A 144,179-nucleotide genomic window follows, 5' to 3' on the forward strand; every position below is an offset into this window, starting at 1 on the left:
CTGACCAAACTAAAATAAAGACATAAAATAGGAACTAAGGTCAGAATGTGACAGTACCCCCCCCCCCCCCCCCCCCAAAGGTGGCCGCAAAACCTGAACCTATAGGGGAGGGTCTGGGTGGGCATTTCACCGCGGTAGCGGCTCTGGTGCGGGACGTGGACCCCACTCTACCATAGTCTCGGCCCACTTCTGTGGTGCCTTAGGAGTGGCGACCCTCGCCACCGACCCCGGATTGAGGACCCTAGCAGTGGGCCCCGAATAGACAGGAGACTCTGGCAGCGCCGGAGTGAGGGGCGACTCCGGCAGCTGCTGATTGCCGGGCGGCTCCGGCAGCTCCTGACTGACGGGCGGCTCCGGCAGCTCCTGACTGACGGGCGGCTCTTGCCTGGAGAGAGAACCTGGAGGGAGGAGACGGAGAGACAGCCTGGTGCGTGGGGCTGCCACAGGACCCACCAGGCTGGGGAGACCTACAGGAGGCCTGGTGCGTAGAGGAGGCACCGGATGGACCGGGCTGTGGGGGAGCACTGGAGCTCTGGTGCGCAGCCTTGGCACCACTCCTCCAGGCTGGATGACCACTTTAGCCCGGACCCTCCAGAGTGCAGGCACAGGTTGAACCGGGCTGTGGGTGAGCACTGGAGATCTAGTGCATACTAGTCGCACCTCTCCCTTAGGCTCAATGCCCACCTTCGCCCGGCACTGGTGGAGCGCAGGCATAGGACGCACTGCACCCTCCCAGCGCCCCGGAGACACAGCACGCAAAGCCGGCGCAGGATACCCTGGGCCGAAACGGCGTACCGGAGACCAGACACGCTGAGCCGGCACAATACGCCCTGGCTGGATGCTCACACTCGCATGGCACTTGCGGGGGGCTGGCCTATAGCGCACCGGGCTATGAGCGCATACTGGCGACACCGTGCGCTTGACCGCATAACACGGTGCTTGACCAGTAACTTGCTGCTTACGATAAGCACGAGGAGTGGGCTCAGGTCTCCAACCTGACTCTGCCACACTCCCCGTGTACCCCCTCCCCCAAAAAATTGGGGGCTGCCTCTCGTGCCTGTCGCGCTGCCGTGCTACCTCCTCATATCGCCGCCGCTCAGCTTTCGCTGCCTCCAGTTCTTCCTTGGGGCGGCGATATTCCCCAGCCTGTGCCCAGGGTCCCTTGCCGTCTAGTATCTCCTCCCATGTCCATGAGTCCAGATTGCACTGCTCCAGTTTACCACGCTGCTTGGTCCGGTATTGGTGGGTAGTTCTGTAACGGCTTTCGTTGGTGGAAGGAAAGGAGGACCAAAATGCAGCGTGGTACGTATCCATAATATCGTTTAATCGAGAATGAATACAAAATACAAAAAAAAGAACAAGAGAATAAATGAAAACCGACACAGTCCCGAATGGTGCAAACACTGAAACGGAAAATAACTACCCAGAACCCATAGTGGGAAAACAGGCTACCTAAGTATGATTCTCAATCAGAGACAACGATCGACACCTACCTCTGATTGAGAACCATACTAGGCCAAACACATAGAAATATAACGTATAGAACAAAACATAGAAAAACAACATAGAATGCCCACCCCAACTCACGCCCTGACCAAACTAAAATAAAGACATAAAAAAGGAACTAAGGTCAGAACGTGACACGGCTCTTAGAGCCGACTCATTCGCGAACGACCCATCACTACATAATACCGCAAACTGTTCGGACTTTCCAACCATTTTCACAAGAACAAGCGCTCTGAAGATCATGCCTCATCTTGGAGAAACAACTTTAACGTTGCCACCTTCCACCACAGCAAGCGGAAAGCCCTCCCTACCTTCAGGCTATGCTGAAACCCAACACCCCAACCCGAGTGTACTCTTCAAGGAGTATGGTTTGTTGGTAGTTTCTACAGTTTTGGCGCTACAGGTGCCAGCGGAAGGCTAATAGTAATACCTATGTCAGACTTTAGTAGTTCTAATAATAATGTATCCATGTATCATTTCCCACATACCCTAAGGTCACTAACATCACGCAAAGTGTGAACCTGATTATGTTTACATTTGATGTGGAATCTAATACTGTGCACAGAGAACATGGAATAGAGGTTATTAAATAAGAATGGAATGGTCTGTATATTCACACGGCTATATTGGAGTTCTGAACGCTTGCGAAAACTAAACTTTGTACCATCTGATTCTAGACTCTCCAATTACTTGCACTTCAGTGTCCACTCCACCAGATGGTTCCACTACTACAGGATACACAGACACTGATACTATTGCTGAGAGAGAGAGAGAGAGAGAGAGAGAGAGAGAGAGAGAGAGAGAGAGAGAGAGAGAGAGAGAGAGAGAGAGAGAGAGAGAGAGAGAGAGAGAGAGAGAGAGAGAGAGAGAGAGAGACAGAGAGAGAGACAGAGACAGAGACAGAGACAGAGACAGAGACAGAGACAGAGACAGAGACAGAGACAGAGACAGACAGACAGACAGACAGACAGACAGACAGACAGACAGACAGACAGACAGACAGACAGACAGACAGACAGACAGACAGACAGACAGACAGACAGAGAGAGAGAGAGAGAGAGAGAGAGAGAGAGAGAGAGAGAGAGAGACAGAGACAGAGAGAGAGACAGAGACAGAGACAGAGACAGAGACAGAGACAGAGACAGAGACAGAGACAGAGACAGAGACAGACAGACAGACAGACAGACAGACAGACAGACAGACAGACAGACAGACAGACAGAGAGAGAGAACCATTTTCCCATTGATATCTATTTTTAACCCAACTACTAGCCAGAGACACATGACATGATGCACTAGCATACGATGGCTAACGCTAATAACATTAGTGACAGAGATGAGATGTTTACCTTCAGAATACCAATAAAGTGACTACCTCAGTCTCTAGTTCATCTGTTCGGCTGCCCAACGGTAGTGACTCTGACTCCTTAGGTCCTAGTCAGAAGGGCCTCACAAGTTTTCCATTGTCTAATCATCATCCAACCAAGCCCTTCCCACGAGCAATCCTGATCTCTGACTGGGTGACTGAGTGAGTGTCCTTGCCTTGGTGCTCTCTCCTTGGTGGTAGTAACCTCTGCAGCGGCTACAGAGCTGTTGTTTGCTGTGTTTCTCTATTAGATTAGAGCCAGGAATGCTGTCTCCAGGTCAGTTTCAAAACACAGCCTGCTCTTTAACCACTGTGTTTGTTTTCTTTGCCCCACACTACGGTGTAATGCCCCATCATGCGACACCTCTGAGGTCAAGGTTACCAGGCTACCTCATAACCTGGTAACCTCTGCGGTTAGAAAAATGTCTCGTTCATTAAGACCAGGTGCATTATAGTCTCGAAACCTGATCATAGGCAACAGTGACTATAGGGTCTGGTTTCAATGATAGACTCTTTTGACATAGAGGAGCAACGTCACTGCCTCATCACTATTTTATCCCAAAATACAAAATAGTAGCTAGCAAGATGCAGTTATTTTTAATAAGTGCATTTCACAAGTGGCTAGTTTGCATCCAACTTTCACTAAAACCTACAGTAAAGGTTTTGCCTGCAAACTTTGGTTTTGAATCATGACGTTCTGGCATGTCTGTCCCAGTGCCTCATGATTTTTTGGGAGAGTTGTCTGTCTCAAGAGGGTCCACCCCAATTTTTCCCCCTTATCAAAGTTGACAAAAGAGACCTTATAGTCACTGTTGCCCAGGGACGGGTTTTCGAGACTAAGTGCAGTAGGGAACGTATAATAACCAACCATTTGAATCATTTCCAGTTCTGCAAAGTTGTGTGTGTCATCTGGTTCATACACAGACAACAGAAATGAATTTGTAATTAATTTCAGCTCTGGTATTTGGTAAGCTGGAGGTTGGGAGACAGAATGTTGGGAGACAGACTGTTGGTGCGTGTGTTCATGTGTGTGTGCATGCCTGCATAAATGTGTGTGTGTGTGTGTGTGTGTGTGTGTGTGTGTGTGTGTGTGTGTGTGTGTGTGTGTGTGTGTGTGTGTGTGTGTGTGTGTGTGTGTGTGTGTGTGTGTGTGTGTGTGTGTGTGTGTGTGTGTGTGTGTGTGTGTGTGTGTGTGTGTGTGTGTGTGTGTGTGTGTGAGCGAGTGTGTGTGTGCGTGTGTGTGTGTGAGAGAGCTCAGGATTATGCAACCTAACCTACCAGAACCTTCCGACCAGAACTCATCAGCTGGTGAGGTCTGGGCTGCTGGGGCACTGTGGCCAAATACATGTCCAACAAAAGACATTTGAAAGGAACTGTTTTGAACAGGGTGCAGTCTGTGGAAAAGTGTCGAAGGAAAACACAGGCAAGGGACTTCAGGGAGGGAGTGGGGACTGCATACTGCATAGGGTTCCTGGTGCAGTATTTTGGACATGGTTTGGATATTGATGGCTTTTTACCTGGCCCAGACTCAATCAGTCCTGTGGTGGCCTCATCCTCTGTCCAAATGGATGGTTCTAGCACGGCAGAGAAGTCACTCTTACTGACTCTTTCAGTGTGCTCTCCCATGAAACCCTCTCAAATTCCTTACTGGTTAGTGATGCCTTACAATCAAAATTAAATCAAATGTATTGGTCACATACACATGTTTAGCAGATGTTATTGCAGGTGTAGCGAAATGCTTGTTCTTCGAGCTCCGACAATGCAGTAATATCTAACAAGTAAAATCTAACTGTTTCACAACATATACCTGAAATACATGTAAATCTAAGTAAGGAATGTATTAAGAATATGTATAAACTCAGCAAAAAAAGAAACGTCCTCTCAATGTCAACTGCGTTTATTTTCAGCAAACTTAACATGTGTAAATATTTGTATGAACATAACAAGATTCAACAACTGAGACATAAACTGAACATGTTCCACAGACATGTGACTAACAGAAATGGAATAATGTGTCCCTGAACAAAGGGGGGGAGGGGGGTCAAAATTAAAAGTAACAGTCAGTGTCTGGTGTGGCCACCAGCTTTATTTAGTACTGCAGTGCATCTCCTCCTCATGGACTGCACCAGATTTGCCAGTTCTTGCTGTGAGATGTTACCCTACTCTTCCACCAAGGCACCTGCAAGTTCCCGGACATTTCTGGGGGGAATGGCCCTAGCTCTCACCCTCCGATCCAACAGGTCCCAGACGTGCTCAATGGGATTGAGATCCAGGCTCTTCGCTGGCCATGGCAGAACACTGACATTCCTGCATTGCAGGAAATCACACACAGAACGAGCAGTATGGCTGGTGGCATTGTCATGCAGGAGGGTCATGTCAGGATGAGCCTGCAGGAAGGGTACCACATGAGGGTGGAGGATGTCTTCCCTGTAATGCACAGCGTTGAGATTGCCTGCAATGACAACAAGCTCAGTCCAATGATGCTGTGACACACCGCCCCAGACCATGACGGACCCTCCACCTCCAAATCGATCTCGCTCCAGAGTACAGGCCTCGGTGTAACGCTCATTCCTTCGACGATAAACGCGAATCCAACCATCACCCCTGGTGAGACAAAACCGCGACTCGTCAGTGAAGAGCATTTTTTGCCAGTCCTGTCTGGTCCAGCGACGGTGGGTTTGTGCCCATAGGCGACGTTGTTGCCGGTGATGTCTGGTGAGGACCTGCCTTACAGGAGGCCTACAAGCCCTCAGTCCAGCCTTTCTTAGCCTATTGCGGACAGTCTGAGCACTGATGGAGGGATTGTGCGTTCCTGGTGGTACTCAGGCAGTTGTTGTTGCCATCCTGTACCTGTCCCGCAAGTGTGATGTTCTGATGTACCGATCCTGTGCAGGTGTTGTTACACGTGGTCTGCCACTGCGAGGACGATCAGCTGTCCGTCCTGTCTCCCTGTAGCGCTGTCTTAGGCGTGTCACAGTATGGACATTGCAATGTATTGCCCTGGCCACATCTGCAGTCATCATGCCTCCTTGCAGCATGCCTAATGCACGTTCACGCAGATGAGCAGGGATCCTGGGCATCTTTCTTTTGATGTTTTTCAGAGTCAGTAGAAAGGCCTCTTTAGTGTCCTAAGTTTTCATAACTGTGATCTTAATTGCCGTCTGTAAGCTGTTAGTGTCTTAACGACCGTTCCACAGGTGCATGTTCATTAATTGTTTAAGGTTAATTGAAAAAGCATGGGAAACAGTGCTTAAACCCTTTACAATGAAGATCTGTGAAGTTATTTGGATTTTTATGAATTATCTTTGAAAGACAGGGTCCTGAAAAAGGGACTTTTTTTGTTGTTGCTGAGTTTACATATATGTCAGCGTGGCATTGGACTAAGATACAGTGACATAGTATAGAATACATTATATAGATATGAGATGGGTGATGCAATATTTACATACAATTAAAGTGACTAAGATACCGTAGAATAGTATTGAGTACAGTTTATACATATGAAATGAGTAATTCAAGATACGGAGACATTATTAAAGTGGCTGGTGTTTCATTTCCTTGAAGTGGCCAGTGATGCCTAATTTATGTGTCTTGTTGGTATGAGAGATTCGGGAGACAGGTGCAGGAATGCGTAATAGGGTTTTTTATTATACCCAAATTACAGCGTGCCGTGTAAAGGCACAGGGACGAAGACCAAACAAACACATGTACAAAACACAGGGTTGAAACCCAAAGAAAAGAGTGAGGAGTACCTCGAGTAAATAACACAAGCGCACAATGATTAACACACGGGATGAGACCCATAATCATCTGCGCAATCTACAATGGCACAAAAGCCAAAACACACAGCACAGGTTCTCACACGAACCAACGGACATTGCAACAATAATCGACAGGACAATGGTAAACCAAGGACACACTTATACAATTACTAATCACTGGGAATAGGGTCCAGGTGTGCAGAGAGTACCATGTCACTATGTGTAACGCTCTTCTACCTCGTCCTCCTCCTCAGACGAGGAGAGGAGAGAAGGATCAGATTACCAAAATGCAGCGTTGTAATTAGACATGATATTTATTAAACAAGGACGAAAACGAACACGAAAATATACTTGAAGAATTTACAAAACAACAAACGACGTAGACTGACCTGAACATAAGAACTTACATAAAACCGAAGAACGCATGAAACAGGAACAGACTACAACAAACGAACGAAAACACGAAACAGTCCCGTGTGGTGCATACAGACACAGACACAGGAAACAACCACCCACAACAAACAATGTGAAACCACCTACCTTAATATGGTTCTCAGTCAGAGGAGATGAAAACCACCTGCCTCTAATTGAGAACCATATCAGGTCACCCATTAACCAACATAGAAACACATAACATAGAATGCCCACCCACACTCACGCCCTGACCGACTAACACATACAAAAACAACAGAAAACAGGTCAGGAACGTGACACTATGTCTATAGGCAGCAGCCTCTGATGTGCTGGAGATGGCTGTTTAACAGTCAGTGGTGTAGTATAGAATATAATACAGTATATACATATGAAATGGGTGATGCAATATGTAAACACAATTTAAAAGTGACTAAGATACCGGAGAACAGTGTGGAGTGCAGTTTATACATATGTAATGCTAGATACGGAGACATTGTTAAAGTGGCTAGTGATCCATTTCTAAAAGTGGCCAGTGATTCCTAATCTATGTCTATAGGCAGCCACCTCTGATGTGCTAGTGATGGCTGTTTAGCAGTCTGATGGCCTTGAGATACAAGCTGTTTTTCAGTCTCTCTGTCCCAGCTTTGATGCACCGGTAATGACCTCGCCTTCTGGATGATAGCGGGGTGAACAGGCAGTGGCTCGGGTGGTTGATGTCCTTGATGATCTTTTTGGCCTTCGTATGACATCGGGTGCTATAGGTGTCCAGGAGGGCGGGAAGTCACTGAATACTGAGTACATAATAGTCTTTGGGGTTTGGAACGCTTGTTTCAGTCTCAGTTTGCTCATATGTTTGTGTAGTTATTAGCTTTCAACCAACTAAAGGAATTCTACCAAAGTACAGGTTATGTTACTGAAGCAGAACCGTTAGTCATGTTTGTGTGGTGAGATAGGATCGAGACTGAAGTAGTCTCTGCCTGGTACTCTTTACACGCTAGTCCTACTGTTGAGTTGTATATGTCAGGAGTAGGAGTTGCTTCTGGCCCTCTCACTAATTGGCAGTAAAACAGAGGATGCCTTCTAATTGTATTTCCCCAAATTGAATCTGAGGTATTCAACATCTCACTGGGAGAAATACTAACTCCATTGTTCGCCCATGTTGCTGTCACTAACTCACAGCGTGGTGTTTGGACTATAGAGATACCAGATTCCCTCTGTTCCCCCATGGTTAATGTTGTATTGTCTCACCCAATGTCAACATGCAAGGAAATTAGGTCTAATTGCTAGACTGAGAAACAAGTAATTTACAGATAATGGCGTATGACTCTCATCCAGCACCCAGCTGGTTTAGATTAGCACCAGCCACAGAGGGCTGAGTTAGTGCACCTCTCTTCCCAAATGAAGACACAATTTGGGCTTCACACACAAGGCCAATTCTTAGCACGCTAGGCAACTGAGAAGCATTATAGATGCTATACTCCTTCATTAGAGATTGTAAGGAAAAAAGTGGGAGATTTTAGTACAACATTTGTATGTTGATGGCGAAGCAAAGCTTTGGACTTTCCAACCAGATGCTAACATTGCAGCAGAATGTACTGTGTCTTGGATGTGACCATGAGAAAAAGATCCTGAGGCCTTTTAGTACAGGTTATGGTGCAATGGTGGTTGACGTTGTACTTGTGCACATTCTCTGAGTTTGAGCAATGCAAATGTTTTGCTAACAGCCATCCACTGGCATGTGAGGGAGGATAGGGCCTCATTATACTCACTCCAAGACCCAACTCAACCTATGTATATTGTTAGATCTGTGTAGTTCACAACCAATGAAGGCAGTGAAGGCTTTTGTGTGCACTTTGTACATTGTTTAACATGCTGTCATTCAAAGGTATCCCTTGAATATAGTAGACACATTCATTGTAGATTCATTGTGCAGTTTATTTGACAGGCAGTCAAGCAATTAAAATATGTTTCCATGTCAGGTACAGCAATTCCTCTTTTTATAATGTCATCTTACAAGTTCAGGTTCACTGGGCTTGTAAAGGGCTCCTGGCTCCCTCCAAGGGACTCCCACTGGTCTTGGATCAGGGCCCAAGTCTCACCAGTAGTGACTGTATCTCATGATGATCACCAGCCCGTCAGCTGCAGAAAATGGCCCTACACACACGCACACACACACACATCCCCCTAACCTCCATGTCCATGTATCTGTCAGGAGCCTGATATATCCTCCCCCTAACCCCTGTTCCCCCCATCCCCTGTTCCCCCCATCCCAGGCGAGATTAGTTGAGTTACAGCCCGAGGAGCAGCTAGCTGGAGCTCTCAGCTAATAAAGTCCAGACCTCGGAGAGGCGCTAGCCCACAGTCTCCTTCTTTTCTATTGTCTTTGGAGGCAACCAACCATCCATCATGTGTCATTAAATCCCTGCGCGGCTCTCTCACGTTACACTGCAAAACCAGGCCACTCGAGTAATATGAAATCAATAGAAATATGCATGGTGGTATTATTACCAAAATATTTTTCTAAATATGCATGGTTGATAACCTGAGATGAAGCTAAAAGCAGTTTCAAACCACAGACCCTCCGTCTGAAGCCTGGTCCTCTCAGATGTGTTGACTGGTTGGAAGATCTCTGGGCATTGAGAAACGATGAGGCTTCAATGTCAGCCACAATGCTAGATTTCCTCAGCTGCAATGTGGATACACACCACTGTACCTTCTCTGTTACCTATTAAAATCATTGGTAAACTTTCTCAAGTTACTGTAACTGACCAAAAGACACCACAAATATGGAAATTAACCAAGACCGAATAGTAGTCTCTTAAACAGTAACAGTCCGTGGGTAATGGTTACCACACATCGTTTATCAAACCTTCAGTACACAGGCTTCCTGACATGTTTTTGGCCCTGAGCAGGATCTGCTCTCTCTGTGTGTGTGTGTGTGTGTGTGTGTGTGTGTGTGTGTGTGTGTGTGTGTGTGTGTGTGTGTGTGTGTGTGTGTGTGTGTGTGTGTGTGTGTGTGTGTGTGTGTGTGTGTGTGTGTGTGTGTGTGTGTGTGTGTGTGTGTGTGTGCTAGGCGGGGTATCAACACGGTTTGTGTTTGTTTCCCGCCATGCTGCAGGACTGGTCGTTTCGAGTTCTGCCTTGCCTTTAAAGGCCTTCCTACTGCGGTTGCTGCGGTAACCACCTTATTTGGACTGCCTTCTCTAAAATTGAGTCTTGCGTTTTCGTCCTGGATTCCAAAGCTCACACACAAAACACTGATTATTCCCTGAACTGACTGGGGCTAAAAAAAGGAGACAGTTCTTGAATGAATGCCATAGTTTTCTCATGAAGCCCATTGGTTGAGTTGGCATGTCACTGTCGTTGGTGTTACGAAGCCCAGTATGGACACACAGTCTGTTTGATTAGCTCATCACATGGCTGGACACACAAGAGGTCAACTACCAATAACTATGGCGCTGTTGACGCACTGTATAAGTAGGCATGATTCATAAACTGTGATGGTGTGAATTTGACAATGGAGCGCAAACAAGTGGATTTCAAGAATTATAAGACCTTGAGTGATGTACTTAATATATAATTGTGGACTCACCAAAGGAGAAACACTTTGTACATGCATTCCCACTAAAAGTTAATGGTGTGGCGTGTAACACAATATGTTAGGTCTGCCTTTACAAAGCCAGTAAACCATATGCTGCAGCTCTTAACATTCCTTCCAGATTGAGGCCTTGAGTGAATTACCATACATCGCCTTTTTGCAGACCATGTCCAACACTAACGCTCCACACACACACACCATGTCCAACACACAGACAGCCACCCTCAGAACTGACTCACTCAACCATCCCTTTCCCAGAACACAGGAATGCTAGTTCTCAAAACACACTCATCACATTGCTTTCAGTTCAGCCTTTCTTCTGCTTATTCCATTCAGGAGTGGGACAAAAAGAGAGAGCAGCAAAGCTTAGCTTAATTAAATTCAGTTTCCAAATATGTCTGTGGATGCTGGCTGAGCTGCTTGTCCTCTGTCATGGTTGTTTATTGGGTTGGATCTCTGGCCAAGCCATTGGAACAGTTAACCAAGCTCTACTTTACTGTCACAATTGAAAAACAATTCCTGAGAAGCAGCATAAATGCAGTTATTTATTTAGGCCACACAGACTGCAGTTAACATTTCAATGATTCATTTTCAACAGTATATGACTAAAAATGGTCAGTAATTGATGTATGGAGGGGCACATCAGGCAAGTATCTCTTTAGCCAGTGGGAGTGTCAGTAATGGCATCCTATTCCCTACATAGTGCAATACTTTTGACCAGAACACTATTGGCCCAGACAAATCCTATGACTTTATTTTGCAGACTTCTTTTTTTGTTCCACTTTTGAGACAAACTGCTTTTCCACTCAGAGCGGTTACAACAGTCTGTAGAAAACTGTGAGACATCCATTCAGGCAGAGGGCTGCTTTCCAAAAGTCGTCTCAGAGACATCCACTCATAACAGAATATTTAGAGTAATTTTAGGTCTATATGAATAATTTTAATATACAACCAAGGCTCAGTGACGTTCCAATTCGTCGTCATAAAATGTACAAGACTAGCGTGCCCTCCTAATGAAATCAAAAGTCCTGCAAACCAGTTAGTATTAAAGGGCAAATGCCAATCAGAATCACAATATGGAAAAATACTTCCTGCTTCAGGCATGTCATTTAATTCTGGTTCAATTACATTACCAATTTATATAGAGGAAATTTGATAAAAGATTGGAAGACAGTGCAAATAAAGTTGACAATGGACTATTAAAGCTTGGAGAACCAAGGAAAAGGCTTTATTTGGAACATACATTTTTGCTTAAAAAATAATAATAATTACATAACAGAGGACAGGCTGCGTCTGAAATAGAACCCTATATAGTGCACTACTTTAGACCAGAGCCCTGGCTAAAAGTAGTGCACTATATAGGGAATAGGGTGCCTTTTCAGACACCACACTAGTTTATAATGAGCGACATGGCAATAAATACAGTGGGAATGGAGGGTGGCTATAAGAACATGAGACATGGCACAATAAGACTAGCCCTACTGTATGCATCTGGTCTAATGGAATAGCCATTAGAAATTACTCTGCGCGATTTTAGGAAAAGAAATGGTGCAGTGATTTGTACTGAAACCTACCAAAAAATTAAAACAGATGAGATGGCCACTGGTTACTCTGAGGCTCACTCAATTGTATTGATATAAAAAGGTAATAATTGGTCCTTTTAGGTTGGCAGAAAGCAAAGCAGTCGGTGAATTAATTCCTTTAAAAGGGATGATATGATCAGTAAAAGAAGTCTAAGGGATAAAAAAAAAGTGGAATGGTTGCAAATGCTACAACGTTGGCTAAATGAATCTTTACTTCACAGTGTCCCATACTTCATAATGTAATAGTATAATAATATTATAATATAGCATCTCCAACACTGTATCTCAGCACTACGCTTTAACTACAACGGCATGACCCCTACTGCTCAAATGGAAGGAGAGTTGGGGAGGAGGTGGAGAAGGAACGCGCTCAAGACAATATTTATCTCTTATGCTTCAATAAAAAAATTAAAAAAAGATTAGCGAGGATAGCAAAAGACTTGCTCTGTTTGTCGTCGATAAAATACACTGGTTTAATACTGCTCCGTCTAGCGGTCGTTGTGGTGTTAAGGTGGCGCCGGATTAACCTGGTCCCAGATCTGTTTGTGCGGTCTTGCCAACTCCTATGGTCTTTGGCAAGACAGCACAAACTAATCTGGGACCAGGCTAGTGCCGGATGGCCCCGGACAGCCCTAATAGTCGATTCCCTGGTCGATGTTGTTGTAGTGGGCCACGTCGCTGTAGTTGTCCTCTTCCTGATAAGCCACAGGGTACTCCTCCCCCTCTCCCTCTTGGAGGAATTCCTCTGCCTGATAGTCACTGTCGCTGATCTCAGAGCAGTTGGTGCCCGTGCCTTGGCTCCCGTTGGTATGTATGACGGGCTCGGTGGGCGAGCCGCAGTACTTGGGGTCGTACACCTGGCGTCCCAGGCCGTACGCACTCATGCCTTTCTGGGAAGCCACCTTGTTGGTGCCCATCTGCAGGGAGATGGTGGAGTTGTCCACTGGATGCACCTGCTTATTGTCGAAGATGTCCCGACGTGTTCCCGGGCAGGACATACCGGCCTGCGGGGGAGGGGAGAGGGAGAGAGGGCCGGGGAGGGGTACACTTTAGGAGCTTTCCAGGAAAACAGTTGTTGACTTGGATTGTCTTCAAGACAAACATACTTATCATGTATCATCAACCATGTGATTATGGCGATGTGCAATGAAAAGCCATGTGAAGTCTCCATCATATTGTACACTAGATCCCATTGCTCTCTGTTACATTCCCTTGGCTCTCTTGAAAGTAGTACTTGCTAGCTAGTTCCTTCCATTACATAGGTTCCATCGAGGTTTCAACAGGGGAAGTGGACCCCTGTAAATGCATCAGTGTTCGTTCTACCCATAGACATTCACAGTGTTTATATACATAATTGGTTATACCTGGCTGGCTCCTTTGTTGGTACCCATCTGCAGACTGATGGTGGTCTGGTCATAAGGCTTGTCTGTCTGGGACCTTGGGTCGTAAAGATGTCTTCTGGTCCCATATGCTGTCATACCAGCCTGGCTCGCACACTTGTTGGTCCCCATCTAAAATACACAGGAACATAGCTGAATAGACGTATTACACTTACATTTTAGTCATTTAGCAGACACTCTTATCCAGGGCGACTTCACCTAGTTAGTTTGGGGATTAGAACCAGGTTACTGGCCCAACACTCTTAACTGCTATGCTACCTGCCGCCCCACATCTATTACAAGCGATTGAAGAATCAGTTAAATAAGCTACATACAAAACATTCATTAAAATCAGGATGATTTTCATTGGCGAAACATTGAAAAGGTATAATAATGAACACATTTATTATTATTATATAGTCACATCCAGTAACAGAGCCCAACAACCTGTGGCTGTTTAAGCATCAGCATGTCTTACCTGCAGTCCGATGACACATTGTCCAGCCTTGATCTTATCGTCATCAAAATGGCGTGTCTGTTTGTCTGCGTATTTCACACCAATGTCACACGATGTGTGCATGCCTTTGGTCTTTGCCTGTGAAGAAGATAAGAATGTGGAAATATATTGATGCTACAAGTCCCTTGGAGAGAAGGAACCCTATCAGAATGTCTTGGTAACACTTTACAGTAGGTGTCAAAGTCTTTCTCCCAGTAGACACCAACTGTACAATAACATGTCTTGTATGTTTAAAAAATAAATGAAAGAAGTCTTTCTACCCCCCTGGGTATCACACTCACTATGCTAGCAAGGGAGAGCAATGTGCTCTGGACTTGGGTCATGTTCCCGTTCTCAAACAGGTCGTTGGCCTCGAAGATGTCATTGGGCTTCATGCCGTAGGCCAGGATGGCTTTGATGAAGTTACCAAGGTTCTCCAGCTGGGGTAACATAACACAGGTTACAGATATAAATAGATTGAACAGAGCTGGCACGATTCCCTTCTGACAAGACAATAATATATTTTCTACATGCTACATTTCTATCAGAATGTTCTGTGACATTACATCCTCCTGATGGGCATAGCAGTGATGGGGGGGGGGGTGGGGCTTTAGTAAGAACATCAGGAAGTAATAACTCCATAAAGAAGGTGAGGAGAGAGAGAGAGCTGAAGGCTTAATGAAGGAGTCCACTTATTCTCCATGCACAACATATGACTTACAGGTCTTTAACGGTATTAATGAGCTGAACATCCACTCTTTTGTCTTTGTGCTTTCTTTTTAAAAAAGTGTTCATATTATTACGGAAGATTGTGTACTCTAAACTCCATACATGGAGGTTTAGGTTAGCCTACCTTGTGCCAGTTCAGTTGTGAGTGGTTAATTTTCTTTACCGAGCCAGGTTGCAGTTTGTTTATCAATCTAAGAAAGAGAGAAGGTCAGTCTATCAAATCAAATCTGATTGATCGCGTACACATTTTGCAGATGTTATCGCGGGTGTAGCGAAATGTTTATGCATCTTACACACACATTCAGTTTAAAGTGTTCAAGTTTAATGTAAAAAATATATATTTAATTCTTGGGGAGGAAATATGCTGAGGACAATATCTGCAGTATTCAACTGTATTCAACTGAATATAAAACAGACAAAATGCAAATCACCACATCAATCTGTGGATAGTGACTGGAGTGTGATTGATTACTCATATGTAAAATCCTAGTCAGTCTCCACTCGGCAAACATTAGCTGCAGATCACAGCATAGTGTGGAGGGCGCACACACACACACACACACACACACAGCAATGTCAACCCTCTGTGTTTACTGCAGAGCTGACGGTGACAGACACTTACTCTCCCAGGATGACTCCATCCTTTAGGCCCTTCTGGAAGTTCTCGCCAATGGCCATCGCCGTCACCTCCTCGATCCAGAACCGAAGCTCCTCCTCCTTTTGCATGTCATATTTGCCTGCGATCTGAGAAGGTGAAAGCACACAGTGGCTTAGTAAAAGTTATTATCGGAGAACCTAGAGCAACATCTTCTATATTCAAGTCTGTACCACTGATCAAGCTACAGGCTTGCATGGCATGTCTCATAATGTCCTTTGACATTGTAATAAAAACCAAAAAGTTTTACCCATCGAGAAGATTGTAAGAAGTTGTTAGCAAGCTGGGCTTTTACACGTGCCCCAAATGGCACCCTATTCCCTATTTAGTCCACTACTTTTGACTAGAGCCCTGGTGAAAAGTAGTGCACTATAAAAGGAATAGGGTGTCATTTCAGCAGAGTAAGTACTGAGCTGTGGGGTAAATCAACAGGCTGGGACTGGGGGGGCTTAAAGCTCAAATGTTGACCTTCTGTCTGGAATAGCATTAAAGCCCAGACGTTTTATTTAATTTAACGAGGCAAGTCAGTTAACCTCTATGGGATCGGTGTCCCCCCACATGGGATGGTTGAGCTAATGTAGGCTAATGTGATTAGCATGAGGTTGTTCGTAACAAGAACATTTCCCAGGACAGACATATCTGATATGGGCTGAAAGCTTAAATTCTTGTTAATCTAACTGCACTGTCCAATTTACAGTAGCTATTACAGTGAAAGAATACCATTATATTGTTTGCGGAGAGTGTACAGTTATGAACTTGAACATTTATTAATAAACCAAATTAGGCACATTTGGGCAGTCTCGATACAACATTTTGAACAAATGCAATGGTTCATTTGATCAGTCTTTGCACACTGCTGCCATCTAGTGGCCAAAATTGAAATTGCTCCTAACCTGGACTAGTACATTGTGACCTTTCGCTTGCATTTCAAAGATGGAACAAAAAAGTGCATGTTTTTTTCTTTGTATTATCTTTTACCAGATCAAATGTGTCATGATCTCCGGTTCCGATCCTTAAGGAGGTTTTAAGAACAAATTCTTATTTACAATGACGGCCTAACCCAGACAACGCTGGGCCAATTGTGCGCCGCCCTATGGGACTCCCAATCACAGCCAGTTGTGAGACAGCCGGGAATTGAACTAGGGTCTGTAGTGACACCGCTAGCACTGAGATGCAGTGCCTTAGACTGCTGCGCCACTCAGGAGCCAAAGTGATTTAACTAAGTGATTCATGTAATATAGATTGTTGTTAGAACCTTATTGGGTCAAAACAAACAGTAAGGACGTAAACCCTTCTAGTGAGTCCCAACGTTACGTCAGACATGCTTTCAGATTCCCACGTCGGCTTCAAAGCCAGTGTGAGAAAAAAAAATACCCAAATTCACATGTTGTTCATAAGGGAGCCCATGATGCAACCACGGTTTACTGAGAATTAAAAGAGAAGCTATTTTCGAGACTGACAGACACTAGCCCAAATGAAGACACTTAAGACCATTAGTGTGGTCCGATATAGTTTTTTCTAGAGCACATTAATCCTGGTCTATTGCCAGGAAAAGAAATGACAATAATCTATTTATTGTGGTCTTGTGTTTTAGGGACAGTCCGTTCTCCCAGGGTCAGCTCACTAAAATGCTGGGTAGCTAATGTGCACAAGGACACAGCTCCAGAGAGGAAGTGATGCTATTGGCATCATGGCATGGACAGTAGCCATCGGAGGAAGTGTGTGTGTGAATGTGAAGCCAATTACAATAGCATGCTCCTCTTCTTCTCCCACTGCTTCCTCTCCATTACACACACAACATGAGAAGTCAAGGGCTTGGAAACCTCCCCCGCTGGCTCTCTGGAGCATTTACCATGCTCAAGGCTTCAATTGCCAAACGCACACTACAGAACACATGCGTAAGCAAAAACTCATTAAATGTAAACAGAGTCACTGGATCTGCTAAAAATGGAAAGGCCTACACTGAATGTGTTGTAATCTACTGTAAATGACTAAGTACTGTACTGTCAATTACCCACAATTGGATTGCACAATGCCATGGAACTTTTCCAGGTCCTTTCTACAAATGTCAAACTACTGAGTATATTTAACTGTGCTTTGCAGCTACAGTCACCCATTAGTTCATATTCCATTGTAAACAAACACTTCAACATTGGCCTATGTCCTATGAACATGGGCTTTTAACAAGTGCATCTCACAGTTCACACGGAGTCAGTTAAACAAACAAACTCATCTCTTTAATCTAGTCAAAGAGGAAGAAGACCACAGGAGACAAAGCATCTTGCCTCCAACCCACTCCTCTCCTTACATTATAGTCCATTCTTTGTTTCACCTTTACTCTACAACCGTAGCTTATTCCCAGTGTGCTGATATTAGCTCTTTAGCACCACATGTTAATGCTGGGATTCAAGAGGGATGCTATATGTAGGCTATGTAGCAATGTAAACCAGGCGTATTGAAAGCTAATAAAGCCATTGGGGTAATGACAGCCTTTTAGTACTACTATGTGAGACTGAAAGCTTGAAGCCCATAAACTTGTAGCCAACTTCTTCCCCCCTATTCAGCAGAGAAAGGCTTGTTTTCATTTAACTGCAGTTTATCACCCCCCCCCCCACACTAAATCCTGTCAGCTGGAATGTGAAGGCCGTCACCAGAAAGATATGCCCTCTCTGAAGCGGTGTACGTGTGTGTGAGAGAGAGAAACGAGGCCCTGTTCTCACATAACACACAAAGGCAAATCTTCAAACGTGCCTCCATCTTGTAAAAGGGCCAAAGTGGTGTTCTAGTTGCAAAACATGACTCAGTGAGAGGACTGGGATGGAGTGGAAGGGTTATAGAGGAACTTGTCCATCCCTTCTGAACAGCTTGACAGCACACTGTCATTTACAAAAATTCATCAGAGGCTTTTTGTGCCACTGACTGACAGCAGCTGAAGCCAAACCATCACCCGAGAACACAGAGCCCTCAGAGAGAAATCACGGAGGATTAGAGAAAGGAGAGATTTCTTTCTTCACTTCTCTCTCCCAGCACAGCAGTACTTCTCTAGGAACACTGCCAACTCCCCCCAGTTCTCTTATGTCTTGGAGTCGTTAAAAGGAAAGCTTCTGAGGAGAAATCTGGAAAGCTACATGGGCTAAACCTCACTGGAATTGAACCCCAGACAAGCCCGTCTTCCACAACCCAACACTGTACTCCAAAGCATTTCCTGATGACGTTGCAGAACCTAGAAAACATCTGGACGGAGAAGAAGGTTTAAAGGGAGAAAATGCCCCAGAAGTCCAACACGATCAATTCAATATAGGCTAGATACACCACTGTTGAGGCAATCGTTGTATAAAATCAAGAACATGTGTATCATCCAGTCTGGTATTGTTTCTCTTTGAAATAATTTCTAGTCAAAGGGAATTATATAGTCATGAAGTTCCTTACAATCAAGTTATCGGTCCCATTTATACAATATCTTATAGAATTGAGGGCATCTCTAACAGGGAACTTGACAGATTCTATGACCAGAATGACCCCCACTTGATTAATTATTTGTTCAATCACACACATGACGAAGTATTGAACAAACAGTCCAGCTGGTATTCATTCATATTTAACCACTATCCGTTAGCTCTGAAAACGCTCAGTAGACCACATAATGTGAAGTGATTGGCTGTGCTATAAAATGTGTAGTGAACTAGAAATGTTTACATATAGTTTGGAGCCTTAATAAAACCAATCACTGCACCAGGCCAAATCCTAACTTGAGCCTTAATAAAACCAAACTTGAGACATGTGGAAAGAGCCTCTGATGTTAATTAAGCAAGAAACCAACTAACAATAATAAAAAGTCCAACAGAGTCAACAATCATACATTAAGTCTTTAACATGTTGTTACAGACAATAGTCTTATAACAAAGAAGTGCACTAGCTAACATTAGCCTTAATCAAAGTTGAGGTTGGTGAAACAGCCAGTGTCGATCTTGGGGATGTGAAAGTTAAAAAAGCTAAACAATGGTTTCAGGAAACGAGCTCAGTTTCTGTTCACCCCAAAACAGCATCTCGGGAGTTAACGCAACAAAACAAGGAATTCAGGAATCAGTCTCACTGTGAAAAGAAAATCCAGCCGGAACCATTGCAGGGAGGGAATTGTCTCCTGTCAGCAAATAGCAGGGGAACACTCCAACCCCCAACACTTCTCCCTGCAGCGCTCCCCCACATTGATAGTAATGGTACTGTGTTTTACTATTAAAAAGGAGGGGGGGGGGGGGGGGAAGACAACCCCACAATAACAAGTCCTCCACCACATATCTGGGTCATGTTCATTTGGCACCAAAGCATAGAAAACAGACTAAAACATCATTTTTCATGTTCTGTTTCAAAGTGTTTTTCTATGTTGTGCCCTACAGAACATGATTATGGTGTATTAAGACCACCACCAGCCCGACTGCCCTGTTCTCCTAATTCCTCTCCCTAGCCAGGGAAGCCTGAGATGGGCCTCATTCAGCCAACCCCTGGCTCCTATCCAGGGCCCCCTGCCTGCTCCAGGGCCACTAGAAAAAACACACATTGAGGTAGAGGAGAGCAGAGGACATGGACAGAGCTTGCATTGTTGTGTCTTGTGGTTCCAAGACTGCACGTCTGCAATCTCTTTCCTGCCAAAGATTCAGCAGAGATATACAACCAAATACTCTGTTTGCTTGAGGAACCAACAACTCGCCCACCCAAAGACTTCAATGGAGGGCAAAAACAAACGAGGCAGATTCAGACCTACATGAATGGCGAGGCTTTGTAGCCCCACTATCTACGATCAACTATTTTAGCAAGCATGTATTAGTGAGTAATCAGATAAATGTGATGGGATCTCCTATCAGACCCGGCTGGAGAAAATATAATATTTACTACGAAAACCCTTTGGGTGAGAAACAAACTGAACATTAAGTCGTTTTTTTTCTGTATGGAAATCTTTACTTCTGAAACCTTTGGGCTGAAATGAAAACAAACTCAACATGAAATTCTCAGGAGGGCTATAGGCTACTTGGTGGTAACCCAACGTCTTCGGACCTCATTAATACGACTCCCTCTTTCACACAGCAACGGATTCAGCTAAATCTCTACCCTAACAAGAGCAGTCAAACTCTAAGTTCACGACCCTCCAACTGCCGTAGGAAAGATATAACAGATGTGAGTTCATGTGCTCCCAGGCTCCAGAGGGAATTCCTGCTCTATTTTACAAACACTTGAGAAGTCCCAGCCCAAAAAAAACACCAGTTAGTCAGTCAAACATTTGGTCAACACTTCAACCTGAGTGGCGGTGACCCCTTGGAAAGCACTGCTGGCTTGTTTGATTACAAATAACTAACGTGGTGGTTTGACTTTATAAACAATATGGGCTGAGGAAAGTAACTTTGGAACACACGGACTGTTCCAAACATTCAGCTTTTTCTTACATAATTCAAGCAGGAACGATTGGCTGTACTAGTATTGCTCATCTGATCCTGTCAAGGTTCAAGAGATTACCTCCCCTAAAATCTTTTCATACCACCACAATGTGAATGAAAGTACAAACGTAAACAGGGGCAGTAGGTACAGTTAGGAGACATGACGCAGTAGCCTAAAACTGTAGCCTGTCTTGAACCACTTTGTGGATCAGATGGACCACAACACAAGAGACAACAGAAACTGTGCTAACTAAGGAATGAGGTGGTCTGGTCTCATTAAGGCATGAGAAACAGATGGTTTGAGCCACAGGATTTTTACTCTGCTTGGAACCACAGCTTAATGAATTTATACTCGTAATATCCATTCTTCAGGCAGAGAGAGACCTCTCAAAATGACAAATCATAGGAGAGAGAGAGCACCATAGCTCAGTGAATTAGAGATCTTTCAGACTGGGTTGTTTGTTGCCGGTTTCCAGGTTCCAGTTTCTCACGTTCAGGAAGTGTAGCAATGTGAGACTAGGGGATGTTGGTAATAGAGGGATCATTGAGGAATTCTAAGCATCTCTGACATGCGACTTCCAAAGAAGCCCGTACAATACGAGTGATTGCATGTATAGTTTCCTCCAGTTTAGTTTCTGCAGTGTGTATTTAATCACAGCTTGATAAATTCACAATCTGCTGGAGTGTTTGACAAATTCCTGACTTAGTGTGCCAAAAGTTGACATAGAAATCTGTCACTTGAAAGCCAGCCAGTGCAAGGCAATGTATGAATGGACTGTGTAGGCTACTCTAACAACACTGGGTATGTTTGTTGATGATCTCATCGTTCTGCAACACACTTAAATACAGTAACCTAGATTCCACTGTGTTGTTCACAAGTTTTTGTGCTCCCGGTCAATTTCTCCTCAAGGTTTGTTGAAAAATATCCATTCTCATCCCTCTCTAACTGGATTTTCACATCATTGGCCAACAGTAGGCTATGACAGCCTGCTTATCTTTTATCAGGAGAGAGAGAAACCTTGGCTGGCTTCTGGCACCACTGCTATCAATTCAAACCGAGACAGGGCAGATAGAAACTGTACACGAGACACAGTTTCACATAAACATTACACATGGGCCTGAGTAGGCTATGCTCCTTCGGCCTTGACTGTCCTGTTTCCGATGGATAGGCTGATCGACGATGTCATGATTCAGTCATTTCCTACAGAGGGACAACTTCGGTAGCCTAGGCCATTGTGTTATGAACCAGTGGGACATCAAATCAAATTGTATTGGTCACATACACATGGTTAGCAGCTGTTAATGTGAGTGTAGCGAAATGCTTGTGCTTCTAGTTCTGACAGTGCAGTAATATTTAACAAGTAATCTAACAAATTCACAACGACTACCTCATACACACAAATGTAAAGGGATGAATAAGAATATTTACATATAAATATATGGATGAGATGGCCGTGCGGCATAGGCAAGATGCAGTAGATGGTCTAGAATACAGTATATACATATGAGATGAATAATGTAGGATATGTAGACATTAAAGTGGCGTTATTTAAAGTGACTAAAGTAAGGTATTAAAGTGGCCAGAGATTTGAGTCTGTATGTTGGCAGCAGCCACTCTGTTAGTGATGGCTGATTAACGGCCTGATGGCCTTGAGATAGAGACTGAAAAACAGCTTCTCCGTCCCAGCTTTGATGCACCTGTACTGACCTCACCTTCAGGATGATAGCGGGGTGAACAGGCAGTGGCTCGGTTGGATGTCGTCCTTGATTATCTTTTTGGCCTTCCTGTGACATCGGGTGCTGTAGGTGTCCTGGAGGGCATGTAGTTTACCCCCGGTGATGTGTTGTGCAGACCGCACCACCCTCTGGAGAAACTTGCGGTTGAGGGCGGAGCAGTTGCCTTACCAGGCGGTGATACAGCCCGACAGGATGCTCTCGATTGTGCATCTGTAAAAGTTTGTGTTTTAGGTTACAAGTCAAATTTCTTCAGCCTCCTGCGGTTGAAGAGACGCTGTTGCGCCCTCTTCACCACGCTGTCTGTGTGGATGGACCATTTCAGTTTGTCCGTGATGTGTACGCCGAGGAACAAAAAACTTTCCACCTTCTCCACTACTGTCCCGTCGATGTGGATGAGGGGATGCTCCCTCTGCTGTTTCCTGATGTCCACGATCATCTCCTTTGTTTTGTTGAGTGTGAGGTTATTTTCCTGACACCACACTCCGAGGGCCCTCACCTCCTCCCTGTAGGCCATCTTGTCGTTGTTGGTAATCAAGCCTACCACTGTAGTGTCGTCTGCAAACTTGATGATTGAGTTGGAGGCGTGCATGGCCACACAGTCATGGGTGAACAGGGAGTACAGGAGAGGGCTGAGAACGCACCCTTGTTGGGCCCCAGTGTTGAGGATCAGCGGGGTAGAGATGTTGTTTCTTACCCTCACCACCTGGGGGTGGCGCGTCAGAAAGTCCAGGACCCAGTTGCACAGGTCGGGGTCGAGACCCAGGGTCTCAAGCTTAATGACAAGTTTGGAGGGTACTATGGTGTTAAATGCTGAGCTGTAGTCAATGAACAGCATTCTTACATAGGTATTCCTCGTGTCCAGATGGGATAGGGCAGTGTGCAGTGTGATGGCGATTGCGTCGTCTGTGGACCTATTGGGGCGGTAAGCAAATTGGAGTGGGTCTAAGGTATCAGGTAGGGTGGAGGTGATATGATCCTTGACTAGTCTCTCAAAGCACTTCATGATGACAGAAGTGAGTGCTACAGGGCAATTGTCATTTAGTTCAGTTAGCTTTCTTGGGAACAGGAACAATGGTGGCCATCTTGAAGCATGTGGGCACAGCAGACTGGGATAGGGATTGATTGAATATGTCCATAAACACACCAGCCAGCTGGTCTGCGCATGCTCTGAAGACGCGGCTAGGGATGCCGTCTGGGCCGGCAGCCTTGTGAGGGTAAACACGTTTAAAATGTTTTACTCACGTTGGCCACGGTGTAGGAGAGCCCACAGGCTTTGGTAGCGGGCCATGTCAGTGGCACAGCATTGTCCTCAAAGCGAGCAAAGTTGTTGTTTAATTTGTCTGGGAGCAAGACGTTGATGTCCGCGACAGGGCTGGTTTTCTTTTTGTAATCCGTGATTGACTGTAGACCCTGCCACATATGTCTCGCGTTTGAGCCATTGAATTGTGACTCTACTCTATACTGGAACTTTGCTTGTTTGATTGCCTTGCGGAGGGAATAGCTACACTGTTTGTTTTCGGTCATGTTTCCAGTCGCCTTGCCATAATTAAAAGCGGTGGTTCGTGCTTTCAGTTTTTCACGAATGCTGCCATCAATCCACGGTTTCTGGTTAGGGAAGGTTTTAATAGTCAGTGGGTACAACATCACCGATGCACTTGCTAATAAACGCGCTCACTGAGTCAGCGTATACGTCAATATTGTTGCCTGAGGCTACCCGGAACATAACCCAGTCCACGTGATCAAAGCAATCTTGAAGCTTGGAATCCGATGGGTCAGACCAGTGTTGGATAGACCTGAGCACAGGCGTTTCCTGTTTTAGTTTCCGTCTATAGGCTGGGAGGAACAAAATGGAGTCATGGTCAGATTTGCCGAAGGGAGGGCGGGCTTTGTATGCATCGTGGAAGTTAGAGTAGCAATGGTCCAGAATGTTACCAGCTCGTGTCAAATTTAGGAAGCCTTGTTCTCAGATTAGCTTTGTTAAAATCCCCAGCTACAATAAATGCAGCCTCAGGATATATGGTTTCCAGTTTACATAGAGTCCAGTGAAGTTCTTTCACGGCCTGTTGAGGTATCTGCTTGGGGGGGATATACACGGCTGTGAATATAGTCGAAGAGAATTCTCTTAGTAGATAATGCGGTCAGTATTGATTGTAAGGAATTCTAGGTCAGGTGAACTAAAAGACTTGAGTTCCTGTATGTTGTTATGATTACACCATGAGTCGTTAATCATAAGGCATATACCCCCGCCCTTCTTACCAGAGAGATCTTTGTTTCGGTCAGAGTGATGCGTGAAGAAACTGGGTGGCTGTACCGACTCTGACAACATATCCCAAGTGAGCCATGTTTCCATGAAACAGAGAAAGTTACAATCTCTGATGTCTCTCTGGAAGGCAACTTGTGCCCTAATTTCGTCCACCTTGTTGTCTAATGCAGTGTCACCAACCGGGCGATCATGATCGACTGGTCGATCTTCAAGGCATTCCTAGTCGATCAAACATTTCTGTAGAAAAGCCAACGATAAAGACTTGCGCTCCTTTTTGTTTTGAGCTGTTGGAGGTAGGTGCACTTGATTCAGAAGCCCTGTGCACCGGGTAGTCAGTGCTCTCATTTTGAACCATTTAAAATGTCTGAAAAGACAAACTCCACCACCCAGGCAGACCGGGAGATCTGTGGCTAAATCAAGTGTGCCTTCTGCGCTGGCCAATCGGATAGCTGATATCACTGTGCCTACAGTTTCCACAACCCCAGCCAAAACAAAACTTGATACTAGCCCGTCTCCCGAGTGGGGCAGCGGTCTAAGGCGCTGCATCAGGGTTTTAAGGCATCACCATGGCCTGGGGTTCGATCCCAGGCTGTGTCACAAATGGCCGTGACTGGGCGGCCAACAATTGGCAAACGTTTGTCCGGGTTAGTGGAGGGTTTGGCCGGGGGGGACTTTACTTGGCTCATCGCATTCTAGCAACTCTTTGTGGCGGGTCGAACGCCTGCAAGCTGACCACGGTCGTCAGTTGAACAGTGTTTCCTCTGACACATAGGTGAGGCTGGCTTCCGGGTTAAGTGAGTGGTTGTTAAGAAGCGCGGCTAGGCGGGTCATGTTTCGGAGGATGCATGACACGACCTTCGCCTCTCCCGAGCCTGTTGGGGAGTTGCAGCGATGAGACAAGATCGTACTTGGATAACATGAAAAGGCGGGTAAAATTACACCATTTTTCTTTTTAAAATATCAAATAATTTGATACTAACCTACGTAAGAGTCATAACTTGTAATACCTTGACCAAAGAGAGACTGTCAAAGAATACAGCAGAGATTCTGTTTTTATGAGTGAGTTCATGTCTAAGTGATTTGAGGAAGTGTCTTACTGTTTGGGGCAAGTTTCTCAAAAATGTTTCACAAAAACAGGTGTCTTTTACATCAAAAATAGAGAGTTGGTGGTTACATTTCTCTAATTTATATGGGCTAACATTTGGCTGAAACACAATTTCAGGATTGTGGCTTTAAACCAGGGCCCGACCCGGTAATTCAGCTCATTGCATTTGTTGTTCAAGTTACACTAAATAACATCTCTGACTGACAGAGACAGCTGTGCAGTTACAGTGTAGCCCCCATTGCCACATTTAAATGTGGGGGCATAGCCTACCCATTGCCCATATGCTGCAGACTCTAATGATGTCAGTCTTATCAGTGAGCTGGCTCATTTGGATCAGGTCAGTTAATACAGCAGTTTATTTGGCTCCTAAAATGGCTATTCACCAATCTCTAATGTAAAACCTACAAAGTTGCCTAGCACTATTTCAGATCTTGACATGGGAGTTCAAATATCCTACAGCTTTACCTGACGAAATTATTAGGCGGCCTGAAGAAAAAAAAACGAGAAAAAAACAACGCACTGCATAAATGTGTGGACCAGAAGAAGTCTTTCACCTTACTATTGTTCCTGCAGTGAGGAATTATAATATTCAAAGAATGTTTTTATAACTTCTCTGCAGTTAATCGTTGTCTGGAGATAAAAAAAATAAAAAAAAGGCTCTTTCACAGACGCGATTCGGTTCCTGACGTTAACTGTTAAAAAAAAAAACGTTCGAACGAACCATTACTAGCGAACTCCTCCCTGTCCCACTGCTACAAACAATGCATTGTGCTTAGTTGGCTTGCACTCATGCTACTTCCAGTGATTGTTTTTACTTAAGTGTTTTCAAAAATAGTTGGTAAACTTTTAATTAATGTGTGAAACAAGTTTTTTTTTCGTCTAAATTTCTGTAGGGGACAGTCCCATATGAAAATGGCCCTTGTAGCCTATTAATCATAACCAAAGATGATCTGCCATAACAGTGCATCAAACTATTAAACCAAGGACGACTCACATGTCCAACTCTGTAGCCCAGCAGCAATTGGTTGGTTCAGTTGGTTTATCCAAAACGGCAATAATTTACAAACCAAAATGTGGTTATAAAATAAACAAATGATTTACTTTTTAGTATTTTACTCACTTTGCTTTTCACCTCTGCTGATAACCCGTAGGCTGGTCCCTTATTGAATGAAGTCATATTTGTTTTAGATTTACAACCAAAGTCAATATCCACTGCTGCAAAGTAGCAAAAACGATTCCTTTCGGGTTACTTTGTATCACACAATGAACAGCGTAGTTCGGTGTCCCGTTCAGTCAGTCCAAAGGAGGAGTTTAAATCCGTGCAAACGTGTGGACTGTGAGTATCGCAGAGGCTGGTCGGACTAAAACTTCTCGCTTCAATACCTCATTTTTGTTTGGAAAAAATTTCGCAAGACCATTGACGGAGCCTTCCGAGCCAATCAGAGGAGCCGATTCTACATACCTCTCCCCATTGTTGGAGGCTGCTACTGTAGCGCATTTCTACGGAAGATAATGATGTTAGTGATTTTACCAGGCACAAGCTATCCTCTGTTATCTGTTTTTACTGTCCATTTCGTTTGACATTTGATGTCTAATGATGTTGTTGGGGCTACAAACTTCACTGATTTACACTGAAAAAGGAAGGCAATTAAGCACAGCATAGCCTATAATACATCTTTAGGTAAGTAATAGGTTTCATTTAATTGTTTGATGATTTGTAGGCTACTAAAGGAAACCAAACACTGATTTATTTACTTACATTCCCTATAATAAGCATATATTGATAAAACTGATCTTGGTGCCTCTTATTGATTGGATCACTGCAGCCTTACATGCTTGTAAAATATCAAATTCATTCAATCTTGGCTGGCTGCCATGCATTTTATTGGTGCAATAATTTGCGCCATGAATAATAGCCAGATTGCTACACACTGAAAGTGTTGAGTCCGCAAATTGTCCTCCATGCAAGCAACACACACACACACACACACACACACACACACACACACACACACACACACACACACACACACACACACACACACACACACACACACACACACACACACACACACACACACACACACACACACACATACACACACACACACACACACACACACATCTATCTTCCTATGTCACTCAACCTTTGTGGTGTGTATAAAGGGACCCTGTTTGAAAGAATGCCATTTGTCAGAGGTTCTCAGGTAATCCTCTAGAACAGAATTGGTTTCACAAGGTTCAACACTCAACCTGTTCAACTGGTAAAGTAGCTGGGCAGAGTTATATCCTTCTGCTTCCCTCCTGGTACAGTCACTTTTAAAGGCAGAGTGCAGTCAAAAACATGATTTCCTGGGTTTTATATATTTCCACACTATGAGGCTAGAATAATACCTTGAAATTGTGAAAATGATGATAATGCCCTTTTAGTGTAAAAGCTGTTTGAAATTACGGCCTGAAATTACGGTGACATCACTATGCGGTAAATGAGTTAATAGGCCAATAGAAAATAGAGTTCCAAACCTCTCTGCCAATAACAGCAAATGTTCACACTCTGATAGGTTCTAAATTCTAGTGACCTATGAAACCAGAGGTTGACCCCTCTCTGAGGATAGGGGTCACCATAAAACAGAATTTAGACAGCATTTAATGCCCTAAGTGACATTCATCAGGCTAAGGCACACAGAGACCATATAAACCCAGCATGGGCTACACGGACTGCTAACCTCAAAGACCCAGCAGAAGAGAGGCAACGTCTGAGGTATGTCACTGACTCAGCACACACAGAGAAGCTATTTTTGTTTAATTTTGCCCATTTGAACTGGAAACCATTACATTAAGGTTACAGGATTATTGAGATAAAAACAGCTGCATTGGACCTTTGTTGTATTTTGATGACCTTTAGCATGTCATGGTCAAGCTTCTAAAATGGCTGTAAATCAGCTATAGGCACTTTAGAGTGATAGAGACGTCTAGTCCATGGTTCAATCTGGCCTTGCAAGTTGTCTTATGTTTTGAACAGGGCCCAGGCACTTGGAGGCAGATGGAGAGAGAACAGAAAGAAGGATGAGCATATACTGAATGTACAAAACATTAAGAACACCTTCATAATATTGAGTTGAGTCCTTTTGGTGATGGTCCATACACACGGAAAACTGTTGAGTGTGAAAAACCCAGCTGTGTTGCAGTTCTTGACACAATCCGTTGCACCTGGCACCTTCTACCCTACCCCATTCAATGACACTTAAATATTTTGTCTTGTCCATTCACCCTCTGAAAGACACACATACATAATTCATGTCTCAATTGTATCAATGCTTAAAACTCCTTCTTTAACCTGTCATCTTCCCCTTCATCTACACTGATTTAAGTGGATTTATCAAGTGACATCAATAAGGGATCATAGCTTCACCTGGATTCACCTGGTCAGTCTAGAGCAGGTGTTCTTAATGTTTTGTACACTCAGTATATAATGAGTGTCTTGTCTTTGGAATGGGACCGATTGCTACGAACCTCACAGAGGAACATGTCTTTGTCTGTCTATTGTTTGTCTATTGAACATTTAAATATAGAAGTCATTCGCCTTCTCTTTGGGTTAAGCATTTTCCACACCTTGAGCGAATTCACAATTCCTGACACCTCCCCACTCCCAGACAGTCCTAGCAAAATTCTTGCTTGAAAAAATGCTCTTTGCTAAGAAGCTATTTTTGTTTAATTTTGCCCATTTGAACTGGAAACCATTACATTAAGGTACTTAATTGTTACCCAGGATTAATATTGAGATAAAAACAGCTGCATTGGACCTTTGTTGTATTTTGATGACCTTTAGCATGTCATGGTCAAGCTTCTAAAATGGTCAGCAATACAGTACCTTTCCACGTTGTAAGAGGCCAGCATTTGTTACTGACCCACTTGTGTCATCCTCATAGAGGTCAACTTAAAAGAGCTCTGATTTCAAAAGATATGGTCTCTGTGTGTGCTGAGTCAGTGACATACCTCAGACATTGCCTCTCTTCTGCTGGGTCTTTGAGGTTAGCAGTCCGTGTAGCCCATGCATGTTCCAAGACATATTTTCTGTTGTCGAGATCCATCTCATCATAACGTAAGGCCTGCATGTCTTTTACCAGTCTATAGTGATTTATTTAACTCAGACAAGGTGCGCCCAGCCCTACCTTCTCTAATGTCTGGTATAAGCTGATGATGACTTTGATAACATGACTTTGTGTGTGTGTGTGTGTGTGTGTGTGTGTGTGTGTGTGTGTGTGTGTGTGTGTGTGTGTGTGTGTGTGTGTGTGTGTGTGTGTGTGTGTGTGTGTGTGTGTGTGTATGTGTGTAGGGGCTCCTATTCCCATTGGTGTCTTGATGTGGGTTATGATGTGGTCTGGGAGTTAATTAAATGGCAGATGCTGCATGCTGCAAGCCTTTAGGTTCGTGTATAATTCATGGTTTGAGATGTATGGACTCGGGCCATGACAGTGGTTGTGCCCAGTGCGTTCTCAGCAGGAACAAGATGTCATCCATCCATGACCATATTAGGTTGAATGAGTTTGTGCTCGTATCTGAACGTAAGGATGGACTAAACATACAGAGTTCTGAGAATGTGTGAACTTGCTTAGTCTCAATGTACATTATCCAATTTGAAAGACCATGTGTTGCTGTCAGGACATAAATAAGTACAATTTGGGGTTTGAGACCCTACCAATTGTCTTTTATTTAACCATGAAAAAAGTATAGGAAAGCCCTGTGCCAAGTCTCTACTGTAATCGACCGAGACAGATTTAGCAATGTGTATATTTGTCACACTGACATTCTGAGATAAGACTTATAAATAGGGGAAACGTCAGCAACAGAATACAGACTTTTCCATTTCTCTGGGCCAGTAAAACTCAACGTCTCCATTATAGTCTATGCCCATTGTAGTTGAACTGTTACGCCTGCTCCCGCTCTTAGGCTCCCAAACATTACGCACTCCTGCCACCATCATTACGCACACCTGCCTTCCCCCGTCACGCACATCAGCGATTATTGGACTCACCTGGACTCAATCACCTCTGTCATTTCCTCCCCTATATCTGTCTGTGCCCCCACTCTGTTCCCTGCTTCAGCATTGTTTGTCATATGTCCTTGTATTCCCGTGTGCTGACACTGTTCCTGTCTTGTTTCATGTCTGTTACTGATTTAATGTTTCACTCCCCATACCTGCTTCTCTACTCCAGCGTCGGTCCTTACAGAATGCTGAAGCCACCAAACGAAGCATCAGGGAGTGGCTTTCCAGTTGGTGGTGACGTCGGGTTCGGGGACCGCCACCGATGGAACCGGGGGTGCCTGAGCCAGCTTGTCCGGCTGTCACATCCTATCTGGCTCGAGAGGTTTCTTGCCCCAGTTGGCTCGGAAGGCGCAATTCCACGTCAGGCCTCAGCCGGCTCGTCAGGCTGCTCCGCCTCCGCCGAATCATCAGGCTCCCACGCCTCAGCGGGATCGACAGACCTTCATGCCTCAGCCGGATTGTCAGGCTCTTATGCCTCAGCCGGCTCGCAAGGCTCTCACGCCTCTGCCGGTTTGTCGGGATTTAACGCCCAGCCGGCTAGTCCAGCGCCCCTGCCGGCCCGTCAGGCTCACCCAGGTGGGACGCCGGGTCGTGCCCCTAGACGGGAGGGTACTGTCACGCCTGCTCCCACTCTTTCCCCCCTTGCGCTCGAGGGTGCCAGGCTCCCCAGCACTCCTGCCACCATCATAACGCACACCTGCCTTCCCCCGTCACGCAGATCAGCGATTATTGGACTCACCTGGACTCTGTCATTACCTCCCCTATATCTGTCTGTTCCCCCGCTCTGTTCCCCGCTTCAGCATTGATTGTCATATGTCCTTGTATACCCGTGTGCTGATGCTGTTCCTGTCTTGTTTCATGTCTGTTCCTGATTAAATGTTTGACTCCCTATACCTGCTTCTCTACTACAGCGTCGGTCCTTAAATGAACCACAACAACCAGGAACAGGAAAGACAACACAATGGAATTGCACAACTATTCATCTCAGACCCCAATTACATTATATACTGAACAAAAATATAAACGCAACATGTAAAGTGTTGATCCCATGTTTCATTAGCTGAAATAAAAGAAATAAAAGATTCCATATGCACAATTTTTTTTTATCTCTCATATTTTGTGCACAAATTTGTTTACATCCCTGTTAGTGAGCATTTCTCCTTTGCCAAGATAATCCAGGTGTGGCATATCAAGAAGCTGATTAAACAGCATGATCATTACACAGGGGCACCTTGTGCTGGGGACAATAAAAGGCCACTCTAAAGTGTGCAGTTTTGTCACACAACACAATTCCACAGATGTCTCAAGTTTTGAGGGAGTGTGCATTTGACATGCTGACTGCAGGAATGTCCACCAGAGCTGTTGCCAGAGAATTTAATGTTTCTCTACCATAAACTACCTCCAACATTGTTTTAGAGAATTTGGTAGTACGTCCAACTGGCCTCACAACGGCAGACCACGTATAACCACGCCAGCCCAGGACCTCCACATCCGGCTTCTTCACCTACGGGATCATCTGAGACCAACCACCCGGACAACTGGTGAAACAGGAGTATTTCTGTCTGTAATAAAGCCTGTTTGATAGGCCGGTGCCTGGCTCCCCAGTGTGCCCCTACCCAGTCATGTGAAATCCATAGATTAGGTCCTTATAAATGTTTTTCAATTGACTGTTTTCATTATATTAACTGTAACTCTAAAATTGTAGAAATTGTTGCATGTTGCATTTAGATTTTTGTTCAGTATAATTCAAATGCTCCAAAGACAACAGCAATCTTTGCTTTGAAGCGTTTGTTGTCTTAAAAAAACGGTCCCTATAATTAAATATCAATGACTATCATTCAAGGAAGTGTTTGGTTGTCCGTTTCAGTCACACTTGATGCACTTGACACAAATATGCTTTTAATTTGCTCTTCCTGCCGTGCAGGATGGAAAGGTGTTATTAGTGAGAGAGATGTACAAGTAAAACATAATGTCAAAGAGTATGGCTGAAATAAAACCTATCCTTCCACAACTCTGAAGACAGAGCTCGTCCTTTTCATTCCGGCAAGAGTATTAATTAAATATGCATAAAACTTTTCAAAGATTTCCCTCATAATTCCTGATGTTGTTCATTGATAGTACTACGTGGCATGGTTATAGGACCCTTGTTCAGAAATACTAATATGCTGTCTTGCATCTGTCATTATACTGGGTTCCTCTCTGACAATGACAACTGCTTTAGCACTACACAGCAATACAAACAGCTGGTTCCACTGTTCTGTCTTTGACATAATGTTTTGGTGTGTTCTCTCTGTTCCTCTTTATCGGTTTTAATTCAAAAAACAGAAAGCTGAGGTTGTGTAATAGCTTGATTAATTCAATGGTAGTTAGCCTACACCAACACCTCACTCAAGTCAGCTATAGCTACATATATTTTGTATTTCTTCACACTGTTCTCTGTACCATAAATGAAAGTGACATTACATAACACATTCCACTTATCCGAAGCATCTTTACATAGTAACTATGAATAAGGCTCTATGTTCCAAAGTCTTTCCATTGGAGTTGTAGAAAAATGTCCATCACAGTATATCAATTTTATTTTATCAATCAATTTTATTTTATATAGCCCTTCGTACATCAGCTAATATCTCGAAGTGCTGTACAGACACCCAGCCTAAAACCCCAAACAGCTAGTAATGCAGGTGTAGAAGCACGGTGGCTAGGAAAAACTCCCTAGAAAGGCCAAAACCTAGGAAGAAACCTAGAGAGGAACCAGGCTATGAGGGGTGGCCAGTCCTCTTCTGGCTGTGCCGGGTGGAGATTATAACAGAACTATGCCAAGATGTTCAAAAATGTTCATAAGTGACAAGCATGGTCAAATAATAATCATGAATAATTTTCAGTTGGCTTTTCATAGCCGATCATCAAGAGTTGAAAAACAACAGGTCTGGGACAGGTGGCGGTTCCATAACCGCAGGCAGAACAGCTGAAACTGGAATAGCAGCAAGGCCAGGCGGACTGGGGACAGCAAGGTGTCATCATGCCCGGTAGTCCTGACGTATGGTCCTAGGGCTCAGGTTCTCAGAGAGAAAAAGAGAACGAGAGAATTAGAGAGAGCATACTTAAATTCACACAGGACACTGGATAAGACAGGAGAAGTACTCCAGGTAACCAACTGACCCTAGCCCCCCGACACATAAACTACTGCAGCATAAATACTGGAGGCTGAGACAGGAGCGGTCAGGAGACACTGACCGATCAAGCAAACTATTAAGCATTTTTTTCCTGAGCAAAGTGTTCCCATTTGTAACATAATGAAAAAGTTGTATGAAGTCTGAGAGGGTAGAGGATCTTCCCACAGAGGGACAGGCTCTCAACTCTGCAGATGCTTTCGAACGTAGACAATCAGGACCATCTTCAATCCCAGGATAACTCCTGCATCGCACAGGGGGACGCAGGTCCCTGAGCTGTTACACAGCACCTGAAACAACAAAGAGAGAGAGACAAAGAGAGAAAGAGAAAGAGAGACAGATGTGAAATAGAATGGTAAACGCAGCAATCCGGCTGGTTCCATCAGGCTAGGTTATCAAGGTGAGAGTGAGTAAGTAAAACAGAGGGATGAGCACAGGTTCAAACACCGTGACACTCCAAACCACTCACAAGCCCGCAAAAATCACCAAGTTGCACCTCCACTCCTTCTCAACTCACTCTTGAGAGACAGAATGTGCTGTACTCTGCTGGCTCTGGATATACAGTCAGGAGGGAGGGATGGAGGGAGACGGAGATTTCGAGAAAGAGTAGGGAGATGGAGTAAAACTGAGAAGAGCGAGAAAGAGGGTACATAGATCTGGGCCTATAGAGAGCACCTTCATGCCTAAAGGAGTCTGAGAAAAAGAAAAATAAATAATAAATAATAGGAGAGAGAGAGACAGAGAGAGAAAGAGAGGATATAGAACTATGGAGATTCCATGCCTTGTGGGCTAGAGGAGCGTGAAGGAGTACGGTCTGGGGAGTAGGGGAAGGAGGAAAAGAAGAGAGTGAAAGAGGGGGTAGGGCTAGGAGAGAGTGAGGGAGTAGTGTTTGGGGAGTAGGGGAATTACAGGAAAGCAGACAGACAGACGGCTGTGGAGACACAGGGCCGCAGGGTCTGGAATATACATCATACAGCTCTCTCTCTCATAACGTTGGCTCTCTCAGCACAGACTTAGTCTGGGCACACACACACCAACCAACACTGTAATATCCTCTCCTCTCCACACACACCGTCATGGAAATCAAGTCATACTGGCACTACAATCATACTGTCATTAACAGGGTTGGGGGAGGCTGATTATACTTGAATTATTACTACTGAAACAATCAGATAACTACTGTTATTTACCAAAAATGTCATAATTCACACAGTAACAGTACTAGAAGTACAATATCTCATATTAATACAGGTGTGATTGATAACCATGCCTGACATCAGCATATTTAATATGTCCTCACAGCTCCAGTTCCTAGCATTAAGTTCAGTGTCAGCCAGCAGTAAAGAGCTGAATAGCTGACTCTACACTCTAGCTCAAAAGGTTATATAGCTCAGAGCCATGAGATCTGAGAGTGTTTGCTCTTAGCTAGGCCCTAATTGGGAAAAACACTGTCTCCATCTGTCATCACACAGGTGCAAATTTGAGTGGAAGTAGAGTGAGCCTTCAACACAAAATAAATCAAAGGCTAGAGGACTCAGTGCTAAATGCTCTCTTTTCCCCCTCCCTTCACCCTTCTGTACTGTACCTAAGATACTGGATTCACTGGTGGTGAATTGATTGAGAAATTTACCAATATTTGCTGGTGGTTGCAATGAAATTCTATGTTTAACTACTACTCCTGTACACTTGGATTATTGCTGCTTTGTAAGGGAAACCCTCAATGTAGGTCAGCGTTCCATTTGGAAGAAACGTATTGAGTGAAATATTCAGTCAAAAACTTCCACCCCTGACCACTATACTGTTCTGTTCATACATCATGTATTCCTGAAAAAAATGCAGTGGCCTTTGCTGGGAAAGCTTCTTAGATTGGGCTTTGTTTGGGCATTTCTAGCATTGGAATCACAGTACACCTCACGTAAGAAGAGTGTTGGCTCTCTAAAGCCTTTCTTTTATAGCGCTGCATTCATAAACCTGACTGGAACATTCCTAGCATGCTTTCCCTGGCCGACTGACTATCCCTTCTTCTGTTGTGCTGTGTTCTGGGAACAGGAATGATTCAGCCCCGCTACACAACCTTGCTGAGGCCTAGAATGAGCAGAACCCGCACATGATGTCCATGACGATCAGCTGTATGACGTCAGACCACATCCGCGCTAGGCACATCTGTTCATTTGTTCAAGGCCCATAATTTGTTCAGTCGACCGACAGACAGAGAGGTACTAATTGCACTTCACATCTGAGTGAGGTGTTCATGATGCATCACAGGTTGAGGAAGAGTGTTCTAGAACGGGAGAGAAGTCGCATACCTGATAACATCATCACAACAAACACTGCACCAGGCATAGGCCTATAGTCAACAACACATTGAGCAATAGAAGGTGAGGCCTCTGTCCGTCTGTCTATCGTCAGTTGTAGTCACTTTCTGATTCACTGTCTGGGGTAGATGGGGTGAGTCACCAGACAGCAGACTAGACTGTCTACAGGTGTTAAAAAGTGTTATAAGATCTACCAATTACTGTTTGACATAAGAAACCAGATCTGGACGTTACGCCCGCTATACTGACTGTACTAAGCTGTCTGTAAGCAGTAGCTGAGTCTAGCTGGTGACAATTCAAACCAGAGTGAACATACAAGTAACTGCCAAAATAAAGGGAACACATGAGTAAATTAAGGAGACAAAGTATATTGAAAGCAGCTGCTTCCAAACAGGTGTGGTTCCTAAGTTAATTATGTAATCAAAACATTAAAATCAAATCACATAAAATTGTATTAGTCACATGCGCCGAATACAACAGGTGTATAATGAAATGCTGACTTACGAGCCCCTAACCAACAATGTAGTTTTAAAAAATACAGATAAGAATAAGAAATTAACACTAACAAGTAATTAAAGAGCAGCAGTAAAATAACAATAGCGAGACTATATACAGGGGGGTACCAGTACAGAGTCAATGTGTGGGGGCACCGGTTAGTTGGGCGGCAGGTAGCCTAGTGGTTAGAGCGTTGGACTAGTAACCGAAAGGTTGCAAGATTGAATCCCCGAGCTGAAGAGTAAAAAATCTGTCATTCTGCCCCTGAACAAGGCAGTTAACCCACTGTTCTGAGGCCGTCATTGAAAATAAGTATTTTTTCTTAACTGACTTGTCTAGTAAAACCACAATAAAAGTTGAGGTAATATGTACATGTAGGTAGAGTTATTAAAGTTACTACGCATAGATGATAACAACTGAGAGTAGCAGCGGTGTGGGGGGGGGGGGGGGCAATGCAAATAGTCTTGGTAGTAATTTGATTATATGTTCAGGAGTCTTATGGCTTGGGGGTAGAAGCTGTTTAGAAGCCTCTTGAACAGGGCGTACAGGAGGGGACTGAGCACGCACCTCTGAGGGGCCCCTGTGTTGAGGATCAGCATGGCGGATGTGTTGTTACCTACCCTTACCACCTGGGGGTGGCCCGCCAGGAAGTCCAGGATCCAGTTGCAGAGGGAGATGTTTAGTCCCAGGGTCCTTAGCTTGTTGATAAGCTTTGAGGGCACTATGGTGTTGAATGCTGAGCTGTAGTCAATGAATAGCATTCTCACATAGGTGTTCTTTTTGTCCAGGTGGGAAAGGGCAGGGTGGAGTGCAATAGAGATTGTATCATCTGTGGATCTGTTGGGGCGGTATGCAAATTGGAGTGGGTCTAGGGTTTATGTGATAATGGTGTTGATGTGAGCCATGACCAGCCTTTCAAAGCACTCCATGGCTACAGACGTGAGTGCTACGGGTCGGTAGTCATTTAGGCAGGTTACCTTAGTGTTCTTGGGCACAGGCACTATGGTGGTCTGCTTAAAACATGTTGGTATTACAGACTCGGACAGGGAGAGGTTGAAAATGTCAGTGAAGACACTTGCCAGTTGGTCAGCGCATGCTCGCAGTACACGTCCTGGTAATCTGTCTGGCCCAGCGGCCTTGTGAATGTTGACCTGTTCAAAGGTCTTACTCACATCGGCTGCGGAGAGCGTGATCACACAGTCTTCCGGAACAGCTGGTGCTTTCATGCATGTTTCAGTGTTATTTGCCTCGAAACGAGCATAGAAGTAGTTTAGCTCGTCTGGTAGGCTTGTGTCACTGGGCAGTTCTCGACTGTGCTTCCCTTTGTAGTCTGTAATGGTTTGCAAGCCCTGCCACATCCAGCGAGCGTCAGAGCCGGTGTAGTACGATTCGATCTTAGTCCTGTACTGACACTTTGCCTGTCTTGATGGTTCGTCTGAGGGCATAGCGGGATATCTTATAAGCTTCCGGGTTGGAGTCTCGCTCCATAAAAGCGGCAGCTCTAGCCTTTAGCTCAGTGTGGATGTTGCCTGTAATCCATGGCTTCTGGTTGGGGTAAGTATGTACGGTCACTGTGGGGGCAACATCATCGATGCACTTACTGATGAAGCCAATGACTGATGTGGTGTACTCCTCAATGCCATCGGAGGAATCCAAGGACATATTCCAGTCTGTGCTAGCAAAACAGTCCTGTAGCTTAGCATCTGCTTCATCTGACCACTTTTTTATTGATCTAGTCCCTGGTGCTTCCTGCTTAAATTTGTGCTTGTAAGCAGGAATCAGGAGGATAGAATTATGATCAGATTTACCAAATGGAGGGCGATGGAGAGCTTTGTATGCGACTCTGTGTGTGGAGTAAAGGTGGTCCAGAGTTTTTTTCATTCTAGTTGCACATTTCACATGCTGATAGAAATTTGGTAAAACGGATTTAAGTTTCCCTGCATTAAAGTCCCCGGCTACTAGGAGTGCCACCTCTGGGTGAGCGTTTTCTTGTTTGCTTATGACGGAATACAGCTCATTCAATGCTATCTTAGTGCCAGCCTCTGACTGTGGTGTATGTAAACTGTTACGAAAAATACAGATGAAAACTCTCTAGGTAGATAGTGTGGTCTACAGCTTATCATGAGATACTCTACCTTAGGCGAGCAATAGCTCGAGACTTCCTTAGATATTGTGCACCAGCTGTTATTTACAAAAATACATAGTCCGCCACCCCTTGTCTTACCAGACGCCGCTGTTCTATCCTGCCAGTGCAGCGTATAACCAGCCAGCTGTATGTTGATAGTGTTGTCGTTCAGCCACGACTCCGTGAAGCATAACATATTACAGTTTTGAATGTCCCGTTGGTAGTTTAATCTTCCGCGTAGGTCATCGATTTTATTCTCCAAAGATTGCACGTTTGTTAGCAGAATGGAAGGAAGTGAAGGTTTATTCAATCGCCTACAAATTCTCAAAAGGTAGCCCGCCCTCTGGCCCCTTTTTCTCCACCTCCTCTTCACACAAATCACGGGGATCTGTGCCTGTTCCCAAGAAAGCAGTATATCGTTCACGTTGGGCTCGTCAGACTTGTTAAAGGAAAAAAAGGATTCTGCCAGTCCGTGGTGAGTAATCGCAGTCCTGATGTCCAGATGTTACTTTTGGTCATAAGAGATGGTAGCGGCAACATTATGTACAAAATAAGTAAAAAAAATAAGTTACAAACAACGCAAAAAACCGAACAAAAAAACACAATCGGTTGGGGACACGTAAAACGTCAGCCTTCTTCTCCGGCGCTATTTTATTTTTAAAAAATCCATCGTGCTTAGGGTCATGTATAAAAATGCCCAGTTGCCCATTACTTTGGTTATCATGGCTAGAAGAAGAGATCTCAGTGACTTTGAAAGAGGGGTCTTAAAGGAGCATAGGAGGTTTAAAGGGTGTGTGCATGTGTCTCAGTCACCAGATCTCAACCCAATTGAACACTTATGGGAGATTCTGTAGCGGTGCCTGAGACAGCATTTTCCACCACCATCAACACCAAATGATGGAATTTCTCATGGAAGATGTTGCATCCCTTCAATAGATTTCCAGGAACTTGTAGAATCTATGTGAAGGCACATTGAAGCTGTTCTGGTGGTTCTGGTGGCTCGTGGTGGTCCAACACACTATTAAGACACTTGATGTTGGTATTTCATTTATTTTGGCACTTACCTGTATATCTTTAGCCATTTTCGGCGTAGAAAGTTCTAAATAACCGTACCTCTTCCTTTCATTACTATCAGCCTCTACAAATACAGTATGGTTCATAATTGAGTGTAGAGAGCGATAGATCTGTGGATGTAAGACCGGAACCTCATTAAGTGCCAGAGAAATATCGATTCATCAAAAGAGTTGGGTTGAGTCAGTGGGTTTATGAGTTGGCCCGCCACATGCCTTCTCCTCTCTTCCCCCCACAGACAGACTAGATGCATTAGACCGCTGACTTGCTGACTGTCTCTCTGATAGATCGGCGGTTTGCACAGCTGCTTGACGTAAATGTCTGTGAATGCTACTTTTCTATTATTATTATTTTTGACAGCTGGAGTGGAGACGGGTTCGGTTACTGTGGAGATGGGGAGATGTCACAGAGGCTCTGTTTGAACAGATGGAACTGCTGCTTCCAGTGAAATACCGACCGACAGTGAATAGGGCCCACTTTCAATCTATAGATGCCTGAAAGTTTTATATAAAGGAGATAAACAGCAGAGAATGTTCTTACTAGTAATTACAGTGTTACCACACAGGTATAAAAGCAACCTAATGTAAAGGGTTTACTTTTATTTTAGGCAGAGCACAAAGGTCCCGAAAGAAATTGCTTATCCAGGGCTCCCAGCAAAGTTTAAACAGTAACCATCTGAAACCAAGTTATATGGATACATTTAACACAGACAGTGGCTCATTAATGTGTTGTGCAGTGTCTCGTATACATAAATGAGCTAATATCCACGCATTGAATTTCTGAGGTGCCGCTTCTTCAATATTCCAGCATGCTGGCCCTGACGTGTTTGGTTAACAATCAATCCAAAAGCCTGATTAGAGTCCATGTCAGTACCATTAAATATAACATGAAAGCAGAGGAAAAGGGAGTGATGGTAGGATCGTATTCCTGGTCGGAATCTTTCAAGAAACAACCAAACAATCCATTCCATTCTCTAACCTTATTTCCTAATAAGGTTAAGATGAACCATATGGTGTTCCACTACTGGAGCGGAGCGGAGTGCAGTGAACATTCAGGGGGAAAACAAATGATGAAAAGCTAAGGCTGGCTTTAGCTTAGCCTTAGCAGAAGCTACTGTACCTAACAGCTCACACAGGAATGCCAAGTAATGGGAAGGCCACTGGGTGGATCCTTGGTCATGGTCATTTGGTTTGGTTCAATGTTTGACCTTCAATCAAAGCCATTGCACTATATAAACTATATAGTCTTCCGTCACTATTCTTGGTTCTCCCAATTGTTTTCCAGTCATGGAAAAGTTGAGTGTGTCGAGAGGATCTAATTAACATATGACCTAGTCTGTTGAGAGGTAGGACCTAGGCTATCTGTCACTGCTATACATGATTAGGGTTGACATTAGCCACCTAACCGAGTGTTACTACAGACTGAGCCATGGTTTGTCTGTATGTCATTTCACCTTTAGACCAGGTGAGGTCATTGTCATATGGGGAATTCAATAAGACACCTGATTGTAAGAAAGGTGTAAACCCTATAAGAACTGCTTCCAAATAAGAATACATTTCCTTGTCTGAAACCGGCCTTGGGAAAACACTACTTACATCAAAATACAGCCCAAATTTATTCTGGAATGCATTATGTAACCAAGTTTTATTCTAGCAAAACAAAAGTATTAATACGCTCCTTTGAGCACACTTCAAACCTCTCACTGTGAAGAAGCTGTCATCTTATTGGATTGTGCTGACACATCTGGGGAAGGAAATAGAGGGGGTGATGGGGTGTGTAGGAGTGTGATCTCACAAATGCCCTTTTATGGCTAACACACGCTTAACAACCTTCCCCTCTCCTTACAGAGACCCCCACTCCCCCTCTCTTCCCACCTGCCCAGCACCCTGGCCTGACCCCACACTTCACTGTGATTCCTCCCCAGAATGTGTCCTGCCTCCACTGTGAAACCCCCCTGCTTCCTGCCACCACTCCCACACAGACATGCTCATGTTCGGTCAAAACAAATAAACGTCAGCATTTTAGTTATGCTCAAGAATGGATCCTGTTAGTGCTGACACAAAAACTATATGTTGGAAGGAGAGAGGGAGAGTGTTGAACAGCGTTGTAAAACTTTGTATTTACTGATAATAAACTCACGCTCTGCGCCACACCCCTTTTTTCCCTTCCTCCCTCTCTCCCACCATTCATCCCTGTTGTCCAGAGCAGAGCTGCAGTTAGGCTACAGTCAGCTGGCTGTGAGGAAATAGGTCAGGTCCTGCCACATCCTGTGAACAAGGCCCTTCTCCCTCTGTCCGGCACCCAGCCCCCACCATTACACAACACACAGAGGGGGAGAGGAGACGGTAGAAGAGAGGAAGAGAGGAGGGGTAGAGAGGGAGAGAGAAAGTTGGAGGTCCAGGTTTTTCTGTTCAGTCCTGTAGAAACCTCCCACCCAACTCTATCTATTTTTCCCTTCCTCTTCCCCTCTCTGTCTCTCTGTCTCCGTCACTCCCTCTTCCCCTTTCTGTCTCTTTCTCTCCCTCCCTCAGTCTCTCTCTCTCCCTCTCAAGAGGTAGAAATAATAAGCTATGCAGCCGATTTTACAGTACTAGACACTTCATACATCTCATAAGCTGTCTGATGCCAGGTTAAACTTAAAACTGAAGAAGTATGCAGCCTATCAATTACTTGAATAGAATTGTACAGTCGTGTCCAAAAGTTTTGAGAATGACACAAATATTAATTTCCACAAAGTTTGCTGCTTCAGTGTCTTTAGATATTTTTCTCAGATGTTACTATGGAATACTGAAGTATAATTACAAGCATTTCACAAGTGTCAAAGGCTTTTATTGACAATTACATGATGTCACGTTCCTGACCTATTTCTGTTAGTTTGTTGTATGTGTTAGTTGATCAGGACGTGAGTTTGGGTGGGCATTCTATGTTGTCTGTTTCTATGTTGGTTTAAGGGTTGCCTGGTATGGCTCTCAATTAGAGGCAGGTGTTTGGCGTTCCTCTAATTGAGAGTCATATTTAGGTAGGTTGTTTCACAGTGTTCGTTGTGGGTGGTTGTCTTCCGTGTCTGTATGTTATTTCGTACCACACGGGACTGTTTCGGTGTGTATGTAGTCTGTTCCTGTGTGTATGTAGTCTGTTCCTGTGTGTATGTAGTCTGTTCCTGTGTGTATGTAGTCTGTTCCTGTTCGTGCGTTCTTCGTGTCTATGTAAGTTCTCATGTTTAGGTCAGTCTATGTCGTTTGTTATTTTGTATCATTTCAAGTGTAGTTCGTGTTCGTTTTTCGTCTTGTCATTAAATTCATTATGTATTCACAACCCGCTGCACCTTGGTTCAATCCCTGCTCCTCCTCTTCGGATGAAGAGGAGGACAGCCGTTACAGAACCACCCACCAAATTACCAGAACCAAGCAGCGGGGAAAAGGGAGAGCTCAACAGAGCAACCAGGACTTGTGGATTTGGGAGGACGAGTTGAACGGAGAAGGACCCTGGGCACAGGCTGGGGAGTATCGCCGCCCCAAAGCTGAGCTGGAGGAAGCGAAAGCTGAGCGGCGGCGATATGAGGAGGCAGCACGGCAGCGGGACAGGTACGAGAGGCAACCCCAGAATTTTTTTTGGGGGGGGCTAGAGAGGAGTGTGGCTAAGCCAGGTAGCAGACCTGAGCGCACTCCTCGTGCTTATTATAAGCAACGCGTCACTGGTCAGGCACCGTGTTATGCGGTTAAGCGCACGGTGTCGCCAGTGCGTGCCCATAGCCCGGTGCGCTACAGAGCAGCCCCCCGAAAGTGTCATGTGAGTGTGGGCATCCAGCCGGGGCGTATTGTGCCTGCTCAGCGTGTCTGGTCTCCGGTATGCAGTTTCGGTCCAGGGTATCCTGCACCGGCTCTGCGTGCTGTGTCTCCGGGGCGCTGGGAGGGTGCAGTGCGTCCTATGCCTACACTCCGCTCGTACCGGGCAAATGTGGGAGTGGAGCCTAAGAGAGAAGTGCGCGTAGTAGGCACTAGATCTCCAGTGCTCATCCACAGCCTGGTTCAACCTGTGCCTGCACTCTGGAGGGTACGGGCTGGTGTAGTATTCCAGCCTGGGGGAGTGGTGCCAAGGCTGCGCACCAGAGCTCCAGTACTCCCCCACAGCCCGGTCCTTCAGGTGCCTCTTAACATCAAGCCTCCTGTAGGTCTCTCCAGCCTGGTGGGTCCTGTGGCAGCCCCACGCACCAGGCTGTCTCTCCGTCTCCTCCCTACAGGTGTGCCCATCTGCCCAGCGGCGCCTGAACTGCCCGTCTGCCCAGCGGCGCCTGAACTGCCCGTCTGCCCAGCGGCGCCTGAACTGCCCGTCTGCCCAGCGGCGCCTGAACTGCCCGTCTGCCCAGCGGCGCCTGAACTGTCCGTCTGCCCAGCGGCGCCTGAACTGTCCGTCTGCCCAGCGGCGCCTGAACTGTCCGTCTGCCCAGCGGCGCCTGAACTGTCCGTCTGCCCAGCGGCGCCTGAACTGCCCGTCTGTCATGAGCCTGCAAAGCTGCCCGTCTGCCATGAGCCTGCAAAGCCGCCCGTCTGCCAAGAGCCTACAGAGCCGTCCGCCAGACAGGAGCCGCTAGAGCCTTCCGCCAGACCGGATCAGCCAGAGCCTTCCGCCAGACCGGATCAGCCAGAGCCTTCCGCCAGACCGGATCAGCCAGAGCCTTCCGCCAGACCGGATCAGCCAGAGCCTTCCGCCAGACCGGATCAGCCAGAGCCTTCCGCCAGACCGGATCAGCCAGAGCCTTCCGCCAGACCGGATCAGCCAGAGCCTTCCGCCAGACCGGATCAGCCAGAGCCTTCCGCCAGACCGGATCAGCCAGAGCCTTCCGCCAGACCGGACCAGCCTTCAGAGCCGTCCAGCCAGGACCAGCCTTCAGAGCCGTCCAGCCAGGACCAGCCTTCAGAGCCGTCCAGCCAGGACCAGCCTTCAGAGCCGTCCAGCCAGGACCAGCCTTCAGAGCCGTCCAGCCAGGACCAGCCTTCAGAGCCGTCCAGCCAGGACCAGCCTTCAGAGCCGTCCAGCCAGGACCAGCCTTCAGAGCCGTCCAGCCAGGACCAGCCTTCAGAGCCGTCCAGCCAGGACCAGCCTTCAGAGCCGTCCAGCCAGGACCAGCCTTCAGAGCCGTCCAGCCAGGACCAGCCTTCAGAGCCGTCCAGCCAGGACCTGCCAGAGTCCCTCAGCCAGGACCTGCCAGAGTCCCTCAGCCAGGACCTGCCAGAGTCCCTCAGCCAGGACCTGCCAGAGTCCCTCAGCCAGGACCTGCCAGAGTCCCTCAGCCAGGACCTGCCAGAGTCCCTCAGCCCGGAGCTGCTGCCCCTTATCCCGGTGCTGCCCCTTATCCCGATGCTGCCCCTTCATTTAGGTGGGTTTAGTTGGAGGGTGGTCATTGGGAGGGGGATACAGAAGCGGGGAGTGACTATGGTGGTGTGGGGACAGCGTCCGGAGCCTGAGCCACCACCGTGGTCAGATGCCCACCCAGACCCTCCCCTAGACTTTGTGCTGGTGCGCCCGGAGTTCTCACCTTAAGGGGGGGGTTATGTCACGTTCCTGACCTATTTCTGTTAGTTTGTTGTATGTGTTAGTTGATCAGGACGTGAGTTTGGGTGGGCATTCTATGTTGTCTGTTTCTATGTTGGTTTAAGGGTTGCCTGGTATGGCTCTCAATTAGAGGCAGGTGTTTGGCGTTCCTCTAATTGAGAGTCATATTTAGGTAGGTTGTTTCACAGTGTTCGTTGTGGGTGGTTGTCTTCCGTGTCTGTATGTTATTTCGTACCACACGGGACTGTTTCGGTGTGTATGTAGTCTGTTCCTGTTCGTGCGTTCTTCGTGTCTATGTAAGTTCTCATGTTTAGGTCAGTCTATGTCGTTTGTTATTTTGTATCATTTCAAGTGTAGTTCGTGTTCGTTTTTCGTCTTGTCATTAAATTCATTATGTATTCACAACCCGCTGCACCTTGGTTCAATCCCTGCTCCTCCTCTTCGGATGAAGAGGAGGACAGCCGTTACACATGAAGTTGATGCATAGAGTCAATATTTGCAGTGATGGCCCTTCTTTTTCAAGACCTCTGCAATCCGCCCTGGCATGCTGTCAATTAACTTCTGGGCCACATTCTGACTGATGGTAGCCCATTCTTGCATAATCAATGCTTGGAGTTTGTCAGAATTTGTGGGTTTTTGTTTGTCCACCCGCCTTTTGAGGATTGACCACAAGTTCTCAATGGGATTAAGGTCTGGGGAGTTTCCTGGCCATAGACCCTCACTGTGCGTGCAGATGCACTCACACCTGCCTGCTGCCATTCCTGAGCAAGCATTTCACAAGTGTCAAAGGCTTTTATTGACAATTACATGAAGTTGATGCATAGAGTCAATATTTGCAGTGATGACCCTTCTTTTTCAAGACCTCTGCAATCCGCCCTGGCATGCTGTCAATTAACTTCTGGGCCACATTCTGACTGATGGTAGCCCATTCTTGCATAATCAATGCTTGGAGTTTGTCAGAATTTGTGGGTTTTTGTTTGTCCACCCGCCTTTTGAGGATTGACCACAAGTTCTCAATGGGATTAAGGTCTGGGGAGTTTCCTGGCCATAGACCCTCACTGTGCGTGCAGTGAGGGTCTATGGTGGTACTGGTGGTGGTGCCCCGATCCCGCAGCTGAACTTTAGGAGATGGTCCTGGCGCTTGCTGGACTTTCTTGGGTGCCCTGAAGCCTTCTTCACAACAATTGAACCGCTCTCCTTGAAGTTCTTGATGATCCGATAAATGGTTGATTTAGGTGCAATCTTACTGGCAGCAATATCCTTGCCTGTGAAGCCCTTTTTGTGCAAAGCAATGATGACGGCACGTGTTTCCTTGCAGGTAACCATGGCTGACAGAGGAAGAACAATGATTCCAAGCACCACCCTCCGTTTGAAGCTTCCAGTCTGTTATTCGAACTCAATCAGCATGACAGAGTGATCTCCAGCCTTGTCCTCGTCAACACTCACACCTGTGTTAACGAGAGAATCACTGACATGATGTCAGATGGTCCTTTTGTGGCAGGGCTGAAATGCAGTGGAAATGTTTTGGGGGGATTCAGTTCATTTGCATGGCAAATAGGGACTTTGCAATTAATAGCAATTCATCTGATCACTCTTCATAACATTCTGGAGTATATGCAAAATGCCATCATACCAACTGAGGCAGCAGACTGTGAAAGTTTATAAATGTGTCATTCCCAAAACTTTTGGCCACAACTGTACATCATTATTCCTAATTCACAATATCAAAAGGACAATGAATATCAACGTTGATATCTAGGCATATCTACAAGTAGGCCAACAATAAGAAAAAGTTATGAAGATCAAAGTCTACGCCGAGAAAATGAGATGGGAATGAGTCGGAGTTGAGTGAACTGGTTTCCTCTAAGAAATTGACCTAGACCACTGAAAGGCCCATGAATCATGAATATGTAATTAATCTTACAGTACAGGAAGAGATTTTACACACCAACTGGGAGGGACTTTTGACTGGTGAGAGGACTGAAAGCCAATGAAATGTTTAACATTGTAGATTAATGCTGGCAGACAAATGTTGATAGTGATGTGCTAGTAAAGGAAACTGAAAATTACAAGTTGTGAAAATGGTACTACAACCTGGTTCCAGATCTGGCGGGATTATATTCTATTATGAATAAAACTTCCATGTCTGATCTGAGAGTGAATAGCTAGAGTACTATGTCAGACCTGATTAGGCAATATGATATATTATATTATGATTCAACCTACCATGTCTGGCCTGAACACCAGAGAGAAGGAGTACAGCAGGGCGTTCAGAGTGGTGACCACAGAGGAACTCCAGGACTGACAGACCTCAAGGCTACGAGGGATCCTCTGGATGGTAAACTGATGGGGAAGGGAAGTGATGAAATGAGTAGGCTCAATTGATAGAACAAAGTAAGCTAAAATGATACAAGTTACAGCAGGGACAGATACCACATGCAATGCTGAATATACAGAGATAGATACAGTCTCTCTATGGTAAGCAGTGCTGGGAAATTTTTACACCGAATAAAGGGGTCGTCTCCATCTGCTGGTAAGAATGGGAATTGCACTGAGATCTTGGGTCTACAACTCATCTTCTCATGTCAATGAGATTAAATTATTTTTATTTTTTATTGGTATATTTTTTTGTTCCTTTTTTCTTTTTTTTGTTTCATTGGTTTTTCAACCTTTAAATGTTTTTTATTTTCTATTATGAACACAACAAATACAAAAACAGAAATATAGAAACAAGAGTACATAAGCCTAACAGTCAGGGGTATTACATATCGAGTACATTTCAATTTGTCAAAAAGTTTTATGGTGCGTATTGCCTTTTTGTTTTTACATTTACTGATAATTTCAAAATAATATTTAAATTCTATCTTAAATAATGTGAAGAGGGGTTTGTCCACTTCCTTTTATGGACAAAGAATCTTCCATGAAAAATAAAAAAAATGAACAATGAAAGTTAAATCAGGGTCATATCATTTGGATCAAAATAAAACATATTATCACAGTCTCTCAGATTAACATTAATAGTCATTTCTTGTCAAATAAAATCTTCTAACTCACTCCAAAATCCTCTGACATAAGAACAGTCCCAAAATAAATGGTCAAGAGTTTCTGGGTCACAACCACAAAATACACATTTGTTATCAATAGCTATTTTAAATCTGTATATAATTCTATGAATGTAGATTCATAGAAGATTTTATGAATGAGTAGATTCTGTGAATGAGTTTGTATGATACTTCTTTCACCTTATTAGATATGCAATATTTGCCAGACAACAACAAGACTTTATTCCAGTTCACTTGTCCTAGGGCTGCATTCCAGTACATTTTTAGCAGAGGGAACAGTAACATCTTGACATAGTTTTCTTATATACATTTGATTACATTTACAATTTAAAATGTAAATTCCTTCTAGTTGTAATGAGGCTACAAAATCCTCAACAGTTGCACTTGGAGTATTGTTATATTATCCTAAAAGAAGAATAGCACCTTTAGGGACAGCTCAAACAACAATTTGATGTCAATGAGATCTAACAACATAGATGAGTGAATAGAACTGGATATACAAAGATCACAGCAATGAACAACTTTGTTAGGCAAGCTATTGTAAAAATAAAGGCTTCATACTTCATTCAAAAATTTGAGAAAACGCATCTAAAGGATCGTATTATTAAACAGACTTTCCAAACACGGGTCTTTTGTAGACCCACTTTCTCTCTGCTTTTGAACCTCGTGTGAAAATAAAAGTCCGGCACATGCGTACAAAAAAAATGAATAATTTGTGGGGGACCTATCGTGTGATTGTGTGTGAATCTCTAATGTAGCTGTAATTCGATACCCATAGGATGAAGCGCATTGGGTAGGTCGGCTCTTTTTACTGACTCGAATCTTTTTGACTCGTTCAGTCAAAATAAAGAATCTTTCGACTCATTTCGTTCATTTGACTCAATAATGCCCAGAGCATGCAGTACCCCCTACCGGCGAAAGATAGAATACAAACTCGAAAGAGTCATGATTCTACGAGCCTCTCGTTCACCATAGGGGTTAATGGACCTGTCATTTGTGACTGAGACTTGTAAACGTCTGCTTTAAACAATGTTCATGTTTTAGACGTACAAATAAGATCATTTCTTGATACATTTGAAACGAGGTCTAGTTGTATCCGGAACCGGACAAGATTGTGAACGACTCTTGGCGGAATGCATTGCTTTGACTGCAGTGAGCGTGATAAGTAGGTAGACTCAATTCTTCCGCAGCTCTCTCCTTCGCCAAATACTCACATTGCAGAGAAGAAACGTCCGTGGGCGTGGCGTAGCGTTTGATCGGAACAAGGAGTCTGGGTAGCCAGGCAAGGTGATAACAAAGATTATGGAGATACTGACAAGATACCTGTCTCCGCCCTAACAATGGGAGTCGTTGTACACAAAGCAGTACGGTGGGCTGTCTAGCTCCCGTCTATACTTTCTTTAAATTGGTGCATATATCTCATTATTGAAACCCTTTTTTGAATATTCGATGAAGGTTGTTGACGTTAACCGCCTGTATTCAATGGAGAGAGATGCTTTGCTTACTAGCCTCGTTTCATGAATAGCCAGGGCCTGGGTTTAAACAAACATCTCTTTTCAGGAAGAGAAAAGCTCAATTAATAGGGGCAGAATAGCAAAGTCATTTTTTTTTATCTCTTCGAATATTATAGGCTGCAGCTCACCTTCAGAATGTCATAGAGAGGAATCCATATAACCCCGGAGGGATCGGAGTCACGTCTTTCGCAGGCATAGCTTGTTGTTACCATAAGGCATCACCGAGTTAAGCATTGTTATAGAACGCTTGATATCATTTGGATACGTTTCATTTATTTAAAGCAAACAATAGATATCATTTTTGCCATTTTCTTTAACAAGGGTATGTGTTACCCTCACTCAATTCGAGCCCTGGTTTTAACCATTCACACCAAACCCTTTCCAGACACGGAGCTATTTAATCTGTGCATGCGACAATATTGGACTATTTGGCTATACCGAAATCAATGAATAGCATAATTCTGTCTGTCTGTTTGGCTTAACACTTATTTATAGGAATAGGAAGAAATAGGCTCAAATTCTCTGTCATTCTATGATTATGCCCATAGAAAATGTTGGTGCGTGCGTGTACATCTGCATCGGAGTTACAATGTTACAATCACTATGCAACCAACTGCCTATAGTAGGAAACCGAGTTTCTTATTAACAATTTGTCACCTGTTATCACACATGGCACAATCCCATAATTGTTACAATAAAAATAACACATTTAACATATGTTTGTATATTCCCGTAGAACTGTAAAAAAAAAGTAACATAATGTGAGCTTTAGAAAGAAGTGCTTTCATAAATGCATGGCCTCATTTCGCTGGAGCAGTGTAAAATAAGCTTTATGTCAATGATCCAGCCTTAACGAATTTAGTTTCTTTACATATCGAATTTGATTGTCCAACATCAGTTTCAGGATTTATTTATTTTGTCTCCAAAAAGTGGCCTCTTTCCTCTTCTGTTTTTTCCCCCAAAGTTACCGGGATGTCACGTGTCCTACTTATATCAATACACTTGTAACAACGTAAGTATTACGAAACTTATGTTCGATCAATTAAACCTCACGTAGCAAATAAGCCATTCATTTTTGTTGACCAAATTCGACACTCTCATTGGACATCCATACAAAAACTCCTTGCTTGGTGGGCGAAAAAACGAACAAACGCCACCTGCTGGAGGGAGACCCATTTTCCGCCAAGTTGGGCCTCTCTCTTCCTCTTCCTCTCTGGTGAGAAGAACAGTCGTTCGCGAAATGCAGCCCTTGGAACGATTCGGTCGAGAGTTTGTTGAGCAGAGGCTGTGTACGTTTTGGTTTTACAATGATTTGTCCATCACAATATTCAATAATACATTAATTGCAGTCATACTTGCACCATGCGATCAATTGTCAATTCTAAACATGTATTTTCCCTCTCTAACTCATAGTCAATTTTTTTTGCGCACATATGACAGACAAGTGGTGGTCTTAGCACGTCTCTGCAACGTATAAAAACGAATTATGACTCTCGAGTCAGTAAAAAGAATCGTTAAAAAAGAACGAATCATTCGCGAACTGCACATCACTACCCTACAGTAACCTGCCCCGTCACTTCCATAAACGACCATCAGTTATGAGGTTAGGCTACTCTGCTGCATCCTACACCGCTGTCAAAATGCGTGTTTTGTGGGGTGGATTTATCATTCATTTCATTGCAATTTAGAACAATGGTCCGGCATCCTTTTGCTAGGTAGAAGCAAGCTAGTAGGTTATGAGTCAGAGAGCTATCCGTTTGAACAAAATGATTAAACATGGCATTCGACAGAATTTGCTATGCCTTAGCACCATCACAAACCAGTTGAGTGCTGAACATATTTGAATGACAGGTAAGTCTCGAGGATTTGTGTCTATTTAGGCTATGTGCGTTTATAATTTAAGCATAGACTATATATATTTTTTATATTAGTTATTCTTTGACATTTAAAGGGAATGCTGCGGTTCGGCCAATGCGGCGTGAACTGGCCCATTCATGTTGTTGTTGGTTACATTGTTTTACATTAACATTATATTGCATCGATTGACTGCATGATCTTTGATTGTAATGCATCTGCCGTGTAATTGCAATATTACACGTTACGTCACAGCAGATGCTGCGATTAATAGCCTACATTTTGTTGGGTGATGATTTGCAAGTAAAGACCATAACATCCAACGTATCGCCACATTTAGCAACATTGTAGAAAAAAATTATTCTGACTTGAGTTGACCGACGCAAAATAGGCTTGTGGGGCAGTTGTTTCCGTAGGCGATTTGTTCTTATCTAGAAAATAATGCAAAATAAGTAATAGTTTAATGCATTTGCGCCAAATAGCCTAAATATTGTGTTGGATGTGTTTTTATGTTTTGTGAACAAGATTCCCCCCAAAAAACTGCTACCATGTGTTGTCTCATTGCTGAAAATGTTAACGTTTCCATCATGACTGCCATGCACACTCAAACCCCCATTACTTCTTCTTCGTGTGGCCACTCCCATGACTTATTTGAAAATACTTGTAAAAGTCATTACATGTGTTGAGGCAGTTTGTTTTCGTTTCCTCTACCTTGTTGAGGCAACTGCATGACCCTGGATGTATCTTGACCTAGGCCTATTCCAACTTTTGTTGTTTATTAGGCTACTTGTAGATTTATTAGGCTGCTTGTATTACAATTACCTAGGCTACTAACTGCCCCCTTATTCAAACCCTCGTTTCATTCTCACATTCAAATAATATGAATGCATAGGCCAACTGTAGAAGGTGAGTTGAACAACTGTCATCAGCAGCATTGACACACTGAGTGGTAGTTATATAGATTTCATAGTGAGGCAAAAACTGTTGCTGAATTGCACTATGGACACCATTATGCGTCAGCTGTCTCTATATGTTGACATTTGACCTCAGTGTCCTTGCCTGGCTCCTGCAAGGAATTGACATCTATGTGCCCTAGGAAGCACTGCGTGTGTCTCTGTGTCAAACCAAATCATATAACTGCCCCTGCATGTGTTTCATGTGCTGCATCCAGTGGTGTAAAGTAAATAAGTAAAATACTTTGAAGTAGGCTACTAAAGTAGTTTTCTTGGGTATCTTTACTTTACTATTTATGTTTTTGACAACTTTTACTCCACAACATTCCTAAATAAAATATGTACTTTTTACTCCTATACATTTTACCTGACACCCAAAAGTAATCGATTGTATACAAGTTAAATCATTTATATAATAATGTATTTAAACCCACTCCCCTCATTGGTGTAATGTTAGCTAGAAACCGCAAGTGTCTATCCAGATAATGAAAAGGCACCCGTAAAAAGAAAGTTGAAGGAACTTGCATTTGCGGTGTGCATGATCATGAGTAAAGTCATTGTAGCCTATCATTTCACTTCCCCTGTGAGAACCATGAGCACGGGCTGACTTGGATTTGCTGTACCGCAGCCGAAGCCTGCCAGCAGCGTACCTACTAAAGGCTGCACCGTGTCCATACATGTAGAAAAAACAATGACGTATATAAACCCTGGATTGCCAATGCTATGTATTGGCTAGTGGGAGGCTTTGAAGCCACCTGTCAGCCATATTGGCACTCCCCAGAAGGAGCAGTCCTCCATAGGAATGATTGTAATTCTACAGTATTTCAAGGAAGTGTTTAAACAACAAAATTACATGTATGGGCCTTAGGATCTCGTCACGGTATCTCTGTGCATTCAAATTGCATTCGATAAAATGCAATTGTGTTCGTTGTCTGTAGCTTATGCCAGCACAAACCATAACCCTAACGCCACCATGGGGCACTCTGTTCACAACGTTGACATCAGCAAACCGCTCGCCCACACGTCTTCCATCTGCCCGGTACAGTTGAAATTTGGATTAATCTGTGAAGAGCACACTTCTCTAGCGTGCCATCGGAGGTGAGCATTTGCCCACTGAAGTCGATTACTAAGCTGAACTACTGTCCGGTCAAGACCCTAGTGAGGACAACGAGAACGCAGATGAGCTTCCCTGAGACATTTCTGACAGTTTGTGCTGAAATCCTTCACTTGTGCAAACCCACAGTCTCATCAGCTGTCCAGATGGCTGGTCTCCGATGATCCCACAGGGGAAGAAGCCGGACGTGGAGGTTCTAGGCTGGCGTGGTTACACGTGGTGTGCAGTTGTGAGGCCGTTTGGACATACTGCCAAATTCTCAAAAACGACATGGTTTATGGTAGAGAAATTAACATTAAATTGTCTGGCAACAGTTCTGGTAGACATTCCTGCAGTCAGCATGCCAATTGTGCACTCCCTCAAAACTTGAGACATGTGTGGCATTGTGTTGTCTGACACAACTGCATTTTATTGTCCCCAGCACAAGGTACACCTGTGTAATGAACCTGCTTTTAATCAGCTTCTTGATATGCCATGTGTTTTAGGTGAATGGATTATCTTGGCAAAGGAGAAAGGCTCACTAACAGAGATGTAAATAAATTTGTGCACAAAATTTGAGAGATAAGCTTTTTATGCATATGGACATTTCTGGGATCTTTTATTTTTAAATGTTTTTTGGTCGAGGGGTTCGACCTCCTCACTATGGTAATAACATATAATAAAGCACTGGAGTCCTCTAAAATGGAACCCAGGCCAGAGAGAGAACTAGAGATGGAGTGTATTTCAGGAAGATAAGGTATATGTCTAGCCTAGCTGTTTCAGAGATGTACATCTTTGGAGTTCGACATGGAGGCTGGTTGACTTATCCAAAAGCCAATCAAATCAGCCCTTTATGCAAATTATTCCAGTGTGACAGACAGGCAGAGAGTGCAGTGGGAGCCATGACTCCCACACCAACTGCAGTAGCCTGCTGTGGCTGACATGCACTTGTTAACATCAGCCATGACACTGCTTTGTTGGCTGGGACCTTCGTTGTGGTTGAGGAAGCTGGAATTGGAGAAAATCTAGGTGAACTGACTGACTAGGTATATTTGTGAAACTTTGTGTAGGCACATCCCAAAGTATCACATTTAACAATTCCGTCATCCTTGTTTTGTATAATGAGTAGGCCCCCGGTGGTGCGTGTATGCATAGGTTATACAAATAGGTCTAAGTGTAGCAATAGGATAGCCATGTTTTACAGATTCAAAAGTGGAGCATGCCTCTGTTTTTGTTGACATTTTCTTGGTACTAGGTCCAAATTGAACCATTTCCATTCCAAGAAGTGTCCAAGTGTTGATAGCCTATATGATATGAAAACACATACACACACACCACTACTAGGGCTCCTTAGTGGCGCAGCGGTCTAAGGCACTGCATCTCAGTGCTTGAGGCGTCACTACAGACACTCTGGTTTGATTCCAGGCTGTATCACAACCGGCCGTGATTGGGAGTCCCATAGGGCGGCGCACAATTGGCCCAGCGTCGTCCGGGTTTGGCCGGTGGAAGCCGTCATTGTCAATAAGAATTTGTTCTTAACTGACTTGCTTAGTTAAATAAAGGTTAAATTAAAAATAATAATTTACTAATGCGCTTGATTGTAAACCACACTGATTGAACTGGCTCACTGGGAGAGTATTCAGAAGGTATCAGGAGAGGTCCTGTGTGTTTGCTTTGCCCTCTGCAGTGCTTATGAATGTATCTCTGAGTGGCAGGATCGGGCTGGTTTACTGCCACACACCACTGCTAAGGCAGAGACGGGCTGTCTCCTGGGTCATAGCCCCAACCGACGCTCTGCTCTACTGCTGCTGGGATCTGAGCCCTTACGGCCATGGATTCACAGTGTACTAGCCCATTAGCCTATCGACTGGTATAGGCAATAATAATAATGAAGTACATACATTTGACGTCGGAAGTTTACATACACTTAGGTTGGAGTCATTAAAACTCGTTTTTCAACCACTACACACATTTCTTGTTAACAAACTATAGTTTTGGCAAGTTGGTTAGGACGTCTACTTTGTGCATGACACAAGTAATTTTCCCAACAATTATTTACAGACAGATTATTTCACTTATAATTCACTGTATCACAATTCCAGTGGGTCAGATGTTTACATACAGTAAGTTGACTGTGCCTTTAAACAGCTTGGAAAATTCCAGAAAATGATGTCATGGCATTAGAAGCTTCTGATAGGCTAATTGACATCATTTGAGTCAATTGGAGGTGTACCTGTCGATGTATTTCAAGGCCTTCTTTCAAACTCAGTGCCTCTTTGCTTGACATCATGGGAAAATCAAAAGAAATCAGCCAAGACCTCAGAAAAACAATTGTAGACCTCCACAAGTCTGGTTCATCCCTGGGAGCAATTTCCAAACGCCTGAAGGTACCACGTTCATCTGTACAAACAATAGTATGCAAGTATAAACACCATGGGACCACGCAGCCGTCATACTGCTCAGGAAGGAGACACGTTCTGTCTCCGAGAGATGAACGTACTTTGGTGTGAAAAGTGCAAATCAATCCCAGAACAACAGCAAATGACCTTGTGAAGATGCTGGAGGAAACAGGTACAAAAGTATCTATATCCACAGTAAAACGAGTCCTATATCGACATAACCTGAAAGGCCGCTCAGCAAGGAAGAAGCCACTGCTCCAAAACCGCCATAAAAAAGCCAGACTACGGTTTGCAACTGCACATGGGGGCAAAGATTGTACATTTTGGAGAAACGTCCTCTGGTCTGATGAAACAATAATAGAACTGTTTGGCCATAATGACCATCGTTATGTTTGGTGGAAAAAGGGGGAGGCTTGCAAGCCGAAGATCACCATCCCAACCGTGAAGCATGGGGGTGGCAGCATCATGTTGTGGGGGTGCTTTGCTACCGGTGCTCTTCACAATATAGATGACATCATGAGGGAGGTAAATTATGTGGATATATTGAAGCAACATCTCAAGACATCAGTCAGGAAGTTAAAGCTTGGTTGCAAATTGGTCTTCCAAATGGACAATGACCCCAAGCATACTTCCAAAGGCTTAAGGACAACAAAGTCAAGGTATTGGAGTGGCCATCACAAAGCCCTGACCTCAAGCCTATAGAAAATTTGTGGGCAGAACTGAAAAAGCATGTGTGTGAGCAAGGAGGCCTACAAACCTGACTCAGTTACACCAGCTCTGTTAGGAGGAATGGGCCAAAATTCACCCAACTTATTGTGGGAAGCTTGTGGAAGGCTACCTGAAGCGTTTGACCCAAGTTAAACAATTTAAAGGCAACGCTACCAAATACTAATTGAGTGTATGTAAACTTCTGACCCACTGGGAATGTGATGAAAGAAATAAAAGCTGAAATAAATCATTCTCTCTCCTATTATTCTGACATTTCGCATTCTTAAAATAAAGGAGTGATCCTAACTGACCTCAGACAGGGAATTTTTACTAGGATTAAATGTTTGGAATTGTGAAACTGAGTTTAAATGTATTTGGCTAAGGTGTATGTAAACTTCCGACTTCAACTGTAAGTGTCATGTGTATACAGTAGAAAAGCGTCTGGAGATCAAAACTAACATGCTGTGCTGCTGAGTAGAAAATGTAGGCCTAATTTTAGTAGCTGCATTTTACTGCATGAAAGGTACTGGCTGCATGCATTGGTATTCATAATGTAGCAACATGGTACAGTATGAAATAAGAGCCAAGAACATCAGGATGTTCAAGGGTGTCCAATCGCAGCAGCAGCAGCACCCAAGGCAGCATGACAATCTCCACAGCGCACCGTGTGTGCATAATGGCTTCTGCTGGTCTGAGCTGGTGCTTGGTTGGCTGGTGATGTTTGAGCCAAAGGCATATCTGTATGGATCAGTGCTTTCTCTACTCTGCACGGGTCAGAAAGGAAGATTCTACAGCAGAATGAGTACATTTTTTCTACTGTATGGGGACTAACTGTACAACTCCAGACATCACTGTTGTGTGCTGAAGTTTGCCTTCTAGAATCCTGACAATAGAGGGCAATAGAAACACGCACAATTTATGTTTGATGCATAGGCCTATATGGTCAGATTTATGAACATTTTGCCCCAGTTACCCACACCATATCTACACTGAGTATTCAAAACATTAAGAACACCTGCTCTTTCCATGACCGACTGACCAGGTGAATCCAGGTGAAAGCTATGATCCCTTATTGATGTCACTGTAATATCCACCTCAATCAGTGTAGATGAAGGGAGACCGGTTAAAGAAGGATTTTTAAGCCTTGAGACAATTGAGACATGGATTGTGTGTGTGTGCCATTTTAGAGGGTGAATGAGCAAGACAAAATATTTAAGTGCCTTTGAACGAGGTATGGTAGTAGGTGCGCACTGGTTTGAGTGTGTCAAGAAATGCAACACTGTTTTTTCACACTCAACTTTTTCCCGTGTGTATCGAGTGGTCCACCGCCCAAAGGACATCTAGCCAACTTGACACAACTGTGGGAAGCATTGGAGTCAACATGGGCCAGTATCCCTGTGGAACGCTTTCAACAGTTTGTATAGTCCATGCCCAGGCAAATTGAGGCTGTTCTGAGGGTAAAAGGGGGTGCAACTCAATATTAGGATGGTGTTCCTAATGTTTGGTATACACAGTATATGCATGCCTTTGAACGAGGTATGGGGTGGCAGGTAGCCTAGTGGTTAGAACGTTGGGCCAGTAACCGAAAGTTTGCTAGATCGAATCCCCGAGCTGACAAGGTGAAGATCTATTGTTCTGCTCCTGAACAAGGCAGTTAACCCACTGTTCCTAGGCTGTCATTGAAAATAAGAATTTGTCATTAGCTGACTTGCTTAGTTAAATAAATGCCTTCACTTTTAATATTTAACCTACTCTGTGTTATAGTCCATTGTCAGTTCATATTTACTACCCGTATTGATCTACTACAGGGTCTCTGGAACAATTCCTGGGGGACATTCTAGGTGAAGTATTTAGTTTATGCTTTGCCTGTACCCTGTCCCTGGCCATAACGTATGTCAGTATAGCCACAAACCATATATTCTCCACAGCACTTCCTCTGTTAATGTCAGTATGTCTCTTTGGACCAGTATGTCGGTTCATTAGCCTAAAGCACCCATCTTCTCCACTCCCTTAGTTTAACCTAGCCAAAGGTGAGTTCTGTTAAACATTGACTGACTTGGTTTTCACTGACTGACACATTTACCACCATCACACTGAGACAGTCACACCACTGACATGCCATGGACTTGCAAGAAGTGAAATGTCTGGTGCAATTCAAATGGATAAACACAGGCTGAAGAAAATCACTTTTTTTAGGATAAATAGTAGGTGAGTGAAGTTCAACTCTGTTGATTTGGATTTATAAGTGATAAGCTTGAGGTTAGGCCAAAAATGTTTGTGTTCCTTACTGCCTGTAACCTAAAACTTAGTATACTGCCTGTCTACCTAGTTGTATCCACAGTTGTTCTTTGTTTTGCCTATATGTTGTCTCAGTGCAACCTATATGTGTTTTGTTGAATCTATCCAACTGACGGTTCACCTTTCACCCTCTTTCTCCCTTCCTCTCTCTCCTCCAACTCTCCAGTGGGCTTAGGCGGACCATGGACCTGTTCAGCCAGCTCATCCTGGTCATCTCGGTCACCAGTTTCCTCTCCTTCCAGTGGCTCTTCCACTGGGTCAGTCCCTGGGTCTCCACCCGTGTCAGCCCTGGCTTCTTACGCCTTGCAGACAAGCAGAAGGTGGAGTGGAACTCAAGGTATAGAACACTGGCTACTGGCTGCAACACACACTGATAATATGCTTCATGTGTCAGCACATTAATGCATACATTTTAGAGACATTTTAGAGACATCTTCCATATTTCCATAATGGGCACGTTCACACTTGGTTCATGTTTTCGAACGTATCCACAAATTGTGGGTCAGAGTATTTACAGTAAAGTGTCGACAATCTGCTAAATTGTTAATTTGTCAACTCCTCAATTCATCCAGTTGTTATACACAGTTCATGACTTAATGTGGCTCCATATCTCACCAGATTTACTAATCAAAATATCTGACAAAAATACACTCTTATCACACCATATGGTACACTGTGTACCATGCACAGTTATGATATAAAATCCTTATGGTGTCAGTTATTATTATTACAACTGTCCATTTATTGACTATTGACTTGTCTGTCCATAGCAGAGTGTACTGTATACTGCAAAGCCACAGCTGTCTTGAAGATTACAGGTTACCCTCAGATGACCCTGTCTGTGAAGGTTCTGTAGTGGTCTTTCTCTAGCAGACTGGCAGGGAGATGTTGATGTGGGTAGTTACAGGAGGAGCACAGACCTGGCTTACAGTAGATGCAGCCTAACTGAGTCCGCCTGAGCGCCTGATTTACTTGACAACCTGTCTAACATGCTTGACTGACTGACTGGCTTTCTGCCTGTCTGACTGCCTGATAGCCTGCCTGTCTGAGTGACCCCTGAACGGTGTTTAATCTCCTGTTCTAATTGGGCTGAGTCTGTCTGCCGGTGGCCGTGCAACCAATCAATTAATTCCACCTGCACTGTGCACAGGAACGCTTAATCTGCATCACTTATTAAAGTGTTTTATCACAGATTTGACAAGGGGTGTGTGTGTGTTCTTTTAGGACAGTGTCCACGCTTCATGCCCTGGTGGTGGGACTCTTCTGCCTCTACATCCTGCTCTTTGATGACGCCATCAATGAAGACCCCGTCTGGTGAGGACTCTGTTGCTTTGTTGAAGTGCATGATGGAACCACTGTGTTGTGTACATACTATTACCCATTTGTGTCTCTTCCTGTCTTTTTCTGCCAACAGGGGAGATCCCACACTTGTGAAGATAAATGTTGGCGTGACAACAGGCTACCTCATATCTGGTGAGAACAAAGACACTTTAGTCTCATACACACTTGCAAAGGTCCTCGTTCACTACAGGACATCTTGGCAATCCCTAGCCACTCTTCGGGCGACATTGGCAAAATTGGTTTTGTTTTGGCAAAATCGGTTTTGTTTTGCCTTTTTTGTCTGTACCAGAATTTTTGTTGTTGTTGCATTTCTTAACACTTTTGTTCAACTTGATGCAATATGCTCTGTTTAATATTATGTTGTTCTTTTCGTCTGTTTCCAGATCTGCTGCTAATATTTTACTATTGGAAGGCGATAGGCGACAAGTTTTTTGTCGTGCACCACCTGGCAGCGTTATATGCTTACTACTATGTACTGGTGAGTTCCCTATTGTCCAATAGCAGAACATGCAGGCAAGATGGGAAAGAGACAACTAAAGGTGAACAGCTGTGCCATGTCATGCTGGGTGATTGTGATGACAGGGCCAGGAGATTGGGTGTAAGGAGAGTGCTAACATGTTAACATAGTTGTGTTCCTATTAGCTCTGCTAGGACTCTGCTAGTGAGAACATGTGGCGCTAGCCCGCTGGAACTATTTTCACATGTTCTTCTAATGCATCTCATTAGCTAATCCTCAGCTGTTGAATATATGTGTATGGGAATCATTAGAATAGTATAGGGCCATACTGTTGGCTTGACAGTATCGTTCACCCAGGAGCAGGACTCTTGTGTTCTCGTGAAATTAGATAGCCTATGTGTTGGAAGTTATTGGGAATTGCTTTCGTTGGTAATGTTTTGTCTCATGTTAGGGATTGTGATTGACTGTGAAAAGGGTTGAGGTTATGATACAAGAAGTATGCATACATGTTGGTTAGGATGATCATTAGGGATAGTTTGGATTGAAAGAATGACTGATATGTTTGTTGATTTTTGGGTATTACCATGCTTAATTGGCACTGTCTAGTCAAGGAACATGCTTGTTTGTCTGGACAGTGACAATGGACCTGGTTATAACCACTGGTTATAATGGTGAAACAGGTTGTACGCCCAGCCATCCAGGACACTGCTGTTCACCCTTGGTCTGTAACCATCCAGATCACCAGGTTCTGTAGCTCATAACAGTGTTGGTATTTTTTGCATGGAATGCTTAATGATGGTAATGGCCGACACCCTCCTTCCCTTCCTCCTCACCTTTCCCTTAAGTCCTGCATTTATTTCACTGATCCCTCAGCCTTTTATGGAGCTGGACTGAGCTGAGCTGTGCATGCCTCCATTTGTCCGGGCATTCCCAATGTTGGTGGAGGGGTCTCTAACAGTACTGTATGTGCATGCCAAAACAACGTTACTGCCTCTTACTGGTTTGTGGCAGAGATGAGTTCTGCCTCCTTTCTCTCAAACCCTTGTCCTCTGCCCAACTATTTCCAAAGCTGCTTCTTCCTAGACTGTTATGGCAGAGGACCCTTGAGAATAACTGAAATGTTGATGATGATGATGATGATAATAATAACACTTTGCCATGAATGATGCTTCAATGTGTCTCGTCTATGAATGTGTCCTCACTGTAATGCTTTAGCTCTGTGAGTGCTTGCCTACTTAACTTCAAGCCTCACGTGTCTCTGTTTTAAGAGTGGCCTTGTTTCAAACCAACCCATAACCTTAAATCTTTCTACAATAAGCTTAGCTGAGTTTATCCCTTAGCGTTGTATGCAAATTGTATTCATATCCAACTTGAACGACAAAAATATACAGTGTATGCATTGCAAAACTACTCTGAGGTACAATGCATTTCAATGTACATTTGAGAGAAAATGTGAAAGCGGATTATTTTTTTAAAGGCCATACTGGTGTAGGCCATACTGTCACTGGACACTCATGACTGCTTAGTACAGTCATGCTTGTTATTACTTAGCAAAATACAAAAACCAAGTAACTTTGGGACATACTATACACATTTGCTACAATCCGTTCAACTTAAAAGCCCTTTATAACTTACTAGTTGATGGATTTTACTTTTTTGGTGTGGCTTTCTATCAAAGCTGTTATGTCAGTATGTTGTTAATTTGGTGACTATTATTAATTGACCCAGCTGTTTTATGTAGATGTAGATTATGGCATATTAGATCATTGTAAAAACAATAAGGCTATACCCAGAACAAGCAAACTAATTCATAGGCTAATATTTGATTGCTGTTTGATTTCTAAAGCGCATGTTATCAATGTTGTTGCTTCTTTATGCTTCTAACTAGTTGCACCTTTCTCTCTAATCTGTCTGTCTCATAGAGATAGATAAGAGGACTCTAGTGCCCAAAAGCCAGTTTAAGAATGGGCAGTGCCATTAAGGACATTCAACATTTTGAAGTAGTCAACTGGGTGGGACTTCCTATGATTTAGGGGATCAGCCAATGAATTATACTTGTGAGAAAACATTCCATAATTGCAGGTGGCAGTAAATCGCCAACCTTGGGTGTATACCTGTTCGAACAACCCACGCCAGGTGGCAGTATGCACCCTTTCCATTTGTTTACCAACTCATAGAAGTCGTAGAAGAAGTAAGTTGACTACTTCAAAATGGAGATGGCCTCAATGGCGCTGCCCATACTCTCACATATGCCATAATGGGACAGATACAATGTTGCGACCTCTAACTTTCTCTATGGTCTGTCTCCCTATCCTTTGCTAATACGGTTTCTTAAAATAATATAGTCCCACAATTACCAGCAAAACATTCATGCAAAAACTACCCAATTCAAATTAGGTTGTGTAAAATGTAAAAGCTTAAGACCAGGCCTGACTCCTCTAGACTGAATCCTTCCTGTCTTGTCTGCTGTTATTGCTGTTGTGCTACACTGAGCAGATATGACCTATCTGTCCAGTAACCGTATGGATTTACCAGTACCTAGAGGTCCTAGCATGGAGATGCTGGGAAAGTTCATATCCTCTCTGGTATATCTTGAACCATGTCCATATCTTGAGAGTAAGTATATGCCACGTATGAACTTTTGTTTCAGTCTTATAAGGTAAGTTTCCACTTTTGGTGTGTGCTAATTGGATAATCTTGCCCTGTGTTAAGCCTGAAATACCAATAGGATATGGAAATGAGACTTGTTTTATGAGCAGATTTGTATACCACCCGGGCAGAGAGCGAGCTGATACCAGCACTCATGTCCGAGGGTGATAATATAGGGTCGATACCTTCCTATAACAGCTTGTGATTATAAGCATCGCTCTTATGCATGGATAATCATTGCTCATTTGGCTAGTAGCTGAATGTCTACACGTCAAACCCTGGCTGTACGTGCACACTATGCTGAGCTTTACTTAACACTATGCTATTAGAAATGTTGCCAACCCATTCATGTTGTGTGTGCGTGTGCATGTGTGAAGGGACTGTAATTTAGCTGTTTCACCGACACCGTTTTTTTACTGAGTCACTAACTTCATGTGTTCTTTTAGTCCTGGAACCTCATTGCTGTCATCGAGGCTGTCATCGTAAATATACCCTCAATGATATGAATGAGCACTCTGTATATTGGGGTCTACTGAAGATGAAATAAGAACACAGACTAAATGTGGACCCTTAAAAAGCCTGAAGACATTAGCTGAGTCTCCTGAAAAATAGCCACGGAGCAGACCTATAATCAGAAAGTGATTTAAATGATTTAATTTTAGATCCAAACCCCTCCAAAATGTCTCCTTAATTAATTGAAAAGTTCAGTATGGTAGAAGTGAGATCGTTTTCCCCAAAAAACTGTTTTTACCATTATCATGTGTTCTTTTGTTATTGATGTTGTATTAATCTTTCTGTACACACATGGTGTGAAGGCCTCCCTTAACTATACTGATGTGATGTTTGATCAAATGAAAGCATTTTGAGTACCTTTCTTTCCTGGTTCATTGTTTCTCTCCATTTTCCTCTTTTTACCCTGTTCTTCCAGGGACAAGGAATGTTGCCTTATTTTGCTAACTTCCGTCTGCTTGCAGAGTTCTCCACGCCGTGTGTCAACCAGCGGTAGGTAGCAGATGTATATAAACCCATTGAATATGTCTATATTAGGTACCAACCACACTAAGGCCTGAGTTTAGACAGGACAGTGACACTCATGACCAATTGGCTCAGAAGCCCTGCAAAGCAGCTGCTGAAAAAATAAACCCTATTCATTTGTTAAGTAACTGTCCGGTGAAAATCTCACTTTTAATATTCTGCTAACTCACATCCAAATAATGTTGTTGACTCATCCTATACTCGTATGTGGCCAAAGCATAAATTGGAGAGGGAAAAAAACAAACTCCACCTCAAACTTGTATCTCAAACAGACTGTTTAAATGCTTTCTTTTTCCTCATAGAGGATGATGTGAACTGGTCGATCAGCGGTCGTTTCGCGTAAATATTTTTACTGACCACTATACGCCCACACCTGTTGGGGTACGCCCACACCATTCCAACACAGAAAAGCTGCTTTTTAACATGCTTATTAACAAAAATTATTTCACTCATATTGTAATTATAGGTAATATTTCATACAAATCTGGGAACACTGGACAATTACTTTCATATATTGATTTAACTGGATGTTTTAAAGTTTTTCTGTCCATCTGTGAGAGATTACCCTTTATATTGTTTGAATCCCATTAAGCCCAGAGTTAACTTCAGTTTTTCTCCTCCTCTACATCATTGTACTGACTGTCTTTCTTCCAGCTGGTTCTTTGAAGTGTTAGGTTACTCCAAGTCCTCCAGGCCCAACATCGCTAATGGGATGGCCATGGCCGTTGTCTTCTTCCTGGTTCGCATTGCCGTCATGCCCCTCTACTACAGCCGCATGTGGTCCGTGTATGGCACCGAAGCTTTCTACCGCGTCCCACCGGGAGGCCGCGCTGCCTGGATCATCTCCAGCATTTGTCTGGATGTCATGAACGTCATGTGGATGCACAAGATCGCCCGCGGCTGCTACAAGGTCATGCGCTCGGCCCGACGACACAAAGTGGGGACACAGGAGAACGGAAAGACTGACTAAAAAGCAAGAGATTGGTTGATGTTATGGGTAGGGAGAGCCCATTGAACCACTGTCCCCTTTTAGTGCACAATTGGATTAGTAACTTTACCTGACTGGGACTACTGTTTCAGTGTCAACTAACTTACAAAAAGCTAAGTCTTGCACTGACTGAACTTTATGGTAGTGGACGCAGGACATTGATGTGGACAAAGGGGCAATATCTTGGGCAGTGATGTGTATAACTGCCTCTTAGCAATACTTCCTGTGCATGGCAAATTTACTTTTCTGTTGCATTTTCTCACAAAGCAGCATGTCTGGGATGATGTCCGTTTTTCCCAAACGCTTCACCAAGTCAAACGTTTACTGCTTGTTCTAGACCATAGACTCAAATGTGTGAATGGTCCTGTGCTCCCCAAAACAACTTGAAGCACCTCCCTTACATTTGAAGTCGGAAGTTTTACACCTTAGCCAAATACATTTAAACTCAGCTTTTCACAATTCCTGACATTTAATCCTAGTAAAAGTTCCCTGTCTTAGATCAGTTAGAATCACCACTTTATTGTAAGAATGTGAAATGTCAGAATAATAGTGGAATGATTTATTTTGGCTTTTATTTCTTTCATCACATTCCCAGTGGGTCAGAAGTTTACATACACTCAATTAGTATTTGGTAGCATTGCCTTTAAATTGTTTAACTTGGGTCAAATGTTTCGGGTAGCCTTCCACAAACTTCCCACAATAAGTTGGGTGGATTTTGGCCCGTTCCTCCTGACAGAGCTGGTGTAACTGAGTCAGGTGTAATGGCTGTCAAAGTCGTTCTCCTCCTCAGACGAGGAGGAGCATGGATCGGACCAAGATGCGGATTGATAATTGTACATGTTTAATGTAAATAACAAGAAAACACTACAAACTACAAAACAACAAACGTGACATACCTCAAAACAGTCCTGTGTGGTCCAAACACTGACACAGGAAACAAACACCCACAAAAGCCTACTGCCTATGGCTACCTTAAATATGGCTCCCAATCAGAGACAAATGAATGACAGCTGTCTCTGATTGAGACCCAATCTAGGCAGCCATAGACATAACTAGACAACCTAACAAACACTATCCCATACACATACAACACCCATAGACTAACCAAACACACACAACATACAATGCCCACCCCAACTCACGCCCTGACCAACTAAACATAATCAAAAGAACATAAAAATAGGTCAGGAACGTGACATAACCCCCCCCTCAAGGTGCGTACTCTGAACGCACCACCAAAAGTCTAGGGGAGGGTCTGGGTGGGCATCTGTCCACGGTGGTGGCTCCGGCTCTGGACGCTGTCCCCACACCACCATAGTCATTCCCCGCTTCCGTATCCCCCACCCAATGACCACCCTCCAACTAAACCCACCTAACTGAAGGGGCAGCATCGGGATAAGGGGCAGCACCGGGATAAGGGGCAGCACCGGGATAAGGGGCAGCACCGGGATGAGGGACGGCAGCTCCGGGCTGAGGGACGGCAGCTCCGGACTGGCTGGCGGATCCTGGCTGGCTGGCGGATCCTGGCTGGCTGACGGCTCTGGCTGGTCATGGCTGGCGGCTCTGGCTGGTCATGGCTGGCGGCTCTGGCTGGTCATGGCTGGCTGACGGCTCTGGCTGGTCATGGCTGGCTGACGGCTCTGGCTGGTCAGATCTGGCGGAAGGCTCTGGCTGATCCGGTCTGGCGGAAGGCTCTGGCTGATCCGGTCTGGCGGAAGGCTCTGGCTGATCCGGTCTGGCGGAAGGCTCTGGCTGATCCGGTCTGGCGGAAGGCTGGCTGATCCGGTCTGGCGGAAGGCTCTGGCTGATCCGGTCTGGCGGAAGGCTCTGGCTGATCCGGTCTGGCGGAAGGCTCTGGCTGATCCGGTCTGGCGGAAGGCTCTGGCTGATCCTGTCTGGCTGACGGCTCTAGCGGCTCCTGTCTGGCTGACGGCTCTAGCGGCTCCTGTCTGGCGGACGGCTCTGTAGGCTCATGGCAGACGGGCGGCTTTGCAGGCTCATGGCAGACGGGCGGCTTTGCAGGCTCATGGCAGACGGACAGTTCAGACGGCGTTGGGCAGACGGGCAGTTCAGGCGCCGCTGGGCAGACGGGCAGTTCAGGCGCCGCTGGGCTGACGGGCAGTTCAGGCCGCTGGGCAGACGGGCAGTTCAGGCGCCGCTGGGCAGACGGGCAGTTCAGGCGCCGCTGGGCAGACGGCAGACTCTGGCCGGCTGAGACGCACTGTAGGCCTGGTGCGTGGTACCGGAACTGGAGGTACCGGGCTAAGGACACGCACCTTCAGGCTAGTGCGGGGAACAACAACAGGGCACACTGGACTCTCGTGGCGCACTCTAGGCCTGGTGCGTGGTACCGGAACTGGAGGTACCGGGCTGAGGGCACGCACCTTAGGGCGAGTGCGGGGAGAAGGAACAGTGCGCACAGGGCTCTGGAGACGCACAGGAGGCTTGGTGCGTGGTGCCGGAACTGGAGGCACTGGGCTGGAGACACGCACCATAGGGAGAGTGCGTGGAGGAGGAACAGGGCTCTGGAGATGCACTGGAAGCCTGGTGCGTGGTGTAGGCACTGGTGGTACTGAGCTGGGGTGGGAAGGTGGCGCCGGATATACCGGACCGTGAAGGAGGACACGTGCTCTTGAGCACCGAGCCTCCCCAACCTTACCAGGTTGAATGGTCCCCGTAGCCCTGCCAGTGCGGCGAGGTGGAATAGCCCGCACTGGGCTATGCAGGCGAACCGGGGACACCACCTGTAAGGCTGGTGCCATGTACGCCGGCCCGAGGAGACGTACTGGAGACCAGATACGTTGGGCCGGCTTCATGGCACTCGGCTCGATGCCCAACCTAGCCCTCCCAGTGCGGCAAGGTGGAATAGCCCGCACTGGGCTAAGCACGCGTACTGGGGACACCGTGCGCTTTACCGCATAACACGGTGTCTGACCAGTACGACGCCCTCTCACTCCACGGCAAGCCCGGGGAGTTGGCTCAGGTATCCTACCCGGCTTCGCCACACTCCCCTTTAGCCTCCCCCCAAGACATTTTTGGGTGAGCCTCTCGGGCTTCCAGCCTCTCATACGTGCTGCCTCCTCATACCAGCGCTCCTGGGCTGTGGCTGCCTCCTTCTCCTCCCGAGAGCGGCGATTCTCTCCCACCTTAGCCCAGGGTCCTTCTCCATTGAAAATTTGCTCCCAACTCCATTCCTCTTCTCTCCATTGCTTTAGTTCTTGCCCTCCTTCCTCAATCCGCTTGGTCCTGTTGTGGTGGGTGTTTCTGTAATGGCTGTCAAAGTCGTTCTCCTCCTCAGACGAGGAGGAGCATGGATCGGACCAAGATGCGGATTGATAATTGTACATGTTTAATGTAAATAACAAGAAAACACTACAAACTACAAAACAACAAACGTGACATACCTCAAAACAGTCCTGTGTGGTCCAAACACTGACACAGGAAACAAACACCCACAAAAGCCTACTGCCTATGGCTACCTTAAATATGGCTCCCAATCAGAGACAAATGAATGACAGCTGTCTCTGATTGAGACCCAATCTAGGCAGCCATAGACATAACTAGACAACCTAACAAACACTATCCCATACACATACAACACCCATAGACTAACCAAACACACACAACATACAATGCCCACCCCAACTCACGCCCTGACCAACTAAACATAATCAAAATAACATAAAAATAGGTCAGGAACGTGACATCAGGTTTGTAGGCCTCCTTGCTCGCACACGCTTTTTCAGTTCTGCCCACAAATATTCTATAGAATTTAGGTCAGGGCCTTGTGATGGCCACTCCAATACCTTGACTTTGTAGTCCTTAAGCCATTTTGCCACAACTTTGGAAGTATGCTTGGGGTCATTGTCCATTTGGAAGACCCTTTTGCGACCAAGCTTTAAGTTCCTGACTGATGTCTTCAGATGTTGCTTCAATATATCCACATCATTTTCCTCCCCCATGATGCCATCTATATTGTGAAGTGCACCCAGTCCCTCCTGCAGCAAAGCACCCCCACAACAGGATGCTGCCACCCCTGTGCTTCACGGTTGGGATGGTGTTCTTCGGCTTGCAAGCATCCCCCTTTTTCCTCCAAACATAATGATGGTCATTATAGCCAAACAGTTCTGTTTTTGTTTCATCGGACCAGAGGACATTTCTCCAAAAAGTACAATCATTGTCCCCATTTGTAGTTGCAAACCATATTCTGGATTTTTTATGGCGGTTTTGGAGCAGTGGCTTCTTCCTTGCTGAGCGGCCTTTCAGGTTATGTCCATATAGGACTCGTTTTACTGTGGATATAGATACTTTTGTACCTGTTTCTTCCAGCATCTTCACAAGGTCCTTTGCTGTTGTTCTGAGATTGATTTACACTTTTTGCACCAAAGTACGTTAATCTCTAGGAGACAAAACGCATCTCCTTCCTGAGCGGTATGACGGCTGCGTGGTCCCATGATGTTTATACTTCCGTACTTTTGTTTGTACAGATGAACGTGGTACCTTCAGGCATTTAGAAATTGCTCCCAAGGATGAACCAGACTTGTGGAGGTCTACCAAAAAAATGTCTGAGGTCTTGGCTGATTTCTTTTAATTTTCCCATGATGTCAAGCAAAGAGGCACTGAGTTTGAAGGTGGGCCTTGAAATACATCCACAGGTACACCTCCAATTGACTCAAATGATGTCAATCAGCCTATCAGAAGCTTCTAATGCCATGACATACTTTTCTGGAATTTTCTAAGCTGTTTAAATGCACAGTCAACTGAGTGTATGTAAACTTTTGACCCACTGGAATTGTGATTTACAGTGAATTACAAGTGAAATAATCTGTCTGTAAACAATTGTTGGAAAAATTACTTTTGTCATGCACAAAGTAGATGTCCTAACCGACTTGCCAAAACTATAGTTTGTTAACAAGAAATTTGTGGAGTTGTTGAAAAACAAGGTTTAATGACTCCAAACTAAGTGTATGTAAACTTTCGACTTCAACTGTATATCTTTTCTGGTTGCCTGAATCACAGAGGTTGAATATAAACATTTTGAACACAGAGGAACCAATGCAGGAAGTATTTCAGTAATGGTCTGTGTCATTAAAAAGCCCATGCTGCTGTCTGTCTGCTGAGGGAGGACAGGGTGTAGCAACTTCCCCTTTAAACCCAAACACACAGCGTCTGTCAGAACTGGATGGACATCTAGTGCAATTAAACCTTGATTCCTTTCAGCTCAGCTCTTGGCTCTTGGCTCTATGTCATTCACTCTCAAGGAGTCACTCTGAAACTGAGCCAATGCTGAAGAAGACCGATATATCCCCGGCTCAAATGGAGTAAGGCCTCTCACTCCATGGGAAAAAGGGAAAGTTAAAGAGGAAATGCATGAATCCATTCCTTATATTTGCCCAGCTGGGTTACAGATTTTGGGGGATTTTGAGTTTAAATATATATTTTTTATATTTTGTTTTAATCAAAAAGAGGACGGCGGTCAGTGCATTTTGCTGGTATCGCCAATGTCCTCAACATTTCAATAATTTGAGAGTTTGAATGCCATAATCTCATAATGTGTATGGTTACAAGTTGTTTTTCTCGTTCTAATTTACATACATACTGTCTATCAACATACATGCACTGTCAACTGGGGCATACTGCAATTAACTTTAATTACTGGGTCTCAGATCAATATGAAACTAGAGTTTCCTCCATTTTTGGATGAGGGGCCATTGAGACAATGTTATTGGATGGTTATGTCCCTTGTTCTCGGATCTTGTGGTAAGGAACTTCTTCTGAACTGTATCAAATGTTATTTATTTTTTACCAGTTATGTACTGGGGCAGCACGTCAATGTTTGTAACTACATATATTATTTAAGGAGATGAATGGCATAGAGGTATTCATGATGTACATTTATGAGGAAAAGCTTTCATGATACAGTGACATGCATTTATAATCAATGTTATATACTTGCTTTCTCACTGAGCAGTTGAGTATAGTGCGCACACACACACACAACTTACGTGTAGTCTTTGGAAAAGAGGGTGTGTCGTACTACATTAGTATTTTACTGACTGAATGACTATTTAACACAAAGTAGAAGGATGACAAATGTTTGTGTGAGGATAAGGAACTACTTGCATTGTCCTCACCCAAATGAAAAGTTTACTTTTCAAAAACTTGTGTACTTGAATTTTGACTGTACTTTCAGTTCTATGGTGGACACAAAAGCATATTTTTAATGGTCTGTGAAACAAAATAGGGAACTCAAGTCATCATATTTGGCCTTGTCATGTTCTCCAGTCTTCTTTTGTGATGGTTGCCTTTTTAAAATCAGATTTTAATTGCACAGTGAGCTTTTGTTACCGCTTTTCCAATGGAATGTCCAAAATATGTTCTTTCTACAGTGTTTGTTTTGATAAGCCCGCCTCAATGTAATTTCAACACATTCATTCTGAAAAGGATTGCATCATTTTATACAATTGTGTGGGGTGGATTATGGCAATGATTGTACAGTAATAAACTATTTCTCAGTGAAACGTGTGCCAGTATAGAGCGGTGTTAACTGAAGCGCTGTACATTTCCGTTGAACTAAACTGTACAAACCCTGACCATGTTCTACTATCGTCTCCTCTCCTTATCAACTCTCCTCGATGTTCACTGATCTGAAAGGATGGGGGGAAATATGGTTACGGAGGGAGGGATTATGGAAAGAAAGCTATGGTAGAGTTTTGGTATATAGTCATAATGAGAACATCAGCCCTCAGTACTGTGTGTTGTGGCCATACAGTCTGTCTATGGTTGTGGCGGTATACTCATGCATGATCATGTTCCTCTCTTCACACACCCTCTATAAATGCATGTGGTATTGCATGGAGATCACTGTAAACAAATAGCAAATTTATTGCAAGCTGTATTTTGTTTCTTTTTTAAAATCCTGGACATGTACATGATGTCTAACCCCATTAGTATTCTTCTGTACTTGTTGTTCATTATGTTATCCAGCGATGATGATTGTGAACATGTGAAACAACTGTTGCTAACACCCAGCACAGAAATATCCAATTAGGGAAATTATACTTGATAATAATCAGCATCGTTGCAATATGGGCAGTGCAAATAGACATGAATACCTTACGTCTCGCATTTCATTGTAATTGTGTGTTTCTTCAAGTAATGTTCATGTTTATTAGTAAAAACCAATAGAAAGTACACACCCCTGGTGATTGTACAAGATAGGCTTTCAAAATACTAGTTCTCTAATTTTGCAAGTTTTTACTGAATGAAAGATGGGGAAATACAGCCTACAGAGATGATTCGGTGAACTGAGCCCTGAATCCTATAAATGTATTCAAGATGTTCCAAAAAATGTTTGGGTGATGGCTAGTGTTTACTTTTGTTGTTGATCTTTTACAATAGATGTCAAATCTGTGAAGATATGTGTTGCTTTTTATGATTTGAATGTTTTTGTTTTTATTACAATGTTCCAAATGTAATGAAGATATGGGGTCCAATGTTCACCCAAAGAGAAAAATATACTAGAAAACACTCAGCAGCACCCCTGACCTGTTTGTGGAAAGGGAAAGTTTACATGTTGGCAAAAACATGAACATTTTTAAATTCAATTCACACTTGTTGTTCTTAATTTTACACACCTGATGCCATTTGCCTGAGTAAAGCAATATGCAGCATTTTAAGTGTCAATAAATATTCAGAATTAAATCGTTTGCTTACTGTCTGTTTGTGTGTTGTACTTTATGAAGGGGATTTGGGACATCAAATATTACAAATGAACATACGAGGCTATTGCCAAAACTTTTTTAAACCCTGAGGCCCAACATCGCATAACTTCTAGGAACGCTTGTGAAGCAGACTCGGCAGACCAGACCGGGTTTGGGGTTAGAGAAGTCAATGAGAGAAGTGGAAAATTCATCCTTAGTTAGGCCAATGTCTTAAGTAGCTGAACATGTTACTACTCCAACTTCGTGAAAGTGACAAACTTACACGTTTTCATTTCAGTCAAAATCAACTGTATATGTGCCTTTGATTTGATAGCATGCACATGAGCAGTACTGCGCGAGAGACAGACCCGATGACATGTTTCTGCCCAGGAGTTTAGCTAGCCGACGTCGTCATGACATTGCATACAAGCGTGATTGGGGATAATATTCATACTAAACCATCTTTGCTATTGCTCTGTGGAATATAGGGTTATACTGACACCTACATTTATGCTAGCATTTATGTTAGCAAACATTGGAATCCCATCCAGGGGCCTGTTGCACAAAACTAGGATAAGGGATTAAGCCAGGATATCTTGGTGATCCTGGCTCAATTGATCCGTAATCCGGTTGCACTAAAGATGGATAGGGGGCAGGAGGATATGTTATGGTATAAATTACCATGGAGATTTATTCTGTGGAGCTAGCCTGCTCCAGACCAGGCTAAATTCCAGGATCTATTTAATCTCATCCCTAATGTCAGTCAGCAGTCACCACAAATGGAAACCAATAGTTATTTCACTGCTCACTATACATTGTTATCACATATAACTAGACCCACTGTTATTATTTAAACGTTTGTGATCATTAATTTCAATGATTTTGGATAAAAAATGATTTTTAGATGATGTTGCTATCATTAGATAATTTACAGTTTCCCATAGACTATAAGGCTATATATAAAATGATAGAATATTAGGGCCACAGAGGGGAAAAAAACACAAGTCATAATATTGTAACCAGTTGTTTTAAAGGAGGACAGTTGTTAAAATGACAGATGTGGGGCATTTCGTGAAATTGTACTTCAGTATGGTTTCATAAACAAAGACATGCTGATGTGCCAGAATATTAAGTATCACATTGTCATAAGTATCAAAACTGTAAAAACAATATGTAGCTTTTCTGCAGAAAGAACCAGCCTCATAAATTTATGACTTTATCCTTTTTCTTCAGTGTGGCCCTAGTACTCTGTCATATAAACAAATACACATTCCATATGAATATAAAAACACAATGTGTAACATTATGTTCCTTTATTGAATAAGGACAAAACAAAGCAGGTAAACCATCAGCTCCTTTCGAAACTGAAGTCACAGTGACTCTACAAGATGGAAAGCACAGAATCCAAGCATATTATACAAAATGATACATACACATTCAAAGGTCTGTATATAACACACCCTGCATGTCTGCACACTAAAATAAATGCAGGACAAATCCATACACATAAACTGAACAGACAAATGAATGGATGCAGTAGCCTCCCTGCAGCCTTGTATTACACACAGTATACCGCACAAACATCATAAGAGGCCAAATTCGTCAAAAAACGAACCCAAAAAAACCCAAATTCCTCTGCCACCGCAGGACATATTTAACCAAAATTTAAAGCACACATACTAACTAAAATAATTCAACACATATTGGTCTCTCAGCAGCCGACCACTGTCGTCATCAGGGAAGATTGCCGGATTGTCCCAGTCCATGGCTGGTGGCACTCTGGGGGCCCTCTCCTTCCTCAGGCAGGCCACATTGTGGAGGACAGCACAAGCCACAGTAATATCACATGCCCTAACAGGGCTGACCCTTAATTTGTGAAGGCAGTGAAAGCGTGCCTTCAGGAGGCCAAAGGTCATTTCAACTCTGGCCCTGGTCCTGGCATGGGCATGGTTGTAGGCCTGCTGTGCTTCCTGGGGGTCTGTGAAAGGTGTCAGGAGAAAAGGCTGGCAGCCATACCCCCTGTCTCCCAGCAACACACCAGAGAATTCACCTGTCAACACAAAATCTCATCATTACTGCCTCATAAACACAGTGATATTCTTGACACAGCCATGATGGTTATAAATAGGGGTTGTGTGGCTTACCTTGTGATAGGCACTGATAGATTTCAGAGGCCCGAAAGATTCTGGAGTCATGGACTGAGCCAGGCCATTTTGCCACAACATTGCTGATCACACAGTCAGCATTGCAGACCATCTGAAATCATAAGATGAGGAATATTACACCAATCAATGCACATCACTGGCAATGCAGAGTGTTCGTCAATGGACAATATCAAAAAGTTATGTTCACCTGAACATTAATGCTGTGAAAGGATTTCCTATTCACAAAATCGGCCTCATGGGCACCTGAGGGGGCTTTTATCCTTATGTGTGTGCAGTCCACTGCACCAATGACATTGGGGAAACCTGTCACACAAAGTAATGAGTATCCTACTATGTGTTAACAGTTGTCCTGTAATTTGTAGATCCTCTTACCTGCAATCCTATAGAACTCCTCTTTGATGTCACAGAGTCTTCTGTGGCCAGGGAAGGAGATGAAGACATCTGCTAATGCTTTGATAGCCAGACACACACTCCTTATTGTGCGGCAAATTGTGGCCTTGTTCAGCTGTTCTGCATCCCCCACTGAGTACAGGAAGGCTCCACTAGCAAAAAAGCGCAAGGCCACACAAACCATTTGCTCCACACTCAGTGCATGGCTCCGTGCAGTGCGGTGCTTAATCCTGGGACCCAGTAGTCTGCATAGATACCTGATGCCATCTGCAGAAAACCTGTATCTTTCATATAGATGGTCATCAGGGAAGGCCAGTGGGTCCAACCGGTCCCTGAAGACCCTTTCTCGCCTGAAGGCTCTCCTCAGCACAAGTGCTTCTTCATCCACCACATCTCGCACGAATGGGCATGCCATTGTCAGAGCAGAAAGGAACACACAATTTTGGGCCTTCATATAGGCTAGTGGCCACACCTGGTGCTGGGGGGGTGGGCAAAAGAGGGCGATGCCTTATAACGATGACTTGGTTGTACTGATTGCTGGGAAAATAAAAAAAACCTTAGAAAGATGCCACCGTCCTGTGTGCTCACAATAAGAGCTCATATGTCATGGCTCACTTGACTTTACGAGAATATACCTAATTTTTATTTTGAGCTGTGTCATCTTCTTGGAGCTGGGGGAGGAAAGAAAAATAATGATTAATACATTTGTGTTACAGTTAGCATACAGTGTACATTGAAGGCATATCTCACCTCCCTCTCAAGTTTTTTTATTTCAAGGTCCAGTTTCCTAATTGTCCTCTTTTTTATTTCGGACTCCAGTGCAAGATTTTCCATCTTTTTCTTCTTGTACTGAATGTCTATGTCTGCCAGTTCTATTTGGCGCCGGAGGTGGTTGCCATACAACTTTCTGATAGCTTGTGAGCTCTGTGAACACAATACAATTAGCGCAGCTGGAATTTGGCAGGATGTGGTGTCCTTTTATTAATACGCACTATGTTGCCAGGCTGGTTTTCCCACTGTATAGCATCTGGGTCCTGTAAAAGAAATTAGATTTTTTGATTTTGATGAGGACTCCTCACCATTGTAGAGTAAATAGTACTTTCACAGTCTTAACATGATACCTCATGCCTTCTGGAATCCAGAGAGATGGTCTCCTCCTCATCATCGTCTCCATCATGTGCTGTTGCTGCTGCACTGGGGCCTTCACCCTATCACATTTAATCGGATTCATATTGAAGCTAGTAGACAAGACATGCCAGGCCTACAGTATGCCTTTGATGGAGTACTCACTGGATCAGCATCGTCTGGTGCTTGTGCTGGTGGCTCTAACAGGAACACAGTGCTGCCAGACACTGCAAGGCAATAGGTAAACCAAAGTCAGACAGTCCAAATTGATTCAATATGAATGTGGTTGTATCCCATGTAGAGATGGAAGGACATACCTTGAATGAAGCGGGTGGCATCTTGGGAGGAACCTATGCTCGTCTCTTTCCCCCCAGGGATCCCCTCTAAGACGGGCCTGCCTTTATTTAGCTCCAAGGCCATGTCCTCTGCTGGGGTAAGGTCAGCCTTTGGTGACCCACCACCCGTGCCTTGTCTGTGGGTATTCTTTTTCACTGCTAAAACAGTACAGACAATGTGTGAGCAGGCACCTTCTGGGTACAATATATGCTTGTGCTTTGTTAAATATTAGTCAGGGACCATACCATTCTGCAGAATGTTCTTGTATTTGATTTTGACCTGCTGCCATGTCCGTTTTGGCCCGTTCATGTTTCATCTACACACACACACACACACACACACATTTAATGGAGTCACACTGCAAAAAATTACTTGGTATTTTTGTCTTGTTTTCAGTAAAAATATCAAAAAATGTATCATAGCTTTATACAGTGTGATGGAGTTACTTTACACAATTTCACTCATATCTGCAGTGCATTTCAATAAAAAATTTAACCGTTTCATAATTACAGTACAACTGCATTTTTGGAGATGTGAATTAAATATTTGAATTGTAATTGTGATGTTTCAGCGGAGCGGTGAGTGTGTAATTGTGCACTACTTACGCATTCAGGCGGTCTGCAATACTTTGCCACGCTTTTTCTCTTTGCTTTATCACTGTGGCGGTGTTGCCTTTCTTCTTAATTATATCTTTTACCTCCTCGTATGCCTCCATGAGGATTTGTGCTTCCGACGGGGAAAAGTACGCGGCTCTAGTTGCCATGGTAAATCAGTTAATCTGTGATCTGTGGCGGGGTCTATTTGAGTGAGCCGTGAGCGCGCACCTATCCAGGATTGGTTTCACCTGGCTTAATGAATCCGTGTCTGCTCATCCTGGCTTGGTCTTTGTGCAACCAATTAAGCCTGGACGCACATGTTTTGGCTTCATTGAGCTCAGCTGAGTCATTTATCCCGGATGTCTTAATTCTACTTTTGTGCAACAGGCCCCTGATTACATATAGACGGGTTAGTTGTTTAGCAACAAATCCGACGCGTGCGGAACTATGGGGCAAAGCAGACCGCTTTGGCTTAGATTGTTGACAACACGTAAACTATATTTCGTCTCCAATGTTAATTGAGAACATAAATAAAGTTGCACAATGACCACTTGTCTCTCAAATACATCGTTACAGTTGTTGGTTATATCGCCCATATCGGTGGCCAGTAGCTGGTTAAACTCTGATCACTGGTCTCAGTGAAAAGAGTTACACTTATTTTTTTGCAAAATGTGGGTAAACTGTTGGGCAAGAAATGTGTTTACTTGTGTATACCCTCTACACCACTGGTCATTCTGGTATGTCAGATTATCTCAATCGCCAAATGTTCTACCTCTGAGCAACGCAGAAACAACACTTTTAATGAATAACAGACAAATGTTTATAACAAGCGGCAATGGATGAAATTTAAATAAATATCTATTTTGAACATACAAAAACATATTTTGAAACATGAAATTGGATTATAAATGTGTGTAACTTTTAAAATATATCTATGCTTATTTTGGGGAATTTAAACAATTTACTTGTTACATAAGCTTAATAAATAAATGTTACTACTTGACATTCAGTGTCTCTTTGCAATCTTTACCAATTTTTTTTCAAAAATTACCCCAATTGACACTTTTAAGCAAAGAATATGTTGGCTCTGTTAGGTTTAAGTACATGAATAGATGTCGTTGGGTTACGGATGTAACCTTGGTTCTCCGTGTAGAGAAATGGGTTGCCACACAACCCATGGGAACCTTTTATCAAAGATGTTTACGGTCATGCCACATCCTTACTGTATCCACGTGACCTGTCACTATAAAATTACTTCACTCGAACCCACGGAGGTGGAGGAACGGCATGAAAGCTTGGCCACCCATTAATCTACTCAGAGAACTAAGGTTACATCCGTAACCCAAAGTTCTCTTTAGTTTTTGTAACGGGTCGCCGAACGACCTATGAGAGGCTGTACCAAAGAGGTAGTTCGGACAACAGAGTGGGATAACTCACCATTTAATTTAGTCCAGATGAGTCCCTGTGACATCCTTGTATCTACCACAGGATGCAACAGAATATAATTCCTCAACAGGGTAACACATAATTTCAACTGTGGTATACAACCATATACACAAGCAAGCTTAAAGCTAGAACTTACAACATTAGGCTTCAATTGGGTGCAACAGCACCAAGAGTGGAAGGCCTTTGTTTAGAACACCCATCTCACTGATGGTTGATAAGTATGTACAAGGTTCACGGTTCATGTGCCAGTCTCTGCTTTGAGACAGCGCACCCTTTGGTGTTCTCCCCATAACACACAAAAAGCTGTTCTGTTTGAAGAACAGTTTTTGTTGCAGCAAGATAGGCACTCAATGCCCTAACCGGGCAGAGTGTATGCAACTCCTGTGAGGAGTGGGGAGGTCGGGCAAAATGCCACTATGATTACTGGCTGGATAGCATGTGATGATGAAAGCACCTTAGGTAAGAATGCTGGATTTGGCTGAAGCACTGCCTTAGATCCATCTTCTGCTAAAGTGAGGCATGAAGTATGGGCAGAAAGCTCATGTAATTCTCCTGAAAACAATAGCCAATAGAAAGTCAGTCTTGACTGAGAGCTCACATAGCTCAATTGAAGACGGGCTCAAATGGTAGGCTCATCAGTGATTGTAGGACAACATCTAACTCCCATGAGGGTACTGAAGGGGCTTTGGGGGGTCGTAGCCTGCGGGCTCCTTTCATGAATTATGATATTAGAGGGTGTGCCCCTGGTGATGCAGCAGCAATCTGGTCATGACCCATAGAGATGATTGCCATTCACACTTCCAATGTAGATGGGGACTTCACTGCTGCAAAAAGCTCCTGGAGGAAAGTCAAAATGTATATTGATGTGAGCCATTGTCCATGGTGCTGACCATACACCATGGACCCCTGACTGGTTCAAGAATTCTCCCCATCCCTGTAGGGAGGCATCTGCTGTAAAAGTCACCCGGTTGTGACCTGTGCCTAGGAGAACTCCACTGGGAGTTTGAAGTGCTAAGCGCCACCATTGTATTGCTCTCCATCAACTCAGCTTTTTGTATTTGTCCTTTCTGGGACAAACAGATTGTGTCTGTTGTACCAGCGCTGTATTGGCCGCATGTTGAGCAAGCTAAATGTTACAACATGGACTGCAGCAGCTAGGAGGCCCAGGAGCCTCTGACTCTAACGCAGTCACCTGTTTTATCAGTTTTAATGTTGAAAGACAATTTGTCAAAGATACCACTCTTTCTGAAGAGTGTTGTTCGCATGAAGCCCAGGAAGTGCATACGCTGAGTGGGGACCAGAGAACTCTTTTCCAAATTCATTGTTAGTCCCAACTCGGAGAGGTGATGTGAGACCCTGGATGTGTGTGCCGAAGTGTGTGCTTCTAAATAGTTCAGGACCCTGGCTCCTGCTTGGTGAAGGGGGGTTGGTACGGCGCTTATGCATTTTGTGAAAGCGCGAGGGGCGAGCGAAAGGCCGTAGGGTAGAACACAAAACTGAAAAACATATTTTTCAAAGGAAAATCTCAGGTATTTTCTGTGTGCTGGTAGAATGGTAAAATTAAAGTATGTGTCTTTCAGGTCAACTGTGGTGAACCAATCACCTGGTTGTACTAACTGAAGGATGGTTTTTATTGTCAGCATTTTAAAGGGAAGTGCTGAAAGATGAAGATTGAGGCACATTAGGTCCAGGATCGGACGGAGGCCTCTGGCCTTTTTTGGCACCAGAAAATAGATTGAGTAGAACCCACAGTTTTTCGATTGCATGCTTTTCCAGGAGCAAGGAGATTTCTGAGCGGAGTGTCTGCTTTTGAGCAGGGTTGCGAGCATTTGTTTTCAAGACACCAATGAAGAGTGGTGGTTGCTGATAAAATTGTAGTAGGTAGTGTTAGAGTGCGTAATTCCCATTTGTTGGCCATTGACCTTTTCTATCTGGAAAGGTGGTACTTGAGGAAACGGTGTTGCACTAGAGAGTCGGTCCCATCAGGACCGAGGCTCTGCCTGCTGTGGTGCAGAGGGGATGCGGTCTGCATATGGTGCACCTCTGCCTCTTGTGCGATGCTGCGCTCAACCTCTTCGGTAGGGCTGAGAGTGTCTGTTGCTCCACTCCTGAGCAGGTGCAGTGTGATTCTCAGCCTGGTTTCTTGGTATCCCAGTTGGGGCCCTGGGACAGGAGTAATGGTTTGCATTCTAGGCTTTGGAATGAGGCGCTGAAGCTCCATTTGTGCTTCTCTGTCCTCCTTAGACACTTAGAGGAGGTGGGCCGCTGCTGGGCCAAATGTCTGGCCAGGTGATATGAGTACACCTAGGAGTGGAAACTTCTCTTTGTCAGGGAGCTTGGACTGCTTTAACCATAGGTGGCGTCGTGCAACACAGAGTGTTGACAAATATTTCCCAACCATCTGAGCATTGCCCTGAAGGCACTGGATGAGCAGGTCTGTAACTGTAGACAGTTCTTTCATGGTCTCAGCATCATAGTTTGCTGAGATGCATTCCTGAAGCCCATTCTGATAGAAGGCCAGTATTGCTGCTGAATTGCTAAGCCTTGCAGCTGAAGCAGTGCTGTCATGTGTCCTGCGTAGGAAGCGATCAGATGCCCTGCATAGTTTGTTAGGTAGCTCTTGGTCCGAACTGTGACAGAGAGAAACAGGCATAACAAGTGAAGCAAATTATTTGTCCATATGGGGGAAATGGCCAAAACCATTCTCATCTGCACCATGCTTGGCATGGCATGGGTTCTGTCATTTGGCAAGTGCATTGGAGCTCATGCACAAAGTCTTTGAACAACGGAATGGATGTCGGTCTTTGAAGAACTGAATTAATCAAATGTGGATGTGGACGCCATGGCAGTAGGTGCATGTTCCGCGATGAGGTTCCTGCTTGCCCTCTCGAAGATTTCAGACGTAGATATTTTCTGGTCGACCATCACTGCCAGGCCAGTAGGCTGAGACTGGATAATGCTAGAGCTGTGGTACATAGCATCATCATCAGAGTGATCATAGTCTGTGTCATAAGATTCAACAACCACACTTCGTTCAGAGGTAGAGTTGGGTTTGTTACCAGCGGGGGAAAGCTGGCAAGGATGTGCTCGAGGGCCGACTCAATGGTTGACATATGACTGTCCAGTGACTGAAGCTCCTTATACATCTCACCGCGTTGAGATTTGTGCCCAGGCGATGGCGTTTATTGAGCAGTGGATCACAAGGGAAGTGAGACCCGTCATTAGACCTGGAGCTTTCTGAATAATCATTGATCTCTGGGAGACTCATCTGATGAGAATCTTTAGGGTTCGCCCTCAAAACGTGCAAGTTGAGATTTCAATGCTCTTGGTTTGAGCATTGAGTTCTAAAGCTGCTACCCTGTGTAGCCGGTTGAGCATGTTCAGCTCCCAAGCAAAGAATGCAACATGTGTGCTCATCTAAGGCTGGGAGTTGTGCTGCTGCCATGTTGTGTTGCTACCATGCTGTTGTCATGTTGTGTTGCTACCATGCTGTGTTTTCATGTGTTGCTGCCATGCTATGTTGTTGTTGTCTTACATAAGGGAAGTGTGTTCCAAGAAAAGGTAACAAAAAATGCCTTGTTTGTTTTGTTGTGTCTCGAGTATGCTTTGATTGCCTCGGTTTAGGCTTTGGATGCTTCAAAATAAAGTTACACTTACCATTGGTTCCAACCCGTCGTGCTTCGGGGTTGAGACTCCTGCCTAAATATGTATCAAGGTCCAGGCTCGAAACTCCCACCAAGATGAAGCTATCTGACTGGCACAGTCAAGCGTGGACTGTCAGTCTCAGCTCTGGTGGACTTGGTCAAGTGAGGACCAGTAGCCACAGGAGGTTGGCCGGAGCGGAATCAGTGGGATGGTATCAACATAAAACACGGCTGTTACAGTGACAGGTCACGTTGGTACAGTAAGGGTGTGCTGTGACTGGAAACATCTTAGACATTAATAAGCAACTCAATCACATTGTGTGGACAGGAAGGAGTTCCCATAGGTCATCTGGCAATCCATTACAAAAACGAAAGAGAACTATTGATTTTATTACAAACCAGGTAGTTTGGGTACTGGATGCTGATGGGCTGAAAGCAGTGGTATATCCGTCAATACCACAGGGTATGAGTAGAATTACATGTTTACTGTTCTTATTATGTTGGTAACCAGTTTATAATAGCAATAAGGACCCTTATTAATAATTAAAGCCTGAAGAGGTGTGGTATATGGCCAATATACCACCAGTAAGGGCTGTATCCAGGCACCCCTCGTTGCGTTGTGCGTAAGAATAGCCCTTAGCTGTTGTATATTAGCCATATACCACACCTCCTCTGGCTTTAATTATAATTTACAGTAGGAAGGGGACCACACACTAAACCATCTTTGGTAGGATTACTGTCTCGCAAACAAATCCCCTTACATCCTAAATAACTACTCAATATTATTTATCGATTAGTCAGTCAGTCACAATTTACCCATGATACACCACGGTTTTGACGCTTACGAATACGGGCTATGACTTTGTGGCTGTACATCCTGAGGGGTTCATGCTGATTGTACAGAGATTGTGACAGCCGGATAAATGGCGTCCCTTGAAAAGGCAAGAACAAGATGTTTGTAAGGAGAAGTGCAGTATTATCATAAGGAGACAGAGGCAGAGGAGATCTCAGAGAGAGAGGGAGGAAGAGGGTGAGCTTGAGTCAGTTAAAAATTGCGGGGAAAAGGGAGATGGTTTGTTAAAGAAGAATGGTAGAAATGTAAGCAGAGTGAGCTGAAGACAGGAGGAGAAATGGAAGGGAATGAGGTCGAAGTATCGGAGGTGGTAGTTGTGGTGAAGTTCTCTGAGCCCGAGGCTTGCACCCAGGGTCAGGATGAAGATGAGTCTGTGACAGTAGGAGTGAAATTTTTGGAAAAAGTGGACCCTTGCCTTTTGGCTGATCGCTTTGTGGTTTCATGGTGGGTGAAAACAGAGTTGGGTGCTGTGGAATCGGTGAGAGTAACCAGAAGTGGTCTTGTTGAAATTGTTTGTGTTTCTGCTGGTCAGAGGGAGAAGGTGTCCCGTGTTAAACGAATGGGGGCAAGACATTTGCATTTTTTTGCTCTCAAGAAAAGGGTGCCATTGAAAGGTGTGATTACTGGGGTAGCAGTAAATGTGTAAGTTGACCAACTGAAGGGTAAGATTCCCGGTGTTTGTGATGCTCGTCATTCGGTGCGACGCAGACAGGGTGCTGTGAGTGGTGAAACATAGTGATTGTCTGTTCTTTTGAGTTTTGATGTTGAGTCTTTGCCCGACAAAGTGATGTTAGGATATATATGGTTGAAGTCGGAAGTTTACATACACCTTAGCCAAATACTTTTATACTCAGTTTTTCACATGACGTTTAATCCTAGTAAAAATTCCCTGGCTTAGGTCAGTTAGGATCACCACTTTATTTTAAGAATGTGAAATGTCAGAATAATAGTAGAGAACGATTTATTTCAGCTTTTGTTTCTTTCATCACATTCCCAGTGGGTCAGAAGTTTACATACACTCAATTGGTACTTGGTAGCATTGCCTTTAATTGTTTAACTTGGGTCAAACGTTTCAGGTAGCCTTCCACAAGCTTCCCACAATAAGTTGGGTGAATTTTGTGCCATTCCTCCTGACAGAGCTGGTATAACTGAGTCAGGTGTGTAGGCCTCCTCGCTCACACACTGTTTTTCAGTTCTGCCCACACATTTTCTATGGGATTGAGGTCAGGGCTTTGTGATGGCCACTCCAATACCTTGACTTTGTTGTCCTTATTAAGCCATTTTGCCACAACTTTGGAAGTATGCTTGGGGTCATTGTCCATTTGGAAGACCCACTTGCAAGCCTCCCCCTTTTTCCTCCAAACAGAACGATGGTCGTTATGGCCAAACAGTTCTATTTTTGTTTCATCAGACCAGAGAACATTTCTCCAAAAAGTATGATCTTTGTCCCCATGTGCAGTTGCAGACCATAGTCTGTTTTTTATGCCAGTTTTGGAACAGTGGCTTTTTCCTTACTGAACGGCCTTTCAGGTTATGTCCACATAGAACTCGTTTTACTGTGGATAAAGATGCTTTGTACCTGTTTCCTCCAGCATCTTCACAAGGTCCTTTGCTGTTGTTCTGGAATTGATCTGCACTTTTTGCACCAAAGTACGATCATCTCAAGGACACAGAACACGTCTCCTTCCTGAACAGTATGACGGCTGCGTGGGTCCATGGTGTTTATACTTGCGTACTATTGTTTGTACAGATGAACGTGGTACCTTCAGGTGTTTGGAAATTGCTCCCAAGGATGAACCAGACTTGTGGAGGTCTACAATGTTTTTTCTGAGGTCTTGGCTGATTTCTTTTGACTTTCCCATGATGTCAAGCAAAGAGGCACTGAGTTTGAAAGAAGGCCTTGAAATACATCCACAGGTACACCTCCAATTGACTCAAATGATGTCAATCAGCCTATCAGAAGCTTCGAAAGCCATTACATAATTTTCTGGAATTTTCCAAGCTGTTTAAAGGCACAGTCAACTTAGTGTATGTTAACATCTGACCCACTGGAATTGTGATACAGTGAATTATAAGTGAAATAATCTGTCTGTAAACAATTGTCGGAAAAATGACTTGTGTCATGCACAAAGTAGATGTCCTAACTGACTTGCCAAAACTATAGTTTGTTAACAAGAAATTTGTGAAGTGGTTGAAAAAACGAGTTTTAATGACTCCAACCTAAGTGTATGTAAACTTCCGACTACAACTGTATATAATGTATTTTATACCATCTATTGCACCTTGCCTATGCCGCTCCCATCGTTCATTCATATATTTATGTGTACATGTTCTCATTCACCCCTTTAGATTGGTGTGTATTAGGTAGTTGTTGGGGAATTATTAGATATTACTGCACTGTCGGAACTAGAAGCATTTCGCTACACTCGCATTAACATCTGCTAACCATGTGACCAATAAAATTTGATTTGATTAGTATGAGATTTTTAACCAACCAACCATCCATCCATCCATCTTTTTTTCCCAGATCTCTCTACAATGGGCTGAGCAGCAAGTCAAGGAAGCCCAAGACTTCAGGATGTCAATGACTCTCGTCCAGGACAACCAATCTGTGTGTGACAATGATATTCCTCTTACGAATGAGAGTGATTGAGTGATATTGAGAGTGATAGTGAGCAATGAAAGGAAAGTAACGTCATTCTCTTCTCATTCTCTAATAACACATATTATTAGGTGTGCTTTCTGTAAACAATTGTCGGAAAAATGACTTGTGTCATGCACAAAGTAGATGTCCTAACTGACTTGCCAAAACTATAGTTTGTTAACAAGAAATTTGTGAAGTGGTTGAAAAAATGTGTTTAATGACTTCAACTGTAAATTATCATGTATGAGCTTTTGTGCCGAATACATTACGTTGTTACAGGTGTCAAGCTGAGGCATGTGGCAGCAGTGTGTAGGAGGGAGGTTCCTTGGTGTGAGAAGTGTGCAGAAGGGCATGAGACAACGGAATGTGTAGCATTGGGGAAAGTAGCGGTATGTGTTAATTGTAGGGATGCCCATGGGGCTGAGGATCAGAAATGTTCTTTGCGAGAGAGGCAGGTTGAGGTTTCCAGGGTTAGAGTAGTGCAGAATATGCTGATGTAGTGAAGAAAGTAGAGGAAGATGGGTCAAGGGGGAGGGATCCTGAGAGGAGTGGCGTGAGTAGTAGATCTGTACCAGTACAGAGGGATAGGCCAACAACAGTTATATTTTTCAGTTAGATTGGATTTTTTTTTCATTTTTAGCAATGGTTATCAACTCTACTGCAAGGATGGGACGTAACTCGCGGGAAATTGAAGTTGTGGTGGCAGCTGCAGAGAGGTATTTGGGTGTTCAAGACTTGACATCAGAAGAGTTACAGGGTGTGTTAAGTGGTGGTGTCCTATCCTTTCAGGTTGTTGGCCTGAGGTAGGACTAAATAGATTTAAATAGTGGAGTAGGGTGGTGTTATTTTTTTATATTTTTTGTGAATGTAGTGTTAGATTGTAGGGTATTTAAAAATATATATAATTCAAGCAACGTATAAGGGAGTTGTACTCCAGTCTAGTAGGTGGCAGTAATGCAACATTTATTGGATGCCAACCGCCGTTAAACCTCATCGAAGAAGAAGAAGACGTACTGTTTCACAACTGCGGAGCAACACAGCAACCGATTGAACAACCAATGTGCCAAGTACATTGCATTGTGGGAAACGTGTCCGCACGTTGACATTGGTGATATAGCGCCAGTGATTTCAAGGACCCAGGTAGGTGATTTATGTTGGAAATTGTTCTTATGACTCTTTATGTTGATCAGATTGGTAAACTATACAGTGAGGACATATCCGACGGTGTGAGATGCTTTGTTTTCAGTAACGTTACATCTATTTCTAAACACATAATTGAAAAGGTGCTAACTAGCAGCTAATGCTATCTTATAGGTATGTAACTGAATTACACTATTTTGTAACAAGTTCGGCTTTTTCTAGCTAGCGACATAACTGCATTTGCTGACGTAACTAGTTAGATCCTTTCTCCAGACTAGCTATCATTTATGAGACAGAAAAATAGCTGCTAGTAAACGACTGTACTATCAAGAAGTTAAGTAGTATTTTGGCTGACTAGACTGATTCAGCTAGCTAACTAAACGTCTGACCACTTTTGTCCTCTAGCCCATCTTTCTGGACAAGGACAGGTCAGCCAGGATGGGTGCCACTATGTCCAGTCCTGCTCCACCCACAGTCAAGGCCGAATCTATGATGGCATCTCCCCCTCCTGCGTTTGTTGGCGGCGTGGCCCCACCACAGGGCTGTCCTATGCACCAGGCACAGGAACCAGTCAAAGGTAGGCTCCATCTCTGCTTCATCACCAGGACCGATAGCTTGCCTGTCTATATCGCTTTTTCTTGAGTTTTTCCTGAGCTTTGCTTACCATGTACTATTGTTAGTAGGGTAAATCCATTTTAAATCAAACACTTTTTCATAGCACCTCTTTTGATTTGATTGAAACTTTCCATATATATTTGCCCATTGTAGAAGTGCTCAGAGGTGACTTTTTGCACCTGAATGCCAAAACCTTCAAGAGATGAAGGTTCTCCAAAGTATATAGTCTACAATTTGTAATCTGTGTAGTGATTGATGTGTTGGTTGATCTTTGTTGTGTCTGACAGGTTGTGGTGACAATTTCCCTCTCTGAGGATGATACATCCTCTATCTATCACGTGAAGCTTTTCTCTTCGGGGAAGGAGTTATTCCTGACTGTGTGACCTACTTGACAAGGAACAACTCCTTTTCCTATTCCCTGGATCTGTGTTCTAACTTTCGTTTTGCCATAAATGCCCTCAGCAGTTGCCCCTCCATCAGAGTGCCCCATGCACCAGGCTACTGCTGCTGCCCCTACAGAAGAGAAGCTTGCTGCTGCAGCAGGGCCAGTGCACCAGGACCGAGCCTATGAGTTTGTGGAGTGTCCTATGAAGGCAGCAGCAGCTGGACAAGGCCAGACTGACATTGACCCCACTAATATGGTCAGTATGATGATAATGCATGTACATGTTCCCTGTTAACTGTTCACTGCTACCAGTGGAACTGTAGGGCAGGGGTACTCAACTTCTAGTTCAGAATGTACACTCAGGCAAATGTCCTAGGTGGCAAAGGTCAGAAGGATATTGTCATTTATCAGAGTAGTAACAAACCCCCGCCACATAACTCCAAATGGTTCAAAATGCTACACCCCTCTTGTTCACGGAGAGAAAATGTTGCAGTTTTAAAGCTTATTTCCTGCAATTCTACACATTTTGCCATGTCTTATATAATCCCTGACTGACTCGACAAAAAAATCAATGGGGGTCGAGGCCCCTGGGAATGTAATCTGGCCATGATAACCACAAGATTTAGATAGCTGGTTAGCCTAACATGGGCTTGTTGATCAACTGGACATTTCGGACAGGTTATAGATACTTTTGTGTATGTGAACACCTGCTTGTCGAACATCTCATTCCAAAATCCCCCCCCCCCCCCTTTTCTCCTATAACAGCCTTCACTCTTCTGGGAAGGCTTTCCACTAGATCTTGGAACATTGCTGCGGGGACTTGCTTCCATTCAGCCATAAGTGCATTAATGAGGTCGGGCGCTGATTTGGGCAATTACGCCCAGTCGGGGTTACAATTCATCCCAAAGGTGTTTGATGGGGTTGAGGTCAGGGCTCTGTGCAGGGAGTCAAGTTCTTTCAGACCGATCTCGACAAACTATTTCTGTATGGACCTCGCTTTGTGCACGAGGGCATTGTCGTGCTGAAACAGGAAAGAACATTCCCCAAACTGTTGCCACAAAGTTGGAAGCACAGAATCGTCATTATATGCTGTAGCGTTAAGATTTTCCTTCACTGGAACTAAGGGGCCTAGACCGAACCATGAAAAACAGCCCCAGACCATTATTCCTCCTCCACCAAACTTTACAGTTAACACTGTGCTTTTGGGCTGGTAGCGTTCTTCTGGCATTCACTAAACCCAGATTTGTCTTTTGGACTGCCAGATGGTGAAGTGTGATTCTTAACTCCAGAGAATGCGTTTCCACTGCTCCAGAGTCCAATGGCAGCAAGCTTTACACCACTCCAGCCAACAATTGGCATTGCGCGTGGTGATCTTAGGCTTGTGTGTGTCTGCTCGGCCATGGAAACCCATTTCATGACTCTCCCGACGAAGTTGTTGTGCTGACGTTGCTTTCAGGGGCAGTTTGGAACTTGGTAGTGAGTGTTGCCACTGAGGACAGACCATTTTTATGCACTACGCACTTGAGCACTTGGCGGTCCCATTTTGTGAGCTTGTGTGGCCTACCACTTCGCGGCTGAGCCGTTGTTGCTCCTAGACATTTCCACTTCACAATAACAGCACTTACAGTTGACCAGGGTAGAAATTTGACCAACTGATTTGTTGGAAAAATGGCATCCTATGACAGTGCCATGTTGAAACTCACTGAGCTTTTCAGTACGGGCCATTCACTGCCAATGTTTGTCTATAGAGATTGCATGACTGTGAGGGATTTTATATACCTGTCAGCACCGGGTGTGGCCGAAATAGCCAAATCCACTAATTTGAAGGGGTGCCCACATACTTTTGAAGTGTAGCTCTCTAAGAGGAAAACTGCCATTTACTACCAAATTTGGAAATTGCACATTCTGCGTGCTACTATTACAACTCACCAGCAGTAAGTTGAAAGCCCTACTGAGTTGATTTACATTTTTTGGTCGGGACCTGCAGTCACCCCGTTCTGGGGCAGTCTCGCTGTTGAGTATGGCTGCTGTAGATCATGTGTTTTTTTCTCACCATGATTTCAGCTGATTTGATTGGTTGATAGGTGCTCAACTAGAGTAGTGAAGGGAAAAGTCACTTTATAAAAGTTGATAAAGAGACCAAGGTTAAACATGTTGGCTAATGTTATTATCATCATGTTCTGTCCAGATGCCTCCACCCAACCAGGTCCCTGCCCCAGACCAGCCCTTCCCTCTGCCAGTGAACCGAGAGGAGTCTAAGATCCCCCGGGCCGGAACGGGCAAGAACTGGGTCTACCCCTCGGAACAGATGTTCTGGAACGCCATGCTCAGAAAGGGGTAAGGATACCCTAACTTTTGCTACAAAAATGTAGTTTTTACAAAGGATACAATTGAGCAGATCTTGTTTCCTGAAAATGATGGAATAGTAAGCTATAAAATATAGGCTGGGCTATTGAAGTGCTGTATCTTGACTATCTGCCAACACATTGTAATTGTGAGGTGTTTTGGTCTGACTTTTTATTTTGTCTTATTTAGTAGACATGCAAATACTCGTTATACATAATACTGCTTTCCAGAAGCAGGAGACGACACTGTATAGCACTGTCCTTTAGTGCTGAGCATTTAGTGCTTTTTGCAGTCGTTTTGGTTCGACCATATACAAATTATCACAGGTTTCGATAATTTTTTTTACATTAAATGCATTGTGGGTTGAATACTGTAACACAGAATAAAACAATTTTTAAAAGTCCCATGATGGTAGTGACTGCCCATTACTGCTTATAACTTATTAACCATTTATTCACTTTACTTTAATAAATACTTTAATAAATATAAATATACATAATAAATATGACTGCTGAATACCAACTATAAATCACTTCGATTTTGTATTTTCAGGTAGAGATACCTCGCGAAGCAGCAGCAGCTGCTCTCTATATCACCTCACCATTGCACATTCTTCTCTCTTCCATAGCAGGCGTAAAAGAAACACAGACCAGACAAGTAGATGCGCAATGGATTATGCTCATTGTAGTTAGTTTAATGCATTAAATGTGACAATTATGTCTAATATTGGCCTGTTGGAAACTACAACTCCCTACTACATCGCGCAGTTCAGACTGGTCTGATTTATCTCTAGAGAAACTGCTTTGTGCGCATTGAGCTCACCGAAAAAGAACTTAACTGCAATTTCAGTTAATCACTCAGCACTTCTGTCCTTTAAAGATGCACTACGCAGAAATTGCTCCGCCATTTCATTTCCTGTTTGCAAAAATTCTAATAGTTTGCCTAATTTCAGTTGGTACAATGATTCTCTACACTATACAATCTAAACTGCTGTGAAATATCCATTCCATAACCTAAATGATTGTATTTTCAGTGTACAAAACCGTAAGTATAAGGCTCAAAAACTAAACCTGAGCGTGGGAAACAAAGAAATGGCACACATAGGACAGATATACTGCTTCTTAGACTTGCTTTCAATGAGAATGACAGATCTATAACTCATATTTCTATGTGGGGTCACCCAAAAAGTTACATATTGCAGCATTAAAACAGCAGAAAGGTTATATTTCTCACCAGCCATGTTAACCTCATCACCAGGTGGCGCTGGAAGGAAGATGAACTGGGTCAGCAGGACATGTCCAATATCATCAAGATCCACAACACCAACAACGAGCAAGCATGGCAGGAGATTCTTAAGTGGGAGGCCCTCCATGCCGGGTGAGTAGAAAAAATACGAAACAGTTTCAGAGCCAGTATATCAAGTGCTTTAGTTAAACATGGATTTAGTTATTCATAGTTGGTCATAGTTAATACTTAAGCTAATGGTGGATTACATCATTTTAGAGGCCTTCCAGACTGACACATCAATAACCTGTCTGGCCCCCAGATCCAGTAGCACCTCTTTTACTTTGTTACAAAATGTAGTTTTTTTTATGGGGAAATAAATGTAAAAAAAAAATGACCTGTTCCCCACTGACATGTTACTTGTTAGGGAATGTCCATGCGGTCCATCCCTGAAACGGTTTGGTGGCAAAGCTAAGGAGTTCTCCCCAAGGGCTCGAATGCGTCACTGGATGGGGTGAGAGTTTTTTTTAACTTTAAAATGTTTGTGTAAGAAGTTATTTGTGCAGATTCTGATTTGAAGCGTTAACATAATATGCTAATTTGAAAGTGGAAGTGCCTTGATATGCTTTTACGTAAATTTGTTTCTACAGATATGAATTGCCGTTTGACCGTCATGACTGGATCGTGGACCGCTGTGGGAAGGAAGTCCGCTACGTGATCGACTACTACGACGGAGAGATCAACAAGAACACCTATGAATTCTCCATCCTGGATGTCCGCCCAGCTTTTGACTCTATAGATGCCGTCTGGGACAGGATGAAGGTGGCTTGGTGGCGCTGGACCTCGTAAGAAGCAAGCAAGCAAAACACTGTAAAACAAGGTTTTACATTCCTCATTTCGATACTGAGATGTTATAAAAAGAACAACAACCAAGAAGACCCATTCAAAACTGCAGTAAATGCTTCATCACATGACTGTAATATACCAGATTCTCCATCATAATCATATTGATTTCGCATTTGATTTCACTGTTTGATGTGTTTTGAGGTGCTTCGGTTCTAGATTCTTCTAGTGCAGTTTAAACGTCTTGGTGCACACATTATCCAGCGAGTGGCTTGCTTTAAGGGTTCGCTGGAGGTATGGTGCTTTGGTTCTATCCTCTCAGCCTTTCTAATATAGGTTTAATTGCACAGAGAATGATTTGCTATAGCTAAATGCGATGGAGATGGATGAGCAACCCAGCAGGGATGTTGACCTTTAAACCAGGCCAACTGTAGGATCCCCCTCCCCCTTCTATTTCCAGCCGTTTAAGTTGAGATAATATGCTCTGTTTGATTTGGTGGTCAAAAAAGAACACTTCCGTTGAGTATTTATAAAACAAAATAAGATGACAAAACCACTATCAGTACATCTGTCTGGACTTAATATACTGTAGAGCTTTGCACCATAGTGGGCTGTTTTTATTTGGATCATGCTTTCAAAACTCATACTACTCAGTTGCGTTTGTCACCTACTGTCTATTAAAGTGAAAGTAAAACCGTAGTCAGCTAAGTCTTTTTAAATGGATGCTTTTAGACTATTCTGCTGTCAAACCTTTGAGTGTACTCCATTTTGCTTTCGTCTTAAGATACCCTTCCTGGTTTTGTAGTGACACGTAGGCCTATTCAGAATTGTAGCTAGTTTTCTTTCTCTCTGTCTGTTCTGTCTAGTTGTATAGCCATGTTGAATTTCCCTGTCGGCTACTGTGGGAAGCTATGCTGATTTGATTGTATTTATTGTCTGTGAGGTTAATTTCTGTGTGTACAGCTGCTTGTTTTCTAAAACGATTTTATTCCTGATTATCCAAACTACCATTAAACTTGGTACTATTGGCTCTGAAACCATTAGGTCTCTTTATCTTGTCAGATGCATTTGTATTTTCAGCACCATCTTCTGGTTTGGTGATAATACTGTAGCTGGGCTATATGACCTGCAGATGGCGCCATATCTCCAGGATATATCCCCTTCCATATCGCTCCCATTTCTCAAGGACCTGCTTTGCACGCCAGGGCTCATTACGAGCCAGCCCAAAGGTCGGTGAATTTAATTGTGGGTCACAGTGTGATGAACGTGAAAGAAAGGCGCATGGTTTTTAAAAAGGAGATCTACAGTAATTCAATCCCACCTGAAAACTTTTTACATTCAAAACCTTATTTTATTTTTTATTTTTTTAAACTAGGAGGGTCAGTTAAGCACAAATTCTTATTTACAATGACGGCCTACTGGAGAACAGTGGGTTAACTGCCGAACGACAGGTATTTACCTTGTCAGCTCAGGGATTCGATCCAGCAACCTTTCGGTTACTGGCCCAACGCTCTAACCACTAGGCAACCTGCCTAGTAGCCTAAACTTTATGGAAAGGAGAGTAAATGAGAATCTGTACAGAGATAGATAGATTCATATCCTGATACAGTATTGTGTCTGTTCAGCTGGGGAATTTTCCGTTGCCTTTTGAAGAGGGGTGAATAGAGATGGACAGATGCAGAGAAGGCGAGAGAGCCAGACAAATGGATTAAGAGAAGGAGTACCAGTGTTGCTGGTGCTGAGTGGGTGTGGGAAAGGGAACTAAGATCACACCCTGGTTAGCTCTATACTCCTGAGCTTCCTGCTTTATTTTCAACTACTCTACCTGATAAAGATGGGGGGGGGGTTATCAATTGTCTGTTTGCTGTGTTTCACGGGTCAGCCAAAGAGAGAGAGAGAACTGGTAACACTGTCTGTTACCTGCTGGGACCTGGCCTTAACAATTGGCAGGGATGTTCTACTGCTTGAATCCCAATATTCTGGAATGACCTGCCCTCCCCCCATCACACACACACACACAAACCCACCACAGCATGTGGACCCTAAACGCTCCACCACGTACACGTCTGCAAAATGGAATGTGCATCATTTTCTAACATTTCCACCAGGGCTGCTGCTTGGCAGGGTGCCATATAATTCCTGCTGTACGTAGCAGACAGACGTACAAACAGCCCGTGGCATTTTAGTAAATGGAGGATTTTTTTTCATCCTATCTGGTCCCTCCAGTCTGTATTTACATTGCAAAGAATGCTTGTTCTGGTGTGTTTGTGCGTGCACTACATTATAATGTCCACATGTCACCACTGTATCGTTATTCGTGTCTGCCGATCATGTTCTGGTGTGGGTCTATGTATGTGCATGAGAGCGCGTGGGCCATGGATAGAGGAGACAAAGGGCTCCATGTTAAAAACAGTTTTGAACTGCTTACTAATGTCTTAGAGCAGTATTGAGCCCATCCTGTAACATTGATGGAAATGTATACACATTGTGTTTCATAACTAGTTCACCCAAATGACAAAATTACATTGGTTTCCTTACTCTGTAAGCAGTCTATGGACAATGTGTGACAGCAATGCGTTTTTGCAGTTGTGGCACAAATCCCATTCATGTCATGGTACAGATATTAGCCTTTTTTTCACGCATCATGTTCAAATCAGTTATAAGTGACTTTGTTGAGCTTCACAATCAATTGTAGATACTTTCGGATGTTTTGGACATAATGCGTGAAAAATGATGTCCGTACCATAACTTGAATGGGATTTGTGCCACAAATGCTAAAATGTTAGCATTTGGAAACAGTACCATGGAAATAAAACCAAATAATGGATTACTGTCATACCTTGTCCAAAAGCACAATAAATACTAAATGAGGAACATGATTTTGGCTGGTAATCGTAGCACACTGCGTACATTGGCTTCAACAAAGCACTTATGAGGATAAAGCCATGCAAAGTGGGAGGCCTAATCTCCAAGGAATTCTCTGCATGGAACTCACTGCAAATTACAGTGAAATTTGGTCATCTAATTCCCCTCCTGTTAGCTAACAAAAGGAAATAACTTTGGTTTGGTTTTGCCTGTGAAAAAGATTTGCTGTGTTGTTGGCTAGAATTCAAGCCTTTACTGAGGTAGCAAAACGGAATCCTCTTTCCAGGCTAGAATTGTTCATGTATACTTACATGTTAAGAATGTCAACATATAGCTGTCAGGGAGTTCAGAACTAGAGATTTGACTACCAATGTTGAAACTGGGACGGACACTAGTGAACATGTTACTGACAGGGTCAGTAACATCACAGAACATCAGGCCTCCTACAGAGTGGACAACCGAGGCAGTTACCCAAACAGCACCCTATTGCCTGTGTAGTGCACTGCCTTTGACAAGGGCCCATGGGGAACGGGAATAGGGTGCCATTTGGGACGAAACAGGATAACCACTACTATGCTGCTTCACAGGACCTCTACACAGATTTAGAGTGAAGGTCCTGTGAAATGGGCCCTTGTCAAAGGCAGTGCACTACACAGGCAATAGGGTGCTGTTTGGTTAACTGCCTCTGTTGTCCACTCTGTAGGAGGCCTGATGTTCTGTGATGTAGACAGGGTCAGTAACATGTTCACTAGTGTCCGTCCCAGTTTCAACATTGGTAGTCAAATCTCTAGTTTTTCATGAAGGTGATCTGCACTACGTTAACACCCAGCTACAAAGGCCCTGAAATCCCCTACCTTGTTTAATTTATGCACTCTCTAAAACGACCTGAAGGCATTTAAATACTTAAGCATTGTTGCTTGAACCTAATACTCTGACATTGTCTCGTACAATTAGTCCTTATTGTGACACTCACTCTCTTTCTTGCTTTGTCTCTGTTCATCTCTTTCACACACCTTTTTCTTTCTTTCTCTCGCTTCTCATTCTGTCATGTTTTTTTTTTACTTCACATGAGGGACATAAAGACCGGGAATAAAACTGAGATGGAGGGAAGGAGACATTGAAAACAGACATTTTGTGTGTGAAGAGAGACAAATAGTTTTTAGGATGAGAGGGAGATTGGGAGAGTGAATGTGAAATGAGTGTCAGGGTTTCATGCCTCTATTGAGACGTAATCAGTCCGCTTTCCAATTTGTGCACTCAGCTTATCGCACAACAGGGAACAATGAGACTGACTTTTATGGTGTAGTCAACTGGCAAACACAGAGATGGGCTGGGCTCAACCATTGTTTTTTAATGAGATCTGATGGAAACAGGAGACCAGATGGGCGAAGGGGGGATAGAAGTTTGTGCATATAATTACTCGTACAATGATCACCCCATTTCTCTGCCCCTAAATTGGATCAATGGCACAGTCCATCCCCTTACGACTTACAAAATCTATACTTAATCTGACCTGAATCTCTTTTGAATATATCACCCTCAGAGAAGAGAGGGATAAAGGGAGAGCAACGGACTGACTCTGTCTCTGGAGGATGTAAGGTCACTCACTACGGGTTGTCTGTTTTTCTGTGTCTCTGGCACTCTATCTGTCGGTCTCTTGTCTTTGTACAAAAACCCTATCCATCTGGAAAGACCATAACGAAGATTTCACTCACTTCTAGGTAGTGCTCTTCTATTTACGGTTCTTTATATCTGATCTGCATTTGTGTCTCCTTGTGTCTCTTTCTGTCTCTGTTGCTTTTCTCTCACTGTGGCCCCTGCTGTGAGAAAGTCGGTACCAAGTTTAGCATAGAATCACAGGAGGATCAAAGCACATAACCAGCTCTCTGCATGATTCTCACAGGTTTAGTGCGTGTTGTTTAAATTATGGCAATTATGAGGTAGATAAATGGACACCCTGCAGTATGGCAACACGGGGAGATTCTGTTTAACAGTAGGGTGTAAACTATGCCGTGGCATATATAGATATCAAATCTAAACACTGCCACTAATTCCTTTTCCGTTGCATAAAAAATGGTCTAACAAGAGACCATCTTCTTGAACATCGTCCCTTATGAAACGTGGGTCTATGACTTAGGGATTGATTATAGTATTACGGGAGCATCATTACGTATGAATATGGACATAAAGAGAACAGAAAGGCTGAAGTCATCAGATCAGCCAATCAGCCAGACTCGGAGCCTGCATGGCTGGGGGCTTGACCTGTAGGGGTGATGTAAAGGACATCATGGTTTGCATCCCAAAATGTCACCCTATTCCCTATTTAGTGCACTAATTTTGACCTGGACCCATAGGGCTCTGGTCAAAAGTAGTGCACTATATAGAGAATAGGGAGGTATTTGGGAAATAGCCCATGGTTAGTAGGTGCCCCAGCTATAGAAGTGAGTGAACATTGTTGTTGTCATTTGTACTAACACGTCATCAGGGATGACATTACATTTGGTCCGTTCCTGTGTAATGCCCCTTTAGAGCCATTTCAGAACTGCTACAGAAACAGTTGATCTGTTATACATTAAGAATAAGAATCAGAGAAAGACAAGGTATGTGACCTTCTAATTGTTTTTATAGGTGAGGAAAATGTAAAAAAAAAAAAAATGCGGAATTTGTTAATAAATGAGACGAATGCTTGAGGGACTATTCTAGATTGAAAAACACGCATTCCACACCTTTTTGTTGAAAATATTAACTCTTAATGAAATCCAGCATCACTTTATGCTGCGTTTTCTGCACGTTCTCCTATTAAATCTTCTAATATAGTGGGATGGCGGAATATGATTAGAGGATATTGAAAAATAATTTCTTGCTTGGTTATTCATTGTAGAATTCATTAAAATGTCATTTGGGGGAATTGGAATAAAAACAGGGTATTACTATGATAGACCTCATCCAATACCTACTGAATTTAGAGCACAAAGCTATGAAAATCTGGATATTGTATTATTATTTTTCATTTCTGAGCAAAACGTTAATATTTGGTCATAATATTATTGTACGCCGTATTATTAAGTTGTGAAGGCCGTAGTGTTTAAATGATTGTTTGATTTACAAGATGAAGTCACTACAGTCTTCCTTTAGAAAATGTAACACTTAACCCTGCAGATCTCATCATCCCTTTATGTCTGTAACGAGCCTCTCTTTACTGTGACCCACAGATTCAGAGGCACCTGCTTGTCTTCGCTGCGTCCCACATGGCACTCTATTCCCTTTATAGTGCACTACTTCTAACCAGAGGGCTCTAGTCAGAAGTAGTGCACAATATAAAGAATGGGGTGCCATTTGGGATGCAGCCCTAGCCCTGATACTAGCCCTCCGTCCTCCATTACTGAGCATGGGCTCCTAATTGCAATAACAGCAAGAATACATTAGCTCATTAGCATGCTGTGACACGCACTCAGGAATAATGTATCAGAGGTACACAGGCCTCCCGTAATTACACTACACTAGCTGCTTTCTACGTGACAAATAAGCATGGCATCGCAATTAACACAGGGTGGGGCTGAAAGCTTTCGCTAAAACACTGATGTTGAGAATGTGTTGGTCATTAAGGAGAAACCATGTAGCCAAATTGAAGCCAATCGGAATAGGGGCGACCAATATGATAGTCTATGTAAATGACGGTATACATGATGGAGTTAATTTTGTATTCGGAGGTTGGGTCAATGAGACCTGACCACTTTGTCCGAAAACTCCAACGCATTAAGTTGAATGGAGGATAGCTAGTATTATAAGAGTCAAATGGAATTTTAAAACAGCATGACTTCCTATTCGTGACTGATTTATTTATGTCTTTGTGATGTGAGTGATGCTTCAGACTCTGACTGGCATTTTAAAACGTATCCGAGGTCAGTCAAAGTCAGTGGACACGAGGGTTACATCCCAAATGACTCCCTATTCCCTTTTATAGTGCACTACGTTTAACGGCTTTGGTCAAACGTAGTGCACTATACAGGGAATAGGGAGCCATTTGGGACACTTCCGAGGTCAACAGGAAACTCAGAGAGAGTCCTCTGATGTTTCTGTTCTTCTTCTGAGCTTTGCCAGGCGACCGCTTCACTCCTATTGTTGCCCATCTATAAATATGCAATCCTCATTTCAATGAAGCCATCAACAAGTTTTTTCTGTATTTCATTTTTGATGAATTGCTTTGATATTCACATGAAAGAACAGTTGAAATAAAACAGCAGAGACATTCATGGAATTGACACACCTCATTTTTACCTTGCACCAGCATGTTAAAGTATGCAGAAAGCTGTAGACTATGCTCACTACAATATTTATGTTTATCTTAGCAATGGAATGGCTTTCTGAACACTTAATGACATACCAGTATATTACACCTATATGATCATCTTCAAAACGGCTTTGAGAGCCCCTATCAGAGGCGCCTGTGTTCCATGATGACGTGTGAGTACAGCAGAGGGTGGTGTTGCACTGTGAGAGAAGAAGAGAAGAGCCCTTCCTACACGGTTGGTGCAACACGTGGGAGGGCCTCATCATAACTGATCTACACTTATTTTAGATATAAATGTTAATGAAAGACTGATTATGTCCAGAATTAAACTTAATTGGACTTCTTTAAATAACACAAGTGAGTAGGGGTGTGTGTGCATGCGCCTGCACACGTGTTTACGTGTGTGTATGTGTGCGTGCATGTGTGTGTGTGTGTGTGTGCGTGCGTGTGTGCGAGCAAGAGAAAACGTCAGAGCCACCAGTGCATTCTATTTCAGCATCAATGCAAAGTGCTTGCTGTGAGACTCAATACTTTCATACTATTAGTTGGCTGTCTGTCAGTACAGTTTATGCTCTTCAAATATCATACATAATGGAAACAGGGCTATTTTGTGAAATGTGAACATGGTTTCTTTATTTATAATAATATAATACAGTAATACACTTTATTAATTGAGCACATGTGGCAGACCACAACTCAATTGGGTCATATACGGGCATATAACTGAAGCATTATTATAATAAGGCATTTTATTTGTATGTCACATTTCAAACACGATTCAAGCAGTATTGCCTTACAGTTAATCATTTGTGTGTGCTGTGGCATGTTGTGAGTTCTTGTGGTTTTTGACCCTGTTCACCCACAACTGAGTGGCCAGGCACGACTCCAACACCATCATTAAATTTGCAGACGACACAACAGTGGTAGGCCTGATCAACGACGAGACAGCCTATAGGGAGGAGGTCAGAGACCTGGCCGGGTGGTGCCAGAATAACAACCTATCCCTCAACGTAACCAAGACTAAGGAGATGATTGTGACTACAGGAAAAGGAGGACCGAGCACGCCCCCATTCTCATCGACGGGGTTGTTGTGGAGCAGGTTGAGAGCTTCAAGTTCCTTGGTGTCCACATCACCAACAAACTATCATGGTCCAAACACACCAAGACAGTCGTGAAGAGGGCACGACAAAGCCTATTCCCCCTCAGGAAACTAAAAATATTTGTCATGGGTCCTCAGATCCTCAAAAGGTTCTACAGCTGCAATATCGAGAACATCCTGACTGGTTGCATCACTGCCTGGTACGGCAACTGCTCGGCCTCTGACTGCAAGGCACTACAGGGGGTAGTGCGTACGGCCCAGTACATCACTGGAGCCAAGCTTCCTGCCATCCAGGACCTCTACACCAGGTGGTGTCAGAGGAAGGCCCTAAAAATGGTCAAAGACCCCAGCCACCCCAGTCATAGACTGTTTTCTCTACTACCGCATGGCAAGCAGTACCGGAGCGCCAAGTCTAGGACAAAAAGACTTCTCAACAGCTTTTACCCCCAAGCCATAAGACTCCTGAACAGATAATCAAATGGCTACCCGGACTATTTGCACCCCCCCCCCCCAACCCCTCTTTACACTGCTGCTACTCTTTGTTTGTCATATATGCAGAGTGACTTTAACTATACATTCATGTACATACTACCTCAATTAGTCCGACTAAGCAGTGCCCCCGCACATTGGCTACCCGGACTATCTGCATTGTGTCCTGCCACCCACCACCCGCCAACCCCTCTTTTACGCTATTGCTACTCTCTGTTTATCATATATGCATGTTTACTTTAACCAATTAGCCCAACTATCCGGTGCCTGTATATAGCCTCACTACTGTTATTTTTCAGTCTTTTTTTACTGTTGTTTTTATTTCTTTACTCATCTATTGTTCAACAAATACCTTTTTTTTTTACTTAAAAATTGCACTGTTGGTTAGAGCCTGTAAGTAAGCATTTCACTGTAAGGTATTGTTGTATTCGGCGCACGTGACAAATATACTTTGATTTGATTTGACATGTGGCAGACCACAACTCAATTGGGTCATACACAGGTATATAACAGAAGCATTAATATTATAATAAGGCATTTTATTTGTATGGCACATTTCAAACACAAATCAACACAAGTGATTCAAGCAGTATTGCCTTACAGTTAATCATTTGTGTGTGCTGTGGCATGTTGTAAGTTCTTGTGGTTTTTGATTCAGGATCAGATCAATTCTCTCTCCTCTAAATGGACAAAGGCCTGCTGTCTAATTGCTTTCACATCCAGACATTGACGATCTTAGCATTCATCTCTCTCTCTCCCTTCCTCTCTCTCTCTGTTTGTCGATCTCATTTCTACCTTTATCTTCTTTTTACTTCCACCCCTTGCTGGCTCGCTTGGCTAATGCCCCCTGGTTCTCTGCTTCTCTGGCTCTGTGCCATGCATGATGCGCTGCGCTGAGTGCCCAACTCTGCCCACACCAACTCAGCTGCCCTGGGGGCAGAGATCTGCGTTCATAAATCAACAGCCTCCAGCCAACCCTACCGACTGACTCCCAGGGGACCATCCCATCCTCCTAGAAAGTTTTACCCAGGTAGCATACACTAGGACTTGGTTTAGGGAAGCCCTTAGTCCCCCTGTCTATATCTCTGTCTGTCTACAATTGTTCTGTTTGTCTTTCTAGACAGCACCATTTGGAAGGCTGTTTATTCATCTCAGCAGTTTGCTGCAGGGGTCTGCTGCATAGATGCACACACAGAGAGATGTGCAAGGCATTGGAATCCAGTGAAGGGATAGTGAGAGATGAATAAATACAGCCCATTCTGTTTCCTATTCATTAGAATACACAAGACTCCCCCGGATGTCTCCAACTGTTTCCACCACACGAGCCAAGGCATGAACACTAGGTCTGCTCTGATGCTGTTTTAAACTTGCGGGGTGAAAAGAATTGCCACTGGTTTTCTTCCAATTCTTTTTCTTATAGAATCTCTTTGAGAAGTCCAAAAAAAAAAGGGCAGCATACATAGCTAGCACCTTTAAGGCATGAACAATCTGCTCCCTGCATGCATGTACTTTGAATGCCAAACAGAGGTGATAATGGCTGTCAAAAAAGCACAATGGTGCCATGTGCATGGTCTGGTCTGGTCACTCAATAGAGCGGCTTTCACACAGACGGGGATTCTGTGATGTGGCCCCAGCTACCTGCGTTCATTACCTCTGACGGACACACACACACACACACCCTGCGTTCATTACCTCTGACGGACACACACACACACACACCCTGCGTTCATTACCTCTGACGGATGGCCTGTGTCTGGGGGGTCAGCGTCCTTACCCATCATGCATCAGCAACCGGACAGCGGCTCTTGAAACAATCAATGACTATCCAATTAAGCTCAGCTTCATTTGACTATCTTCCTTCTCCTTTACTGCCTCACTGCCAGACTGTAGCCTTTTAGCTTTCACATAATATGGCTGCTGTATTCTGTTGTAAAAGCCCAATGAGAGAGAGAGAGAGAGACACACACACACACACACACACACACACACACACACACACACACACACACACACACACACACACACACACCTATACATTTCTATAACTTGCCCTGGCCCTGTAAGGCCCCGGCAGGGGCCGTCGTGTGTGAATTTACATCACAATAGAGGTGTATATCCTTCAAAATAAACAAACACTCTGAAGAATTATTACAACGTTGGGTAAAAAGCTTGCTTTCACCCCACCCTGCTCTCTCACTTCCCACTTCCCACCCATCTTATCTCGTCTTTCGCCCTCAAATACACAAGTTATTTATTTCTTGTTGGAGATTCATTACTTGTTCCTGGCATACTTTGAATTGTAGTCTAAACTTAATAAATCCACCCTCTTTCTCCAATAACCACCCTCCTCCCCCAAAAAGTGCACGCTCCTTTCCTTCTTCCCCCGCTCTGAGTGGTGTGGTTTATTGTTGATCGTGCTTGCAGCTTGCAGAACAAAGCACCAGAGAGGAAGAGCTAAGGAAAGAGAGGAAGAGAGTTGAAGAGAGAAAGAGACCTGAAGAGAGCGAGAGAGAGAGCTGAAGAGATAGAGTCCTGAAGAGAGAGAGAGAGCTGAAGAGAGAAAGAGACCTAAATAGAGTGATAGAGAGCTGAAGAGAGAAAGAGACCTGAAGAGAGAGAGCTGATGAAAGAAAGATACCTGAAAAGAGAGAGCTGAAGAGAGAAAGAGACCTGAAGAGAGAGAGCTGAAGAGAGAAAGAGACCTGAAGAGAGCGAGAGAGAGAGCTGAAGAGAGAGACAGAGAGAGAGCTGAAGAGAGAAAGAGACCTGAAGAGAGAGACAGAGAGAGAGCTGAAGAGAGAAATAGACCTGAAGAGAGCGAGAGAGACAGAGGGAGAGAAAGAGATAGAGCTGAAGAAAGTGAGGGAGAGAGAGAGAACTAAAGAGAGAGAGAGATGGCACTGTCTCAGGAATAACACTACACAGTCTGATTAATCAGCAGACAGGTTGTGAGCTGGTCTAATAGCTCCTATTACCACCAGCGACTAGGAGAAGATGGAAACTATTTTATTTCCTGGCCCTTACATTATCGAGCTTACAAGCTTATTCTGAATAGCACATATTTAATTCCAGAACGAACAACACATATCTCATCAGCCAGCAACTTTGCCATCTGTCTGTATCTCTGTCTACAGTTCACTTCTCTGTCTGTATCTCTGTCTACAGTTCACTTCTCTGTCTGTATCTCTGTCTACAGTTCACTTCTCTGTCTGTATCTCTGTCTACAGTTCACTTCTCTGTCTGTATCTCTGTCTACAGTTCACTTCTCTGTCTGTCTACAGTTCACTTCTCTGTCTGTATCTCTGTCTACAGTTCACTTCTCTGTCTGTCTACATTTCACTTCTCTGTCTGTATCTCTGTCTACAGTTCACTTCTCTGTCTGTCTACAGTTCACGTCTCTGTCTGTATCTCTGTCTACAGTTCACTTCTCTGTCTGTATCTCTGTCTACAGTTCACTTCTCTGTCTGTATCTCTGTCTACAGTTCACTTCTCTGTCTGTATCTCTGTCTACAGTTCACTTCTCTGTCTGTATCTCTGTCTACAGTTCACTTCTCTGTCTGTATCTCTGTCTACAGTTCACTTCTCTGTCTGTATCTCTGTCTACAGTTCACTTCTCTGTCTGTATCTCTGTCTACAGTTCACTTTTGTCTGTCTCTCTGTCAACAGTTCACTTCTGTCTGTATCTCTGTCTACAGTTCACTTCTGTCTGTATCTCTGTCTACAGTTCACTTCTGTCTGTATCTCTGTCTACAGTTCACTTCTGTCTGTATCTCTGTCTACAGTTCACTTCTGTCTGTATCTCTGTCTACAGTTCACTTCTCTGTCTGTATCTCTGTCTACAGTTCACTTCTCTGTCTGTATCTCTGTCTACAGTTCACTTCTCTGTCTGTATCTCTGTCTACAGTTCACTTCTGTCTGTATCTCTGTCTACAGTTCACTTCTGTCTGTATCTCTGTCTACAGTTCACTTCTCTGTCTGTATCTCTGTCTACAGTTCACTTCTGTCTGTATCTCTGTCTACAGTTCACTTCTGTCTGTATCTCTGTCTATAGTTCACTTCTGTCTGTATCTCTGTCTACAGTTCACTTCTGTCTGTATCTCTGTCTACAGTTCACTTCTCTGTCTGTCTCTTTTTTTTACAGAGGTCTCATTTAAAAGTGGAGATGAAAAGTCTAGTTTAGAATTTTCTTGGAAGTATGGTTGAAAATTGTTGAAATGCAGCATAACTGTAAATATTTGGTACACTTGTGGATCTACAACACAGTAGAGGAGAAACAGTGGAATATATAGAGGTGAATATCTGGAGGCTTCCCTAGCCTGTTAACATTTTGGTTCTTGTCCTGCGATGCTTCTTCTTTTTTTTCCTTCTTTTTTTTTAACTCTTAAGGCAAAATAAAAAATAAAAAAAAGCGATATTTTGCCCAGGGTGTGCATTCTGACCCTGCCCTTTCCCAGGGTGTGCATTCTGACCCTGCCCTGGCACATACAACATACAACATCAAACTGAAACTCTTCTCTTCTCCCACGGCTCAACTTCACTACCTGTAGACCTTCAGGATGGGATGTTAAAAAAAAGGAGTCATTTTTTATACACACAGAGGGTTGCAAAAATGTGGTAAATTCCCAGATTTTCCAGAAATCCTGTTTGGAGGATTCCAGATTTCTGAAATACTGGGAATATTCCAACCAGGATTTCTGGAAAACCTGGGAATTTTGGGAAAGTTAAAGAAATTTTGCAACACTACCACTCATATACTGGATGAATGGAAAATGGCTGTATGCTGTGGCTGCGTTACCATTTTGTAGAGATAAGCAAACACATTCCTTACTTGCAATGCACACTATGTCTGTAGACATAGCCTAAATGTTTCACAGTTTCCATCAAGCTGACCACTTCTGATGCACAGATAAAACACAGAGAAACAGAGAGTGGGCAGAGCAATATGTTCCCTATGGGGGGGGGGGGGGGTGTGTGTGTGTGTGTGTGTGTGTGTGTGTGTGTGTGTGTGTGTGTGTGTGTGTGTGTGTGTGTGTGTGTGTGTGTTCGCCTGTGAGCGTATATTACTATGAGTGTGTAACTGTGTGTGTGTGTGCGTTTGTTTCTCTGTGTGCGTGCATGTGTGTCTGTGTGTGTGCCCGACTGCTCCCCCTTCTCCTTAGGCAGTAATCAGAGACTGGGCCCGGCTGGGCTGTAACTCTGAGAGGTTGCTCTGCTCACACAAAGAGCTCTACCTACCGCTCTCCTCTCCTCTCCACCCACCAGAGCCTGGTGATTATACAGCCTAGCCCCCCACGCAGTGGACCTGACCAGGGAAGGGATGGGGCTGGGGGCAGTGTGCTAGCTCAATCATAGATGGGAGGGGAGGCGGAGGTACTGGGGCCATGGAGAGGACAAACCCACACTACAACACCACTTCCTTTCCCACTTCCCACCGCTTCCCTTTACAGCCACACACAACAAGTGCCTGATCATAACACAGTTCTTCAGAGCAATGTTCCACAGCATGACGCAAGTAGCTGAACATGACATGGAATGATTGTCAGAACACAATAGGCCATACTCTCCCACAGCGTATCATATCGTACAGAAAAGCACTCAGTGATGCCACCAACGATGCAAGGAAACATTTACATGTAAATAAAACCACTACTATACCAGCTCAGTAAAACAACCAATTTCACAACATATACTGTACATGCTGAAAAGGCACTCTCCTATTCTTATTTTTTGTCAATGGGGAATAGGATTGAATCCATTCTGACCCCAAATTACAGGAAAACCCTTGAGTTGAAATTGCACGCCTAAATTGCAAGTCTCTCTCTGACATACTGCAGTGTGACTTGTGTGTGTGTGTGTGTGTGTGTGTGTGTGTGTGAAACTGGGGATCTCTCTAGATACTGTATAATGTGAACAGACAATAGAAAACATGGTATGTATCTGAATATTCATGTGAGTATCATTTACCATGTACATGTCCTATGCAATGCAGCTATTTGCTTACATTTTGAAACTGAGGTGGGGGGAGAAAATCAATATGTTGTCAAGACAGCTGGAATCAATTCATGCATTTTATAAACATTTTATGGTAAATGTGCCATATCTTTAGTAGAATATAATTTGTTCATACCTTGAAGCACTCCTTGAATATACCATATTTTAATACCTGTGGACCATGCAGGCTAAACTTGAATCACCCCAGACTTAACCAAGCCTACAACATCCTACCATCATACCATTAGAACATCATACCATTAGAACATCATACCATTAGAACATCATACCATTAGAACATCATACCATTAGAACATCTCCAACCTCACCAGGGCAATTGGCCACATTGTAAAAAAAATCCTGTTGTTTTCATGGTAACTTACTTGCAGCCAGTTACCTGTAAGTTACTGTAAAAAAAAGTACAGAATTTACAGTACTTTTTTTTTACTTTTTTCCATTTTTCCCCCCAGTAAATTACAGGTAACTGGCTGCCAGTAAGTTACTGTAAAAAAAACAGGATTTCTTTTTACAGTGCACATAAACACAGCTTTCCACCATTAGAGTGAATAAAAATGCTCTCTAGTTTCATTCAGTGTAGTGCTCTGTCTGGAGACTGAGTTGTGCTGTTTGAATCCTTAACCAACGCCATTAGTCAGTGTTTGATATGACAGGTGGGGCTAAGTGATATCTGGTCTGTCCTGTGCCGACAGACTCTCTGTGGTCTCCGAGGGTGACTGGACTAAACACCTCCTTCCACACAGATTAGTGTTCCATGCACTGTGCAGTCTGGGGCTGTGTCTCAAATGGCACCCTATTCCCTATATAGTGCACTACTTTTGAGCAGGGCCCATAGTGCATTAGAGAGGGAATAGTGTGCCTTTTGGGACATACAGGGAATGTTGTGCTGAAATTGGGTCTGGAGCTGGCTCAGGGCCGGGAGAGAATCAGATGAACAAGGAACCAGGGATGGTCTGGAATTCACTCCTCTTATTATAAGCCTGCCAAACAGATTGATCAGGGGATGGTTTACGGGAGTTAGGGGGTGTTCTTTGGCCTGGATGGGGGATAATTTCAATCTCCCTGCTCCTAACTAGCAGGTCATCTCGTACAAGGATCTCCTGACTGTATTCAGACTTCCATTTTCAGATGTGTGTACAGTGTATGTATGTGTGTATTTGGGGCATGGGGATTGATCCGTAGCATAGTCCTTTCCCTTTTCTTCTCTGTGCGTGTGTGTGTGTGTGATCGCAACACAGTGCCAGAAAAGGGTGTAGTAGGGGATTACAGCACTTTTTCAATTTCCGACGCAAAGTATCATAAGCTATTTCTGAAAGCACACATAGGCCGTTTGTGAAAGCAGGCTTTGGGGAGTCAGGTTTTTGCCAGGCTGAATAACAATCAGCCTGTGGCCCCCACCTGCTTGCTGCTGCTGCTGCTCCTTGCCTCCTAGTGGTGTCCCAAATGGCACCTTGTTCTCTATGGGCCCTTGTCAAAAGCAGTGTACAACATAGGGTGCAATTTGGGACACATGTCCATTTTCTAATGCCCTAGGTCCTGTCTCTAATGTCCTAGCTAATGTCTCTAGTGCCCTAGCTCTAGTCTCAAGTGCCCTAACTCTAGTCTCTAGTGCCCTAGCTCCAGTCTCTAGTGCCCTAGCTCCAGTCTCTAGTGCCCAAGCTCCTGTCTCTAATGCCTTAGCTCCAGTCTCTAGTGCCCTAGCTCCAGTCTCTAGTGTCCTAGCTCCAGTCTCTAGTGACCTAGCTCCAGTCTCTAGTGCCCTAGCTTCAGTCTCTAGTGCCCTAACTCTAGTCTCTAGTGCCCTAGCTCCTGTCTCTAGTGCCCTAGCTCCTGTCTCTAGTGCCCTAGCTCCAGTCTCTAGTGCCCTAGCTCCAGTCTCTAGTGCCCTAGCTCTAGTCTCTAGTGCCCTAGCTCTAGTCTCTAGTGCCCTAGCTCCAGTGCTCTAGCTCCTGTCTCTAGTGACCTAGCTCCAGTCTCTAGTGCCCAAGCTCCTGTCTCTAGTGTCCTAGCTCCAGTCTCTAGTGCCCTTGCTCCTGTCTCTAGTGCTCTAGCTCCAGTCTCTAGTGTCCTAGCTCCAGTCTCTAGTGCCCTTGCTCCTGTCTCTAGTGCTCTAGCTCCAGTCTCTAGTGCCCTTGCTCCTGTCTCTAGTGCTCTAGCTCCAGTCTCTAGTGCCCTTGCTCCTGTCTCTAGTGCTCTAGCTCCAGTCTCTAGTGTCCTAGCTCCAGTCTCCATTTCCATAGCTCATATCTCTAGTGCCCTAGCTCCAGTTTATAATTCCCTAGCTCCAGTCTCTAGTGCCCTAGCTCCAGTTTATAATTCCCTAGCTCCAGTCTCTAGTGCCCTAGCTCCAGTTTATAATTCCATAGCTCATATCTCTAGTGCCCTAGCTCAAGTTTATAATTCCCTAGCTCCAGTCTCTAGTGCCCTAGCTCCAGTGCTCTAGTTCCAGTTTCTAGTGCCCTAGCGCCTGACTCCAGTGTCTAAGTCTTTAAACTTCTAAGCAGCCCACTGCCTCCTCAGTGGTAGGAGTAGGCTCCACACACAGTGCTGTTCATATACTGTATATAACGTTCCGTTTCTAATCACACTGGACTCCAAGTGTATTGGCCAATCAATCAATCACTCCAATCTTAATTCCAACCCTCAGATGTCCACAGACTAACCAATCTTTCCCAGTACACTACCATTTTACTCTTTCCTTTTTCAATACATCCTTCTATTTCACGGGCTGACTGTTATCACACGAGTGCACAGACATATGCACCCACACGCATGCGTACACTGACACTCTTAAAGGTTTTCAGATTTCAATTTCAGTTCTATTTGCAGTGCATTCAGAAAGCATTCGGACCCCTTGACCACATTTTGTTACGTTATAGCCGTATTTTATAATCGCTAAATAGTGTTTTCCCTCATAAATCTACACACAATACCCCATAATGACAAAGCAAATGTATTTATTTTAAATAAAATAAAAAATAAATTGTATTACAAATAAAAAACAGTAATATGACATTTACATAAGTATTCAGACCATTTAATCAGTACTTTGTTGATGCACCTTTGGCAGCGATTACAGCCTTGAGTCTTCTTGGGTATGACGCTTGGCACACCTGTATATGGGGAGTTTCTCTCATTCTTCTCTGCAGATCCTCCAAGCTCTGTCAGGTTGGATGGGGAGTGTCCCTTCACAGTTATTTTCAGGTCTCTCCAGAAATGTTAGATCGGGTTCAAGTCCAGGCTCTGGCTGGGCCACTCAAGGACATTCAGAGCCTTGTACAGAAGCCACTAATGCTATGTCTTGGCTGTGTGCTTAGGGTCATTGTCCTGTTAGAAGGTGAACCTCCGCCCCAGTCTGAGGTCCTGAGAGCTCTGGAGCAGGTTATCATCAAGGATCTCTCTGTTATTTGCTCTATTCATCTTTCCCTTGATCCTGACTAGTGTCCCAGTCCCTGCTGCTGAAAAACATCCCCACAGCATGATGCTGCCACCACCATGCTTCACCGTAGGGATGGTGCCAGGTTTCCTCCAGATGTGAAGCTTGACATTCAGGCCAAAGAGTTCAATCTTGGTTTCATCAGACCAGAGAATCTTGTTTCTCATGGTCTGAGAGTCCTTTAGCGGCCTTTTAGCAAACTCCAAGGGGGCTGTCATGTGCCTTTTACTGAGGAATGACTTCCGTCTGGCCACTCTACCAAAGAGGCCTGATTGGTGGAGTGCTGTAGAAATGGTTGTCCTTCTGGAAGGTTCTCCCATCTCCACAGAGGAACTCTGGGTTCTTGTTCACCTACCTGACCAATGCCCTTCTCCACCGATTGCTCAGTTTGGCCGGGCAACCAGCTCTAGGAAGAATCTTGGTGGTTCCAAACTTCTTCCATTTAACAATGATGGAGGCCACTGTGTTCTTGGGGACTTTCAATGCTGAAGACATTTTTGGCACCCTTCCTCAGATCTGTGCCTCGATACAATCCTGTCTCAGAGCTCTACGAACAATTCCTTCCACCTTATGGCTTGGTTTTTGCTCTGACATGCACTGTCAACTGTGGGACCATATATAGACAGATGTGTGCTTTTCCAAGTCATGTCCAATAAATAGAATTTACCACAGGTAGCTCAATTTTGAGTCTCATAGCAAAGGGTCTGAATACTTATGTAAATAAGGTATTCATGTTTTTTTTTATATATATATATACATTTGCAAACATTTCTAAAAACCGACAATGACAAAGCAAAAACTTGCTTAGTCATAATGGTGTAGATTGATGAGGAAAAAAGTTAATTGAATACATTTTAGAATAAGGCCATAACGTAACAAAATGTGGAAAAACATCAAGGGGTCTGAATACTTTCCGAATGCACTGTAGGTGTGGAGGCGCACTGATTGGAATCATCCTTGTTGGTCAGGATGTGTTGCACCTGTCGCCTCATTAGTCAGTCACAGCTGATATTTAAGAGTTGCAGAGCCAATGCTCCAGTTGGAATGGGAGATGATGGAAGAGCTAGACAGCTGTTTAGCTCTCCCGGTTTCTTTTGAGCGAGGATTTTTTGTTTCTTATTGGGGAATGTAACAAAATGGGGGCACGTCCGGGATCTTGTGTCCCAGGATTGTGGTAGGTGCTCAAATCCCTCTGAAGCAGTGGAAAGTTGCAAAAAAAAAAAATGATGGACTTCCATTTGGGAGCGTTTGTGGTGAACCTTACTTGGGAGATACTGGATAAATGTACAAAGGATAATCTGTTCATCATTGCAAAGCATGTCCTGCAAACTGGACAGAACTGAGTACTGCAACTTTATTTTGCCGCGGCCATAACATGACCTCTCTGAAAGGCACAACAGTTCACAAGAGTGAACGTAATGGCCTGTCTGGCCTTGTGCTCCTTCTCAATTGAGTCTCTTCCATACAGAATCAGACACTATTTGTAATGACAACCCTTGGGTTGTGATGAATAGATGGCTTGGCTATACAATGAAACTGTGTGTGAAGGATGTGAGTGCAATAAAATACTCAATTGTATGGAACTGACTTGACTCCTCCAAGAGAGATGTGTGGGGTTTGGTTAACTATAGTAAAACGAGGACCATTCAGACAAGTGGGGACATTTTGCCGGTCCACACAATGAAAAATGCATTTTTAGTGGTTAGGGTTCAAATTAGGGTTATGTTTAGTTTTGGGGTTAAGGTAAGCATTAGGTTAAGGGTTAGGGAAAATAGGATTTTGAATGGAAATCAATTGTTTGGTCCCCACAAGGATAGTAAAACAAACAAAATCAAATCAAAGGTTATTGGTCGCATACACATTTTTCAGACGTTATGGTCTGACGTTATGGTCTGCTGCACCAGACGTTATCGTCTGGTGCAGCAAAATGCTTATGCTTCTAGCTCCAACAGTGTAGTATACCTAACAATACACACAAAAGTAAGGAATTAAGAAATATAAGAATGAGCAATGTCAGAGTCCGGAATATATGATGATGTGTATGGACATTTTACAGTATGAATAGAAAAGGTGTGTACAGCAGTAGTTAAATAGGATGAGCCATGACTAAAATACAGTGTATACAGATGAAATGGGTAAAACAGTATGCAAACATTACACATTGTGGGTGTGTGTACGCGCCCGTGCATTCTTGCGTGCAAGAGTGAGAGAGGATATAGCCTAGCCATGCCACTCGTTTTGCTTTTGGCATATTGTTGATATTAAAAGTTAATTGTTCTGGCAATTTCATCTTCCCGGCTGCGTGCAGGGTTGCCTTTAGCCGGCGTGTCATTACTGCCCCTGTCATATGGAATCTTCCTGCACCTATCAGGAGGAGCTCACCTTTGACCCTGGGAGATAATAGGATGATGAAAACTGAAAAGACATGACAAACTTAAAGATTTCCCCCCCCTCCACCTGAATAGCCTCTGTGACCCTGACAGGCTAAAAAATGGGCCAGGCTGACATTTGAGATTTAACAACAGAGGCGGGCTCTTTCAAGGCATGCTTTTCTCCTCCTGTGTCTTAGCCTACTACTGCACATAATTCAGCCAAAGAATCAACGGGTAAAGAAGAGAACTAGAGCCCCATCCCTCCATTCCTTCTTCATCTCGAGCAGTGTTAAGACTACACACCACTAGTGCAATAGAAATCACTGCCGCTTATTTCATGAAAATAAACCTCCAACATGATTCTTCTCAGTGTACTGTACTCCCTGATTAGTTAAGGACTCTTTGCAGCAGGTCAGTGTGTGGATGAATGTTGATTTCCAGACCTGCGGATCACTGCCGCTTATTTCATGAAAATAAACCTCCAACATGATTCTTCTCAGTGTACTGTACTCCCTGATTAGTTAAGGACTCTTTGCAGCAGGTCAGTGTGTGGATGAATGTTGATTTCCAGGCCTGCGGAGTTGGACCACATGGGTTATTTTGTTCGCTGCTCTTTGATTTGTTGAATTGCTCTGTTTTCTCTGTGAACAAGGTGGTCGGGCACTTCAGTCGACATGCAGACAGGGGCTAATAAAGCATTCACATTGATATATGCTGTGCTATGCTCCAGCCAGCCCGGGCTGCCAGTGTTTTTAATGAATTCATTGGGTCTGCATGTTACTGTGGTAAAAAACAACACCATATCATTAGGTACATGTAATGAGGCCTCCCCATCAGGACTGCTTTTAAATAATTCACCAATCAATGATATTTTCAAAAGAGCACACAGTTTAAATGCCTTGTAGACAAGATACTTTACATTCTCATATATGTGATGATCTCATTTTAATTGCATGTCCCCAAGGCCATGGCTGACTGGATAGGTAGCAGTGGAGAAGCATTGAATATCTTATTATGAACCGTGTGTTACAGCAGTACAGATGTAGGATTTTAATTTGATCACCCTGTTGCAAGAGAACTTTCCTGCAATGCAGGGAATTTAAAACGTGTAGTGCATGTGAGGTTTAAAGGCTTCTGAAGTTTGTAATTTCAGACTTGATTTTCCCTAATGAAAAATCTATCATACCGAACAAAAATGTCCATTAATTATAATCTACATAATAATTCACATTTCCTGTTGCTGTAGGATTATTTTCCTGCTGTTGCAAACTGACTCAAATTAAGATCCTTCATCTGTACCTCACATAGAATTCTGGTCCCGGTTTCCCAAAAGCATCTTAAGGCCAAGTTAATCGTTAGAACCTTTGTAGGAGCATCGTTAAATCTCCGAGCTGTTTCCCAAAACCAGAGTTATTAAAGTTGCACTTGAAAACGCTCGTAATCTAACGCTGCCTCAGACCACTCGTAGAACAGCTGAGTGCATCGCTAGATGCTTCTTTAACCTCCCGTGTCACTTTATAAACAGAAGGTCACCGCTAAACATAGAATCACATGGTTTATCAATCTCTATGTGACCACCGATAACGTCAGAATCAAGTTGGCTATAGTACAAATACAATGTTGCCAATGTCTTTGCAATTGATACAAACCACTGACATATAAAAATATGCTTGAAATGAAAACTAAGATGACATGAACAGTAGGCTATAGGCCTATTTCAGTCATATTGAAATACATTTAATCTTCAATCAATTGAGTTCTATTTTGCTACTTGTAGGCTACTGTCTAAGTTGCCTCAATATATTTCATGATGTCTAGCCAAACATGTGCACAATAAATTGGTGATTTAGTGCCTTTTTATTGTGTAACCATTAGAATAAGCCGCCTCAATATTTGCAGCCGTAGGTGATAACATCTCTCTAGGAGCTGATCCGTCATCAGTATTGTGAAATAATTCTAATGTTAAGGAAATATTTGAATGGAGAAAGCTGATCTGAGAGCAGCGATCCCTTTTTCTCTCTCGATCCTATCAGTATCGACACATGCTCGAACGACGCACGTAGTGACTGTTAATTCTCTCTGCGTGGTGTTTTGGGAAACACGTGTTACACCTTCGGCCGTTGTAGAAAAGATGCATTGTTAAAACACTCGTAAGCCTAAGTTCCATTGCTATCGGCAAACCAGGTCCTTGACTGGCGCTAAATGTTGTATTCAATCATATGATGCTGTGTTTTGCATCATATGATTCTAATCAAATCAAATCAAATTTTATTTGTCACATACACATGGTTAGCAGATGTTAGTGCGAGTGTAGCGAAATGCTTGTGCTTCTAGTTCCGACCATGCAGTAATATCTAACAAGTAACCTAACAATTTCACAACAATGACCTTTTACACACAAGTGTAAAGGAATGAATAAGAATATGTACATATAAATATATGGATGAGCGATGGCTGAACGGCATAGGCAAGATGCAGTATATACATATGAGATGAGTAATGTAGGGTATGTAAACATTATATTAAGTGGCATTGTTTAAAGTGACTAGTGATACATTTATTACATCCAATTTTTAATTATTAAAGTGGCTAGAGATTTGAGTCAGTCCGTTGGCAGCAGCCACTCAATGTTAGTGATGGCTGTTTAACAGTCTGATGGCCTTGAGATAGAAGCTGTTTTCAGTCTCTCGGTCCCAGCTTTGATGTACCTGTACTGACCTCGCCTTCTGGATGATAGCGGGGTGAACAGGCAGTAGCTCGGGTGGTTGTTGTCCTTGATGATCTTTTTGGCCTTCCTGTGACATCGGGTGGTGTAGGTGTCCTGGAGGGCAGGTCGTTTTTTGCTCAGTTGCCGTACCAGGCGGTGATACAGCCCGACAGGATGCTCTCGATTGTGCATCTGTAAAAGTTTGTGAGTGTTTTTGGTGACAAGCCAAATTTCTTCAGCCTCCTGAGGTTGAAGAGGCGCTGTTGCACCTTCTTCACCACACTGTCTGTGTGGGTGGACTATTTCAGTTTGTCTGTGATGTGTACGCAGAGGAACTTAAAACTTTCCACCTTCTCCACTACTGTCCCGTCGATGTGGATAGGGGGGTGCTCCCTCTGCTGTTTCCTGAAGTCCACGATCATCTCCTTTGTTTTGTTGACGTTGAGTGTGAGGTTATTTTCCTGACACCACACTCTAAGGGCCCTCACCTGCTCCCTGTCTGCTGTCTCGTCGTTGTTTTGTAATCAAGCCTACCACTGTAGTGTCGTCTGCAAACTTGATGATTGAGTTGGAGGCGTGCATGGCCACGTAGTCATGGGTGAACAGGGAGTACAGGAGAGGGCTGAGAACGCACCCTTGTGGGGCCCCAGTGTTGAGGATCAGCGGGGTAGAGATGTTGTTTCCTACCCTCACCACCTGCGGTCTTCCCGTCAGAAAGTCGAGGATCCAGTTCCTCCTGTCCAGATGGGTTAAGTCAGTGTGATTGTGATTGCGTCGTCTGTGGACCTATTGGGGCGGTAAGCAAATTGGAGTGGGTCTAGCTTGTCAGGTAGGGTGGAGGTGATATGATCATTGACTAGTCTCTCAAAGCACTTCATGACGGAAGTGAGTGCTACAGGGCAATAGTCGTTTAGCTCAGTTACCTTAGCTTTCTTGGGAACAGGAACAATGTTGGCCCTCTTGCAGCATGTGTGAACAGCAGACTGGGATAGGGACTGATTGAATATGTCCGTAAACACACCAGCCAGCTGGTCTGCACATGCTCTGAGGACGCAGCTAGGGATGCCGTCTGGGCCGGCATCATACAGGGATGATATCTGTATTTTGGAAGTTAAATATCTTGAAAACTTGATTGATGACAAGCAAAACATTGTGGGACTCTGCCAACAATGGACTAATGAAACAAATACACAACAATTATTTTGGGGTGCAATTTTCCTTAACCAATAGACTACCTGTGTCACGATCCACTTTTCATTTTCCATTTGTTTTGTCCTTGTCTTACACACCTGGTTTCAATCCCCCAATTACTTGTTCATTATTTACCCTCTGTTCCCCCATGTTTGTTTGTGAATGATTGTTTATTGTATTGCGGTCCGTTATTTGTGGCCTTGGATTTATTGACGTGTATTGTGATTATTGTTGAGTAAAATTGCGTACATTACTCATATCTGCTGTCCTGCGCCTGACTCATCTACACCAGCTACACACAGATGCATTACAGAATCACTCACCCGAAATGGAGTCAGCAGGAGCAGCTCACTGTCTGCCAACTGATTTAACTTGTAATATATGCTGGCTCATTTCCTGTTTCAAATTTGTTACGTGGAACGTATATATTTCCCAAATTGACCTTCTCCTGTAACATACAGTATATGTATGTAACACATGTAAGCCCTTTACTATTTACTATGTAAGCCCTTTATCAGCAGGAGCTGACCCTTTGGCGGTCGAGGAGCGCGTCCAGCAGCACGCGACCATGTTGCAACGTCTGGGCACTGCCATGGATCGCGTGCTGCAGATGATGGATAGATGGGAGAGAGAAGGAGGTCTTCCAACGCCTCCACCAGCCCCACTACAGCAGGCCCCACTGCCACCCCTCCTTCACCCGGTACCAGGATTTGGCTCGCGCTCCCGAGGGAGTATGATGGGACGGCTGTCGGATGCCAGGGGTTCCTACTCCAGCTGGAACTCTACCTGGCGACCGTCCACCCGGCTCCTTCGGGATGTGAGAGCGTGTCCTCCCTCGTCTCCTGCCTCTCAGGCAAAGCCCTGGAGTGGGCCAACGGCGTGTGGAGTGAGGGAGACGCGGCGTTGGACCATTACGCAGAGTTCAGTTTTCGACTACCCACCTGAGGGTCGAGCGGTGGGTGAACGTCTGTTCCACCTGAGGCAGGGGACGAGGAGCGCGCAGGATTTCGCTTTGGACTTCCGGACCCTGGCCGCCAGTGCGGGATGGAACGACAGGGCACTGATCGATCACTACCGGTGCAGTCTGCGCGAGGACGTCCGTCGGGAGTTGGCCTGCCGAGACACCACCCTCACGTTGGACCAGCTGGTGGACCTGTCCATCCGGCTGGACAACCTGCTGGCTACCCGCGGACGTCCGGATCGGGGCCTGTCAATTCCATCCCCCAGCAACTCCGCTCCAACGCCCATGGAGCTGGGAGGTGGTGTGATTAGGGCGACCGGAGGAGGGGTCATTCCCATCTGTGGCCACAGAGGGGACACTGCTGGTCGGTGCTGGGGGGGTTCCTCAGGGAGTCGAGGCAGCAGGCAGGGCACTATCGTGTCACCCCAGGTGAGTTGGAACCAGGCTCACCCAGAGCCCCCTGTTGCTCACATGTATGTGTTTATTAAATTTCCTGAGTTTTCCCCGCATTCCCAGCATAAGGCGCTTGTAGATTCAGGCGCAGCTGTGAATTTTATTGACCGTTCATTTGCCCGTAGTTTAGGGATCCCCCTTGTTCCTGTGGATATGCCCTTCCCTGTGCACGCCCTAGATAGTTGACCATTAGGGTCAGGGCTGATAAGGGAGGCCACCGCTCCACTAGGCATGGTTACGCAGGAGAGTCACAAGGAGAGAATCAGTCTCTTCCTTATTGATTCTCCTGCGTTTCCCGTGGTGCTGGGCCTACCCTGGTTGGCTTGTCATGACCCCACTATTTCGTGGCAACAGAGGGCTCTCAAGGGGTGGTCACGAAAGTGCTCAGGGAGGTGTGTAGGGGTTTCCATCGGTGCGACTATGGTGGAAAGTCCAGACCAGGTCTCCACCGTGCGCATCCCCTCAGAATATGCTGATTTGGCTCATGCCTTCTGTAAGAAGAGGGCGACTCAATTACCACCCCATCGACGGGGGGATTGTGCGATAAATCTCCTGGTAGACGCAGCACTTCCCAGGAGTCACGTGTATCCTCTGTCACAGGAGGAGACGGCGGCTATAAAAACATATGTCTCTCCCTGCCTGGGGCAGGGATACATTCGGCCCTCCACTTCACCTGCCTCCTCGAGTTTCTTTTTTGTGAAGAAGGATGGAGGTCTGCGCCCGTGGATTGACTATCGGGGTATCAATCAGATCACTGTGAGGTACAGCTACCCGCTGTCTCTCATCGCCAGTGCGATCGAGTCAATGCACGGAGTGCGCTTCTTCACAAAATTGGATCTCAGGAGCGCTTACAACCTGGTGCGTATCCGGGGGGGGGGCGAGTGGAAGACGGTAGTACCACCTTAGTACCACCTCAGGACACTATGAGTACCTCGTCATGCCGTATGGGTTGATGAATGCTCCATCAGTCTTCCAGTCCTTTGTTGACGAGATTTTCCGGGACCTGCACGGGCAGGGTGTAGTGGTGTATATCGATGACATTCTGATATACTCCGCTACATGCGCCGAGCATGTGTCCCTGGTGCGCATGGTGCTTGGTCGACTGTTGGAGCATGACCTGTACGTCAAGGCTGAGAAATGTCTGTTCTTCCAACAGTCCGTCTCCTTCCTAGGGTACCGCATTTCCACGTCAGGTGTGGAGATGGAGAGTGACCGCATTTCAGCCGTGCGTAATTGGCCGACTCCCACCACGGTAAAGGAAGTGCAGCGGTTTTTAGGGTTTGCCAACTACTACCGGAGGTTTATCCGGGGCTTTGGTCAGGTAGCGGCTCCCATTACCTCACTGCTAAAGGGGGGACCGGTGCGACTGCAGTGGTCGGCTGAGGCGGACAGGGCTTTTGGTCACCTGAGGGTTCTGTTAACCTCGGCTCCCGTGCTGGCTCATCCGAATCCCTCTTTGGCGTTCATAGTGGAGGTGGATGCGACCGAGGCTGGGATAGGAGCCGTGCTCTCTCAGCGCTCGGGTACGGCACCGAAGCTCCGCCCCTGTGCCTTCTTTGCAAAGAAGCTCAGCCCGGCAGAGCAAAACTATGATGTGGGGGACCGGGAGCTGTTGGCTGTTGTCAAGGCGTGGAGGTGTGGAGACATTGGCTTGAGGGGGCGAGACACCCTTTTCTCATCTGGACTGACCACCGCAATCTGGAGTACATCCGGGCGGCGAGGAGACTGAACCCTCGCCAGGCAAGGTGGGCCATGTTTTTTACCCGTTTTGTGTTCACCCTGTCCTACCGACCAGGTTCCCAGAACGCTAAGGCAGACGCACTGTCCCGGATGTATGACACAGAGGAGCGGTCCATGGATCACACTCCCATACTCCCGGCCTCTTGCCTGGTGGCACCAGTAGTGTGGGAGCTGGACGCGGACATCGAGTGGGCGTTACGTACAGAGCCCACTCCTCTCCAGTGTCCAGCTGGGCTTCTGTACGTTCCGTCTGCTGTCCGCGACCGGTTGATCTATTGGGCCCACACGTCACCCTCCTCTGGTCATCCTAGCATCGGTCGGACAGTGCGCTGTCTTAGTGGGAAGTACTGGTGGTCCACCTTGGCCAAGGACGTGAGGGTTTATGTTTCCTCTTGCTCGGTGTGCGCCCAGTGCAAGGCTCCCAGGCACCTGCCCAGAGGGAAGTTACAACCCCTACCCGTTCCACAACGGCCGTGGTCGCACCTGTCGGTGGACTTCCTGACGGATCTTCCTCCCTCACAGGGCAACACCACGATCCTGGTCGTTGTGGATCGGTTTTCTAAGTCCTGCCGTCTCCTCCCTTTATCCGGTCTCCCTACGGCCCTACAGACTGCGGAGGCCCTGTTCACTCACGTGAGGCGGCAGAAGGCGAGCGCCGACCGTCACCGCAGTGAGGCCCCGGTGTTTGCACCGGGGGACCGGGTCTGGCTCTCTGACCCAAAACCTGCCCCTCCGCCTGCCCTGCTGGAAGCTGGGCCTGCGGTTTGTGGGGCCATTCAAAGTCCTGAGGAGACTGAACGAGGTATGCTACAGGTTACAGCTTCCCCCAGATTACAGTATTAATCCCTCGTTCCATGTGTCTCTCCTCAGGCCGGTGGTGGCTGGTCCACTCCAGGAGTCTGAGGTGCGGGAGGTTCCCCCACCCCCTCTGGACATCGAGGGGGCCCCGGCGTATGCTGTTCGAGCAATCCTTGACTCGAGGCATTGGGCGAGGGGCCTTCAGTACCTCGTGGAGTGGGAGTGATACGGTCCGGAGGAGAGATGTTGGGTGCCGGTGGAGGACGTCTTGGACACTTCGTTGCTGCGGGAGTTCCACCGTCTCCATCCGGATCGCCCTGCGCCTCGTCCTCCGGGTCGTCCCCGAGGTCGGTGTCGGTGCGCTGCTGGAGCCGCGCGTCAAGGGAGGGGTACTGTCACTTCCGCCGAAGTCGGTCCCTCTTCTTGTTTGGGCAGCATTCAGCGGTCGACGTCACCGGCCTTCGAGCCATCGCCGATCCACTTTTCATTTTCCATTTATTTTGTCCTTGTCTTACACACCTGGTTTCAATCCCCCAATTACTTGTTCATTATTTACCCTCTGTTCCTCCATGTTTGTTTGTGAGTGATTGTTTATTGTATTGCGATCCGTTATTTGTGGCCTTGGATTTATTGACGTGTATTGTGATTATTGTTGAGTAAAATTGTGTACATTGCTCATATCTGCTGTCCTGTGCCTGACTCATCTACAACAGCTACACACAGACGCATTACAACCTGCCACCCTTATACTTATAGTACACACCCTTACCACTGGGCACAAACTTGTTGGAACAACGTTCTTTCAATGTAATTTGTCAACGTATTGTGACGTTGAATCTATGTTTGAAACACATTTGGATTTGCAAAACGTCATCGACCAGTACTGTTTTCATTTCATTTCAACCAGTGTTGCAAACATTGAAATTAGGGTATAACTTCAACTTAAATACAATGACTTAACCTTGACAATGACTTAAGGTTGTTACATCAATCTAATTTCAACTTAATCATCAAAACTACACAGAACAAAAATATAAACGCAACATGTAAAGTGTTGGTCCTATGTTTCATGAGATGAAATAAAAGATCCCAGAAATGTTCCATGCGCACAAAAAACGCATTTCTATTTTTTTTTTATCACAAATGGTTTTACATCCCTGTTAGTGAGCATTTCTCCTTTGCCAAGATAATCCATCCACCTGACAGGTGTGGCATATCAAGAAGCTGATTAAACAGCATGATCATTACACAGGTGCAACTTGTGCTTGGGACAATAAAAGGGCACTCTAAAATATGCAGTTTTGTCCCACAACACAATGCCACAGATGTCTCAAGTTTTGAGGGAGTGTGCAATTGGCATGCTGACTGCAGCAATGTCCACCAGAGCTGTTGCCAGAGGATTTAATGTTATTTTCTCTACTGTAAGCCGCCTCCAACGTCGTTTCGGCAATTTGGCAGTATGTCTAACCGGTCTCACAATCGCAGACCCTTGCACTTGAAAAATGTGTCTTGTCAACCTGTTCGCAACGTCGTCTGAAAAATGCACCCTATTGACCTGATTGCCTTATTAATATGAGTAGCCTACGATAATTAACACAGTGGACAACCAATGTCAAGTAAATCAATCCCTGTGGAGAAGAACACAATCGCTGAAGAGGTAAGACGCAATCATTTTGAGACCTATAAATGCAAATGGAACTTAATTTGACTGTTTGTTGAACTACTGCAATTTAGCTATGGTTTATCATAAACCGTGGCCTAAATTCCATACGTATGTTTTAGCTCTGGCAGAGTTTAGTGATAATGGAACATCTGACATTTCTACTGAAACTAATGTAGATTAGTTTGATCAAGTTAATGTAGATGATCTTGATTGACACCTCCAGTGTTTTAAGTGATCGTACTGAAAGTTTGTTTGATAGTGATGAGATTGAGAGGTCGTCTGGTAGTGATTGAAGGAGGATCTTCTCCAACCACAAAGGGTGGTATATGTGTGACACTGGCATCTTGGGCTAATGGAAACAACCTCCCCAGGGGTGCAGTAAGTAGTTTATTACATTTCAGAGAAGTGGGGCTTAATGTTCCAAGAGATGCAAAAAACACATAAGCATACGCCCAGAGAGTGCAACACTATTGTGAAATGTGAGGATGACTATGCATATTTTGGTGTTGAGCAGTATACAGTGATGATACCAGTATCGCGATAATCGTTAGTATCGTGGCAAGGAAACTAAACACAAAGCGGATTTAACTTCTTTAGGAAAACGGCCCTAATGTTGGAAACAAACATCATCATGATGTCATCCAGAGTCACATTTATTTTCCAAGCTATAGCCAATGATATTTTACATACAGCAGGTTTTCAAAGGACCAAAGAGTTTGGTCTGCTTCGTGTAAAAAAAAAAAATGCAATGAAAAAATATTGGGATACTGGTATCATCACAGCCCTAGTCAGTCATTACCATCTCACAATCAAAACTTTTCTTTGATGCACCAGTGTGAGCCATGCTAAAATGCATCAGATCCCATAGTAGATATTTTGCATGTGAAGGACGTCAGATTAAAGGCTCTTGGAAGTGTAGTGTTGCACTCTGACTGGACACTTCCAGAGAGAAATTATGGTAAATTCAATAACTTGGCCTACATGGCTAGCCATTAGGTAGCCCTTGATCATGACACTGTTCCATTACGTTACACATACGTCATTGGACGGCGGCATCTTCTGTAGAGGGGAGTTTAAAGTTCCCTGACGTTCGGTCTGAACATTAACATGCATCACTTGAGGTATGGTTTTGGAGGCATAAGGAGCTTCATATCAAAAGCCATATCGCAAGCGAATCATATTGACATTTCTAAACGTTAATACATAGAGTTGGGATTGTAGTTTACATGAGGCAGTCATGGGCGACACTAATGGCTGAGAACTGTAGGGAGAAGGCAGAATGTCGCCTAGCGTTTGAGAGCTAGCCATCAAGTAGATCTCCATTGATAGATGCTGGAGTTACTTGTATTTCCAGGTTTATGCATATGGTGTGCTTGGGTGTTATGAGGAGGATGTTCATTATTTTTTTCTTAAACATGGCCCTAGTACCATCAATCTCAACTCTGGACCATTTTTTTAATGTTCCGCTCTAATCAGGGACTGATTTAGACATGGGACACCCGGTGGGTACAATTAATTATCAGGTAGAACAGAAATCCAGCAGGCTGCGGACCTCGTAGGGTAAGAGTTGAATACCACTGGGCCTAGAACATGCAGACTGTCTTCCTCTTAGAAAAACACGTTTCCAGAGGCTCTGATCTTCTTTTGAGGTTTATTGCCAAAGTGTCACTGGCAGGACTTGACCGATGGAAGTCCACTGAGTACAAGTAGTTCTTGCTCTACATGGGTCCCATGGTATGTATTTAAGGATGTTTCCACAAAGGTCTATGACCACTTTATGTCCCTCAGTGAAGGCATTTCAATTTTGCTAGATTCAGATGATGACAGGAGGAGGCATTACCTTGATTATGCCAAACAGATGATGATGCACTTTGTTGAGATGAGAAAGAGTGTCTATGTTGATGCAATTAGTGTACGATGCACATGGTCTCACTCACATGGCAGATGTTTCATTTCACAACTGCTCACTCAATGACCTTGACCACTCAGACTCCCGAGTGGCGCAGTGATCTAAAGCACTGCTTCTCAGTGCTAGAGTCGTCACTACAGACCCTGGTTTGATTCCAGGCTGTATCACAACCGGCTATGATTGGGAGTCCCATAGGGTGGAGCACAATTGGCCCAGCGTTGTCCGGGTTAGGGTTTGGCTGGAGTAGGCCGTCATCGTAAATAAGAATTTGTTCTTAACTGACTTGCCTAGTTAAATAAAGGTTAAAATATATTTGTTTAAATAAAGACCTCCTTGCTTTGTTTGAAAACCATTTGCAGTGGCTTAAACGTGCCATCAAAAGCCCACATAACGTCACACCCTAATCTGTTTCACCTGTCTTTGTGATTGTCTCCACCCCCTTCCAGGTGTCGCCCATCTTCCCCGTTATATCCTGTGTATTTATACCTGTGTTCTCTGTTTGTCTGTTGCCAGGTTGTCTTGTTTTTTCAAGTCAACCAGCAGTTTGTGTCTTAGCTCCTGCTTTTTTCAGTCTCTCTTTTCTCGCCCTCCTGGTTTTGACCCTTGCCTGTCCTGACTCCGAGCCCGCCTTCCTGACCACTCCGCCTGAGCCTGCCTGCCGACCTGTACCCCCCCTCTGGATTACCGACCTCTGCCTGACCCTGAGCCTGCCTACCGCCCGGTACCGTTGCCCCACCTCTGGTTTACTGCCCCCTGCCTGCCTTGACCTGTCTATTGCCTGACCCTGACCCTGCGTGCCGTCCGGTACCGTTGCCCCACCTCTGGTTTACTGCCCCCTGCCTGCCTTGACCTGCCTACCCTGACCCTGAGCCTACCTGCCGTCCGGTACCATTGCACCACCTCTGGTTTACTGACCGCTGCCTGCCTTGACCTGTCTATTGCCTGCCCCTGTTGGAATATTAAACCATTGTTTATTCGATGTGGTCTGGGTCTTATCTTCATACCTGATACATAATCCATTGGTGCAAGTGACGAGGCTACTGTCTGAATCAAGCAAAGTGAAACATATTCCCAAGAACATCCAAATATACATCAAGAATAACATGCTAGATGGTTGCTTCCTCCTCCAGGATTAAATATGCATTTGTCAAGTAAATGAGACGATGAAAACCTTGTCTGTGATGTCAATCACCACACTCAAACTGACATCTTCTACATTCTTCCATGTGCCTCCAAAGACTTAAATATCACAACGGTCTCAAATTCTGCTGAATAAATTATTTTCCCAAGGACCTCATTAGCTAGGCTGTATGCCCTATCATAGGCAAGATATAGTGATCCCTCTGCGGGTTTGCCAAGTAAATTCAGATATATTAGAATAGTTTTGTTTGCAATTATAGCTTATATTATTTTGTCTGTCTATTTCCGCAGGTTGTAATCTCAGAATGTGGGCCAGAGCAGTGTGGATGGGAAATGAGAAGGAAGGTGCTATTCCAGAGCGCTGGATCAAAGACCAAACTGTGTGGTGGCTCCCAAATCAATAAGACAATAAAGGATTGGTCCACACCCTCTCTGAAATGGAAGTCATTTCAGCTTCTGAGGATAAAACTGACATCTGGTAAATGTGTGATTAGAATCGCATGAGGAATGTAATCTACCTCCAGCACCTATTGTGTCCAAGTTGTGTAAGTACAGCGGGCTACTATGTCAATTACTAATCAACCCCTTGTCCCTAAACCCTAGCCTCTGAACAACCACTTTGTCTTTTGTTAGACTGGGAGGACATTTGATCCTATTACTTGAACTGATCTACAAGCATGTGGCTAGTGGGAAGCTAGCCTCAACCCAGATGGAATCAATCCATGTGTCACCATTTGTTAATGTAGTGAAACTGAGCTGAAATCCTTCTGGATTTCCAGGCTAATGGGTATGGCCTTGAGAGGGTAACTTTGACATGTTGTAAAATTTTTGTTTAAGGTTTGGTAATGTGTTGACTTAGTCTTCTTCCACTTCAATAAAACTTAAACACATGAGAAATGTGTGTAGAAACAGGCAACTCCTTAGTCTTAATCATTGAATTTGAGAAAGGTATTCTAATTGTAAAAACAATTGGCATGATGTTGTCCAATCTTTTATTGCAGAGAATCATATTGGTCTCTTACATGGCTTAACCCCGGAGCATTAGGGCTTGAGGTCTCCTTCTGCCTTAATTGAGGGATCCCCCTCACCAAATCGCTGCAAAGGATCAGACCCTTTTCCTGTGACAGACACAAGTATGAAACTCTCGATTTAGAATTTTGGTTGAAATTTTGGTAGACACTTGATTGTTGAGGTTGCCTAACAAATGTGTGTAAAGAAATATATAAAAATCTGCTCCGACGCGCCAGAAATCCTATGCCAGAGACACCAAGAATCAAAGGCTAAAACTCCCTGCGAGCCACCAAGTATTGGTGGTGAGGATAAATGGCAAACTAAAACATCACGCAAGCCACCAAGTGATTAGTGAGGAGGACCCTTCACAACGTAAGCCAACACCTAGTTCTTGATCAATGTATTTGGGAAAGATATTCTAATTGTACCAAGAAATGCCATGATGTTGTCCAATATTTTACTGCAGAGAATCTTGAGCTTTCATGCTCTAGAGATAGGTCATGTGGGAAACCGCAGTCTCCTTTTGCCTCTTCAGATGAGATATCCCCCTTATCAAAGCACTGCAAAGGCTCAGACACTTTTCATATACCGGAAGCAAGTATGACATTTCTTTTTAAACCATTTTAAATGATATTGAAACTAGACTTATATTTGGAAGTGAACAAATTTTAAACTATTTTGTTTTCAGAATTAACAAAAAAAAGTCCTTTATCTCCTTTGTCAGATATGTGACCTTTTTAGAGGACAGTCGTCTGGTTGAGGAATTTGACTTCAACCTGAACGAGACAGAGGAAGATTTACTAAAGATAGAGGAGCAGCTAATGGTGAGAAATGAAATGTTTCATTGGTATGAGTTGAATGACATATTGCCATGTAGTACTAGATTTTAAAAATCCTGTATGTGTGTAATGTATTAGTGTCATTTCGTAAAATTACAGATATCTCAAAGCTGGGGGGAAGTCATCCTGGACCAGGTGAATAGAGCAATGCGCCGGTAAACTAGAACTATATTTGTTTCACTTCTAAATTAGTCCTGGTGTGTTGCTTATAAAGTACACATTTTGTGTTCTATATAGAACCCTGACAAATGGCCTCTTATCAACAATAAATATGAAAGGAAAGAGGGCCTTTGAGGACTCTAACCTTTGCAGCGTCATTATAGGCCCAAATCATGACATTTTACATGACATTTGAATACCTTCTCTAGCTAATATTTGCTTTTCCCCTTTACAGCAGGTGTGCGAGTCTTAGCGAATCAAAGGCTTGAGGCAGAAATACTACAGGCGATGTCAACCTGCCTGAAATATGCACCTGACCACAAGAGGGCAGTGGGATGGCCAATGAGTAAGAGGATAAAAGAGTTCTTAAGAATCTCTAACAGCGAATTTTTCTGGTTTATTGTATATCTAATTTGTGTTTCCAGAAGCCTGTGGCAGATATGCAGTTTTTTATGTTTTTGGGGGGGCTTATACATCTATTTTTGTGGTACAATGCATTTTCATTTCAACCGTTCTTGACATTGACAAAACACTTTTGGGCCCATAACAGTTTTTACCTGGACAAAGGTTTACACAGTGCTGTTCCAAGTTACTGCTCTAATTGTTACACAGACGGACAATTGCCAACAGTAGTACAGACACTATATCTGGAATATACATTTTGCACCATGAGTAGAATTGAATTATACATATCCGGGTGTACAACATCAAGTGTGCAACATTAAAAAAACACTCCATTTGTTTTCCTAATTCTTAGTTGTTATCTTTATTTAATGTAAAGAAGCCTACATCACAAAATGGCAACTACTTCTAAACATCTAATCAACACACTTCATAGATTGGTGATAATACCCTGTTGAATTCACGGTGTGTTTAGGTCAAATCAGATCACAATTGTGTTCTCAACCTCACTCCAATATTTTAAATGTAGAGTATAGTTTTCAAACTCGATAGTACCACAATTAAAATATAACTGTTGGCTGTCTTTTTGAATGGATGATTTAAAGGTTGAAATCTCATTGATCAACATTTCAATCAAATATTACCCAAATGCTCACGTGGAAATGACATTCCCCATTGGGTTGTTTCTATCTGACAACATGTAACCATTTTTGTCTTTTTGATGGTTGTATTGCTCTACCATTTGTGATTTCAACGGACCTTAAAGTGATCTTCATGTCACGTAAGAGTCTTTCAAGGTCTAGAAAGCAATTGTCTCGGTGGGTCTATCTTGAGTCGTTTTTGTTATCTCTGATTATTTCACCGTTACAAGGATCTAGGACCACGTGTAATTGTTTGAAGAATGAAAACGATGATTTTCATCTCGTTGTTCTAGGTAGCAATTATCCCTGAGTGAAGCTGCGCCAGCGCTTACAGGTGCAGGCATTTACAGTGCATCTGGAAATTATTCAGACCCCTTGACTTTTTCCACATTTTGTTACGTTACAGCATTATTCTAAAATAGATTCAATTAAATGTTTTCCTCTTCAGTCTACAAACAATACCCCATAATGACAAAGCGAAACAAGATTTTAGACATTTCAGCAAATTTATAAAAAAACAAAAACAGAAATACCTTATTTAAAGAAATATTCAAACCCTTTGCTATGAGACCCGAAAATGAGCTCAGGTGCATCCTGTTTCCATTGATCATCCTTAAGATGTTTCTGCAACTTGATTAGAGTCCACCTGTGGTAAATTCAACTGCTTGGACATGATTTGGAAAGGTGCACACCAGTCTATATAAGGTCCCACAGTTGACAGTGCATGTCAGAGGAAAAATCAAGCCATAAGGTCAAAGAAATTGTCCGTAGAACTCAGAGACAGGATTGTGTGGAGGCACAGAACTGGGGAAGGGTACCAAAAAATGTCTGAAGCATTGAAAGTCCCCAAGAACACAGTGGCCACCATCATTCTTAAATGGAAGAAGTTTGGAACCACCAAGTCTCTTCCTTGAGCTGGCCGCCCAGCCAAATTGAGCAATCTGAGGAAAAGAGCCTTGGTCAGAGAGGTAACCAAGAACCTGATGTTCACTCTGACAAAGCTTCGGAGTTCCTCTGTGGAGATGGGAGAACCTTCCAGAGGGACAACCATCTCTGCAGCACTCCACCAATAAGGCTTTTATGGTAGAGTGGCCAGACGGAAGCCACTCCTCAGTAAAAGGCACATGACAGCCCGCTTGGAGTTTGGCAAAATGCACCTAAAGAATCTCAGACCATGACAAACAAGATTCTCTGGTCTGATGAAACCAAGATTGAACTCTTTGGCCTGAATTCCAAGTGTCACGTCTGGAGGAAACCTGGCACCATCACTATGGTGAAGCATAGTGGTGGCAGCATCATGCTGTGGGGATGTTTTTCAGCGGCAGGGACTGGGAGACTAGTCAGGATCGAGGGAAAGAGGAACGGAGCAAAGTACAGAGAGATCCTTAATGAAAACCTGTTTCAGAGCGCTCAGGACATCAGACTGGGGCGAAGGTTCACCTTCCAACAGGACAACGACCCTATGCACAAAGCCAAGACAATGCAGGAGCGGCTTCAGAGACAAGTCTCTGAATGTCCTTGAGTGGCCCAGGCAGAGCCCAGACTTGAACCCGATCAAACATTTCTGGAGAGACCTGAAAATAGCTGTGCAGCGACGCTCCCTATCCAAACTGATAGAGCTTGGAGGATCTGCAAAGAAGAATGGGAGAAACTCCCCAAATACAGGTGTGCCAAGCTTGTAGCGTTATACCGAGAAAACTCAAGGTTGTAATTGCTGCCAAAAGTGCTCCAACAAAGTACTGATTAAAGGGTCTGAATGCTTATGTAAATGTGATATTTAAGTTTTTTTATTTGTAATACATTTCTAAACATTTCTAAAAAACAGTTTTTGCTTTGTCGTTATGGGGTATTGTGTGTAGATTGATGAGGGGAAAAAACGATTTCATACATTTTCAAATAAGGCTATAACGTAACAAAATGTGGAAAAGGTCAAGGGGTCTGAATACTTTCTGAATGCACTATCTAAACAGTGGATAAGGAGAACACAATGATCGAGAGAAAAAAAGAGGAAACCTTTTGCGTGGTGCTTTTCCATGAAATGATTCAAACAATGTGTTAACCAGAATCATTTTTGTAAATGTCTTTTGAACTGAATGATAAACATTTTTGCTACAGTGTACCACAAAAAATACATAAGACTTGAACTTTGATGATAGTAGTAGAAGGCAGTAGCAGCCTTTGTATCAGAATTTGTACTGTGGATTTTTGGTGGGATAAATACATGAGATCTAACATAATGGGTTATCAAATTCCAGACTGTTTTCTTACATTCATAAATCACCTCCCATTAAAAGATTACCTTTTAAATATTCACATTCAGAGCACCCTCTTTCAGCAAAATATTTTTTCTCCACAAAGAAAGTAGAATCCTTAGATTATTTACATAGAAGGGGGAAAGGTGTCGTGGCCAGTCATTTATACTGGATCTGAAAAGACAGGATTGCATGAAGAGAGGACGAGCCAAAAAAGAGGGCAAGAGAAGTAAAGAGGGAGAAAAATGCATATAGGAATACTGTCCCAGATAATCAATTTGTACGCTTTCAATGGCCGGTTACTTGCACACACACCCGCTGTTCAGAGCACAGGGAACACATTGGTGGTCCTCCCACCCCCAAATCCCCATTCTTACCCCCAGCCTCCAATTCTCTATGGGGCGAAGCAGTGCTCCCCCAGAACATAGGAGGAGGAGCGTTAGGGGGAGTAGGAAGGGAATTGGACTCTCACCACAGAAAGAACAGGCTGATTGCACAGATGGCATGGTCCATTCCCAGCACCAATTAATCCCCAGTTAAATGTGACACATCTTAACCTGCACTGGGTCCCATTTAGCTCGCTACACATAGACCCATATGGCTAGGAGACACTCACAGGCGGCAATTTAGACCTGGCAGAGAGCCAATCAACCTCCACACACACAAACGCACGCATGCGCAGGCCCGCACTCACACATGCATGCACGCACCACCCTTCCTACTAATAGACATATTCAGTGGCAAACCGTCATTCAAGGCAGATTTTTTGAAAAGTAAAGTAAAATACAGTATATATATTTTTTGTGGGGGGGGGGGGGGGGCTTGCCTGTTTTGCATGTTATTTTGGCATTAACACGCGTCACATATCAGTTTGCAAACAGTTAAAAAAAAAAAAAATATCATTGAGTTAATAAAGCCACATAAAAACAGCTTCAAAATGCAGGTGTTTCAGCCTAGCTCAGTGCTTTCTGTGGTGGTGGGGCAAGCCAGCAGAAAATACAGAGCGTTGCGCCGTGATTGGCTCAGTGTTCTGTCACTCATGGGGACTTTACATCACTGCCAGGTTTAAGAGCAGACCTTGAAAATTATAGCCCTTTGGCTGCTGCCATAGAAGTGCCCATCCAGGAAGGCTCAAGGTCAATTGCCACAGATAAAATTACATCAAATCACATTATATGTACAGTAGCTTTGATTGGACTGATCATGTCAACATCATACTTTCACAATCTTAGCTAGTAGTCATCATCGTGAATGAAGTCGACAATCTACTGGCAAATCCTTTTTAATCCTTGTCTTAATGAAGAGAAATAATGAAGAGAAATTATAGACATAAACATTACACAACAAGTTGGAAATCGCAAATTCAACGAGTGGTTTGGAAGGAATCAGTGACAGTGGCTGTGTGGTCCCGAATCTGGGATTAAGGGGCTCTTTTCCAAGCTTAAAATGATAAACATTCAACATTGGCCATGCTGTCAATAAAGCATGATTTGTGTCACGGTCAAAACAACTGTTAACTTGGAGGACAGCCGCGCCACCTTCCTGTTCAAGTGAGCCGAGCATAACAATGTGAGTCTAAAAATGTATTGTATGCTGCTTCATAAATTATGTAATATGCCAGGGAGTTATGTATACTGTAGCTAAGAAAGTAATTATAAGTGTATGTTGTGTAGTAAGATGTTAGTAGCCCATCTGCCTCACCCTAATGCCCACAAAGCTCATCACTAAGCTAAGGACTCTGGGACTAAACACCTCCCTCTGCAACTGGATCCTGGACTTCCTGACGGGCCGCCCCCAGGTGATAAGAGTAGGCAACAATACGTCTGCCAAGCTGATCCTTAACACAGGGGCCCCTCAGGGGTGTGCACTTAGTCCCCTCCTGTATTCCCTGTTAACCCACGACTGCGTGGCCAAACACGACTCCAACACCATCATTAAGTTTGCTGACGACACAACAGTGGTAGGCCTGATCACCCACAACAATGAGACGACCAATAGGGAGGAGGTCAGAGAACTGTTAGTGTGGTGCCAGGACAACAACCTCTCCCTCAATGTGAGCAAGACAAAGGAGCTGATCGTGGACTACAGGAAAAGGCGGGCAGAACAGGTCCCCATTCACATCGACAGGGCTGTAGTGGAGCGGGTCGAGAGTTTCAAGTTCCTTGGTGTCCACATCACCAACGAACCATCATGGTCCAAACATACCAAGACAGTCGTGAAGAGGACACGACAAAACCTCTTCCCCCTCAGGAGATATTTGGCATGGGTCCCCAGATCCTCAAAAGGTTCTACAGCTGCACCATCGAGAGCATCCTGACCGGTTGCATCACCGCCTGGTAAGGCAACTGCTCGGCATCTGACCGTAAGGCGCAACAGAGGGTAGTGCGAATGGCCCAGTACATCACCAGGGCCAAGCTTCCTAACATCCAGGACCTATACAATAGGCGGTGTCAGAGGAAAGCCCATTAAATTGTCAGAGACTCCAGTCAGCCAAGTTATAGACTGTTTTCTCTGCTGCCGCACGGCAAGCGGTACCAGAGCGCCAAGTCTAGGACCAAAGGCCTAGACTTTGGTCCAACAGATTCTACCCCAAGCCATTCGACTGCCGAACAATTCATAAAAATCGGCACAGGACAATTTACATTGACACACCCCCTTGTACACTGTTGCTACTAGCTGTTTGTTTGTTACCTATGCATAGTCACTTCGCCCCCACCTACATGTACAGATTACCTCAACTAGCCTGTACCCCTGCACACTGACTCGGTACAGGTGCCCCCTGTATATTCCCTCATTATTGTTATTCTTATTGTGTTACTTTTAATTATTACTTTTTATTTTAGCCTACATGGTAAATCTTTTCTTCTTCTTGAACTGCGCTGTTGGTTAAGGGCTTGTAAGTAAGCATTTCACGGTAAAGTCTACACTTGTTGTATTCGGCGCTTGTGCCAAATAAAGTTTGATTTGTTTTAATAATTTGGTCTATTTACCCCTCTTAATTTCGCCTGCTGCTGTCTGTTCTGTTGTAGCCTATAACCTGTTTTAGAGAAATGTAATCATCGAATATTGTAAGAGCTTTCATTGTCTGCTTATATGCCCCCTTTATTTATCCTAAAGTTCTAACGTTTTGTACACGGAGAGCACACTAAGAACGACCCATGTTCTGAATTCTGTCCCTCTACATTTCAAAAGTGCTAAACAAATAGTTATATTGACTACCGTTACATCCGTCCTAGCTTGCTCATTGTCTTAATAGAAATTACAGATCGCCTCTTATCCTCTTGTCGTTCCCTTACGCCATAGTTTGTACATCTCCATTGTCATAAGAAACCACATTTGTTTCTTCGGGATCAGTGTCCCATCCACAGGACAATTGAGCTAATGTAGACTAATGCGATTAGCATGAGGTTGTAAGTAACAAGAACATTTCCCAGAACATAAACATATCTAATATTGGCAGAACGCTTAAATTCTTGTTAATCTAACTGCACTGTTCAATTTATAGTAGCTATTACAGTGAAAGAATGCCATGCTATTGTTTGAGGAGAGTGCTTATTTTTGAACATGAAAAGTTATTAATAAACAAATTAGGCACATTTGGGCAGTCTTGATACAACATTTTGAACAGAAATGCAATGGTTCATGGGATCAGTCTAACACTTTGCACATATACTGCTGCCATCTAGTGGCCAAAATCTAAATTGCAGCTGGGATGGAATAATAGTTATGGCCTTTCTCTTGCATTTCAAAGATGAAAAAAAAAATACAAAAGAACGGTTGTTTCTTTCTTTGTATTATCTTTTACCAGATCTATTGTGTTATATTCTCCTACATTCCTTTCACATTTCCACAAACCTCAAAGTGTTTCCTTTCAAATGGTACCAAGAATATGCATATCCTTGCTTCAGGGCCTGAGTTACAGGCAGTTAGATTTGGGTATGACATTTTAGGCGAAAATTGGAAAAAAGGGGCGGATCCTTAAGAGGAATATATATTATTTTAAGCAAGTCAGCCATATCAGTTATGTTTTATTAAAAGGCAGTAAATGAGGCTGAATAAACTGTTTCGCTGCCAGACAAGGCTCCGCTGATAGCCAGGTGTAACAGTGGTAAGATGCTGGGACTGCTGTTGGGACAGCTTTACATAGGCCCTAACAGTTTTTGGGCACCGTTTGTCACCGTTATAGTGCAATTAATGTATTGTTTAGTGTTGTGTTGTATAGTGGCTTTGCTGGAATGCATTCCACTTTTTTTGTTGCCCCACCAAGATTTACATGCTAAAATCGCCACTGGACATATTTGTTGGACAAGTCTAGCCAGTATCCAGGAGATACAGTACATCCTAGTGTTTTTAATGAGGGCAAAGTTTGATATCCCCTTGTCATGCATTCACACTGTATACTGTAAAAATGTATACCCTCTCTTGTCTGTTGAGATGAGATGCATATGTGCCCATACTGGTACAGATCTAATAAAAACATGAGTCCATTGTTCAGGGGCGGACTGGGACCAGAAATCGGCCCTGACATTTCTAACACACCAGACCATTTTTTCCCTCTAGGCCCCACACCGGCCCATTTCATTTCTTGAGGCCACTATTTTTTGCCAGATAATGATACATTTGCGCAAAAAAAACTCAAGTTATGCATGCCCACTGGGCAAAAAATGGTCCAGCCCATCTAAAATTTCCCTGAAATTCCCGTTCGCCCCTGCCTTGACGTGTCTGTTTGAAGAATGGAGCTGTATGTTGAAGGAACTTAATATGCACTTTAGACTAATAACTGAAATTATCATTACAAAGTATATAAAAAATTCATGATATAGACAATATGATTCTATGAATCCTCGACGCATAAGGGAACTACTAAAGCCTTGTTCAGACTGCAGGCCTTACTGCTCAAATCAGTTTTGTTTTTGTAACGATGTGCGCTGAGAGTCGGAAAGTGGCTCATCACCTCTGGCATTTAGCCACCGTTATCATATTGCCTTCATATTAGGACATGCAGTTTAATGCATGTAGGACCATAGCAACAGACCAACAGACCAATTACATGTGAGAATGCTGTTCATCGATTACAGCTCAGCATTTAACACCATAGTACCCTCCAAACTCGTCATCAAGCTCGAGACCCTGGGTCTCGACCCCGCCCTGTGCAACTGGGTCCTGGACTTCCTGACGGGCCGCCCCCAGGTGGTGAGGGTAGGTAACAACATCTCCACCCCGCTGATCCTCAACACTGGGGCCCCACAAGGGTGCGTTCTGAGCCCTCTCCTGTACTCCCTGTTCACCCACGACTGCGTGGCCATGCACGCCTCCAACTCAATCATCAAGTTTGCGGATGACACTACAGTGGTAGGCTTGATTACCAACAACGACGAGACGGCCTACAGGGAGGAGGTGAGGGCCCTCGGAGTGTGGTGTCAGGAAAATAACCTCACACTCAACGTCAACAAAACAAAGGAGATGATTGTGGACTTCAGGAAACAGCAGAGGGAGCACCCCCCTATCCACATCGACGGGTCAGTAGTGGAGAAGGTGGAAAGTTTTAAGTTCCTCGGTGTACACATCACGGACAAACTGAATTGGTCCACCCACACAGACAGCGTTGTGAAGAAGGCGCAGCAGCGCCTCTTCAACCTCAGGAGGCTGAAGAAATTCGGCTTGTCACCAAAAGCACTCACAAACTTCTACAGATGCACAATCGAGAGCATCCTGTCGGGCTGTATCACCGCCTGGTACGGCAACTGCTCCGCCCACAACCGTAAGGCTCTCCAGAGGGTAGTGAGGTCTGCAGAACGCACCACCGGGGGCAAACTACCTGCCCTCCAGGACACCTACACCACCCGATGTCACAGGAAGGCCATAAAGATCATCAAGGACAACAACCACCCAAGCCACTGCCTGTTCACCCCGCTATCATCCAGAAGGCGAGGTCAGTACAGGTGCATCAAAGCAGGGACCGAGAGACTGAAAAACAGCTTCTATCTCAAGGCCATCAGACTGTTAAACAGCCACCACTAACATTTAGCGGCCGCTGCCAACATACTGACTCAACTCCAGCCACTTTAAAAATGGGAATTGATGGAAATTATGTAAAAATGTACCACTAGCCACTTTAAACAATGCCACTTAATATAATGTTTACATACCCTACATTACCCATCTCATATGTATATACTGTACTCTATATCATCTACTGCATCTTGCCATCTTTATGTAATACATGTACCACTAGCCACTTTAAACTATGCCACTTTATGTTTACATACCCTACAGTACTCATCTCATATGTATATACCGTACTCTATACCATCTACTGCATCTTGCCATGCCGTTCTGTACCACCACTCATTCATATATCTTTATGTACATATTCTTTATCCCTTTACACTTGTGTGTATAAGGTAGTAGTTGTGGAATTGTTAGGTTAGATTACTTGTTGGTTATTACTGCATTGTCGGAACTAGAAGCACAAGCATTTCGCTACACTCGCATTAACATCTGCTAACCATGTGTATGTGACTAATAAAATTTGATTTGATTTGATTTGATTTGATTTGGCACTCTACAGGAATAACCAATAGATGTTATCCTGCAGACTCCTCTGAAAGGGGAACCCCTGTTCTGGAAAAAACCCAAGAGGTGTAACCATAGTTGGCCATAACAGTTACAAGAATAACCACGTGCATGTCTAATGGTGTCCAATAAATAATTGCCGCATATGTACTGAAAAATTCACAATATTACTTGTCGCCGGCTGGAAGCAGGGGAGCCTGGCGATCCGGCGAAGGCATGAAAGCCCGACCAGCCGGCTGAGGCAGGGGAGCCTGGCGATCCGGCTGAGGCATGATCCGGCTGAGGCTTTCATGCCTCACCCGGATCGCCAGGCTCCCCTGCCTCAGCCGGCTGGTCGGGCTTTCATGCCTTCGCCGGATCGCCAGGCTCCCCTGCTTCCAGCCGGCGACAAGTAATATTGTGAATTTTTCAGAAAGCCCGACCAGCCGGCTGAGGCAGGGGAGCCTGGCGATCCGGCTGAGGCATGAGAGTTAGCCAGGTGTGTCTGGGGATGATTACAGCCATCTATTGTATTTCATGAACATGTGTACATATCTAGACAATAGAGACCCATCCACTTAGCTAGATGTGGCGGGGTAGTAGTTATAGCCTTTCTTTGACATTACCCATGAATTTAGACAAGTGTGTCTGAGTAAACATAATATAATATTCATAGAATATTTTGTATCTTGACACATTCTATTTTTGATATTGCTACTATGCAAATATGCAAGTAACCATTGCACTGTACCGTTTACACCTTCTGTATGTAACAAATAACAAATATGACAAATAAACTTAGATTTTATATTATATAGTGTGTGTTTACCAGAGACAGTAATGTGAAGAACAACATGATCTGCACCAAAGTCAGATTAGGATATAAGCCAAGGACTAGATAAAGTCTATTTTTACTACTATTTTTTTGCTACTACTTTCACCACATTTAGCCTTGAAATCTTTGGTTGTTTACTATACTACCTTACTCACTCTCTTTAGCACATGGTCTCACATGTGAATCCTAATAAAGAGATGGTTGGGGCTAAAGTTTAAGAGGGTGTGAAGGATGCTGAATGGGTGTAGACCAAGAAGCGCTCTCCACTAGGTGTATCAAAACAATCAAGGGCCATTTTCTCACAAGCTTATCAAATTTCACAAAGCAGAATTACTTTCACATTGTTCCTCAACTGCAGTCTATGATATACCATTTTGTAGTTCTGAGTCTGTACATTTATCCAGTGAAATAAACAACATTTAAAATGTTGCTACATAAGACCAAATTGAGGTTGCGGGTCACATTTTGATCCTTCAGTTCTGCCTCCAAAACTAGACTCATCCCAACAATCATCAACCTGCCCTACACGTGCTCCTCATATCATACCTTCCCTCCCTGTCTTTGAATAGTCTTCTTCTTATTGCTTACTTACTTGAGTGGGTGCCATGTGCAATCTAATTTCCTGCTGCTAACATGTGTAGGTGAGGCTGGTGAGGCCGGGCTCCGTGCGTGAGGACCAGCTCTGGTGAAGCGGCACAGTGACAAGTGACCCACAGAAAGAGTGGAAATCCAAAATGTATTTTTCCAAAGGCGTTGCGGCAGACAGAAACAAATTACTTCAGATGAATAGCTACCTCCAGTAAATTTGACCCAGTTACAGCTAGCAAGGTTCTTCTCATCTGCTGCAAGTTGAGAAGATGGGCTGAATATTGCCGTTCTTTTCAGTGGATTCCCTGCCTTGTGTTCCATTTGCTAACCCTTTGTGACCACAGGTCTGAAAGCACTGTGTTGCTTAGAAAACATGGCCAAAGGGAAATGTTGTCTTATGTTTACAAAGGAATTACTGCATTGTTATACCAAAATCATTAAAAACTAATTTAACCGCAATTGTGAAAATATTAATATATCCAAATATCTGCTGCTATTAATTGTGTTGAAATGTGTTACCATGCCCACTGAAAGGTAAGTTACCCATTTTATGACCATGATAATGCCATATAAATGTAATCTAGTTTAATGTGGTCACATTTACGTTAATCAAATCTAATTACATACTTCTAATATAATGTTATACCGTATCCCATTGTCATGGCTATTTATTTTTATTGAACTTCCAGAAAGTACTCTTGGGGCAGTTGATGTGTCTGCTGTAGAGTGCATTCAATTCCCCTACTGTATATCCATGCAGTGCTTTGCCATACACAAACGAAACCACAAAGCCCTCAGCAAGCTAACAACAACACTTTCAAGGCATTTCTAGTATTCTGACTCCAGTCTAACTCCATTTAGTAGACCTCAGATGAAGACCTGGCAGTGTCCTTAAATCCCAAAGAAAGGAGGTCTGTCTGTGGCCAGAGAATAACAGCCACACCACAGCCTATGGGCCTTCATCTCAGCAACCACAGTGTATGGCTATCCAGCTCTGATCAAGAGTTTGGAGGTAAAGGTTCACCCCACATTTACATTTTCAGCACATCACACAGCTTATACAGTACATTTGGAAAGTATTCATACTCCTTGACTTTTTCCACATTTTGTTAAGTTACAGCCTTATTCTAAAACTGATGAAATTGTTTTTTTCCTCATTAATCTACACACAATACCCCATAATGACAATGCAACAGATTTCTAGAAAACAGGTAACTGAAATATTACATTTACATAAGTATTCAGACCCTTTCCTCAGTACTTTGTTGAAGCACGTTTGGCAGTGATTACAGCCTCGAGTCTTCTTGGGTATGACGCTACAAGACTTGTCCTGAAGCCACTCCTGCCTTGTCTTGGCTGTGTGCTTAGGGTCGTCCTGTCGGAAGGTTAACCTTCCCCCCAGTCTGAGGTCCTGGGCACTCTGGTGTAGGTTTTCATCAAGGATCTCTCTGTACTTTGATGTGTTCATCTTTCCCTCAATCCTGACTAGTCTCCCAGTCCCTGCCGCTGAAAAACATCCCCACAGCATGATGCTTCCACCTCCATGCTTCACCGTAGGGATGGTGACAGGTTTCCTCGAGGTGTGACGCTTGGCATTTAGGCCAAAAGAGTTAAATATTGGTTTCATTAGACCAGAGAATTTTGTTTCTCATAGTCTGAAAGTCCTTTGGGTGCCTTTTGGCAAACTCAAAGCGGGCTGTCATGTGCCTTTTGCTGAGGAGTGGCTTCCGTCTTGCCACTCTACCATAAAGGCCTGATTGGTAGAGTGCTGTAGAGATGACTGTCTTTCTGGAAGTTTCTTCCATCTCCACAGAGGACCTCTGGAGCTCTGTCAGAGTGAAAATGGGTTCTTGGTCACTACTCTGACCAAGGTCCTTCTCCCCGGTGCTCAGTTTTACCGGGCGGCCAGCTCTAGGAAGAGTCTTGGTGGTTCCAAACTTCTTCCATTTAAGAGTGATGGAGGCCACTGTGTTCTTGGGGACCTTCAATACTGTAGACATTTTTTGGTACCCTTTATGTCTCGGAGCTCTACGGACAATTCCTTCAACCTCATGGCTTGGTTTTTGCTCTGACATGCACTGTCAACTGTGGGACCTTATATAGACAGGTGTGTGCCTTTCCAAATCATGTCCAATCAATTGAATTAACCACAGGTGGACTCCGGTGAAGTAGTAAAAACATCTCAAGGATGATCAATGGAAACAGGATGCACCTGAGCTCAATTCTGAGTCTCATAGCAAAGGGTCTGAATACTTATGTAAATAAGGTAAAAACCAGATTTCACTTTATCATTATAGGTTATTGTGTGTAGATTGAGGATAAAAATACAAATATTTAATCAATTTAAGAGTAAGGCTGTAACGTAACAAAAAGTGGGAAAATAAATGAATTCTTTCCGAATGCGTTGTATCAAATGTCAAGGATGGACGAGGGAGAGAGAGATTCGTTTCTTTAAAAAATATATAAAAAATCTTAGTATCATGCATGGAACGGTGGACAGATTCTTAAAATTCCCTGTCCTTAAACCATCTTAAGTTCCTGGATGTCAGCCTTCTGAGAGGGGAGAGAGGGAAAACCCCACACTCCGAGTGCCCTCACCTCCTCCCTGTAGGCTGTCTTGTCGTTGTTGGTAATCAAGCCCACTACTGTTGTGTCCTCTGCAAACTTGATGATTGAGTTGGAGGCGTGCATGGCCACACGGTCATGGGTGAACAGGAAGTACAGGAGGGGGCTGAGCATGCACCCTTGTGGGGCCCCGGGGCGGCCCGTCACTTGGGGCGGCCCGTCAGAAAGTCCAGGACCCAGTTGCATGTGATTTATGAAGGTGTCTATTCATTTATTTATCTATTAAGTCATGGATTTGTTGATTTGTGTTCGAATAATACTGTAATATACACAGAGTGTACAAAACACAGACTGAACAGGTGAATCCAGGTGAAAGCTATGATCCCTTATTGATGTCACCTGTTAAATCCATTTCAATCAATGTAGATGAAGGGGAGGGGACATGTAAAAAAAAAAAAATTTAAGAGACAGTTGAGACATGGACTGTGTATGTGTGCTATTCAGAGGGTGAACCGGCAAGAGGAAATATTTAAGTGCCTTTGAACGGTGTATATTAGTTGGTGCCAGCCGCATATGTCATGCCATATTAAATGTAACAGAGGCAGGTTTTTTTTCGAGACCTCCTAAACCGAGACCGAGTCAAGACCAAGACCAGAAAAATCTTAGTCCAATTCAAGACCATGATTACAATTGTGTCAAATCGCCACCATAATAATAGTGTCCAGCATTTCTGTGTTCATATTTCCGAAGAACATAGGGATTCTTTAGACCAGGGGTTCATAAACTTTTTCAGCCTGGGACCCAAATTAGAAATGTTGTGTTTTCAATGGGACCCAAGCTCATGAAAACATGGGGTCCTAAGCGAGATTTGGTTGGAGAGAAATCTTTGCAGTTTTAAAGTTAATTTCCTGCAATTCTACACATTTTGCCATGACTTGTCATGTTAATATGATATCTGAGTGAGAGTAACTAACAAAATGTCCTGTTTGCCCGCTCAATATTCGTCCATGATAACTACAAGTTTAGATATCTGGCTAGACTAACTTACCAATCAAAAAATTGTTAGCTGGGTCTCCCGAGTGGGGCAGAGGTCTAAGGCGCTTGGGGTGGTTACAACAGACCCGGGTTCAATCCTAGGCTATGTTGCAGCCGACCGGAAGACTCATGAGGCGGTGCAAAATTGGCCCAAAGTCGTCCGGGTTAGGAGAGGGTTTGGCCGGCTGGGATGTCCTTGTCCCATTGCGCTCTAGCGACTCCTGCGGCAGGCTGGGCGCATGCATGCTGACACGGTCGCCATTTGTACGGTTTTTCCTCCGACATATTGGTGCGGCTGGCTTCTGGGTTAAACGAGCAGTATGTCAAGAAGCAACGCAGCTTGGCAGGGTTGTGTTTCGTCGGACGCATGGCTCTCGACCTTTGCCTCTCCCGAGTCCGTATGGGAGTTACAGCAATGGGACAAGACTGTAACTACCAATTGGATATCACAAAAAAGCTAAAAAATGTATATAATAATAAGGTAGTTGACATGGCTTATTGAGTGACAGTAGATCATGTAGGGTCCGATCTGTCAAAAAGTGTTGGTAATGAGGAGTGGCTGTCACGGATCC

At 44.0% G+C, this 144,179-nt stretch overlaps 5 protein-coding genes and 1 long non-coding RNA gene across 13 annotated transcripts; 3 read left to right on the top strand and 3 right to left on the bottom strand.

The window, feature by feature from the left end:
• Positions 1-11,843: 11,843 nt before the first annotated feature.
• cnn3a (calponin 3, acidic a) lies at positions 11,844-27,375 on the bottom strand. Its single transcript, XM_071415001.1, has 7 exons — positions 27,138-27,375; positions 15,454-15,575; positions 14,956-15,022; positions 14,405-14,542; positions 14,085-14,201; positions 13,592-13,738; positions 11,844-13,231 (listed from the first exon to the last, which is right to left on the bottom strand). Exons 1-7 carry the CDS (start codon positions 27,192-27,194, stop codon positions 12,860-12,862), a joined length of 1,020 nt encoding a protein of 339 aa, XP_071271102.1. The 5' UTR covers positions 27,195-27,375; the 3' UTR covers positions 11,844-12,859.
• LOC139583675 (uncharacterized) lies at positions 27,359-31,957 on the top strand. Its single transcript, XR_011676587.1, has 2 exons — positions 27,359-27,698; positions 31,234-31,957. It is a non-coding gene; the product is annotated as an uncharacterized lncRNA (long non-coding RNA).
• Positions 31,958-33,619: 1,662 nt separating this feature from the next.
• On the bottom strand, positions 33,620-50,793 carry alg14 (ALG14 UDP-N-acetylglucosaminyltransferase subunit). The gene is made up of 3 exons (XM_071415003.1): positions 50,501-50,793; positions 48,023-48,139; positions 33,620-34,527 (listed from the first exon to the last, which is right to left on the bottom strand). The coding sequence occupies exons 1-3, from the start codon at positions 50,582-50,584 to the stop codon at positions 34,420-34,422; spliced, it is 309 nt and encodes a 102-aa protein (XP_071271104.1). The 5' UTR covers positions 50,585-50,793; the 3' UTR covers positions 33,620-34,419.
• A 779-nt stretch (positions 50,794-51,572) lies between these two features.
• tlcd4a (TLC domain containing 4a) lies at positions 51,573-73,851 on the top strand. 4 transcript variants are annotated; one of them, XM_071415007.1, is made up of 7 exons: positions 51,573-51,661; positions 59,844-60,014; positions 60,902-60,991; positions 61,092-61,150; positions 61,402-61,496; positions 65,053-65,126; positions 65,814-73,851. In XM_071415007.1, the coding sequence occupies exons 2-7, from the start codon at positions 59,860-59,862 to the stop codon at positions 66,127-66,129; spliced, it is 789 nt and encodes a 262-aa protein (XP_071271108.1). In that variant the 5' UTR covers positions 51,573-51,661; positions 59,844-59,859; the 3' UTR covers positions 66,130-73,851. The 4 variants fall into 4 exon arrangements, with proteins under 4 accessions (XP_071271108.1, XP_071271106.1, XP_071271107.1 ...); XM_071415005.1 differs by lacking the exon at positions 51,573-51,661 and adding an exon at positions 51,879-52,223; XM_071415006.1 differs by lacking the exon at positions 51,573-51,661 and adding an exon at positions 59,021-59,583.
• A 1,276-nt stretch (positions 73,852-75,127) lies between these two features.
• LOC139583677 (uncharacterized) lies at positions 75,128-78,835 on the bottom strand. 4 transcript variants are annotated; one of them, XM_071415012.1, is made up of 10 exons: positions 78,112-78,835; positions 77,848-78,024; positions 77,696-77,757; positions 77,527-77,613; positions 77,398-77,439; positions 77,156-77,329; positions 77,041-77,076; positions 76,388-76,942; positions 75,995-76,106; positions 75,128-75,900 (listed from the first exon to the last, which is right to left on the bottom strand). In XM_071415012.1, exons 1-7 carry the CDS (start codon positions 78,173-78,175, stop codon positions 77,041-77,043), a joined length of 642 nt encoding a protein of 213 aa, XP_071271113.1. In that variant the 5' UTR covers positions 78,176-78,835; the 3' UTR covers positions 75,128-75,900; positions 75,995-76,106; positions 76,388-76,942. The 4 variants fall into 4 exon arrangements, with proteins under 4 accessions (XP_071271113.1, XP_071271110.1, XP_071271109.1 ...); XM_071415009.1 differs by having other exon boundaries at positions 77,041-77,329; XM_071415008.1 differs by having other exon boundaries at positions 76,388-77,329.
• An 8,748-nt stretch (positions 78,836-87,583) lies between these two features.
• On the top strand, positions 87,584-94,639 carry hccsb (holocytochrome c synthase b). Of its 2 annotated transcripts, none has more exons than XM_071415014.1 (7): positions 87,584-88,189; positions 88,595-88,766; positions 89,270-89,445; positions 91,378-91,526; positions 92,793-92,912; positions 93,187-93,273; positions 93,410-94,639. In XM_071415014.1, exons 2-7 carry the CDS (start codon positions 88,628-88,630, stop codon positions 93,606-93,608), a joined length of 870 nt encoding a protein of 289 aa, XP_071271115.1. In that variant the 5' UTR covers positions 87,584-88,189; positions 88,595-88,627; the 3' UTR covers positions 93,609-94,639. The 2 variants fall into 2 exon arrangements, with proteins under 2 accessions (XP_071271115.1, XP_071271116.1); XM_071415015.1 differs by having other exon boundaries at positions 88,096-88,189; positions 89,267-89,445.
• The last annotated feature ends 49,540 nt before the right edge of the window (positions 94,640-144,179 follow it).

Source organism: Salvelinus alpinus, chromosome 8 (assembly GCF_045679555.1).
Source record: "Salvelinus alpinus chromosome 8, SLU_Salpinus.1, whole genome shotgun sequence".
NCBI lineage: Eukaryota > Metazoa > Chordata > Actinopteri > Salmoniformes > Salmonidae > Salvelinus > Salvelinus alpinus.

Bases quoted from the DNA above. Each gene is read 5' to 3' on its own strand.
- tlcd4a (XM_071415004.1), top strand. From the start codon at position 59,520: ATGTCTGGTGCAATTCAAATGGATAAACACAGGCTGAAGAAAATCACT. The intron at 60,015-60,901 runs GTATAGAACACT...GTGTTCTTTTAG, and splicing joins AAGGTGGAGTGGAACTCAAG to GACAGTGTCCACGCTTCATG. The intron at 60,992-61,091 runs GTGAGGACTCTG...TTCTGCCAACAG, and splicing joins ATCAATGAAGACCCCGTCTG to GGGAGATCCCACACTTGTGA.
- LOC139583677 (XM_071415009.1), bottom strand. From the start codon at position 78,175: ATGAACGGGCCAAAACGGACATGGCAGCAGGTCAAAATCAAATACAAG. The intron at 77,758-77,847 runs GTATGTCCTTCC...ATTGCCTTGCAG, and splicing joins TGCCACCCGCTTCATTCAAG to TGTCTGGCAGCACTGTGTTC. The intron at 77,330-77,397 runs GTGCGTATTAAT...TTGTGTTCACAG, and splicing joins AAAACCAGCCTGGCAACATA to AGCTCACAAGCTATCAGAAA.
- hccsb (XM_071415015.1), top strand. From the start codon at position 88,628: ATGGGTGCCACTATGTCCAGTCCTGCTCCACCCACAGTCAAGGCCGAA. The intron at 88,767-89,266 runs GTAGGCTCCATC...AAATGCCCTCAG, and splicing joins GGCACAGGAACCAGTCAAAG to CAGTTGCCCCTCCATCAGAG. The intron at 91,527-92,792 runs GTAAGGATACCC...CCTCATCACCAG, and splicing joins AACGCCATGCTCAGAAAGGG to GTGGCGCTGGAAGGAAGATG.
- alg14 (XM_071415003.1), bottom strand. From the start codon at position 50,584: ATGGTAACAACAAGCTATGCCTGCGAAAGACGTGACTCCGATCCCTCC. The intron at 48,140-50,500 runs GTGAGCTGCAGC...CTTCCCCATCAG, and splicing joins CTCTCTATGACATTCTGAAG to TTTACCATCCAGAGGATCCC. The intron at 34,528-48,022 runs GTAGGTTGAATC...TTGTTGTTTCAG, and splicing joins TGGTGTTCAGGCCAGACATG to GTGCTGTGTAACAGCTCAGG.
- cnn3a (XM_071415001.1), bottom strand. From the start codon at position 27,194: ATGACTTCATTCAATAAGGGACCAGCCTACGGGTTATCAGCAGAGGTG. The intron at 13,739-14,084 runs GTAAGACATGCT...TGTGTATTTTAG, and splicing joins AATGTGTCATCGGACTGCAG to ATGGGGACCAACAAGTGTGC. The intron at 13,232-13,591 runs GTATAACCAATT...CCTCCCCCGCAG, and splicing joins CCAACAAAGGAGCCAGCCAG to GCCGGTATGTCCTGCCCGGG.